The sequence below is a fragment of the Malus sylvestris genome, chromosome 12 (assembly GCF_916048215.2).
Source record: "Malus sylvestris chromosome 12, drMalSylv7.2, whole genome shotgun sequence".
Classification (NCBI taxonomy): domain Eukaryota; kingdom Viridiplantae; phylum Streptophyta; class Magnoliopsida; order Rosales; family Rosaceae; genus Malus; species Malus sylvestris.
This window is the reverse complement of record NC_062271.1, coordinates 7,466,525-7,608,168: the sequence shown is the minus strand read 5'-3', so window position 1 is coordinate 7,608,168 and position 141,644 is coordinate 7,466,525. Positions and strand designations below refer to the sequence as shown.

Genomic DNA, 141,644 nt, shown 5'->3' with positions numbered 1-141,644 from the left:
GCTAGAGGTACTGTGATGGCGGTGTCGATGACTTTTCTTGCCAACTTTCCAGAGACTCAATTCGCCGCGTGGCCTTCCGGGCCGCCGCTCCGTGGTGGCAACGCGCGGGGGTACCCGAGGTCACCCCTTAGTTTTTTTTACGTCCTGAATCCGTTTATAACTTCTATTTTCCCAAATTTAACCGTTATAATATAGTTTTTTTAATTGGTCCCTTTATGTGCTTAGGTGTGTTTGTTAGTGGTGTTTCCATCTTCTTTTGTTTGCACGGCTCTTTGACAACGGAGTAAGGTGAATGGACCATTTCCAAATTGCATGATTTTACTATTAGAAATGTGTTTGTACCATACTTGACCAATTCCAAAACTAATGAGCACCGGTCAACGTTATACCGTCAAAGACCCAGAAGAGTTTCCCTCCAACCAGGAGGCCAATCACAGCGTGACACGTGTCGACATCAGAAGCCAATCATAGTGCGACACGTGTCAACATCAGAAGCCAATCACAACACGACACGTGTCAATGTCAGAATGAAACTAGAAACTCTCTTCTATAAATAGAGATCATTCTCTCATAATATTTCCTAATGTCATTTGTACTAAATCATTCACTAGTACTCACTAAAGGAGAGCTTGAACCTATGTACTTGTGTAAACCCTTCATAATTAATGAGAACTCCTCTACTCCGTGGACGTAGCCAATCTGGGTGAACCACGTACATCTTGTGTTTGCTTCCCTGTCCCTATCTATTTACATACTTATCCACACTAGGGACCGAAGCAATCTAGCGAAGGTCACAAACTTAACATTTTCTGTTGTACCAAAGTCCTCACTGATTTTGTGCATCAACATTTGGCGCCGTCTGTGGGAACGACACTTATTCCCACTCTCTTTAGCTTTGCCAAGCTGGTTTCCACCATTTGTACACTCTATTTTGACCTGGCATCCTTCTCCAACATAGGGAGCGAAGAAAGCCACAACACACAGAATGACACCCTTCTTGCACCTAGTGCGAAGCAACGAAAGAAGGAAGGAAAGAGGGTTGCTCTTCAAGCTAAAGTCGATGAGCTAAAATCTCAAAACAACAAGATAGCAATGAAGAATGAGGTCCTCCAGGAGCAGTATGAGAAGCTCTTTGAGATGCTCCACGAAACTAGGCGTACTCAAACACGCGAACTCGTTACCCATGTGGACATCAACCATCATTTGGATGCCTCCCAACAATGAGGGTCACCTTCCTTCGACATAAGTATCCTTGATGAGGAGCGAGCTAATTATCAAAACATTGATCAACATAAGACTTTTCTCAACCCAGCTGCTTCGACCCGAAACAAGAGAAGTGGAGGAAGATACCTCCTTACAGAAAGGTTGGAAGGATAAAAAACCATTTATCATGACTGCCGAGACTTCTTAAAGCAACGTCGAGAGAATCCCCTCCACATAAGCTCGAAGATCAATGACCCAAAGGTTTCTGAAAGACTAAGCCCCCTCCCACATCCCAAGCCGACTACCAATTTGGGGAAGGGGCAACAAGTCCTAGAGAAACACGAAGGTATAGGGGACTCAGAGATGTTTTGACAGACATACCTTGAAAGTCAGTACGACGAGTCCAGGGAAAAATCACATGCTCGTGATCAAACCTTCATACTTCCAAGAGGAGATGGAGATTTACAAAAGAAAGCTCCAGTGGTATATGACTCCACTCAGGACCTTCTTGTTCTACAACTTCTTAAGGAAGCAAACAAGTTGAAGGCCGAACGACAAGTTGAAATACATGATTGGAACCAACCTAGGCCTGGCCCTCTTACAAGGAGGATTCTCGACACCCCATCCAAGCAAAGACAAAGCAGAAGCATGGCTTGCAACTCTATACTGGAAATTATGACCTGATTGAACACTTTAACCTCTTTGAGTCCACCATGGCATACCGGATGCACACTGATGAATATCGATGTCTTCTCTTCCCCTCCACGCTCTTTGTCGGAGCTTTAAACTGGTATTGCCGTCTTCCACCTGAGACGGTAGACTCATTTGAGGAATTGAGGAAACTGTTTGTTTCTCAACACATTTTCCAGACCGATCGCTTGCATTCTGTAGATGACTTGTACACTATTTGCCAGAAGCCGGACGAGTCACTACGAAAGTATGCCGGTCACTTCAGCCATGAGTATTCTCATTGTGCTGAGGCAGATGACAAGACCACCCTCAAGGCCTTCACGGCAGGTCTACGTGATTGTTTCTTCAAGTACATGATCAATGCCAACACTTGGAAGACTTACTCTGAGGTGATGGCACATGCTTACAACCATGCCTCTACCAAGGCTGGGACATATCAAGGGAAACCCCTCACAGCCACCCTTTATCAGCAAGTAGGGAGTGGAAGCCAGATCCAACCAAATAAGAAGACCTCGACTTTCCAAATGGCAGCAGTGCCTCCCCCTGCCTTACTTAATACTTTGCCAAGTTAACAGACATATCAATCTCAAGGCAAAAGGAAAGATTTCCATCCTCACCAGTCTCATTTTAGTAAAATGAGTAAGGGACACTACCGCGATAACCAAGGGTATCGCGACGATAATCTCCGACCCCAGGCAGTCAACACAGTGGGTCAAACACATGTCAGGACAGCCTCTACCCCGAGGTATGAGGCATACACACATTTGAACGCCACATGTGTGGCCATTTACCCCAGCATAGCACACCTGATACCGAAGCCAAAGCCGAGGCACCCGGATTACAAGTCCACGAAGAACACGGGCATGTTTTGCTGCTACCACGAGTATAATGGCCATGACGGCGAGAAGTGTATCACCCTTCGTGATCATATTGAAGCTTTGGCACGTGAAGGAAAAATTGATCAATTCCTCTTTCACCCTCCAAGGGGTAACCGTAACCAACGTCAGGTGAATGTGATATATTCCATAAGTGGTGGCACACCCATATCTAAATTTTTCAACAGGGCCATGAAAAATAGTGAACGAGCTTTAAGGTCTGGCCACCAAGTGTTTCACATGGAAGACATCAGGGGAGGCAAGTATCAAAAGCCTAACTGGGTTCCAATATGTTTCTACCTGAGGAAGAAAGACGTACCATCTACCCTTACAACGACCGACTGATCTTGGAAGCTCACATAGCCAACTTTGAAGTACGACGAATCCTGGTAGACACAGGGGCTTCGGTCAATATCATGTTTGCTGAAGCTTTCAGGGCACTTAATGTAGTTGAACACTTGCTCGATCGCTCGATTTCCCCTTTGATAAGCTTCTCCGGTGATATCGTGCAACCTTTGAGAAGCATACACTTACCTTTCACCATTGGTACATGCCCTTACACAGCTACCATTACCACTAACTTCCTGGTGGTTGATTGCCCAACGGCATACAATGTCATCTTTAAACGCACAAGCATCAATGATCTCAAGGCCATGGTATCCACACATATGTTATTGATGAAATTTCCAACCCCCTATGGCAATGGTTACATCAGAGGAGATCAACTTAGTGCATGATCATGTTACAACACTTCGGTCAAGCAACAACACCTGTCTGTGCCCAATGAAACCCTTTCTATACATGACCAAGTCATAAAGACCAGCCCAGACGAAGCCAACTTGGATCTTCACAGTAGCAACAGTCAACCCAACGATCCTTGAGATGACTCTTTCACCCAGCAAGCATAACCCATTGAAGAGTTGAAGAAGGTCTCTATCTCAAAAGATTATCCGGATCACATGGTGAAGATTGGTACCACATTGTCACCAACCATTCGGTTAGCATTGATCTCTTTTTTGCAAGAGAACACTGAGGTATTTGCCTGGTCATACGAGGATATGCCAGGCATTTCTCCCGATATAATCTGTCATCGCTTAAGTATTGACCCCAAGACCAAGCCAGTAAGACAGAAGTGAAGATCTTATGACGCTGAACGGTACGAGGCAATGAAGGCAGAAGTTGAAAAACTCAAAAGTATAGGTTTCGTCCGCGAAGTCAATTATCCAACGTGGGTAGCAAATGTTGTCCTTGTTAAGAAGAATCCGATCAAGGAAAGTCTCCTGCTCCAAAATGTGTTGTGGAGAATGTGTGTCGATTACACCAACCTAAACAAATGATGCCCGAATGATAGCTTTCCTCATCCTCTCATAGACAGACTTATAGACTCTACAGCAGGGTGTGAACTCCTGAGCTTCATGGATGCTTACTCAGGATACAACCAAATCCTCGTGAACCCTCCGGACCAAGAACACACAGCCTTCACTACTGACAGGGGACTATGTTGCTATAAAGTTATGCCCTTCGACCTAAAGAATGCAGGAGCGACTTATCAGAGACTGGTCAATTCAATGTTCGCCGAACAGATTGGGAAGAGCATGGAAGTTTACGTTGATGATATGCTAGTCAAGAGCAAACATGCTAACCAACACATCACCAACCTATCTGAAACTTTCACCATTCTGAAGAGGTATCAAATGAGGTTGAACCCCAATAAATGTGCCTTCGGCGTAGGCTCTGGTAAATTCTTAGGCTTCATGATAAGCCAACGAGGCATTGAGGCTAATCTCGAGAAGATCAAAGCAATCCTCGACATGAAGGAACCGGTAACTTCAAAAGACATCCAAAACCTTACTGGCAAGGTGGCAACCTTAACTAGGTTCATCTCTAAGGCCACAGACAGATGTGTTCCTTTCTTCAAAGAACTTAAGGGAAGTAAGAAGTACATTACATAGACTGATGAATGTGTTGAAGCATTCAAGAACCTCAAAGACTACATGAGTAAAGCCCATTTGCTCTCCAAACCTGAGGTTGGTGACACTCTCATTATCTATCTATCGGTATCGGCTTCAGCAGCAAGTTCCGTTTTCATTCGAAATGATGGTAATGTCGAACGGCATGTCTACTACGCTAGCAAGGCCTTACAAGATGTGGAGACACGATACTCCAACATTGAGAAATTGGCTCTAGCATTGGTCATGTCTGCTCGAAAACTTCGCCCTTACTTCCAAGCACACTCCATCATCGTGCTTACCAATCATCCTCTTCGACAGATACTCCAAAGTCCAGACACTTTTAGGCGAATGATCAAATAGACGATAGCATTAGGTGAGTTTGACATCTCCTACCAACCAAAGCTAGTTGAGAAGGGCCAAGCAGTGGCAGACTTCATCGCTGACTTCACATATCATGTTGACATTGTTTCTACGCCTAAAGAAATGGTTTCATTACCCTTAGAAGCTCAAAAAATAGAACCAACAGCCCCAGCATAGAGTCTATATGTTAATGGCTCATCCAACCAACAGGGTTGTGGAGCAGGACTAGTCCTTACGACCCCTGACAAAGTGGTAATGGAGTATGCTATTCGTTTCAAATTCAAGGCGTCGAACAATGAGGTCGAATATAAAGCCCTCATAGCAAGCTTACGTTTGGCAAAACACATTGGGGTTAAACGAATTGATATCTTCAGTGACTCCCAATTGGTGGTTAACCAAGTCACCAACAACTTTGACGCTAAGGATAGCTCCATGGTAGCATATCTGGCACAAACACAATTGTTGCTCAAGCACTTCCACTACTAGATCACCCAAATTCCTCGAGTGGAAAACAGTCATGCAGATGCTTTGGCTCACCTCGCCTCAGCGGTGGAAGACAAGATTGGGAGAAAAATTCAAGTCGAATTGTTAGTAGCACCAAGCACCATGGCTACGAAAGTGTGCAACTTACAATAGGGGTTTGTTGGATTACCCCAATTTATAGATTCCTTGCTCATGGTACCCTTCCAAATGACAAAGTCCAAGCTAAGCAGATTTGATACAAGGCTACCTGTTACTTGATCATTAATGATCAACTCTACAAGCGGGGTTTTAACCTACCATACCTAAGATGCCTTACGCCCGCAGAGGCGGAAACTGTCCTTCGGGAAATACATGAAGGAGTCTACGGAGAACATGCTGGATCTCGATCCCTAGCACATAAGGCTTTTTGCCAAGGATATTACTGGCCAACAGTCCACCAAGATGCCATCAGAATATCCCGCTCATGTGATAAGTGTCAACACTACGCAACTATTCCTCATTCCCCTCCCGAGTTGCTCACTCCTATGATCAGCCCTTGGCCCTTCGCCCAATGGGGACTTGATTTGATCGGCCCAATGCCTGCAGGGAAGGGCAAGGTTCGCTATGCAATCGTTGCAGTTGACTACTTCACAAAATGGGCCGAAGTAGAACCCTTAGCAACCATTACTGAGGCAAAAATAAAAGACTTCGTATGGAAGAACATCCTTTGCAGATTCGGCATTCCCAGTGCGATAGTCACTGACAACGGGCGACAGTTAGACAACAATAAGTTCAGGATGTTCTGCTCTAAGTTCAATATCAACTTATGTTTTGCCTCCCCAGCTCATCCCCAGTCTAATGGACAAGTTGAAGCCATCAACAAAATAATCAAGCAAACTTTGAAAACCAGCTTGGACAAGGCTAAAGGTTGTTGGCCAGAATTTGTACCCCAAGTTCTTTGGTCATACCGCACTTCGTATCGGACATCAACAAGAGAAACCCTATTCTCACTTGCCTTTGGTACAGAGGCAGTTGTCCCAGTTGAGCTTGAGCAAGCAACGTTCCGAGTACAGAACTACGTGCAAAGTAAAAATGACAAACAACTTACCCTCAACTTAGATCTAGTCGAGGAACACAGAAACCAGGCTCACTTGAGGAATGTCGCTTACAAGTAGCGCATTTCCAACTACTATGACTCAAGGGTCAAACCTCGTTCTTTCAAAGTGGATGACTGAGTATTGAAGAAAAGATTACTCTGCGACAGAGTCCCGAGTGAAGGAACACTTAGTCCAAACTAGGATTGACCGTTTGAAGTTGTTGGCATCAGTCGCCCTGGCTCCTACAAGCTTAGAAGCTTCGATGGCAAGACCCTTAGCCATCCATGGAACGCTGATCACTTGAAGTACTATTACAAGTAAACTCACATTGTACAAGTGTTAAGCTTCAACCGTTCGGTATCCTATGTAACGAAGACTATTTGGCATGAATTCAATAAAGAGGTGATTTAGACAACTCGGTCCTAATCCTCTTACATTCCTAGTAATGAAACACTCGAGTTCAAAGCTTTAACCTGAATGCTTCCAACATGAAACAAAGTCTAAGTATATGTCTACAAGACTATACAAATAAATGAACAGCTTCACAGTATATTCGTTCAATCATACATTCCAACACATTCATACATAAGACAACTGTGCTTTGAGAGGGTTCAACATACTTTGTGTCATTCGACACTTGCTACAATGTGCTTAGACACCTTGCCCTTATTCTCACCAACCAGGTGATGAAATGTGAAGAAGGAACTCATCTTCATGCCACCAACCAGGAGATGAAATGTACAACCCGTACTCTAATATCATTTGGCAACTTGCCACTCATGCCACCAACCAGGTGAAGAAGGAACTCATCTTCATGCCACCAACCAGGTGATGAAATGTACAACCTGTACTCTAATATCATTTGGCGACTTGCCATTCATGCCACATACCAAGGGAAGAATGAACTCATCCTTGTGCCACCAACCAGGTGATAAAATGTGATGAAAGGTTATGAAGGAACTCACCTTCGTACCACCAACCAAGTGATGAAAGCAACCCACCATCCATTCCACTTACCAGAAGACGAGTGGTACAACTTGTACATGTGAACTCCTAGCATTCACAAATAATAAAAAACCCTTAAGCTTGACAACTCAACTAGGGTAGCACTTATGCCCAACAAGAGTTATAGTCACCAACAAAGTCTTATTGCAAGCCAACAACAACTTTAGTGTATGGCATACTAAGATCAAGCTATTCAGCCCTCTTGCATTTGCTTCAAACATTTCCCCTCTGTAACAATGCAAACACTATAACTCGTAGAAAGCTTCACACACTCTTGATCAAGACAGTGTGAAGCAAAACCAATTTATGGTGCTAACAAGAGCTTCATCAAAGGAGTTCAACCACAATTCTCAAAAGCTTCACACACTCTTAATCAAGACAGTGTGAAGCAAAACCAATTTATGGTGCCAACAAGAGGCTTCATCAATGGAGGGCAACCATAATTCTCAAAAGCTTCACACACTCTTGATCAAGACAGTGTGAAGCAAAACCAATTTATGGTGCCAACAAGAGCTTCATCAAAGGAGTTCGACCACAATTCTCAAAAGCTTCACACACTCTTGATCAAGACAGTGTGAAGCAAAACCAATTATTGGTGCCAACAAGAGCTTCATCAATGGAGGGCAACCATAATTCTCAAAAGCTTCACATACTCTTGATCAAGATAGTGTGAAACAAAACCAATTTATGGTGCCAACAAAAGCTTCATCAATGGAGGGCAACTACAAATTCTCAAAAGCTTCACACTATCTTGATCAAGATAGTGTGAAGCAAATCAATTCATGGTACCCAACAAAAGCTTTAACTTCAAAGCTTCACCTACAAAAGCTTCAACACAAAAGCTTCACCAACAAAAGCTTCATCCATGGAGGATAACTACAAATTCTCAAAAGCTTCACACTATCTTGATCAAGATAATGTGAAGCAAAATCAATTCATGGTACCCAACAAAAGTTTCAACTCCAAAGCTTCACCTACAAAGCTTCAACTCCAAAGCTTCACCTATAAAAGCTTCAACACAAAAGTTTCACCCATAAAAGCTTCACTAACCCAAAGTTTCACCCATAAAAGCTTCACCAACAAAAGCTTCATCAATGGAGGACAACTACAAATTCTCAAAAGCTTCACACTATCTTGATCAAGATAGTTTGAAGTAAATCAATTCATGGTACCCAACAAAAGCTTCAACTCCAAAGTTTCACCTACAAAGCTTCAACTCCAAAGCTTCACCTACAAAAGCTTCAACATAAAAGCTTGACCCACAAAAGCTTCAACTCCAAAGCTTCACCTACAAAAGCTTGACCTACAAAAGCTTCACCTACAAAAGCTTGACCCACAAAAGCTTGACCCACAAAAGCTTCACCTACAAAAGCTTCACCCACAAAAGCTTCACCTACAAAAGCTTCACCTACAAAAGCTTCACCCACAAAAGCTTGACCCACACCCACAAAAGCTTGACCCACAAAAGCTTCACCTACAAAAGCTTGACCCACAAAAGCTTCACCTACAAAATCTTGACCCACAAAAGCTTCACCTACAAAAGCTTCACCCACAAAAGCTTCACCCACAAAAGCTTCACCTACAAAACTTGAACACAAAAGCTTCACACTATCTTGATCAAGATAGTGTGAAGCAAAATCAATTCATGGTGCCCAACAAAGCTTCACCTACAAAGCTTCAACACCAAAGCTTCACCTACAAAGCTTTAAAAAAAAAAAAATATATATATATATATATATATATATTTTTTTTTTTCTTTCTGAAATTCGAAAATTCTAAAATTCTAAAATTCTAAAATTCGAAAGGAAAAAAAAAATTACCTAGGCCTCTTCTTCTTTGGGCCTAACAACTTTCATAACAAATATATATGAAGAAGGAGTTTTGGGCTACCACTTAAAAAGGAAATACCTTATTTGTCAACTCCCTCGACCGGAGACTTGGAGGACTCCTACCATATGCTACTGCACCTTGATACTCGGAAGTCTCACGACCACTCAATGACTTGGATTTTTCAAGTCTCCAAACGAGAAGTTTTCCTCACTTGAGAAATTAAGGGAGCACTACCTCAACTTACATGCTTCACTCACAAAGCTTCAACATACAAGCTTCAACAAAAGGAAAAAGTTAAAGAACTTAGTGAAGAAGGTCTTGGTGTATTTAACACAATACGTTGAAATGAAGCAAAACTTGTTTATTGATATCTCCGATAAGTTACAAATATGTACATATACATGAATCAAAATAAACAAATAAGAGGGAACCTTCATAAAGGTTGCTCAGAAGAAGTTTCAGCAATCGGCAGAGCCCCAGAAAGAGGAGACACCAAAGGGTGATTATTCGGAGCCTCAGTACTAGGCAGAATCCTAGAAGGAAGAGGCACCGAAGGTTGATCATTTGGAGCTTCATTACGCGGTACAGCCCCAGAAGACAAAGGCAATAAATGCCTTTGGAACAAACCCACAAACCTCTGATGATCAAGTAAAATTTGACCATCAAATTCCTGCAGCTGGTCGAGCTTCCTCATCATGTTTGTAGCATAGTCATGTGTGAGCCTGTTCAACTGTTTATTCTCATGCTTGACCCTTCTGATCTCCTGTTTGAGACTTATCACTTCAGCCACCAATGATTTAACTTGGTGGGTTCGAGCAAATAGACGTTGGGCCATATTAGACACATAACCTGCACACTGAACACTGAGAGCCAGAGAATCCTTAACAGCCAACTCATCAGACCGTTTGGAAAGTAGTCTGTTATCTTTAAGAGTGAGAAGGTTCCTGGCCACCACCGCAGCGGTCATATTATTCTTCATCACAGAGTCCCTAACGGTAAGAAGACCAGTAAGGGATAAGAAGGATGGGCGCTATATGTTGTCTTGAGAAGGCATGGCTGCATCTTCACCAAAGTTTAAGTCAAAATGACGGTCAGATAGGCCAGACATTCTCAGAAATGATGAAGGAGAAATGAGGTGCAATAAATCTCTGAAGTAAGGGGAAAATTCCTACAAGCAATAACTCTCTAAATGTACTTCTTGCACACAATTGGTGCCCTTATAAAAGAAAGGGCAACAAGGCCGTGAGTTCAAAAATCGAAGAGGCACCACTCTCCGGATTTCGAAGAGGCACCACTTTTCACATGCAACATCAGTTCCTCGGGTACCACAGATAACTTTGCCAAAGATCTCTGACAAAGTTTAGACACATAAATTTTAAAGGTCCAGCTACCCTACTATTACCCACAAGGGTAAATGAACAGCACCACTGCTTGATAACTAGAAAGTCCCAATGTGTGTCAACTTTCGTGGTCCGTGGCAAGGCAGACTGGCAAAAATGCCCAACCTTTACTCACATTCGAGAAAACACTCCCAACAAGATTGCTTGCTCAAAAATCGAAGAGGCACCACTCTCCGAATCTCAAGAGCCAGACTCCCAACAGGATTACTTTTTCAAAAATCAAAGAAACACTGCTTTCTGAATCTCAAGAGTCAGACTCCCAACAGGATTGCTTTCTCAAAAATGGAAGAGGCACCGTTCTCTGAATCTCGAGAGCCAGATCCCCGATAGGATTGCTTGTTCGAAAACGGAAGAGGCACCGCTCTCCGAACTTCGAGAGCCAGATTTCCTTGGATAAAGCTTGTTTGCAATCTTCACACGCAACATCCGCTTTCCAGATACCACAGACCACTTTTTCAAAGCGCTTTGACAAAGTTAAAACATGTGAAACTTGCAACTCCCACTACATTGCTATGACCAAGAAAGGTAAAGGAATAGCATTATTACTTGCTCAAAAATCGAAGAGGCACCGCCCTCCGAATCTCGAGAGCTAGACTCCCAACAGGATTACTTTCTCAAAAATCAAAGAAGCACCACTATCTGAATCTCAAGAGCCAGACTCCCAACAGGATTGCTTTCTAAAAAATCGAAGAGGCACTGTTCTCCGAATCTCGAGAGCCAGATCCTCAAGAGGATTGCTTGTTCGATAACTGAAGACGCATCGCTCTCCGAACTTCGAGAGCCAGATTTCCTTGGATAAAGCTTGTCTGCAATTTTCACACGCAACATCAGCTTTCCAGATACCACATACCATATTTTCAAAGTGCTTTGACAAAGTTAAAACACGTGAAGCTTGCAGCTCCCACTACATTGCTACGACCAAGAAGGGTAAAGAAATAACATTACTACTTGTTGTTATGGAGACTTCTATATATGTCGACCTTCATCCTCTACGGACAGGCAGACCTGCAAAAATGCTCAACCCTTCCTCATATCTAAAAGGGCACTCCCAACGAAGCCTCTCGAAATACTCAGATTTCTTCCCCCCCCAATAATACCTATGTAAACCAACCACACCAGAGCAAGAGTATCTCATATCATCAGGGTCAAAAGCAAGAGTATCCCATATCATGCTTTTTCCCTGTCTTTTCCTTTGCCCTTGTTCTTACCTGCAAGATAAGGAGAAAGAGAGCAATCAGTCAGCACTTGGAATCAAGCTTCTAGTCAGGAACTGACTGCCTGGAACCCTTTGCCTAATTACTTACCTAGCATTGCTCTCGAGTACTCATCTTCAACATCTTATGCTTCTAGAAAAGATACCATATCTGCCTGAGGAACAGATAGGGTAAGTGAGAATGATACAAGGAAACATGTGGAGACAAGCGCAATAGAACACGTGCCGATTCATCTATTACTTCGTCAACAGCAAAAGTATCCCATATCATCAAGGTCAAACACACTTAAATTCTTGAGTCGGCCTTATACTCTGGAGGAAACCAGAAAACCCTTCAACCAAGTTCAAGAATAAGCCTGTGGAAAGTTACTTCTTCAAAAGCAAAAGTATCTCATATCATCTCTTCTCCATTTGCTTTTCCTTATCCTTGTTAGTGTTTACGACACAAGGAGAATGAGAACAATCAACCGGAAGCCGAAGTCGAACTTCCGATCGAGGTTACTTGCTTGGAAGTCTGATTGCTTACTTTGTCTTTTACCTCTTTCGGCGACTTGGGGGACTCCTACTATAGGGTTTTGTATCGCACTTGACCAAGTCCGAAACTATAAGTAAACTTCAAGTGAAATTGATACATTACCTTATGTATCTTCATCGGTTAAAGATACCACCCCTAGATGATGGAAAAGTACTTCCAGAGAAGATGTCACATCTACGTATGAGACAGATAAGGCAAGTGAAAATGATACCACACTTCGGTACTTAGAAGTTTTGTGATTACTCAATGGCTTGGATCTTGCAAGTCCCCAACCGAGGAGATTCCCTCACTCGGGAACTTAGGGGAGCACTGTTTGTACCATACTTGACTAATCCTAAAACTACTGAGCACTGGTTAACGTTATACCGTCAAGGACCCAGAAGAGTTTCCCTCCAACCAGGAGGCCAATCACAGCGCGACACGTGTCGACATCAGAAGCCAATCATAGCGCAACACGTGTCAACATCAGAAGCCAATCACAACACGACACGTGTCAATGTTAGAATGAAACTAGAAACTCTATTCTATAAATAAAGATCATTCTCTCACAATATTTAAAAAATGTCATTTGTACTAAATCATTTACTAGTACTCACTAAAGGAGAGCTTGAACCTATGTACTTGTGTAAACACTTCACAATTAATGAGAACTCATCCACTCCGTGGACGTAGCCAATCTGGGTGAACCACGTACATCTTGTGTTTGCTTCCCTGTCCCTATCCATTTACATACTTATCCACACTAGTGACCGGAGCAATCTAGCGAAGGTCACAAACTTAACACTTTTTGTTGTACCAAAGTCCTCACTGATTTTGTGCATCAACAAAATGCATACATGAAAATCATTTTACGATTACGTTTTAAGAAACATTTATGAGTAAATTGGATTTATGATTATTGAAATATCATGCTTTATCAAATTTAAGTACTTTGGAAGATTTATGATTATATAATATGAATATGATTTATGATATGATGCTTGAGCTATTGAGCTCCGATGAGATATATGTTGGAAATATTACGTTTATAATTTTCTATGCTGATATATATGCCTACGGGTGAATGATATCATTAAATGGCTTTGATCGGGTGATGTAGGGGCCTACGGGTGAATGATATCCATTAAATGGCTTCGGTCTGGTGATGTGGGGCCTACGGGCGAATGATACTTATAAATGGCTTCGGTTGGGTGATGTAGGGCCTTTGGGCGAATGAAGAATGAAGAGTTATATATGTCTACAGGCAGAAGATGAAGAGCCTTCTGGCGAATGAAGATATATATATATATATATGTGTGTGTGTGTGTGTGTGTGTGTGCGCCTTTGTGATACCACTACGAACCATTTTATATATGATATATGTTCTATAAAGGTTTTATGGCATGCTAGGGTTTTCAAAAAACCTATTACTTATTATGCTATATGAGTTTTCTAAGATGAGGGTTAGTACGTTGAAGAATAACTATTTTAGTATTACTTATATATAAACTTGGTCCAATTATGTTTTGTTTTGCGCCCTCTCAGGACTTAGAATTGAGACGTACAATCTCAGCGTCAAGGCATTTCCGCATCGATATCTTCGAGTCCTTTCGGTGTCGGACCCATTCCTTTGTTCGTACATTCTTATAATATTCCTTTTACGGTGTTCTGGATTAATTGTATGCTCTGAGCACGTTCCACAATTGCATATTCATTATAGTTAAATTTACAAGTTTTATTTATGTTCGTTCTTTCTTCATAGTTCTCATGCATGTTAGTATGACTTCGTCACCTTCGGATGTCGGCCAGCACGTGCCTACCCCGATGTTTGGAGGATATCGGGGCCAAGCTTGTCAGAAACAAAGACAAACATGTACAGACCAAAGAAGAAAATCCAATATCAAAAATTGGATTCATTTTTCTCCTAAGATGTGCAAGAAAATCTAAACCAATATTACAATGCAATGTGGGAACATTAAAACACATCTATTTGTACTGTATTATTAGTCTGAAATGTCATGATAACTTTTTGAAGAATGTCTGCCTATAAATTTTATAATTCCCATGCTAGTTCTTAACTTAATGGACCATTGTACATAGATATAGTGGAGACTCATGGATTGGAAAAGCTAAGTATACATGGAGCATTGGTGCAACAAGGATTTGTACGTAAGCTTCTGGTTCATATAGTAAATAATATATTATTTTATTGGTTCAAGTAATTTTTCATGAAGGATCCTTTTTCCTGGGGATCCCATGATCGTGACCGTTCATTGTATATCGTGCAGTCAGTTTTCGTTATATATTATTTAAAATGATTTCTGACCGTATGATATACAATGAACGATCACGATCACGGAATCCCCAAGATCCTCAGGAAAAGAATCTGACAAGGATCCTTTTCCATTTTTCACTACTTGTTTATATTATTTGGCTATTATTTCGGCCATATTTTGAGTTTTCAACAATAAAAGTGGCATAACGTGTGGTATAATATGTATTACAAGTGTTGGGTTTGGATTGAAGTCGTTTTGGTAGATGTTTCGGTCGCATTTCGGTTTTCGGATCACAATTTAATTAAATATAATGTCCTACAATTCCAGTTCTTAATAATTTGTAGTACATTGAATATAATATATTTCAGGAAAATGATCCTCTCTGGATTCCTTTCGTCAAGTTTTCTCTATCAAATAATTTGGACCCTTGAAATTTGATCAAACGGTTAAAGTTATTATAACTTTTAATTGTAGCCGTTTGACCAAATTTCAAGGGTCCGGATTAGTTAATGGGGAGAACTTGGTGGAAGGGATCCAGAGAGATCCCTTTCCTATATTCATGTTTGGGCCCAAAATACTGGTTTGGGCCGAGTTTAGAATTGTTCTCGGCCCGGAAGCCTTGCTTAGGGGTTGCTGAGGTCATCCGGTTCATGGGCCGCATAGCTAAGGCCGGCCGTGTCCTATTAGGATAAGGTAGTTAAAATCCTGATACAATAAGGAGTCTCGGCAGGATGAGGATGTTGAAACTTGGGAATGAATACGGCCTGATAAGGGGTTGAGTTCAAAGTCCTAATAGGAGTAGGACTGGCCGAGATAAGATTGGATTGGGGTAAAGAGTCCTAATCTGAGTAAAGTTTTGATTCGATCAGAAGTAGGTTTGCTACTATAAATAGAAGGAGGGGTGTATCATTCAAGCCCCCTCCAATTCAACACACAAACTGCCCTGCGCAAACCCTTACTCTACGCAAAACCTCTCAACAACCTTGAGATTTTTATTTTCTTTTTTCGCCGACAGCACTGTGAATGCAACTGGCGAACACCTTCAGTTTGGATAAACAGTACTATTGCCGTAGAATCAGCCGACCCCGGAGCACCTTCAGTTTGGATAAACAGCACTGCGTCGAGGCCAACTGGTTATCTATCCAAGTCTCGGTCCATAAGGGTTTTCGAATCTTTATTGGCAGAGGTCATCTCACTAGCCTTCTCGGCGAGGTGAGGTGTTACAAGTTACTAGGCTCGGCACATTGAATGCTGAGTTGTTTTATGATAATATATTCGCAAGTGAGTTTTAACGTTCGGCATTCTGACGGCCAAACCACCTTCACTATCAAGACATACATCTCTTTTGAGTACTTGTGTCCATATAGTCTGGTGTCGATTCGGCGTGCTTATACTCTTACGAATATAATCACTTTGACCGAATCCGGCGTCGACAATTTGTGAACTTCGCAGAACTAGCAGCCTTGTCTTCAAGCTCTAAAACTCGAAGGCCGAGACGTGTTCCTTCCTTGGCCGCAGTCGCGAGATTCAGAAGTCAGCAGCGCACCCAATGCAACATCAACAAATTTTACTCACCGGCCGAGCTCGGCCTTATAGTTGGCACGCCCCGCACATAACCGAAGGATATAGTTAGCTTATTAATTATTCGGCCTGCGAGCCATTTAGACTTGGTAGTTTGTAGGGTCAACAATTTCATACCACAATTAGTTGTTTTTAGATACAATAGATATTCCAAGTGGCCATTTATCGCAGTGGTGGAACAGGTGTTGTGCCTTTGCTTGACGGTGTGGGTTCAAATCTCGTCGATGATTAATCTAACATCTAATCTAATAAAATATATTATTTGACCAAAAAAAAAGATACAATAGATATTCAAAACATACCATAAAAGTAGAGCACGAAAATAAGCTTTATATTTGGATGAATAAATTTAAAATTACTAAGGAATTTTAAAATGAAGGAAATTGAAATGATGGGATTTTATTTCCTAAAATTTGTGAATTTTCTTGTTTGGTTAACCTAAAAGAACCATGGAATTGAATACGAGATTTGTTATTTTTAAACTCTCAATCATAGAAACTAGAAAATGACATCTATTCATATGGAATTTAAACTTGAGAATTGGAGGTCCCAAATTCTAAGTTTTTTTTCTACACAGAAATTTTAAATTTTTATATTTATGAATTCAAACAAGAAAATTAATGCATGCCAATTTATAAATCGATTTTAATTCAAATTATAAGTTTATTTCCTTTATTCAAACGCAATGATATTAAGAATTATGGGACCATAAAGATGGTTCAAAGCTAGAAGCCGCACGTTCAACCTTTTCAAACGAATTACCCGATATGCAATTGATTCCATAGAGATTCCTTCGTAGATTTTCATCAAGATTTCGAGGTCCAATTTCCAGATATTATTTCTCGTTAGAAGCGCTTATAAGGTCTGTCTAGTACCAATTTATAATTAAGATTAGTTTAGCATGAAGTTAGTCCTATAATGTCAATGTGCTGAGTTTTATGTCAAGTCTTATGCTAGTTTTGAGTACTCCATGTTTTTTATTAGAGTCTTTTTTCAAGTCTTTCTTGGTGTTCCTCTACTCATTTTGCCTTAAGCCTCTATTTCTTAATCACATTTTCTAAACGGAGCATCTATAGGTCTTCGGTTCATGTGTCCAAACCACATTAACTGATTTTTTCTCATCTTATCTTCAATTGTGACTATTCTTACTTTATATCGAATATCCTCTATCTTGTCATTTATCGTGTGCTCACACATCTAACGAAGCGGTTTCACCTCCTCTATACTCATTTTTTTCACGTATTGGTGCTTAATTGCCCAACATTTCGTACCATAAAGCATTGATGACCTTATTGAAGTCTTGTAAAATTGAAGGAGGATTCTCTTCCCTCCTAATCTTTCTCCCCTTCCCTCCCCTCATATTTAAACAGTTACGATTAAGTCACGTCAACATCTTGTATTGATTTTTTATAGAGAGAGAAAGATAAAAAGAAAAATGTGAGAGGAGGAGAGTGATAGACGCATATTTATGTGACTTAGTTAACTAGTTTTCTTGCATTTACGTTATTAGTTCTTAGTTATTTTAGTACTTTAAGCCATTTTCGTGTGTTTGTAGGTCCAAAGGGTTAAGGTAGCAAGAAAGTGCATTTTGGTGCATTTTGGAGCAGTTTTGAGCTTGGAATGGATTACTTATGATATGAGCAAGATGGATGGACGAATTTGAAGAAAAAAAGAGGCTAGGAACATGCTAAAAATCTGGTGAAACAAATACAAGTTGCAAGAAGGGATAAATTTCTAGAAGGATTGGCCAAAACTTCACTCAAAACCATGCATACCCCATAAAATTCATCAATGCCGTGGCCTTCCATTTGTTTTACTTCCACCAGATTTTTAGTGGATGATGCAATGCTTAACTCACCATGACATGTGAGTGGATGACTCAAAACCTACCCTCACCAACAATTCTCCACCTTGCCATGCCTTACCTACTTCATTCCACCAGATTTTTGCATTAAACATGTCCATCCTCTTCCTATAAATACCATGGCAGCAACCTCATTCAAATGATCCAGAAATTAACCATTCTCCAAGCCTTTCCTTGCCTCTCCTACATATCTAAACCCCTTCCCATCCATTCCTCCAAATAACCAACCCTTCAACATCATTCCAACCTTGTTGTTGCGGCAAGGAGAAGGAGAAAAGTCCTTGGACGCGCTTGCTATCCAACATGGATCATTGGAACGTTTAGGTGCTTTCTTCCCTTTGTTTTTCAATGGTTAAATTTGTTTATCTTTGTTTTGTAATAATGAGGAACTAAACCCCCCTTGGCTAGGGGGGGATTCGAAACCATGTTTATGCTTGCTATATGATTTGATTACTTCCAATTGCGTTTCTTGAATTGTGAATTCAATTTACTTATCCGTTCGTATAAAAACTAATTTGTGTATGTTGGTTGAGAGTGCACGCTTAATTTTCATGCATGAATTTGACGCTAGAATATAAGGGAGTTTCACCTAATCGTTATGAACTTATATTCACAAGTAGTGAAGGTTGCTAGTCACAATCACGTTAAGTAAATTCTTGGCATAAGTTTCATGCAAATCATAGTAACGAGTGCCTCGTCAATGCTTATGTTTTTCATAGAACTTAATGATTCTTGCTTGTATCTCTATTATGCAATTCATGTAGGGAACTTGTAGGGAGTGTTTTGGGTTGTCGTATGCAATCATCCAATCTAATAACTTGTTGAAAAACTGAGAGTTAATTAGTGCAATTCACGGTTAATTTGGGGCGTTGAGTATTCATAACTTATCGAAGAGCAATTGGAAATCGTTTTGTATGCAAGTATAACATGTGTGGAGATGAAACCCTTAGCTAGCCTTCCATTATCCATTCAACCCAAAATTGTTTAAAATCTATTTAAGTTTTTAGTTTATTCGTTTTTACTTTCAACTTCACCAAACTCAAATCCCCCTTTTACTTTCTTGTTTTAAAATCTTTTGTTTACATTTTTAACTTTGTTTCTTTTTGTTTTTTTAGTCAGTTTAGAGGTTTTAGCAAGCCCTCCTAATCCCCGGTTTAGAACGATCCCTACTTACATACTTTGCTACAATTGTCAAAAGAGGGTTTAATTTGTGTGTCAAGTAATTCTCGCATCAAATTTTGGCGCCGTTGCCGGGGATTAGCAACTTTGCTAAATCCCCATTGTTTCTTTTTATTTCTTTATTGTGTGTTTTAATTTTAGTTTTAATTTTATTTGATTTTGTTTATTTCAGGTACTAGTTTATGACTCGTAGTTCTCAACCAGTTCGTGCACATATATCGGAGTTTGACGGCAATTTTGAACGAACTTTGAGAAGGAAAAGGAAAGTACCAGAACCTAATCCACCTAGTTCTAGTTCTGAATCCGAATTTGAAGAAAAGGAGGAGGCAGAAAAAGACATGGAGGTGGACAATCGAACAATCAAAGAACTTTCAGCCTCGGGATTGGACAATGCCGCGCCTCTATGTATCCAATACCCCGCAGCAGCCCGAGGAAAGACAGAAGAATTTGAATTGAAGTCAAGCTTGTTACACCACATTCCGAAGTACCATGGGTTGTCCATGGAAGATCCTAACAAACACTTGAAAGAATTCGAGGTAGTGTGTTCGAGCATGACCCCCGTCAATGTCGATGGGAGTATTTTGAAGATGAAAGCCTTCCCTTTTTCTCTCTTGGAAAAGGCGAAGGATTGGTTGTACGAATTGGCGCCCGGAACCGTCACATCATGGGAAAGCATGAAACGGGCCTTCTTGGAGAAGTTTTTCCCAACTTCTCGAGTCATCCTCCTACGGAAAAGGATAAGTGGAATTCAACAAGAGGAAGGTGAATCTTTTCCTACTTATTATGAACGTTTTAAATCTCTTGTTGCTTCTTGTCCACAGCATCAGATGAAGGAGGAACTTCTTTTACAATACTTCTACGATGGGCTACTACCTATCGAACGTCAAATGCTAGATGCCTCAGCGGGAGGAGCCTTGGTGGACAAGACCCCCACGACAGGAAAGACTTTAATTTCCAACCGTGCGTTGAATGCTCAACAATACGAAGGCGTTGGACAAAGGAGTAACCCACGACCACATCAAGTCAATGAGGTAAGTGCCATAACTGAACTTCAAAATCAAATGGCTAACCTTACTACTTTGCTTTCTCAGGTAGTGGAAGGTCCAAAAGTGCAAAACGTGGCAGCTTGTGGCGTGTGTTCCATGCAAGGCCACCTTACGGACAAGTGCCCACAGTTGATAGAAAATGGAGGGTGGGAGACCCTCAATGCCGTGGGATTTGGCAACCAATACCAACCAAGGAATGACCCCTTTTCCAATACTTACAATCCCGGTTGGCGTGATCATCCAAATTTCAAATGGCGAGAACCCCAACAAGGCCAACAACAAAGCGGATTTAGGCAACAACCCCCGGGTTTCTATCAAAAGCCGTTTACACCAACTCAACCCCAAGCACAACCTGCCCAAAAATCAGGTTCGTCTATTGATAATGATCAAATTTTTAATTTACTAACTTCTATGGCACAGGGAATGCAAAATAGGGACAAAAAGGTGGACGAGTTGGAGAAACAAGTAGGGCAAATTGCCGAGTTCATGGGGCAGTTTCGAGAGCAAGGCAGGTTGCCTAGCTCAACCATTGCAAATCCAAAAGGAGGCTTTGAATCTGCCAAGGCAATCATGTTAAGAAGCGGAAAACAAGTTGGAACAGCCCCACCACCATCCAAATCAGCCCCAAACAAGGTGGAGGAAGTGATAATTGAAGAGGAGGAACAAGGGTTGGCCACGGCAAGGAAAGAGGTTCCTTTGCCGCAAGTCTCCATGGCTCCTAAGCCATCCAATCTGCCAAATAAAGGTACAACCGTGTCCAATTCCATTCCAACTAATGATTTTCCTTTGAATGTCCCCTTTCCTAGTAGGTTCAAGCAAACAAAGAAAGAAGAAGCTGAAAAGGACATTCTAGAGACGTTCCGGAAAGTGCAAGTCAATATACCTCTCCTTGACGCAATTAAGCAAATACCTAGGTACGCCAAGTTTTTGAAGGAACTATGTACAACAAGAAAGAGAATTTCAAACAAAGAGGTTGTTCAGGTAAGTGAGAATGTTTCCGCTGTTTTGCAAAGAAAATTACCTCCTAAATGCAAAGATCCGGGAAGTTTTACAATTCCATGTGTTATAGGCAATACTAAATTTGAACATGCTATGTTAGATCTAGGAGCTTCAATTAATGTCATGCCATACTCAATATATGTATCCATGAACTTAGGAGAGCTTAAAAACGATGGTGTTATAATTCAATTAGCCGATCGTTCTAATGCATATCCGAAAGGAGTTTTGGAGGATGTATTAGTGCAGGTGGATAACTTGATATTTCCAGCGGATTTCTACGTTTTAGAGATGGAGGACTCACCAAATGTCACCCCATTGCCGATTCTACTTGGGAGGCCATTCATGAAAACAGCACGCACCAAGATCGATGTGTTCAAAGGGACGTTGACAATGGAATTTGATGGGGAGATTATTAACTTTAACATTTCTGAAGCTATGAAATTTCCTAAAGATGATCATTCTTGTTTTTCTATTGATATATTGGATGAATTGGCGCAGGATTATCTTGATATGTTGGAAGACGATCCACTCGAAACAACAATTGCACAAGGATTTGGCACAAAACCCAACATGGCCGTACCAAATGATGAACATGCCGAGCTTGTGGCTGCCTTAGAATCATTGCCAAAGCATCATGGTAAGCCGTCTAACCCAATTCCAATTCCCGTTTCCACTAATACGTTGTTACCTTCTGTGATTCAGGCCCCCGTTCTTGAGCTTAAACCGTTGCCGGATCATTTAAAGTATGCATTCTTGGGAGAGGAAGAGACGTTGCCCATCATTGTCTCTTCATCACTCACGGCATTAGAGGAAGAAAAGTTGATTCGGGTGTTGAAAGAGCACAAAACAGCCATCGGATGGACATTGGCCGATATTAAGGGAATTAGCCCTACAACGTGCATGCATCGCATCTTTCTAGAGGAGGGGGCTAAACCAACTCGAGAGGCTCAACGCCGACTCAACCCTCCAATGATGGAAGTCGTGAAAAAGGAGATTATAAAGCTTCTCGATTGTGGGGTGATTTATCCAATTTCGGATAGCCGTTGGGTCTCACCGGTTCAAGTTGTCCCAAAGAAGTCCGGAGTCACTGTGGTGAAGAATGTCGAGGACGAGCTTGTACCAACCCGTATTCAAACAGGTTGGAGAGTATGCATTGATTATAGGAAGCTCAACAACACCACAAGGAAGGACCACTTTCCACTACCATTCATCGATCAAATGCTAGAAAGGTTAGCCGGTCATTCTTTTTATTGTTTTCTTGACGGTTATTCGGGATATAATCAAATTGTCATAGCTCCGGAAGACCAAGAAAAGACCACCTTCACATGCCCATTTGGTACTTTTGCTTACCGCCGCATGCCATTCGGTTTATGCAATGCACCGGCCACGTTCCAACGATGCATGGTAAGTATTTTTTCAGATTTTATTGAGAAGATTATTGAGGTATTCATGGATGATTTTAGTGTCTTTGGCGATTCGTTTGATGGTTGCTTGGACAATCTCACATTAATCTTAAAACGATGCATGGAAACTAACCTCGTTTTAAATTGGGAAAAGTGTCACTTTATGGTAAAACAAGGCATAGTTTTAGGGCATATTATCTCTGAAAATGGCATTGAGGTGGATAAATCCAAAATAGATCTAGTACGTCACTTACCCTCTCCGACTTCGGTTAGAGAGGTTCGTTCGTTTCTTGGTCATGCAGGATTTTATCGTAGGTTTATCAAAGATTTTTCGAAGATAGCACAACCTCTTTGCCGTCTCCTACAAAAAGAAGTGGCGTTTGAATTCACCAAGGAGTGCACGGCATCATTCAATCAACTCAAGGAGTTGTTAACCACGGCACCCATCATTGTTCCACCAGATTGGAGCCTACCTTTCGAGCTTATGTGCGATGCGTCCGACTACGCTTTAGGGGCTGTTTTGGGACAAAGGAAGGACAAAAAGCCACACGTCATCTAATATGCCTCACGGACGTTGAATGATGCACAATTGAACTATTCCACTACAGAAAAAGAACTTCTTGCCGTTGTTTTTGCTTTAGATAAGTTTAGATCATATCTAATTGGTACTAAAATAATTGTTTTCACTGACCATGCAGCATTGAAGTACTTGCTCACCAAAATGGAGGCCAAGCCACGGCTAATTCGGTGGATGTTGCTACTTCAAGAGTTCGACATAGAGATTCGTGACAAGAAGGGAAGTGAGAACGTAGTGGCTGACCACTTGAGCCGAATGGTGCATAATGAGGAGGCTTTGCCGATTTTGGAGACATTCCCCGATGAACAATTGATGTCCATAAAGGTTAGTGAGCCTTGGTATGCTGATTTGGTGAACTTTTTGGTGACAAAACGAATTCCAAGCACTTACACTAGGCACCAACGTGATAAACTTAGGCATGATGCACGGTTTTATGTTTGGGATGATCCATATTTGTGGAAATTTTGCCCGGATCAAATTGTTCGTCGTTGTGTGCTTGATTCTGAATTTCGTTCAATTTTAAGTTTTTGTCACACATATGCATGTGGTGGGCACTTTGGCACACAAAGAACTGCCCTTAAGGTATTACAATGTGGATTTTATTGGCCTAGTATTTTTAAGGATGCTAGAACTTTTTGCTTAACATGTGATAAATGCCAACGAATGGGTAACATTGGTGCTAGGGACCAAATGCCGCAGGTTTCTATCCTAAATGTTGAAATTTTCGATGTTTGGGGTATTGATTTCATGGGTCCCTTTCCTTCTTCGTATGGTTTTATATATATTTTGCTTGCGGTTGATTATGTGTCAAAGTGGGTGGAAGCAAAGGCCACCCGGACTAATGATTCTAAAGTGGTTGCAGATTTTATTAGAACTAACATTTTTGCAAGGTTTGGCATGCCACGAGTGATCATTAGTGATGGAGGGTCACACTTTTGCAACCGGACCATTGAGGCGTTATTGAGGAAATACAATGTCAATCATAAGGTTTCTACGCCTTATCATCCTCAAACTAATGGCCAAGCCGAGGTTTCCAACCGTGAGATCAAGCAAATCCTAGAGAAGACCGTTGGGCCAACAAGGAAGGATTGGAGTTTACGGTTAGATGATGCACTTTGGGCGTATCGTACGGCGTACAAGACACCCATTGGAATGTCCCCCTTTCGGCTTGTCTACGGTAAACCGTGCCATCTCCCCGTTGAGTTGGAGCACAAAGCTCATTGGGCCGTCAAGAAGTTTAACATGAACCTCGATGAAGCGGGAAGTCACCGCAAGTTCCAATTGAATGAGCTTGATGAGATACGGCACGAGGCATACGAGAACGCAAGCATTTACAAGGAAAAGACCAAGGCGTTCCATGATAAGATGATTAGAGGCAAAACGTTCGCAATTGGGCAGAAAGTGCTATTGTTCAATTCCCGTTTACGTTTGTTTCCCGGTAAGTTACGTTCCAAGTGGATTGGACCTTTTGTTATTACTAATGTTTTTGTTCATGGTGCAGTCCAAATCCAAAGCTTGAAAACGGGACACGAATTCAAGGTGAACGGGCATCGTTTGAAGCCGTACTACGAGAACTTTGAGGAGCATACTGTGGATGACATTCCCTTGCATGCCGTGGACTCCATTGAGGAGTGAATGGGTTCTTCGTCCGGCTGTACGACGTTAAAGCAAGCGCTACTTGGGAGGCAACCCATGCATGCAACAAAGGAAGACCTAGAGAACACTCCAAATTCCAGATTTGCGTTCCTAAACCCTTCTCTTTGTTGTTGTTTTCATTTATGCCATGTTAAATTGCTTAGTTGCTATTTTGTTTGTTTGTTTGTTATTTGTGTTAGTCTATGCTTGAAACATTGAGGACAATGTTTGATTTAAGTGTGGGGGGGGGGGGGGGTAACCAAAGTGTTTTGATGCAAATTCGTGGGATTTTATCACCCTTAACTTAAAGACTTGTTCCTTGCTTTTTTTTTTTTAAGTGTTTTTAAGTTGTTTTGATGTGTTTTAGTGTGTTTTGAAGTAAAAATCCGAAAATCACATAAAAATTTGAAAAATTTGTTTTAAAAACCCAAAAAGGGTTGTTTTTGTATGTTTGTTGCGTCTTAGGGTACCTTCCAACACAATAATGAGGATTCGGTTTGTAATTGCATAACTGTTGAAGTAAGTTACAAACATGGATGAAAGTTTGACATGCTCTTTGGTTTATGCTTAGTTGTAATTATAGTTCATGAATTCACATGTAGTCAAAAGAAAAATTAGTTTTTGTAACATGCTTGAAGGAAGAAACTCAAACTAACGCTACAACCCTGAGAGACTTGAGCTTTTAACGTTCTTTGGAGAGTTAATAATCTGTGCATTTGTTGTCTTCTAAAGTCGTTGCATGATCTCATTATTCTTTGATTGGTTACTACTTAGAAGGCGTTTTATCATGTAGTTCCAAATGCTAGAACTCATGCCCATTTCATTCAAAGCATGCTATTGATCTGCATAACACATATTCAAGATGAAGTTGTGTAGTGACCACCACCAAAGCCAAATTGTCGTGTATCCTATTTCATTATGTGTTTAAGTTTAACTCCATTGAACCTTGTTTAGCCTTTTCTTTGTTAACCCACATCATCCTCACCTAGCCTAGATTAAGACTATCCATACCCTCGTTCTTAAAGTATAGTAAGCATGATTCAAATTGAATTCCTTTTGATTAATGTGGGCAGAAAATAAGTGTGGGGGAAGTGTTTATCATGTGAGTTTGTGTGCCATAGGCACGAGTAAAAAAAAATAAATAAATAAAATAAAATAATGAAGAAAGGGTCCAAAACAATGATTTCGGCCCTAAGAAGTTGTTTAAATCTTCCCCTTGTGTTTTAAAGTTAATTTCTGCAATCTAAGTGAATTCTAAGTCTCAAATTTACTACTTTGCTTACTAATGCTTGAAAAACGTTTGTTTTCCCTATCCTTTCTTTGTTAACCATTCCCCAAGCCCCGTTACAACCCTTAACTTCTATCTTGAGTGTTATGTATTTCAATATGTGGAGTTTGGGATTGGTTTGAGCATATGGTGTCCCTGGTTCTCGCATCTAAGTAGTAGCGTTCCATTCATGAGATCATATCTATAAATGCTTAATCATTCCAGAAAAGTGCTTCTTTTATAACATGTGTGAGTGTTCGTTTCCATGTTTACATCAATCTTCTCACATATACTTAGTATAGGGAGTGTAGTTAGAAAATCTGTGTGAAAATAAGAGTGTATCCAGTAAGGAATTGAGTGGATTCTCTAAGGCATGTTACTACGTCCATAATGTTGTTTTAAACGATTAAATGTGAGCTAGTGAATGGTAACTATGATTAAGTATATGCTCAAGAGTAGGGATGACTAAAATCTGTGGGAATAATGATCTTTGGCATGTTATGTATCGTTGGAAATCCCTGTAGCAAATGTTGGAAGGTTAGGTTATGTTTTGTTTGTTTTATTTTGCTCGAGGACTAGCAAAAGCTAAGTGTGGGGGAATTTGATAGACGCATATTTATGTGACTTAGTTAACTAGTTTTCTTGCATTTACGTTATTAGTTCTTAGTTATTTTAGTACTTTAAGCCATTTTCGTGTGTTTGTAGGTCCAAAGGGTTAAGGTAGCAAGAAAGTGCATTTTGGTGCATTTTGGAGCAGTTTTGAGCTTGGAATGGATTACTTATGATATGAGCAAGATGGATGGACGAATTTGAAGAAAAAAAGAGGCTAGGAACATGCTAAAAATCTGGTGAAACAAATACAAGTTGCAAGAAGGGATAAATTTCTAGAAGGATTGGCCAAAACTTCACTCAAAACCATGCATACCCCATAAAATTCATCAATGCCGTGGCCTTCCCTTTGTTTTACTTCCACCAGATTTTTTAGTGGATGATGCAATGCTTAACTCACCATGACATGTGAGTGGATGACTCAAAACCTACCCTCACCAACAATTCTCCACCTTGCCATGCCTTACCTACTTCATTCCACCAGATTTTTGCATTAAACATGTCCATCCTCTTCCTATAAATACCATGGCAGCAACCTCATTCAAATGATCCAGAAATTAACCATTCTCCAAGCCTTTCCTTGCCTCTCCTACATATCTAAACCCCTTCCCATCCATTCCTCCAAATAACCAACCCTTCAACATCATTCCAACCTTGTTGTTGCGGCAAGGAGAAGGAGAAAAGTCCTTGGACGCGCTTGCTATCCAACATGGATCGTTGGAACGTTTAGGTGCTTTCTTCCCTTTGTTTTTCAATGGTTAAATTTGTTTATCTTTGTTTTGTAATAATGAGGAACTAAACCCCCCTTGGCTAGGGGGGGATTCGAAACCATGTTTATGCTTGCTATATGATTTGATTACTTCCAATTGCGTTTCTTGAATTGTGAATTCAATTTACTTATCCGTTCGTATAAAAACTAATTTGTGTATGTTGGTTGAGAGTGCACGCTTAATTTTCATGCATGAATTTGACGCTAGAATATAAGGGAGTTTCACCTAATCGTTATGAACTTATATTCACAAGTAGTGAAGGTTGCTAGTCACAATCACGTTAAGTAAATTCTTGGCATAAGTTTCATGCAAATCATAGTAACGAGTGCCTCGTCAATGCTTATGTTTTTCATAGAACTTAATGATTCTTGCTTGTATCTCTATTATGCAATTCATGTAGGGAACTTGTAGGGAGTGTTTTGGGTTGTCGTATGCAATCATCCAATCTAATAACTTGTTGAAAAACTGAGAGTTAATTAGTGCAATTCACGGTTAATTTGGGGCGTTGAGTATTCATAACTTATCGAAGAGCAATTGGAAATCGTTTTGTATGCAAGTATAACATGTGTGGAGATGAAACCCTTAGCTAGCCTTCCATTATCCATTCAACCCAAAATTGTTTAAAATCTATTTAAGTTTTTAGTTTATTCGTTTTTACTTTCAACTTCACCAAACTCAAATCCCCTTTTACTTTCTTGTTTTAAAATCTTTTGTTTACATTTTTAACTTTGTTTCTTTTTGTTTTTTTAGTCAGTTTAGAGGTTTTAGCAAGCCCTCCTAATCCCCGGTTTAGAACGATCCCTACTTACATACTTTGCTACAATTGTCAAAAGAGGGTTTAATTTGTGTGTCAAGTAATTCTCGCATCAGAGAGAGAAGGGGATAAGCATAGGTGAGACGTCAATAAGGCCATCAATGCTTTATAGTATAAATGTTATTGACCCTTTGTAACAAAAAAATATATAAAATTTGTTTCAAGGAACTTAGCTTAGTTGGGTAAGAGTAATCTCTCTTACACTTGAGCTCAATTTCAAATTCTCCGTGAGGATGGAGTTGAGAATTACAACTAAGTGTTACGAGTGTTTTAGTCATTAAATTTCCTACACCTGTGTTCTCATTTTTTTTGAAAAATTTCCCACACCTGTTAGATTTATATGTTTTATTTTTAATCTCAGTCATACATTTTCGTATAAGTGAGGGCAAGATAGCTTACAGTAGCAACTCTAAAAATATAGAAGGTATTCCCACCGAGCATTACATAGGATTGGGCGCCACTTCAACAATATATTCAAATATCTGAATATCCAGAAAATACAAAAAATAAAGAAAAAAGATCTCCCTTTTCAAGCAAAAAACTCCACTCTTTTGGTTTCTGGACCTTCTTCTACAGCAGCCTAGGGTTTCCCATGGACGGCATGAACGACCATGAGAGAGCCATTGCTTGCCCTTGGGCCATTGAAGCCCTCGCTAGCTTCAAACAAGTCGATGCATCGCTTTTACATGGTATATTCACAAACCCTCATTCCCACTTCAATGTTTGATTCTTTCTTGTAATTTTTTCAATCAATGTGTGTGAGTGATTCGATTGCACAAGATTAGGTTTTCTTATGGTGTTTGGTACTTTTTGGTGGCCTTTTCAGATTTGATTGCGATGGCTCCAACATTACCTGAAGATACTGGGAACAATGCAAAGGAAATGGTTGCTTTGAAATGTTTGGAGAGTTTGTTTAGTCCTTGTAATGTGATGAGCAGTGATGTTCCTTCTTCTCAGCATTCGAAAATCGGCTTTAATTTATCGGAAACTTGTGAAAATGTTCTCAAACGCATTGTGTCCATATTCCTTTGGTATTCGTACCCTTTAGGCTTGAGTCTCGTTTTTGCTCACTCCCTAGCCTTGGTGTAGCCTTAGCCCCCTTTAAAATTGTGGCACAATCCGCACGACTCTAGAGTGGGGTAATGCCACACCATAGTTAAGGGGATGAGCTAAACGGGACTCTTCAGGAATTTTGGAAGTGCGTATGTTTAAATGTTAAGCATCAAATATTTCTTTTGTCAGACACCACAATCTGATTTGAGAACGGGTGGACCGGGGGTGTTGAAATGAGATATTCACCCCTTCATTATGCACAAAACAGCTTCTTTGCCTAAATGTGCATTGAAACAGGTAACCCCTAAGAATTTCTTTGCTTATTTTGCTCTTCAATCGGTTTTTCTATATAGTCTACAAATGGATTTCTGGATTTTCTGGATTTTCTTTATGAACAGCTGAAGGATTCAATCCTTGATGGTACACATCCACATGCGGATTTCTTGAGAAAAAAGTGCGGTTTAACACTTAGAAATTATGGTGATAGAGTTCCTTTGGGAGAGAGTAGTCCTAGGTTCAATGAGAGTTGCTCTAATGCTCAAAACATGGGAATTAAAGGAAGCGCAGATCCTCTGAATATTGAGCATGAGAGTAAACAATCGGAAGAAGACCCAGATAATGCAAATCTTTTGCCTTCCAAAAGGAATAGGATTGCCTCAGATGCTCGAATTATGGCAGATGAAAATTGTAGTAGTGTAAATGTTTCTGATGATTGGAACATCATATCAAAGAAGATGAAGTGTGATGCCTCTTATGTTTTACAGTCTACAGAGCAGAACCAAATTCGTTTGCATGGAAAAGAACTATTGGGACATTTATCTGAGAGGGAAAGGTGCGACTTTGCAGAAAATCAGATGGGAACGATGGATGGAAGCACGGCCTTAGAGAATGGTCGTGATGATTGTACTTCCTCAAATAGATGTGGACAGAGCAATGGCGATGCAGTCCATAAGAGTCAGTCAGAAAATCATCTTAATGCCACTTCAATGCCTCAAGATAAATCTTTGGATGAAGCCCATCAATATTCATGTGTTGATCAAACCAAACACGATAGCTGTCTTCATCTGGAGCCAAGAGTATCAAGTGTTGCTCCTCCAGAGGAACCCAACACAAGGTTTCTGCTAAAGTTTTCAATTTTAACAGTGAGCACAATTTTCATTCTGCAGATGGACCCCAAGAGAAGAGCATTTCTGAAAATGGCAATGGCTTGGTTGCGAAGAATCTGGCAGAAGAAAACCATAAAAGTGTAATTGGTTCTGATGATTGCTGTGTAATTTCCAAGAAGGTGAAGTGGGATCCCTCATATGTTTTACCGTGTATAGAGAAGAAGCAAATTCCCTACATGGAAGAGAACTGTTGGAAGATTCATCTGAAAGAGATGCTCCGCTTCCGGAGAGAGAAAGGTGTGACTTGGCAGAAAGTCAGATGGGAACGATGGCCAAGGGCAAGGTCATAGAGGATGGTCATAATGATCTTACTACCTCAAAGAGGTGTGGACAAAGCACTGACCATGCAGTCAATAAAAGTCAGTCAGAAAGTCCATGTAATACTGGTTCATTGCCTCGAGACACATTTCAGGATGAAGCCCCTATGTATGCACATACTGATGAAGTGAAAGATGATGGTGGGCTTCATCCTGAACAAAGAGAATCTTGTGTTGCTGTGCCAGATGAAACCCTGCATAAGGTTTCTGCTGAAGTATTCAACCGTAATAGTGAGCTGGGTATTCTTGTTAAAGTATCACTTCCTGCATCCACAGATGAACCCCAACAGAAAAGCATTGCTGATGAAGGTAAAGACAATGAACATTGTCCTGAACCATGAGCATCAAGTATTGTTTCTCTAGATGAAACCCAGCATGATTCTAGCAGTGAGAATGATTCTCATATTAAAGTAGCACATCCTGCATCCACAGATGAGTCCCCGCCGAAGAGTATTGCTGATGAAGCGAGAGAGCTCTTGGATTGGCTATGTCATTATGAGTCAGAGATCTCGACTGCTAGTGTTGAATTTCATGACAAAGAAGATTGATGTTGTCATGAAGAAGCATGCTTTGTTGAGCTCTCAATCCACATCCAGTCAATATTCTTCAGAGACAACCAAAAATCTTTGTAAGAAGCCTAATGAAGGCGGTCCGTTGATTTGTAATGCCGGTAATTGCTCTGTTGTGGTTCATGAAAACTGGCTGAGTTCCTCAGCCATTTTATATAAGAATGATAACTTTAAATGCCCCTTCTGTTCATATACTCTTGATCTTACTGAATACCTTGATTCTAAGAAGAGAGCCTCAATGTTAAAGAAAGACCTAGACGCATTTATTCATAGTCTGGAACATCAGCCAGAGGAATGCCTTGGTAGCCAGCACAACAAAGAGAATATTTGCATGAGAAAATTTCATGAGGATCTTAACGCAAAAACGAAAGGTCATCAGAATGGGCATTTGGGAAAGAGTGTAGAACATCTTGAAAGGCAATGTGAAGAACGTGCAAATGAAATCAATGACCTTCAATTGCAGAATATTACAGGTACTGAGCAACAAGTAGCACCTTCTGGATCTTGTATTCGTTTCAATTCAGAGTGTAGAGATGAAAGTGTAACTCTAATTGGTATAAAGCTTGATGTATCAACTGGTGAAAAAGAATGGAGATAAAAGGTGATACAGACGTGCATATCTGTGGTAGGGCTTGATGGATGTCAGAACCAAGTACCAGCTAAAGGTGATACTTTGTCCAGCAAAAGTGCAGTAAGCCTCCTTGCTGACAAAAGACAAGCTGTAGTAATTGAGCAGGAAGATCTGCAGCGGCACATTACCAATGCACAAGAGGTACAAGGCCATGCACTTAATATTGATTCCGAGCAAGCTGGTGCTCGAATGTCTAGCACTTCCAATTACAGCGCAAGACTACAACAACAACAACAACAAAGCCTTTTCCCACTAAGTGGGGTCGGCTATATGAATCCAAGAACGCCATTGCGCTCGGTTTTGTGTCATGTCCTCCGTTAGATCCAAGTACTCAAGTCTTTTCTTAGGGTCTCTTCCAAAGTTTTCCTAGGTCTTCCTCTACCCCTTCGGCCCTGAACCTCTGTCCCGTAGTCACATTTTCGAACCGGAGCGTCAGTAGGCCTTCTTTGCACATGTCCAAACCACCGGAACCGATTTTCTCTCATATTTCCTTCAATTTTGGCTACTCCTACTTTACCTCGGATATCCTCATTCCCAATCTTATCCTTTATCGTGTGCCCATACATCCCACGAAGCATCCTCATCTCCGCTACACCCAATTTGTGTACGTGTTGATGCTTCACCGCCCAACATTCTGTGCCATACAACATCGCTGGCCTTATTGCCGTCCTATAAAATTTTCCCTTGAGCTTCAATGGCCTACGACGATCACACAACACGCCGGATGCACTCTTACACTTCATCCATCCAGCTTGTATTCTATGGTTGAGATCTCCATCTAATTCTCCGTTCTCTTGCAAGATAGATCCTAGGTAGCGAAAACAGTCACTTTTTGTGATCTTCACTAGATTGCTCCGGTCATTAGTGTGGATAAGTATATAAATGGATAGAGATAGGAAAGCAAACACAAGATGTACGTGGTTCACCCAGATTGGCTACGTCCACGGAATAGATGAGTTCTCATTAATTATGAAGGGTTTACACAAGTACATAGGTTCAAGCTCTCCTTTAGTGAGTACAAGTGAATGATTTAGTACAAATGACATTAGGAAATATTGTGGGAGAATGATCTCGTAACCACGAAACTTCTAAGTACCGGAGTGTGGTATCGTCTTGACTTGCCTTATCTGTCTCTTAGGTAGATGTGGCATCTTCTCTGGAAGTACTCTTCCTCCATCCATGGGTGGTATCTGTAACTGGTGGAGATGCACAAGATAATGTATCAATTTCACTTGAAGCTTACTTGTAGTTTCAGGCTTGGTCAAGCGCGATACAAACCATGTAGTAGGAGCCCCCCAAGTCGCCGGGCTAGGGGATCTGCTGAAAGAGGTGACAGACAAGGTAAGCAATCAGAGCTCCGGCTGATTGTTCACATTCTCCCTATCTTGCAGGCAGCATGAAGGATAAAGAGAAGAAAAATGAGAAGAGATGATATGGGATACTTTTGCTTTTGAAGAAGTAACTTTCCACAGGCTTATTCTTGAACCGGGCTGGAGGGTTTTCTGGTTTCCTCCAGAGTATAAGGCCGACTGAAGAATTTGAGGGTCAAAACAAGTCCATCAAATCTAGAGTACGTTCGACCCTGCTGATATGGGATACTTTTGCTTTTGACAGAGTAGTGGATGTATCGGCACGTGTGCTGTTACGCTTGTCTCCATATGCTTCCTTGTATCCTTCTCACTTGCCCTATCTGTTCCTCAGGCAGATGCGGTATCTTCCCTGGAAGCATAAGATGTTGAAGATGAGTACTCGAGAGCCATGCCAGGTAAGTAATCAGGTAAGGGGTTCCAGGCAGTCAGTTCCTGGCTGGAAGCTTGCTGACTGATTGCTCTCTTTCTCCTTGTCTTGCAGGTAAGAACAAGGCCAAAGGAAAAGACAGGAAAAAAACATGATATGGGATACTCTTGCTTTTAACCCTGATGATATGAGATATTCTTGCTATAGTATAGCTTGTTTGCAGAGGTATTATCGGGGGGAAAGAAAGCTGAATATTTCGAAAGGCTTCGTTGGGAGTGCCTTCTCAGATAAGAGGAAGTGTTGAGCATTTTTGCAGGTCTGCCTGTCCGTTGGGGATGGAGGTCGACATATATAGGAGTCTCCCTAACATCAAGTAATAATGCTATTCCTTTACCCTGCTTGGTCATAGCACGGTAGTGGGAGCTGCCAGCTTCACATGTTTTAACTCTGTCAGAGCACTTTGAAAAAGTGGTCTGTGGTATCTGGAAAGCTGATGTTGCGTTTGAAGATTACAGATAAGCTTTATCCAAGGAGATCCAGCTCTTGAAGTTGGGAAAGTGGTGCCTCTTCGGTTTTCGAACAAGCAATCCTGTCGGGGATCTGGCTCTCGAGATTCGGAGAACGATGCCTCTTCGATTTTTGAGAAAGCAATCCTGCTGGGGGTCTGGCTCTCAAGATTCGGAGAACGATGCCTCTTCGATTTTTGAGAAAGCAATCCTGCTGGGGGTCTGGCTCTCAAGATTCGGAGAGCGGTGTCTCTTCGATTTTTGAGAAAGTAATCATGTTGGGAGTCTGGCTCTCGAGATTCGGAAGGCGGTGCCTCTTCGATTTTGGAGCAAGCAATCTTGTTGGGAGTGTTTTCTCGAATGTGAGTAAAGGTTGGGCATGTTTGCTAGTCTACATTGCCACGAAGCACAGAGGTTGACACACAGGGACTTTCCAATTATCCAGCAGTGGTACTGTTCCTTTACCCTCTCTTCGATTTTTGAGAATTGGGAGTGTTTTCTCGAATGTGAGTAAAGGTTGGGCATGTTTGCTAGTCTACCTAGCCACGAAGCACAGAGATTGACACACAGGGACTTTCCAATTATCCAGCAGTGGTACTGTTCCTTTACCCTCTCTTCGATTTTTGAGAAAGTAATCATGTTGGGAGTCTGGCTCTCGAAATTCGGAAGGCGGTGCCTCTTCGATTTTGGAGCAAGCAATCTTGTTAGGAGTGTTTTCTCGAATGTGAGTAAAGGTTGGGCATGTTTGCTAGTCTACCTTGCCACGAAGTACAGAGGTTGACACACCGGGACCTTCCAATTATCCAGCAGTGGTACTATTCCTTTACCCTTGTGGGTAATAATATGGTAGCTAGACCTTCAAAATTTATAGTATAGCTTGTTTACAGAGGTATTATCGGGAGGAAAGAAAGCTGAATATTTCGAAAGGCTTCGTTGGGAGTGCCCTCTCAGATAAGAGAAATGGTTAAGCATTTTTGCAGGTCTGCCTGTCCGTTAGGGATGGAGGTCGACATATATAGGAGTCTCCCTAACATCAAGTAATAATGTTATTCCATTACCCTGCTTGGTCATAGTACGGTAGTGGGAGCTGCCAGCTTCACATGTTTTAACTTTGTCAGAGCACTTTGAAAAAGTGGTCTGTGGTATCTGGAAAGCTGATGTTGCGTGTGAAGATTACAGACAAGCTTTATCTAAGGAGATCCAGCTCTTGAAGTTGGGAAAGTGGTGCCTCTTCGGTTTTCGAACAAGCAATCCTGTCGGGGATCTGGCTCTCGAGATTCGGAGAACGATGCCTCTTCGATTTTTGAGAAAGCAATCCTGCTGGGGGTCTGGCTCTCGAGATTCGGAGAGCGGTGTCTCTTCGATTTTTGAGAAAGTAATCATGTTGGGTGTCTGGCTCTCGAGATTCGGAGGGCGGTGCCTCTTCGATTTTGGAGCAAACAATCTTGTTGGGAGTGTTTTCTCGAATGTGAGTAAAGGTTGGGCATGTTTGCTAGTCTACCTTGCCACGAAGCACAGAGGTTGACACACCGGGACTTTCCAATTATCCAGCAGTGGTACTGTTCCTTTACCCTCTCTTCGATTTTTGAGAAAGTAATCATGTTGGGAGACTGGCTCTCGAGATTCGGAGGGCGGTGCCTCTTCGATTTTGGAGCAAGCAATCCTGTTGGGAGTGTTTTCTCAAATGTGAGTAAAGGTTGGGCATGTTTGCTAGTCTACCTTGCCACGAAGCACAGAGGTTGACACACCGGGACTTTCCAATTATCCAGCAGTGGTACTGTTCCTTTACCCTTGTGGGTAATAATATGGTAGCTAGACCTTCAAAATTTATGTGTCTAAACTTTGTTAGTGTTGTTTCTTTGCAATTCTTTTACCCTTCTTGGTCAGAGTGATGTAGCGGGAGCTGCAAGCTTCACGTGTCTCAACTTTGTCAGAGAACTTTGGCAAAGTTATATGTGGTACCCATGAGTTACTGTTGCGTGTGGGAAGTGGGTGATTGAACAGTACGATTCATGTGCTTTCTACTTCGCCAGAAATCTTCGACAGAATGCCCATAATTTCCGCAAAGCTGAGTATGCGTGTGACAGGTGCTGACAAGGCTGGAAAAGTAGGTGCCTCTTCGATTTCTGAGATTGGCCCTCGTGGTCTCTTAGCAGCCCAGCTTTTGAGAAAGCAAGCCTCTTCGATTTCTGAGATCGACCTTCGTGGTCTTTGAGCAGCCCAGCTTTTGAGAAAGCAAACGCCTCTTCAATTTCTGAGATCGACCCTCGTGGTCTTTGAGCAGCCCAGCTTTTGAGAAAGCAAACGCCTCTTCGATTTCTGAGCAGGCGCCTCTTCGATTTCTGAAGATTCGTCGAGTGCAGATTTTTATAGGGGCTGACATTAAGTTCCAAAGCACACTTGAATATCCACCAGTAGAAGCTCCATTCTTGCACTTCTAAGATCTTGATTTGTCCGACCTCTTCTCTCTTCAACACCTTTGAAAATGTCTGGCCCCTCCGACCGTCGTTTTGACTTGAACCTTGTTGAAGAGGCAGCCCCACCTTCTCCAGACAACATATGGCGCCCATCATTCGTCTCCCCTACTGGTCCTCTTACCGTTGGGGATTCCGTGATGAAGAATGATATGACTGCTGCGGTAGTGGCCAAGAACCTTCTCACTCCCAAAGATAACAGACTACTTTCCAAACGGTCTGATGAGTTGGCTGTTAAGGATTCTCTGGCTCTCAGTGTTCAGTGTGCAGGTTCTGTGTCTAATATGGCCCAACGCCTATTTGCTCGAACCCGCCAATTTGAATCATTGGCGGCTGAAGTGATGAGTCTCAAACAGGAGATTAGAGGGCTCAAGCATGAGAATAAACAGTTGCACCTGCTCGCACATGACTATGCGACAAACATGAAGAGGAAGCTTGACCAGATTAAGGAATCTGATGGTCAGGTTTTACTTGATCATCAGAGATTTGTGGGTTTGTTCCAAAGGCATTTATTGCCTTCGTCTTCTGGGGCTGTACCGCGTAATGAAGCTCTAAATGATCAACCTCTGATGCCTCCTCCTTCTAGGGTTTTGTCCAGTACTGAGGCTCCGAATGATCCCCCTCCGGTGCCTTCTCTTTCTGGGGCTCTACCGACTGCTGAGACTTCTCCTAAGCAACCTTTGTGAAGGCTCCCTCTTGTTTGTTTATTTTGACTCAAGTATATGTACATATTTGTAACTTATCGAGGATATCAATAAATAAGCTTTCCTTCATTTCAACGTATTGTGTTAAATACACCAAAGTCTTCTTCGCTAAGTTCTTTGAATTTTCTTTTGTTGAAGCTTGTATGTTGAAGCTTTGTGAGTGGAGCATGTAGGTTGAGGTAGTGTTCCCTTAATTTCCCGAGTGAGGAAAACTTCTCGGTTGGAGACTTGGAAAATCCAAGTCACTGAGTGGGATCGGCTATATGAATCTTAGAACGCCATTGTGTTCTGTCCTGTGTCATGTCCTCCGTTAGATCCAAGTACTCTAAGTCTTTTCTTAGGGTCTCTTCCAAAGTTTTCCTAGGTCTTCCTCTACCCCTTCGGCCCTGAACCTCTGTCCTATAGTCGCATCTTCTAATCGGAGCGTCAGTAGGCCTTCTTTGCACATGTCCAAACCACCGTAACCGATTTTCTCTCGTCTTTCCTTCAATTTCGACTACTCCTACTTTACCCCGGATATCCTCATTCCTAATCTTATCCTTTCTCGTGTGCTCACACATCCAACGAAGCATCCTCATCTCCGCTACACCTATTTTGTGTACGTGTTGATGCTTCACCGCCCAACATTCTGTGCCATACAGCATCGCCGGCCTTATTGCCGTCCTATAAAATTTTCCCTTGAGCTTCAGTGGCATACGGCGGTCACACAACACGCCGGATGCACTCTTCCACTTCATCCATCCAGCTTGTATTCTATGGTTGAGATCTCCATCTAATTCTCCGTTCTTTTGCAAGATAGATCCTAGGTAACGAAAACGGTCGCTCTTTGATATTTCTTGATCTCCGATCCTCACCCCTAACTCGTTTTGGCCTCCATTTGCACTAAACTTGCACTCCATATATTCTGTCTTTGATCGGCTTAGGCGAAGACCTTTAGATTCCAACACTTCTCTCCAAAGGTTAAGCTTTGCATTTACCCCTTCCTGAGTTTCATCTATCAACACTATATCGTCTGCGAAAAGCATACACCAAGGAATATCATCTTGAATATGTCCTGTTAACTCATCCATTACCAACGCAAAAAGGTAAGGACTTAAGGATGAGCCTTGATGTAATCCTACAGTTATGGGAAAGCTTTCGGTTTGTCTTTCATGAGTTCTTACGGCAGTCTTTGCTCCTTCATACATATCCTATATAGCTTGGATATATGCTACTCGTACTCCTTTCTTCTCTAAAATCCTCCAAAGAATGTCTCTTGGGACCCTATCATACGCTTTTTCCAAATCTATAAAGACCATGTGTAAATCCTTTTTCCCATCTCTATATCTTTCCATCAATCTTCGTAAGAGATAGATTGCCTCCATGGTTGAGCGCCCTGGCATGAACCCGAATTGGTTGTCCGAAACCCGTGTCTCTTGCCTCAATCTATGCTCAATGACTCTCTCCCAAAGCTTCATTGTATGACTCATTAGCTTAATACCCCTATAGTTCATGCAATTTTGTACATCGCCCTTATTCTTGTAGATAGGCACCAAAGTGCTTATTCGCCACTCATTTGGCATCTTCTTCGTTTTCAAAATCCTATTGAAAAGATCAGTGAGCCATGTTATACCTGTCTCTCCCAAAACTTTCCACACTTCGATTGGTATATCGTCTGGGCCTACTGCTTTTCTATGCTTCATCTTCTTCAAAGCTACAACCACTTCTTCCTTTCGGATTCTACGATAAAAAGAGTAGTTTCTACACTCTTCTGAGTTACTCAACTCCCCTAAAGAAGCACTCCTTTCATGTCCTTCATTGAAAAGATTATGAAAATAACCTTTCCATCTGTCTTTAACCGCGTTCTCTGTAGCAAGAACCTTTCCATCCTCATCCTTGATGCACCTCACTTGGTTTAGGTCCCTTGTCTTCTTTTCCCTTGCTCTAGCTAGTTTATAGATATCCAACTCTCCTTCTTTGGTATCTAGTCGCTTATACATATCGTCATAAGCCGCTAACTTAGCTTCTCTCACAGCTTTCTTCGCCTCTTGCTTCGCTTTTCTATACCTTTCACCATTTTCATCGGTCCTATCCTTGTATAAGGCTTTACAACATTCCTTCTTAGCCTTCACCTTTGTTTGTACCTCCTCATTCCACCACCAAGATTCCTTTTGGTGTGGGGCAAAGCCCTTGGACTCTCCTAATACCTCTTTTGCTACTTTTCAGATACAACTAGCCATGGAATCCCACATTTGGTTAGCTTCCCCCTCTCTATCCCACACACACTGGGTGATTACTTTCTCTTTGAAAATGGCTTGTTTTTCTTCTTTTAGATTCCACCATCTAGTCCTTGGGCACTTCCAAGCCTTGTTCTTTTTTCTCACTCTTTTGATATGTACATCCATCACCAACAAGCGATGTTGATTAGCCACGCTCTCTCCTGGTATAACTTTGCAATCCTTAAAAGTTATACGATCCCCTTTCCTCATTAGAAGAAAATCTATTTGTGTTTTTGACGACCCACTCTTGTAGGTGATCACATGTTCTTCTCTCTTCTTAAAGAAGGTGCTGGCTAAGAAGAGATCATATGCCATTGCAAAATCCAAGATAGCTTCCCCATCCTCGTTTCTCTCCCCAAAACCATGGCCACCATGAAAACCTCCATAGTTGCCTGTCTCCCTGCCCACGTGTCCATTTAAATCTCCTCCTATAAATAACTTCTCCGTCTGAGCAATTCCTTCCGGACAAAAAATCCCTATTAAGTTGTTGATAAAGTGTTTTCATTTTTATTTTCTTTGTAGTGTCTACCTTCATGCCTTATAAAATGTAAAGTACAGGTTACATGCTCAAATAATGTTTGAATAAAGTCAGTATTTATGTTACGCGGATCTTAAATTGCAGTCCTGTATTTTCCCCAGTAAACCATATAATTACCTGTTGGTTAGAAAGCAGCGATTTGAGAATTCAATTGCAGTAGTTGTTAATTTAGAAAAATCACTTTTTTGTGTCTTGTAGCACATCCCCGACCATCTCTCAGTTAAGGCAGATAAAAGTTCTGTGGAGCGTTGAGGAGGAAGAATTGCTCAAGGTTCCTGGGTTTCTTTCTAATTTACCTTTGTAAGTTATATTCAAGTTCTGTTTCACATTTATTACCTGATTGTAGTTAATTAATTGCATATGTGTTGCTTCAAAATATTTGATTACAACTCTTTTATACTACTGCAGAAGGGAGTTCAAACATTTTCAAAAATTGATGAAAGGACTCTTACATGGAAGCAAATATTGGAATTTGGTGGTTCTGCGTTTCTGCATAGTTGTACCCAAGGAAGAAAAAATCGATAATATCGGCGATATTTCGCCGATATTATCGTTTTTTTTAGGGTCCGATATTTTTTTAACTATCCAAATGGTTTTCATCAAAATATCGCGATATTATCGATAATATCAATAATATCGCGATATTTTCGAAACTATCGGGATATTTTGGCACTGTGCTAATCGGAGAAGAACGCCGGAGCAAATTAACTGAATCCCTAAATCCCCAAATTCGAATTCAAAGCAAATTAACTGAATCCCTAATTCCTAAATCCCTAAATTCGAATTCAGTACAAAAATGAAATTACATGCAGAAAATTCGAATTCTGTACAAAAATGAAATTACATGCCGAGAAGAAGAGAAGTAGGAGCCTGAGAACGTCGTCTTCCTCACGAATCCAAGATCGCTGGGACAACGTCGTCCTCCTCATCGACGACTACGATGAGTTCTAGTCCATCGTTCGGTGTCCGCTGCCTCCGCTTCTCTCCGGATCCCAAAACCCGCTCGGGTTTGATGGATCCTCCGCCTCGTGTGGGTGTAGTGTGGCTGTGCTCCGGGAAAGAGAGTTGCAGAAATGGGGGGAGAAGAAACAAGGAGGAATGAGGGAGAAGGTTCGAGGGATTGGGGAAGGGGGAAACACGGGGAAGTGGGGTGTGTGTGTGTCTGTCTCCTCTGGGAAGGAGATATGCAGAAAAGAGATGGGGGGGAGAACTGGAGAAGAAACAATGAGAGGGAGGGTGTGCGTGTGTGTGTGTGTGTGGAATGAGGGAGAAGGATCGAGAGATTGTGTGTGCGTGTGCGTGTGCGTGTGTGTGTATGTGTATGGTTATGTGTGTGTGTGTGTGTTATCCGAGAGAAAAAGAAAAAAACTTTGAGGGTGTGTGTGTGTGGCACACGGTTTTGTGTGAAAGAATTGGAAGTGACTTTGCTCAGAAGAACCAAATATTCTGTCAGAGAAGAACAAAAAAATCTGCTTACTTTATCTTTTTCTCCACGTGAAGACCAAATTCTGTCAGAGAAGAACCAAAAATGCAATGTATAAAGTGTAAAATATTGTACTAATTCATTATATATAAATTATTATGGTGTGTTTAGACTTCTTTCATTAATTACTACAGATTTTCTACACTCACAATGTTTGTCAGCTCGCTATATAATCAACTTGATAATGTTAAATCCATCATGCAATGCATTTCCTTCCAATTTTTTGTGATAAACTAATAGATAATTGACTAAATAAACATCCTGCAAAGTTTCAATAAAAATTTCCAAGTTTTTCTTACAATTTTCGTGGTTTCCATGTAATTTTTATCGATATCGATATTATCCCGATATTTCCGTGTTTTCGGACTACCGATATTTCCGATATTACCAATATTTTCTTACTTGATCGTACCCCAGTGGAACTTAAGAATAAATGGAGGAACATATGTAGGCGATGTCCGAAGTTGAATTGAAGTGGTCAGTTGCATATAAGAATATGCTCTCTTATTTTGGTCCACTTCTGAAATTTCATTTGTCACAGTACCAATTTCATATGAAACTATAAATACTGGGAATTTTTGAAACAGGCAATGACTTAGCTTCTACCAGTTTAGTTTATAATTCAAACTTGAATTTCTAGTTTTTGGTTTTTATCTTTGTATCCTACAAATTCATTTCCAAATAGTTTGATGCTAAATTTCCTATTGATATTGATATCAGGCATCTCATGCCCAAGTTTATAACTGAATAATTAACTGACTTCAATACCTGTTAATCCATGCTGCCACCTCCAGAAGATTTCCATTCCAACACATGATCTAGGATTCCCAATTGATAGAGTTGTATTGAAATCAACTCGAAAACTAGCCCTCCTTTTCAGTGCGTACGCACCTCAAGTAGGGTTGGATACGAGTTCGAAGGAGAAATTTTGGGAAGACCTTGGAGACTTGGTGCAAGGAATTGCTCAGACGGAGAAGTTATTTATAGGAGGAGATTTAAATGGACACGTGGGCAGGGAGACAGGCAACTATGGAGGTTTTCATGGTGGCCATGGTTTTGGGGAGAGAAAAGAGGATGGGGAAGCTATCTTGGATTTTGCAATGGCATATGATCTCTTCTTAGCCAACACCTTCTTTAAGAAGAGAGAAGAACATGTGATCACCTACAAGAGTGGGTCGTCAAAAACACAAATAGATTTTCTTCTAATGAGGAAAGGGGATCGTATAACTTGTAAGGATTGCAAAGTTATACCGGGGGAGAGCTTGGCTAATCAACATCGCTTGTTGGTGATGCATGTACATATCAAAAGAGTGAGAAAAAAGAACAAGACTTGGAAGTGCCCAAAGACTAGATGGTGGAATCTAAAAGGAGAAAAACAAGTCATTTTCAAAGAGCAAGTAATCACCCAGTGTGTGTGAGATAGAGAGGGGGAAGCTAGCCAAATGTGGGATTCCATGGCTAACTGTATCCGAAAAGTAGCAAAAGAGGTATTAGGAGAGTCCAAGGGCTTTGCTCCACACCAAAAGAAATCTTGGTGGTGGAATGAGGAGGTACAAACAAAGGTGAAGGCTAAGAAGGAATGTTATAAAGCCTTATACAAGGATAGGACCGATGAAAATGGTGAAAGGTATAGAAGAGCGAAGCAAGAGGCGAAGAAAGCTGTGAGAGAAGCTAAGTTAGCGGCTTATGACGATATGTATAAGCGACTAGATACCAAAGAAGGAGAGTTGGATATCTATAAACTAGCTAGAGCAAGGGAAAAGAAGATAAGGGACCTAAACCAAGTGAGGTGCATCAAGGATGAGGATGGAAAGGTTCTTGCTACAGAGAACGCGGTCAAAGACAGATGGAGAGGTTATTTTCATAATCTTTTCGATGAAAGACATGAAAGGAGTACTCCTTTAGGGGAGTTGAGTAACTCAGAAGAGTGTAGAAACTACTCCTTTTATCGTCGAATCAGGAAGGAAGAAGTGGTTGTAGCTTTGAAGAAGATGAAGCATAGAAAAGCAGTGGGCCCAGACAATATACCGATTGAAGTGTGGAAAGCCTTGGGAGAGACAGGTATAGCATGGCTCACTGACCTTTTCAATAGGATTTTGAAAACGAAGAAGATGCCAAACGAGTGGCGAAAGAGCACCTTGGTGCCTATTTACAAGAATAAGGGCGACGTACAAAATTGCATGAACTATAGGGGTATTAAGCTAATGAGTCATACAATGAAGCTCTGGGAGAGAGTCATTGAGCATAGATTGAGGCAAGAGACACGGGTTTCGGACAACCAATTCGGGTTCATGCCAAGGCGCTTAACCATGGAGGCAATCTATCTCTTACGAAGATTGATGGAAAGATATAGAGATGGGAAAAAGGATTTACACATGGTCTTTATAGATTTGGAAAAAACGTATGATAGGGTCCCAAGAGACATTCTTTGGAGGATTTTAGAGAAGAAAGGAGTACGAGTAGCATATATCTAAGCTATAAAGGATATGTATGAAGGAGCAAAGACTGCCGTAAGAACTCATGAAGGACAAACCAAAAGCTTCCCTATAACTATAGGATTACATCAAGGCTCATCCTTAAGTCCTTACCTTTTTGCGTTGGTAATGGATGAGTTAACAGGATATATTCAAGATGATATTCCTTGGTGTATGCTTTTCGCAGACGATATAGTGTTGATAGATGAAACTCAGGAAGGGGTAAATGCGAAGCTTAACCTTTGGAGAGAAGTGTTGGAATCTAAAGGTCTTCGCCTAAGCCGATCAAAGACAGAATATATGGAGTGCAAGTTCGGTGCAAATGGAGGTCAAAATGAGTTAGGGGTGAGGATCGGAGATCAGGAAATACCAAAGAGCGACCGTTTTCGCTACCTAGGATCTATCTTGCAAAAGAACGGAGAATTAGATGGAGATCTCAACCATAGAATACAAGCTGGATGGATGAAGTGGAAGAGTGCATCTGGCGTGTTGTGTGATCGTCGTATGCCACTGAAGCTTAAGGGAAAATTTTATAGGATGGCAATAAGGCCGGCGATGCTGTATGGCACAGAATGTTGGGCGGTGAAGCACCAACACGTACACAAAATGGGTGTAGCGGAGGTGAGGATGCTTCGTTGGATGTGTGAGCACACGAGAAAGGATAAGATTAGGAATGAGGATATCCGAGGTAAAGTAGGAGTAGCCGAAATTGAAGGAAAACTGAGAGAAAATCGGTTACAGTGGTTTGGACATGTGCAAAGAAGGCCTACTGACGCTCCGGTTAGAAGATGCGACTACGGGACAGAGGTTCAAGGCCGAAGGGGTAGAGGAAGACCTAGGAAAACTTTGGAAGAGACTATAAGAAAAGACTTAGAGTACTTGGATCTAACGGAGGACATGACACAGGATCGAGCACAATGGCGTTCTAAGATTCATATAGCCGACCCGACTCAGTGACTTGGATTTTTCAAGTCTCCAATCGAGAAGTTTTCCCCACTCGGGAAATTAAGGGAACACTACCTCAACCTACATGCTCCACTCACAAAGCTTCAACATACAAGCTTCAACAAAAGAAAAATTCAAAGAACCTAGTGAAGAAGGCTTTGGTGATTTAACACAATACGTTGAAATGAAACAAAGCTTATTTATTGATATCTCTAAGAAGTTACAAATATGTACATATACACGAGTCAAAATAAACAAACAAGAGGGAGCCTTCACAAAGGTTGCTTAGGAGAAGTCTCAGCAGTCGGTAGAGCCCCAGAAAGAGAAGGCACCGGAGGGGGATCATTCGGAGCCTCAGTAATGGATAGCACCCTAGAAGGAGGAGGCATCGGAGGTTGATCATTTGGAGCTTCATTACGCGGTACAGCCCCAGAAGACGAAGGCAATAAATGCCTTTGGAACAAACCCACAAACCTTTGATGATCATGTAAAATCTGACCATCAGATTCCTTCATCTGGTCAAGCTTCCTTTTCATGTTTGTAGCATAGTCATGAGCGAGCCGGTGCAACTGTTTATTCTCATGCTTGAGCCCTCTAATCTCCTGTTTGAGACTCATCACTTCAGCCGCCAATGATTCAACTTGGCGGGTTCGAGCAAATAGGCGTTGGGCCATATGAGACACAGAACCTGCACACTGAACACTGAGAGCCAGAGAATCCTTAACAGCCAACTCATCAGACCATTTGGAAAGTAGTCTGTTATCTTTGGGAGTGAGAAGGTTCCTGGCCACCACCGCAGCGGTCATATCATTCTTCATCACGGAATCCCCAACGGTAAGAGGACCAGTAGGGGATAAGAAGGATGGGCGTCATATGTTGTCTGGAGAAGGCGTGGCTGCCTCTTCAACAAGGTTCAAGTCAAAACGACGGTCGGAGGGGCCAGACATTTTCAAAGGTGTTGAAGAGAAAAAAGGTCGGACAAATCAAGATCTTAGAAATGCAAGAAGGGAGCTTCTACTGGTGGAGATTCAAGTGTTCTTTGGAACTTAATACCAGCCTCTATAAAAATCCGCACTCGATGGAGCTTCAGAAATCGAAGAGGCGCCTGATCAGAAATCGAAGAGGCGGCTGCTCAGAAACCGAAAAGGCATTTGCTTTCTCAAAAGCTGGGCTGCTCAGAGACCACGAGGGCCGATCTCAGGAATCGAAGAGGCATTTGCTTTCTCAAAAGCTGGGCTGCTCAAAGACCACGAAGGTCGATCGCAGAAATCGAAGAGGCGCTTGCTTTCTCAAAAGCTGGGCTGCTCAGAGACCACGAGGGCCGATCTCAAAAATCGATTAGGCACCTGCTTTTTCAGCCTTGTCAGCACCTGTCACATGCACACTCAACTTTACGGAAATTACGGGCATTCTGTCGAAGATTTCTAGTGAAGTGGAAAGCACGTGAATGTTACTGTTCAATCATTCACTTTCCACACGCAACATCAACTCACGGGTACCACAGATAACTTTGCCAAAAATCTCTGACAAAGTTTAGACACGTGAAGCTTGCAGCTCCCATTACATCACTATGACCAAGAAGGGTAAAAGAATAGCAAAGAAACAGCACTAACAAAGTTTAGACACATAAATTTTGAAGGTCTAGCTACCATATTATTACCCACAAGGGTAAAGGAACAGGACCATTGCTGGATAATTGGAAAGTCCCTGTGGGTCAACCTCTGTGCTCCGTGGCAAGGTAGACTAGCAAACAGGCCTAACCTTTACTCACATTCGAGAAAACACTCCCAACAAGATTGCTTGCTTCAAGATCGAAGAGGCACCATCCTCCGAATCTCAAGAGCCAGACTCCCAACATGATTACTTTCTCAAAAAGTGACGAGACACCGCTCTCCGAATCTCGAGAGCCAGACTTCTAGCAGGATTGCTTTTTCAAAAATCGAAGAGGCACCGTTCTCCGAATCTCGAGAGACAGATCCCCGACAGGATTGCTTGTTCGAAAACCGAAGAGGCACCGCTTTCTCAACTTCGAGAGCCCCTTAGATAAAGCTTGTCTGTAATCCTCACACCGTTTCCTCAACTTCGAGAGTCATATCTCATTGGATAAAGCTTGTCTGTAATCTTCACACGTAACATCAGCTTTCCAGATACCACAGACCATTTTTTCAAAGTGCTCTGACAGAGTTAAAACACGTGAAGCTGGCAGCTCCTACTACCGTGCTATGACCAAGCAGGGTAAAAGAATAGTATTACTCTTTAATAGGGAGACTCCTATATATGTCGACCTCCATCCTCAACGGACAGGCAGACTTGCAAAAATGCTCAACCCTTCCTCATATCTGAGAGGGCACTCCCAACGAAGCCTCTCGAAATACTCAGCTTTCTTTCCCCCCGAGAATACCTCTGCAAACAAGCTACACTAGAGCAAGAATATCTCATATCATCATGGTTAAAAGCAAGAGTATCCCATATCATGCTTTTTCCCTGTCTTTTCCTTTGGCCTTGTTCTTACCTGCAAGACAAGAAGAAAGAGAGCAATCAGTCAGCACTTGGAATCAAGCTTCCAGTCCGGAACTAACTGCCTGGAACCCCATTGCTTTCGAGTACTCATCTTCAACATCTTATGCTTCCCGAGAAGATACCACATCTACCTGAGGAACAAATAGGGCAAGTGAGAAGGATACAAGGAAGCATATGGAGACAAGCACAACAGAACACGTGCCGATACATCCACTACTTTGTCAACAGAAAAAGTATCCCATATTAGCAGGGTCGAATGTACTCTAGATTTGATGGACTTGTTTTGACCCTCAAATTCTTCAGTCGGCCTTATACTCTGGCGGAAACAAGAAAACCCTCCAGCCCAGTTCAAGAATAAGCCTGTGGAAAGTTACTTCTTCAAAAGCAAAAGTATCTCATATCACCTTTTCTCCTTTTATTCTCTTTATCCTTCATGCTACCTGCAAGATAAGGAGAAGGATAACAATCAGCCGGAACTCGAAATCAAACTTCTGATCTGGGACTGATTGCTTGGAGCTCTGATTGCTTACCTTGTCTGTCACCTCTTTCAGCAGATCCCATAGCTCGGCGACTTGGGGGACTCCTACTACATGGTTTGTATCGCGCTTGACCAAGCCTGAAACTACAAGTAAGCGTCAAGTGAAATTGACACATTACTTTGTGCATCTCCACCAGTTAAAAATACCACCCCTAGAGGGAGGAAGAGTACTTCCAAAGAAGATGCCACATCTACCTATGAGACAGATAAGGCAAGTGAAGACGATACCACACTTCGGTACTTAAAAGTTTCGTGATTACGAGATCATTCTTCCACAATATTTCCTAATGTCATTTGTACTAAATCATTCACTTGTACTCACTAAAGGAGAGCTTGAATCTATATACTGTGTAAACCCTTCACAATTAATGAGAACTCCTTTACTCCGTGGACGTAGCCAATCTGGGTGAACCACTTACATCTTGTGTTTGCTTCCTGTCTCTATCCATTTACATACTTATCCACACTAATGACCGGAGCAATCTAGCGAAGATCACAAACTTAATATTTAAGATGATATTCTTTGGTGTATGCTTTTCGCAAACGATATAGTGTTGATAGATGAAACGCAAGAAGGGGTAAACGCGAAGCTTAACCTTTGGAGAGAAGTGTTGGAATCTAAAGGTCCTCGCCTAAGCTAATCAAAGACAGAATATATGGAGTGCAAGTTCAATGCAAACGGAGGCCAAAATGAGTTAGGGGTGAGGATCGGAGATCAGGAAATACCAAAGAGCGACCGTTGTCGCTACCTAGGATCTATCTTGCAAAAGAACGGAGAATTTGATGGAGATCTCACCCATAGAATACAAGCTGGATGGATGAAGTGGAAGAGTGCATCCGGCGTGTTGTGTGACCGTCGTAGGCCACTGAAGCTCAAGGAAAAATTTTATAGGACGACAATAAGGCCGACAATGCTGTATGGCATAGAATGTTGGGCGGTGAAGCATCAACACGTAGGTGTAGTGGAGATGAGGATGCTTCGTTGGATGTGTGGGCACACGAGAAAGGATAAGATTAGGAATGAGGATATCCGAGGTAAAGTAGGAGTAGCCGAAATTGAAGGAAAGATGAGAGAAAATCGGTTACGGTGGTTTGGACATATGCAAAGAAGGCCTACTGACGCTCCGGTTCGAAGACCACGGGACAGAGGTTCAGGGCTGAAGGGGTAGAGGAAGACATAGGAAAACTTTGGAATAGACCCTAAGAAAAGACTTAGAGTACTTGGATCTAACGGAGGACATGACACAAAACCGAGCGCAATGGCGTTCTAGGATTCATATAACCGACCCCACTTAGTGGGAAAAGGCTTTATTGTTGTTGTTGTTGTTGTTGTATTCTCCTTCGTCGCTTCATTTGTTGTGTCATCCTATTTTACTGATGTTACCCTTTTATGATAACTTCAACCTTCTATTGCTTTCAATCTGACCTCAGTCTTGCTCTGAATCCTTGACATAGCCATGGTTCTCTGTCCTTAAAATATGATTGCTTGATAGCATGTCTGCCATCTTTTTCCCAGCCAGTCAAATCCCCCACCACCTTGGCGTTTAAAATAATATTTCTCAGGACAACTCTCGTGTCCAGTTTCTGAAAAAGTGATGATGAATGTGGCCCTATTGTTTGTGTGTTTCTCAAACCAAACTCTTTTGCATTTTCTTAAAAATTTTAATTGATTTGTCACAGATTCTCAATTTTACTTATTTACTGTCTTTTTTGGTTCCAAGCAGAATTATTTTGCCCCTACTTAATTCTATGTTAAATGCCATCTATATTGCAGGTGACGAATTTGATAGGTGAAGAGAACATAAAAAGTAGCAGTTGTAGAGGATGACATGATTGACACAGCTGGTTAGTTTTAAATTTTAATGCTTTAATGCTTTCTATGAAATAGAACATACAACAACAACAACAACAACAAAGCCTTTTCCCACTAAGTGGGGTCGGCTATATGAATCCTAGAACGCCATTGCGCTCGGTTTTGTGTCATGTCCTCCGTTAGATCTAAGTACTCTAAGTCTTTTATTAGGGTCTCTTCCAAAGTTTTCCTAGGTCTTCCTCTACCCCTTCGGCCCTGAACCTCTATCTCGTAGTCACATATTCAAACCGGAGAGTCAGTAGGCCTTCTTTGTACATGTCCAAACCACCGTAACCGATTTTCTCTCATCTTTCCTTCAATTTCGGCTACTCCTACTTTACCTCGGATATCCTCATTCCCAATCTTATCCTTTCTCGTGTGCCCACACATCCCACGAAGCATCCTCATCTCCGCTACACCCATTTTGTGTACGTGTTGATGCTTCACCGCCTAACATTCTGTGCCATACAGCATCGCCGGCCTTATTGCCGTCCTATAAAATTTTCCCTTGAGCTTCAGTGGCCTACGACGGTCCCACAACACGCCGGATGCACTCTTCCACTTCATCCATCCAGCTTGTATTCTATGGTTGAGATCTCCATCTAATTCTCCGTTCTTTTGCAAGATAGATCCTAGGTAGCGAAAACGGTCGCTTTTTGTGATCTTGGCTAGATTGCTCCGGTCATTAGTGTGGATAAGTATATAAATGGATAGAGACAAGAAAGCAAACACAAGATGTACGTGGTTTACCCAGATTGGCTACGTCCACGGAATATAGGAGTTCTCATTAATTGCGAAGGGTTTACACAAGTACATAGGTTCAAGCTCTCCTTTAGTGAGTACAAGTGAATGATTTAGTACAAATGACATTAGGAAATATTATGGGAGAATGATATCGTAATCACGAAACTTTTAAGTACCGAAGTGTGGTATCGTCTTCACTTGCCTTATCTGTCTCATAGGTAGATGTGGCATCTTCTCTGGAAGTACTCTTCCTCCATCCAGGGGTGGTATCTTTAACTGGTGGAGATGCACAAGGTAATGTATCAATTTCACTTGAAGCTTACTTGTAGTTTCAGGCTTGGTCAAGCGCGATACAAACCATGTAGTAGGAGTCCCCCAAGTCGCCGAGCTAGGGGATCTGCTAAAAGAGATGACAGACAAGGTAAGCAATCAGAGCTCTAAGCAATCAGTCCCAGATCAGAAGTTTGATTTCAAGTTCCGGCTGATTGTTCTCATTCTCTCTATCTTACAAGCAGCATGAAGGATAAAGAGAAGAAAAATGAGAAGAGATGATATGAGATACTTTTGCTTTTGAAGAAGTAACTTTCCACAGGCTTATTCTTGAACTGAGCTGGAGGGTTTTCTGGTTTCCTCCAGAGTATAAGGCCGACTGAAGAATTTGAGGGTCAAAACAAGTCCATCAAATCTAGAGTACGTTCGACCCTGCTGATATGGGATACTTTTGCTTTTGACAAAGTAGTGGATGTATCGGCACGTGTGCTGTCACGCTTGTCTCCACATGCTTCCTTGTATCTTTCTCACTTGCCCTATCTGTTCCTCAGGCAGATGCGGTATCTTCCCTGGAAGCATAAGATGTTGAAGATGAGTACTCGAGAGCAATGCCAGGTAAGTAATCAGGTAAGGGGTTCCAGGCTTGATTCCAAGTGCTGACTGGTTGCTCTCTTTCTCCTTGTCTTGTAGGTAAGAATAAGGCCAAAGGAAAAGACAGGGAAAAAGCATGATATGGGATACTCTTGCTTTTAACCCTGATGATATGAGATATTCTTGCTCTAGTATAGCTTGTTTGCAGAGGTATTATCGGGGGGAAAGAAAACTGAATATTTTGAAAGGCTTCGTTGGGAGTGCCCTCTCAGATATGAGGAAGGGTTGAGCATTTTTGCAGGTCTGCCTGTCCGTTGGGGATGGAGGTCGACATATATAGGAGTCTCCCTAACAACAAGTAGTAATGCTATTCCTTTACCCTGCTTGGTCATAGCACGATAGTGGGAGCTGCCAGCTTCACATGTTTTAACTCTGTCAGAACACTTTCAAAAAGTGGTATGTGGTATCTGGAAAGCTGATTTTGCGTGTGAAGATTACAGACAAGCTTTATCCAAGGAGGTCTGGCTCTCGAAGTTTAGAAAGTGGTGCCTCTTCGGTTTTCGAACAAGCAATCCTGTCGGGGATCTGGCTCTCGAGATTCGGAGAACGATGCCTCTTTAATTTTTGAGAAAGCAATCCTGATGGGGGTCTGGCTCTCGAGATTCGGAGAGCGGTGTCTCTTCGATTTTTGAGAAAGTAATCATGTTGGGAGTCTGGCTCTCAAGATTCGGAGGGCTGTGCCTCTTCGATTTTGGAGCAAGCAATCTTGTTGGGAGTGTTTTCTCTAATGTGGGTAAAGGTTGGGCATGTTTGCTAGTCTACCTTGCCACGGAGCACAGAGGTTGACACACAGGGACTTTCCAATTATCCAGCAGTGGTACTGTTCCTTTACCCTTGTGGGTAATAATATGGTAGCTAGACCTTCAAAATTTATGTGTCTAAACTTTGTTAGTGCTGTTTCTTTGCTATTCTTTTACCCTTCTTGGTCAGAGCGATGTAGTGGGAGCTGCAAGTTTCACGTGTCTCAACTTTGTCAGAGAACTTTGGCAAAATTATCTGTGGTACCCATGAGCTAATGTTGCGTGTGGAAAGTGGGTGATTGAACAGTAAGATTCATATGCTTTCTACTTCACCAGAAATCTTCAACAGAATGCCCGTAATTTCCGCAAAGCTGAGTGTGCGTGTGACAGGTGCTGACAATGCTGAAAAAGTAGGTGCCTCTTCGATTTCTGATATCGGCCCTCGTGGTCTCTGAGTAGCCCAGCTTTTGAAAAAGCAAGCTCCTCTTCGATTTCTGAGATCGGCCTTCGTGGTCTTTGAGCAGCCCAGCTTTTGAGAAAGCAAACGCCTCTTCGATTTCTGAGATCAACCCTCGTGGTCTTTGAGTAACCCAGCTTTTGAGAAAGCAAACGCCTCTTCGATTTCTGAGCAGGCGCTTCTTCGATTTCTGAAGCTCCGTCGAGTGCAGATTTTTATAGAGGCTGGCATTAAGTTCCAAAGCACACTTGAATCTCCACCAGTAGAAGCTCTATTCTTGCACTTCTAAGATCTTGATTTGTCCGACCTATTCTCTCTTCAACACCTTTGAAAATGTCTGGCCCCTCCGACCGTCGTTTTGACTTAAACCTTGTTGAAGAGGCAGCCACGCCTTCTCCAGACAACATATGGCGCCCATCTTTCGTCTCCCCTACTGGTCCTCTTACCGTTAGGGATTCTGTGATGAATAATGATATGACTGCTGCGGTGGTGGCCAGGAACCTTCTCACTCCCAAAGATAACAAACTACTTTCCAAACGGTCTGATGAGTTGGCTGTTAAGGATTCTCTGGCTCTCAGTGTTCAGTGTGCAGGTTCTGTGTCTAATATGGCCCAACGTCTATTTGCTCGAACCCGCCAAGTTGAATCATTGGCGGCTGAAGTGATGAGTCTCAAACAGAAGATTAGAGGGCTCAAGCATGAGAATAAACAGTTGCACTGGCTCGCACATGACTATGCTACAAACATGAAGAGGAAGCTTGACCAGATGAAGGAATCTGATGGTCAGGTTTTACTTGATCATCAGAGGTTTGTGGGTTTGTTCCAAAGACATTTATTGCCTTCGTCTTCTGGGGCTATACCGCGTAATGAAGTTCCAAATGATCAACCTCTGATGCATCCTCCTTCTAGGGTTCTGTCCAGTACTGAGGCTCCGAATGATCCCCCTCCGGTGCCTTCTATTTCTGGGGCTCTACCGACTGCTGAGACTTCTCCTAAGCAACCTTTGTGAAGCCTCCCTCTTGTTTGTTTATTTTGACTCATGTATATGTACATATTTGTAACTTATCGGGGATATCAATAAATAAGCTTTGCTTCATTTCAACGTATTGTGTTAAATACACCAAAGCCTTCTTCGCTAAGTTCTTTGAATTTTTCTTTTGTTGAAGCTTGTTTGAAGCTTTGTGAGTGGAGCATGTAGGTTGAGGTAGTGTTCCCTTAATTTCCCGAGTGAGGAAAACTTCTCGGTTGGAAACTTGGAAAATCCAAGTCACTGAGTGGGGTCGGCTATATGAATCTTAGAACGCCATTGTGCTCGGTCCTATGTCATGTCCTCTGTTAGATCCAAGTACTCTAAGTCTTTTCTTAGAGTCTCGTCCAAAGTTTTCCTAGGTCTTCCTCTACCCCTTCGGCCCTGAACCTCTGTCCCATAGTAGCATCTTCTAATCAGAGCGTCAGTAGGCTTTCTTTGCACATGTCCAAACCACCGTAACCGATTTCTCTCATCTTTCCTTCAATTTCGGCTACTTCTACTTTACCCCGGATATCCTCATTCCTAATCTTATCCTTTCTCGTGTGCCCACACATCCAACGAAGCATCCTCATCTCCGATACACCCATTTTGTGTACGTGTTGATGCTTCACCGCCCAACATTCTGTGCCATACAGCATCGCCGACCTTATTGCCGTCCTATAAAATTTTCCCTTGAGCTTCAGTGGCATACGGCGGTCACACAACACGCCGGATGCACTCTTCCACTTCATCCATCCAGCTTGTATTCTATGGTTGAGATCTCCATTTAATTCTCCGTTCTTTTGCAAGATAGATCCTAGGTAACGAAAACGGTCGCTCTTTGGTATTTCTTGATCTCCGATCCTCACCCCTAACTCGTTTTGGCCTCTATTTGCACTGAACTTGCACTCCATATATTCTGTCTTTGATCGGCTTAGGCGAAGACCTTTAGATTCCAACACTTCTCTCCAAATGTTAAGCTTTGCATTTACCCCTTCCTGAGTTTCATCTATCAACACTATATCGTCTGCGAAAAGCATACACTAAGGAATATCATCTTGAATATGTCCTGTTAACTCATCCATTACCAACGCAAAAAGGTAAGGACTTAAGGATGAGCCTTGATGTAATCCTACAGTTATGGGAAAGCTTTTGGTTTGTCCTTCATGAGTTCTTACGGCAGTCTTTGCTCCTTCATACATATCCTTTATAGCTTGGATATATGCTACTCGTACTCCTTTCTTCTCTAAAATTCTCCAAAGAATGTCTCTTGGGACCCTATCATACGCTTTTTCCAAATCTATAAAGACCATGTGTAAATCTTTTTTCCCATCTCTATATCTTTCCATCAATCTTCGTAAGAGATAGACTGCCTCTATGGTTAAGCGCCCTGGCATGAACCCGAATTGGTTGTCCGAAACCCGTGTCTCTTGCCTCAATCTATGCTCAATGACTCTCTCCCAGAGCTTCATTGTATGACTCATTAGCTTAATACCCCTATAGTTCATGCAATTTTGTACGTCGCCCTTATTCTTGTAGATAAGCACCAAAGTGCTCGTTCGCCACTCATTTGGCATCTTCTTCGTTTTCAAAATCCTATTGAAAAGGTCAGTGAGCCATGTTATACCTGTCTCTCTCAAAACTTTCCACACTTCGATCGGTATATCGTCTGGGCCTACTGTTTTTCTATGCTTCATCTTCTTCAAAGCTACAACCACTTCTTCCTTCCGGATTCGACGATAAAATGAGTAGTTTCTACACTCTTCTGAGTTACTCAACTCCCCTAAAGAAGCACTCCTTTCATGTCCTTCATTGAAAAGATTATGAAAATAACCTCTCCATCTGTCTTTGACCGCGTTCTCTGTAGTAAGAACCTTTCCATCCTCATCCTTGATGCACCTCACTTGGTTTAGGTCCCTTGTCTTCTTTTCTCTTGCTCTAGCTAGTTTATAGATATCCAACTCTCCTTCTTTGGTATCTAGTCGCTTATACATATCGTCATAAGCCGCTAACTTAGCTTCTCTCACAGCTTTCTTCGCCTCTTGCTTCACTTTTTTATACCTTTCACCATTTTCATCGGCCCTATCCTTGTATAAGGCTTTACAACATTCCTTCTTAGCCTTCACCTTTATTTGTACCTCCTCATTCCACCACCAAGATTCCTTTTGGTGTGGAGCAAAACCCTTGGACTCTCCTAATACCTCTTTTGCTACTTTTCGGATACAACTAGCCATGGAATCCCACCTTTGGCTAGCTTCCCCCTCTTTATCCCACACACACTGGGTGATTACTTTCTCTTTGAAAATGGCTTGTTTTTCTTCTTTTAGATTCCACCATCTAGTCCTTTGGCACTTCCAAGTCTTGTTCTTTTTTCTCACTCTTTTGATATGTACGTCCATCACCAACAAGCGATGTTGATTAGCCAAGCTCTCTCCCGGTATAACTTTGCAATCCTTACAAGTTATACGATCCCCTTTCCTCATTAGAAGAAAATCTATTTGTGTTTTTGACGACCCACTCTTGTAGGTGATCACATGTTCTTCTCTCTTCTTAAAGAAGGTGTTGGCTAAGAAAAGATCATATGCCATTGCAAAATCCAAGATAGCTTCCCCATCCTCGTTTCTCTCCCCAAAACCATGGCCACCATGAAAACCTCCATAGTTGCCTGTCTCCCTGCCCACGTGTCCATTTAAATCTCCTCCTATAAATAACTTCTCCGTCTGAGCAATTCCTTGCACCAACTCTCCAAGGTCTTCCCAAAATTTCTCCTTCGAACTCGTAACCAACCCTACTTGAGGTGCGTACGCACTAATCACATTGATAAGTTCTTGTCCTATTACAATCTTGATTGCCATGATTCTATCTCCTACCCTCTTGACATCTACAACATCTTGTGTCAAGGTCTTGTCCACGATGATGCCAACACCGTTTCTCGTTCTATTTGTGCCCGAATACCAAAGTTTAAACCCTGAGTTTTCTAGATCCTTTGCCTTACGACCAACCCACTTAGTTTCTTGTAGGCACATAATATTTATCCTTCTCCTCACCATAACTTCCACTACTTCCATAGATTTTCCCGTTAAGGTTCCTATATTCCACGTTCCTAAACGCATTCTGCTCTCTTGAACTCTACCCTTCTGTCCTAGCTTCTTCACCCTCCCCCGTCTAATAGGATCAAAGTACTTCTTTTGTGTGTCCCGTGTAAAGTTGATAGGAGCATATGCTCCCAAACAACTTTGAGTGGAGTCGTTCGAAAAGAAGTTTCTATGGTCCCCCTTGCTCATTTAACACTGCATCCGGGTGCCGATGGAGATACAGCGACCCTTGCTCATTTATCACTGTGCTCGGGCCACATAGCGCGCCACTTACGGGTGACGCCCTAGCTTTAGCATGATTTCGTTCTGGATTCATTTTCATAAGGATTCGACTTAACCATGGAGTGCCGGCTGTCGACTACCTGACGCCCTCCCCCTCCTCCTTGTTCGTGATGTTAACATGTATGATTAGTGGAACAAATAATATTTGAGTTGTTGACTTCGATCATGTCTTAAAGAAAATCAAGGGAAGTGAAAATTATGTTCTTTCAGGATCCAAGATCTTAGTAGAGTTTCCAATTTGAAAAAATCAGTGTGCTTAAGGAGAACCTGCTCTTAAGGAGAACCCAGTGTTTGGACCATTTTGGCCAGGGAACTTATATTCAGTTCGTAGCAAGATTCGGGAATGATTGGAAAAACTGTGCTAACGACATCCATCTCAGGTTTGAATTGCTAAAGGTTTGTCAATTTGTTCTGATCATGGATGAAGATACACAACTGCATAACTTGACTGCAAATGTGGATACCAAAATCATACGCTAATTGATCTGTTCGAATTGCCAATCAAGAAGGGACCATGTGTTTGAACTCAACTATGGAATTAAATTTGTTGAAGAACTGAGAATCCTCCGTTCATTGACAGGAACATCTGATAGCTTATTTTAGTTCTGTTTCCAGGTCTTTTAGTTACATTTTCTATTGTTCCTTGTGAGTTCAACTTGATACTTGTCTTGGGCAGTTTTGTGGCAGGTAGCTTTGTGTTTTGGTATTTTGTGGTTCCTCCAAGTTGGACGGGCGACGGAGATTATCTTTGTTATGCCAAAGGGGAATATGGGCAGCGTTGAGGAAGTAGGAGTTAGTCATTGCCATGCTGTGCTGATATGCTATTTTGGGGATGTTGTCAATCTGTTAATAGAACTGCATGTAAATATTATCAACAGGTCACAACACTGTCTTGTTGCCATAATTATTTTGAAAAAAAAGAAGCTTAAGAATCCATTTGGCAACATTTTATTTTCTCTTTTTTTTCTTTTGAATATTGAAGAGAAGGAAAACGTCCAAGGTGAATGCTACTGAACTTTCCAGTCAAATCTTCTCGTTCTATCTTCTCGGGGGTTGTTCTTCTCAACATGCAATGTTGCACGATCATCAAAACCGTTTAATGGTAGGATTAGTGTTGTCAAAATTTCAATGTTTAACTTAATAACGTGGCTTGTCTATTTATTAGATAACTGTTTGATGACTAAATGATTTTAGATTTAGTCAATTCGACAGTGTCCTTAATGTGTGGCCTACAAATTACACGCTTTAGATCACCGTGCAACATTTTAGGATGTGAACGAGAGTTGAGAAAGTTCAAATGAGAAGGTCGTACATTCCTCAATGTACAATATGGTTCTCAAGATCATCATGTACCACCATAACATCAAACTTCATGCTTCTCCCTCTTCTTCTAGAGAGAGAGAGAGAGAGAGAGAGAGAGAGAGAGAGAGAGAGAGAGAGAGGGAGAAGCAGCATGGGATAAAGGTGAGTAGAGTCCCGGATATCAGGTTGTGAATGGCAGGAAAACATGTGAAATAGAGCTCGTGAAAATGGAAAATGTTGTGAGGTGGATATTGTCTCTCTGAATTTAAACCAGTAGGACAAAAGGAGCAAACTCCTCCTCCTCTTCCTCCTCTTCCTAATTTCCCACAGAAACAGAATCCAAGGGAGGAGACTGTCAATACTATTAATTACTACATTCAAAGAATTCACTTCCTTCCATCACATTATATGTTATAAAAGTCAAAGCATTTTAGCTTTACCTATAATTCCGATCACCACCACAACATTAAAATCATTCTACTTTCAATCTTAGGCAACATTAAAAGCATATTGCCAACTTTATTAGGTATCAAATCAAGTTGAATTTGGGACTTCTCACATATAACTAAAAAAAAATAATACTAGACCTCAGTATTGCTGACATTTTATATTGTTTTAAAACTTGATCTTGATTGTATTCGGTATCAAACTCTTATTGTGTGATCATTTGACAATATGGTAGTTGCCTTGTTTTGTGGTTGGGCCTAAGTCCAGTCCAATCTTGTGTCGGTTAGAGACTCTCATAAGAAAATCGGTCTCCTGTGTCTAAATAACTTTTCTTATTGAGAGATTTATCCTCTACCTCAAAATTAGTCACAATTTTTTTATTTGTTCTATGATACGCAAGGCTATAAGTTAGAATAGTATAACTTGGACTAGGGGCTAGAAGGTAGACATACAATTTGGGGATATTCAACTGTTGAATAAAAATATTTGAGAAATATTTGATAATTATATTGTTTTAAGGGTCCCATGGTTCTTGGGTCATAAAATTAGAAAATTCTATTAAGGCACAAAAATGTTTTTTTAAGCGATAATGGGTAAGTATTAAGATTCACTTAATTTGATTTGCCACCTAAATAGTTACCGATTTAGTTTCATTTGTCATTTCAATGATATATTAACAACTCAATGAGTGATTTGTCACCCCTAATCATGATCCATCCTTCCACTATACCTCAAGTATCTCCTACAAAATTTATGGTATCCAACTATGAATTTGGATCTCAACTTGATGAATAATTCCTAGATGTAGGCTCGTAGATCATAGTATCAGTTTAAAATATTGTTTTGCAAAATAAAATTAAAAAATTATAATTCACATTTACAGTCTGATAATATAAACATCTTATTTTGTCATGTTCAACAAGAGAATTGTTGTGTGAAACTAGTTAGAACTTTTTCCACTAAAATGTAAGATGAGTAAACTTTAAGTCATGTTCTGATGCAATTATAAAAACAAATGTAAGAATAGTCAATCTCCCCCTAAACTCTTTGTTACCAAAAACAAAACAAAAAAAAAGTTTTATGTATTGATGCATTTATTTGATATAATAATAATAATAATAATACATTATTGCCATTCACTATTAAAAATATGTATATACATATACATATATACATATATATATATATATGCTCTGTAACATCCCACATCGCCCAGGGGAGTGATCCTTAAATGTATATTCACATCCCTACCTAGCACGAGGCTTTTTGGGAGCTCACTGGCTTCGGGTTTCGTAGGAACTCCAAAGTTAAGCGAAAAGGAGGCCAGGTCACTCTCATGATGGGTGACTCACTGGGAAGTTGCTTGTGAGTTCCCAAAAACAAAACCGTGAGGGAATGGTAAGCCCAAAGCGAACAATATCGTGCTACGGTGGTGGAACAGTCCCAGGATGTGGTGGAACCAGGCCGGGATGTGACATGCTCAATGTATTTGAAAGTTTGATAACTCAATGGTCTCCTTTCACTGACTGGTCTAGAGACCTCAAAATCTCAAGGTCGGTCTCGAGAGAACATCTACCCAACCCATCCATCACATGATGCCATTTTATATTAATTGAATTGTTAGCCAAAGGTCAAACAAAAAGGACTAGAGAAAAAGAAAATTAAAAAATAGAAATTTAAAATCACACTCACTAGTGTAAGAGAAGAACAACGGTCACATGCATGAGCTTGAAAACTTTGGGCAAACGTGACAACATTTAAACCAAACTGCACTCTCATTCACTACATATCCCGCGCCTTTCCCACCATTCTATACAACACACTCACACTCCCTCTCACTCTCTCACTCTCACTGAGCTTCTTCCAACCTTCCCCCAAAACCACCATGGATAACAGCAGAAAATCTCCGTTGAAGCCTTGGAAGAAAGGCCCGACGAGAGGCAAAGGTGGCCCTCAGAACGCCTCCTGCGAATACCGCGGCGTTCGGCAAAGAACTTGGGGCAAATGGGTGGCTGAAATCAGAGAGCCTAAGAAGAGAACCAGGCTGTGGCTGGGCTCTTTTGCTACGGCTGAGGAAGCTGCCATGGCCTATGACGATGCTGCCAGGAGACTCTACGGCCCCGAAGCTTTTCTCAACCTTCCTCACCTTCAACCCAGCTCCAATCCTTCACTCAAATCTCAAAAATTCAAGTGGTTCCCTTCCCACAACTTCATTTCCATGTTTCCTTCGTGCGGTTTGCTCAACATCAATGCGCAGCCGAGCGTTCATGTCATTCATCAGAGGCTCCAAGAACTTAAGCAAAATGGGGTTCTTGGTCACACCACCCCTTCCTCTAGTTCTTCCTCCTGTGATTCAAAATCTGAGGCTCACATCCTGAGTGACAAAACCGAGATGCGAAATGTTGCAGAGAAGGAGAAGGATGTCGAAATTTCATCTGAAAAAGAGGCGGAAGACTACCAGGAGAAGCCACAGATGGATCTCAATGAGTTTCTTCAGCAACTGGGAGTACTGAACAAGGAGACACAATCAGAGGCAACTGAGACAACAGAAAGTTTTACAGCTCCGGAATTTTCAATCGGAGAAGTTCATGATGAATTCGGACCCTTTGCTGACAAGAATATCAATTGGGATGCATTGATTGAGATGCACGGGATTTCAAACCAAGGAGCAGATGCTGGTACCTTTCAAGTTTACGATATGAATGAAGAGCCTTCCTTCCCCACTTCCATTTGGAACTTCTAAGAGAAAATTAAGAATAAGCTTGTTTAACAAGATGGAAGAGTACGACGTGCTTTCACCGGAGGAGTTTGTTAGAGATCAGTGATTAGTAGTCGCTTAAACATAGGCTATATTTCAGTGAGTAATGTTTTCTTGCCATATAATCAGTATGTTATGTCGTTAGACTGTCAATTTGTTAATCCTCTCCATCCATAACTCTTGAGTGACATTTCTGTTCATGAATGAGCTGGTTGAAATCAGTTTCACTCTACTTTTAGCAGTTATGGATGTCGAGGATCGAAAAAATTAGTTCAATCTTGCCCTAGTAGTTACAAAGACTGAATCAAAGTATCGTTATGCTTACAGAGTTCATCACACAAATTTCCGACATATCGCATAACATAATATTAGATAATTAGAGAAGAAAAAATGCATTAAACAAATTTTCAATCGGTATTAATACCATTAAGAATTATAAATTGTGTTTAGTAGGTGTAAGGTTTCCACTGCCTCAAAAGCAGTGGAAGATCTTAGAGGAACTATATCCGTGAGGTATGGTATCGATCACCAAACACAGCCAGTTTGCAAATGCCTGTGGAGGCAGACAATTTTGGTCATTCATTGCTATACTCTGAGGCACTTAGATACTCGCCATGCTCCTCAAAATACTCTATCAAACGCTTCAAGAATGCATCACTACTCACCGTCTCTGTGTCACATACAAGACAGCATTGCCTTCTTGCCCGTGTTACAGCCACGTTCATTCGTCTGTGGTCCTTCAGAAACCCCACCTGAATTATTTTAAAAAAGTTGAACATTTAATATCTAACAGAATATTTTGGTATTTGAGAATCTGAGATGTCTACTGTCAAATTATGAAAAATTGCATCAGCAATAGAACGAGGGATACAAGGATACCTCTTTTTTTGAATTTGACCGAACCATTGAAATAATGATGGCTTCCTTTTCCCGACCCTGGAAGCCGTCAACTGTTGAGATTTCCAAATCCTTTAGCTTGTCGTCATTGCTTCTCAACATCCTGAGTAAGACAACCTGCAATACTAGGTCTGATATAAGTAGGAGAACAAACAAAAATCGACACCATTGCTACTCGTATTTTCTTGGAATGCTTCATTTCACTTTTCATGAAGCTATTGTAATCCTTCACCTTATTTAGAGAAATAAAGCTCACAGAAAGAAGCTATTGCTTACAAGAACATAGGAAAAAGAAGACACTTTAGTACCTGTGCAGCATAAGGAGTGATAATTCCAATATCAGAAGCCTGAACACCGCTTTGAACAAGTCTCTTGGCATGGGCAATAGCAACATCGGCTTCACCCTCATTCAAAGTGCTTTCTTCTTCATCCTTCTTTTCTTCCATGTCACACCTGACACCGATAAGCATGAACAGGTTACAACAGTTATACAAAAAGGCGTTTTACGAACTAGGAAGGCTGTAAAGAAAACGTGGTATAATATCTACTCACTTCTCACGACCTTCAAAATGTCTATTAGCAGCGAATCCTAACTAAGTTAAGATAGCTAACAGCACTTTGTGTGGCGTTACCATGCTACTATGAATGATAGTTTTCGAAACGACATGATAAAATGTCACAACTCACAACACTATGTAGAATTGGCATTAGTTTCGAATAAGCGACTGTCTTTGTTCCATTAAGTGTTTGTATCAAGCATTTTCACAAGAAATTGGCATGAAATAACCAAATAAATGGTAAAATAACCATCTCAACATAATCATGTCATGCATTTCACAAATAGGCTATGTCTACCTCAGGCCTAAATAACATGATGTCTTGTCTGTCGTGTTTGTGTCTTTGTTGTGTGTGCGTAGTGTCATTTCAGTATTTGGAACAAAACACCAAAAACATGAAGTGGCACCCCTAGGTGTTACTTGACAGTTTTTTAATACCAGCCTGCTGGTATTCCTATTGTTTAATATTTCACTCAAGTCTACAGTGGCATTCTAAACCAAATTCCAAGAGGATATTGTGGTGATTTACTTCATATGATTCTAAACCTCCTCCAAGAGAGACACAAAGTAATCACAACACAAACACGCTGAATGTTGGGTATATGGCAAGAATACACAGCATACCCAGCTGTATCTATTAGAAGAAGGGTCGGTTCTGTAGAAGAGGTCGTCTTTACATCCTCCAGATCCAAAAGCGTATGCCCAGCAACACTTGAATGGGCCTTAATCTGTAAGAGATTAAACCACAAAATAATATAACACAATCAAATATAATGACTTTCATTTAATTTTCCTTTTAACATAATAGAACTTCTAACAGAGTCAATTGATGATATAGCTCTACTCGGTAAGCCAACATCCAGGCATGCTCTGAGCACCTTACTGTTGTAAAGCTCCTTTGATGACCAATCCATGATCCGCTCGTGCATGCGGTACTGGACAGTGAGCATAGACATGACTTCATTTCCATATATGTCTGCAAGGCGTTCAAAGAGGGTCCTTCCTAGACCTTTCTTCTCAGCTTCAGCACTCTGAATGGTAGGAGGAAGCTGAAGATGGTCGCCTGCAAGTATACATCTTGAACCCTAAAACAATGAACTCAGATACTTTAAAGTGAATTTTGGGACCAGCTATACATGTATAGCAAAAATTCCTAACAATAAAACTTTCTGGTTTTGGGTTTTCATTAATTTAAAATTATTAAAGACCTTCTCTTTTCTTTCAATCATACAATAAACAGCGTCCTTTTCCATAAAGCGCTGCTGTAGTTTCAATATTTCACTTATTCTTGTCTTGAATTTTAGAGTCCTCAAGTGACCAACTTTCTAAAAGAAAACCCAAAACATTTCTTTGAAGATCACTAACCAGCAGGCATATGTCATGAACGGGCATTTTATGGAAATACATATGCAAATTTTAGTGCACATGTTCATGTACATACCTTTGTATTAGAGCATTACCTTTAGTAGAGCCATCCAGCATGCTATCTCAAGTGCCTGAGCAGCTTCATCAATGATTACCAAATCAAATGAAGTATTGTCGAGCTTGCGAGAAGATGCCCCAGTCAAAGTTGTCAAAATTACATCTGCATTTTTTATTACATCTGTTACAGCCAGCTGCTGCCTTTTACGCTCTTCCCTAGAAAGAGTCCTAAGCTCCTTCTGGATTTCCCTCCTAGTGTTCTTATCTTTGGTCCTTAACAGCTTCCCATTTAATGCCTGGAAAAGTTCAAAGTGCAAGTTCCTATGGTTAAGCCATGCAATGGTCAGTGAGAGTTCAGTCTTCAGCAAATTAACCTCCATAATTAAGTCCTACTAAATAAATCCAAGTGTTAAGGGAGGGGTCGCGAATGGCTTTGAATGGGATAGATCAGAGTTTTGATCCCTTCCAATGTAACCAAACGAAATGGTACTACTAAATATATGAATACTAACAAGTTAGTTTGGTAAAGTATCTTTGTCAACAAAAAATGAATTGCAACTTTTATTTGAATTTGCATATAGACATAGATTTCAATCAAGTTCAGGCTTCAATTTTACTCTACATAACTACCTTCATTTCCTTCCGAATGTCATTTGCCAGAGAACTGTTATCCCCTCGCAAGACCTGAAAAGAACAATATATGGTGAGGACAACAGTTCAAACAAATATAGGCAAGTAATTATATGATAAAGAGAGTGTTCTTTTTTATATATTATCATGACAAGTTCTAATGTTTGTCATAACACTGTGTTTATCTTTTTATATGGTGAAGTTTAGAGGAAATTTAGAGGATTAATGATTTCTGATTTGGTTTATTTTTCAAGGATGATCGTGTAAGGAGTGATTTGGATCATAAAACCACATTGTTATCCCCACATGATCTTTTCTTTTCTTATAAAAAAGCATCCTATTTGGAAGTTTTGCCCTATATGCACCATAATATAAAAAATTAAGGGGTGTGCTATCCACACACCCTTTTTTACTTCTCATTCTCACACACCCCTTGTTAATTTCTATCCTTTGATCTTCTTAAATTCGTCTGATCCGGCAGCCAAAAATTAAAAAGGTGTGTCAAAGTAAAAAGGGGTGTGTGGATATCGCAACCCCAAAATTAATGCATCTACTTAGAAATACACATCCATGCTAACACTATCAGTAATAATAGAAGCAGAAAAGAAAGTATCTGCAACCGAGGATGGCAGTAGAGGTATATTTTATATCTTTTTGTGTGTGTACACATTTATGCGTATTAAGAGGAGATGCAAAGAAAGACAAGTATCCATGGCTTGCTCAAACGAAGAATCGGAGAAGAAAATTATATAAGAAGTCAAATCTTCCATTAAAAAGAGAAGAATTAATTCTCTTTTTGTTTTACGAATTTGAAGAATTCGTATACCTGTGCATCCAGTGCACTGTCCAGAACTTGAGGTAGTAAACGTGCAGGATGCCCCAATCTCACTAACTTTACTCTGAATAAAGAAGCAGAAATAAGTAACGAGGTAGTAAAAGTGCAGGAAGCCCCAAACCAACTAAACTACCGTCTACTTGATGAAACGAAATTAGTAGATGAGAAGGTATCACTATGACCAACTTAAATTAACAGCAGATATCATAAGTTAAACAGATGAACTTGGCACAATGGGTTGCAAGTGCAACAGATTGGATGATAATTAGTTGAAAATATCAAAATTATTGTTTTTAGGTAATTACGTCTATTTAATAACAATACAAGCTATAAATTTCAGTCATAAATCAACTAAGTCAATGGTCAACAAGCTAGTCCTGAATAACTATCCGAAAATGTCTACTGAAGAAAGATATTCATAATTGGCATATGGCATTCAAGTAATGCCTCTGTTTGGCACCAACTTTTAATTTTTCAAATAAGTTCACCCACTTTAATATCTTGACCCATCTCTTTTAAAATAAAATAAAAAGTATAAGAACTAATGAGTACACCCAAAGCATTCCCAAATTACCCCCATTACCAAACCAATCTGAATTACCTAGAAACTTTGTAAGTGTACCCAACTCACTCAACACCATCAAACTCAACCACTAAACCCAAACACAACCACTGAACCCAAACAAGGAAGAATCTCTACCGAGGTCCATGTGTAGATCTCTAAGTATTCAAATTTTTGTACTTTCGGTTAAAATTTGTGTAAAATGGGGTTAAAATTTGGCAATCACAATAGGACATACTCGAACTGGTGATATGAAATGCATATATCAACATCAAAATGGGTTCTTTATGTACACATAAGCTTCCTTAGTTTGAAATTTTTTGGGACGCCAGCAAAGAAATTGTATTCAGGACCTTGATATTTCTTTGTTATAGTTAAAATTCAAATATCAAATAAAAGTTGAAATCCTCAAACATAAAGGCAGTGAAATACTTGTGGCATGCAAGTCGCTCAACTATGTTGTCAACAGCAATATTTGAAGCAGCACATGCAAGAATCTTTGATCCACGTTTAACTTCTTGCAAGATAATTTCCACCACGGTTGTGGTCTTTCCCGTGCCAGGAGGTCCATGCAGCAAAAATACATTCTTTGATGACAGGGCCTTTGAAATGGCATCTCTCTGTAGAGCAAAGAAAAGAGAAAAAAAATTAAAATGAAAAAAGAAATGTAGAAGGTGCTTTAGTTACTGAGAAATGAAACATGGATTACAACGTGAAATAGATATGCATGAAAAGCAAACTTTGGACTTAGATGCTCATAAAAAATAAAGGGGCATAGATACACAAAACAAAACAATAGGCATGGTACTATAGATTATGATATCCTTGGGACCGCACATGGAGCAATTTATATATGACCTGATGAACTATTTATTCTTTTTATTTAGATCACTAGGAAAATGCTTAATTTCAGAAAACCTGTAGGTGGTTACATTATGTGCACATACATTACAGAGTGATAAAAACATGCATGCATTTACATATTCTGTGTTTGTATTTGTTGAATGCATGTTTCTGTGCTTTCATTCTTTGAAACCGCTGATTCAGAGGAAGACCGTTTATAGAATGTGTGATATTAACTTGAAATGGCACATCGTGAGTGACACCGTTATGATTCAGAAGAAAAGGGAAAAACAAAGAAAAAGTTCAAAATATTAGGGTTAAGGACCTGAGAGTGATCAAGGTTTTTGTTAAATGGAGTGAATGTCACATCCTTCTTGGACACTGTTGGTGTCCTCTCTCCAAATAAGACAGAAATTAAATCAGATGCGGGGCCCTTCTGCACACCTTTGCTCAATTGTATCAAGGCATCCTTCATCCTACGATATGTCACCTGAAAAGATGCAGTTAATATTTTCAGCATTTTTTTCCAATGAATATATCTGGCAGGGCATGAGAAATAGAAGACTGAGTAATGCCTGCATAGACGATCTACTATTAAAAACTTCTATTGTTTCCGCATTGAGAACAATATTAATGATAGAAGCAAAATTTTAAATAATATTCCACTTCAATGACTAATATGATTTCAGGTGAGAAAGCTTTAAGAATCCTATCACCAGATTAACTGAATTGCAGCCTCTTAAGCAATGTCATAATTGAGGAAATTTGGAGAACAACATCTGAGATTTAAGAATTTCAATTTCATACCTCATTTCCTAGTTTCTCTAACCGTAAAGGACTATTTAAACCATCTTCAGGAACATCATCAAAAGCAATAGTGATTGACGAGTCCTGTTCACAAAACGTTAACAAACTACCAGCACAAGTAAGCTCAAGAGCATGATCCTCGATAAATAAAATATGATGACCAAAAATGCAAACATCCCAGCATAGAATTACCTTTAACCGATAAACCACACCTTGTCCAAGAGCAGGGGCCCCCAAATCAGCCTTATTTGGTTTTAGAACAACCACATCATGGGTGCTAAACTGCAAATTGAAAGAAGAGGAAATAAATTATTAGGACAAACTTGAGATACTGCGGTATAGTTTGGAGCTGGGAACTTCTTCAATATGTTTGTTAAAATAACCACATTTAGCCTTGAAGGTATTATACAACATAGTACAATGAGCAAACATTGCAATAAAACTCACTGAGCGCGTAGAAGCGGGAATTATGGATTTCTCACCTTGTGGGGAGGAAGAACATCTGCGTTGGTGGATTGAAATTCAAGAAGACTCTTCCCCATGAGTCCTGTCTATTCTCAAAACCAAAGGCATAACAAGTTAGGAGGACATTATTATTGTTCTATGTTACACATGCCAATAAAAAATGTTTGTTTTGACAGAATGCATTCAATTGTGGAAAGAAATTTCACCTGGAAAGTTTTATGCTTTCTAATAGCACTCTTTTAAATTTGTTTTATGAATGCCTCAACTGACATAAACACTAGACAAATTTTCATATCTTCTCTTTAAGTAAACGATTGTAGTATGAAAAACTAAAGCCCTGTTTGTTTAGCCAGAAGACAGCTCTAATTTTTTTTCTGGCGTTTAGAGAAGAAAACCTTTTACAACCCTTATGTCCATTGAAGCCAAAAGTGAAAGCAAAGCAAGCAAAACATACTGTGGAAAGCATTTTCCTAAAAGCTACTTCTATCAAAACAAACCGAGGCCTAAGCATTGCTTTCTCTTTCTCTTTCTCTTTCTCTTTTCGGGTTGCCTCTGATTTTCCAAGCAGTCGAAAAAACCTCGAAAGCAGTAACTGGGAAGCCATAGAAAAGTGGAAAGCAAATGCAACACTTGGTACCTGAGCATCAACACATTTCAAATTGAGAATGGTGGAGCCCTTCTTCTGCGCAGTGTCCAAGTTTCTGAAGGACCCAGTTGTAATGGAAGCAGATATCTCAGCTTCCTGATTGCCAAAGCATGTTAGTTCCATAAAAGTCCATTTCTTTACGGCATCTTAACATTCAATTGGAGTGCATATTAAACAAAATCAGGGGAAAAAAACGCCATGACTGATTGGTTATAGAGAGAGAGAACCTTTTCGAGGTCGATGAGAGGGGCGGTGGTGGAGATGAACTGCTGGAGGGTGAGAGCTGGTGACTTCTGCTTCGTCTTCCCTCCCTCCATTGTCGCAGCTATTGCTGCTCTGGTTCTGCCGATTTGATCATTAGAGAGAGGGGCTTACGTTGTTTAGTGAGACTGTTATACGCACCGTTTTGAAAGGTTTTTTTTTTAGGAAAACTAATGAAAAGGGCTTGAAAACTTTGAGTTTTAATGATAAGGACAAAATAAAGGGTAAAGTGAATAGTACCAGGATTGACTTTTTAGTGTAAAAATGTGGTTTTTCGTTAAAGTGAACAGTACCAGGTGCTTTTCGTTAAAGTTCCCTTTTTTTTTTCCTTTCCTTTTTCTATTTTGTTACATTCAAGTGAAAACTGTCATTGGTACTTCAAAAATCGCATTTTACAAATTTAAAGGACAAAATGAGATTTTTGAAGTGATCACATGATTTTGTACAAAATGGGGGGTTTTTTCTAAACGGGAAATTTTATTTGAACGTATGTAACCTCTTCTACACCCAACTTAAATTTAAATTGTTAATTGTCTATTTTACCCTATTGCATAATTACTATTAAATACAAAATGAAATTAATAATAAAACTCAAATTTATCAATAAACCCATTAAACCTAATAGGTCTTGTAGAGAAAAACAAGTTTTTTTTATTGATAGATGGTGATTTTGAAGTTTTGAATCCCCCAAACTAAGGTATGACTCAATTTATGAATATTTTGTTTGTTTAATTTCAATTTTTTTAAAGTTTAGAAGATGAGTATTTGGGTTTCAATTTTTTTCATCAATTCCGAATGGTTTGTTAAACTTTTTGCAATTGGAAAATTCTAAGGTAAAACTTATTACCAATGTTCTTAGATTATATACTTTCTTGCTTGTTGATAAATATAAGGGGATGAATTGTTTGATTTGTTGCTTATGCACCTAAGTAGAAAGAAAAAAGGCAAATGTCTGAGTTTGGTAGCAGAAAGAAAAAAAAAAAAAAAGTAGCCATGGAAATGCTAGTGGGGAGAGAGGATGGGGGCAATGACGCCTCTTTAAAAAAAAAAATCAATTACAAATGTTATTTTATAAAATGAATGGGTGTAAAGATAACCAAATACTTTGAATTAAGCTTGAGAGTGTAGTTTAGGTAATAAATTTGGATTTAAAGAGAGATTAGGGATTAATTCTTTAATAAAAAACAATATGGATGAAGAGAGTAAGTTGGGTGTAGGAAGAGGTTACATGGGTTCAAATAAAATTTCCCTTTTGAAACCGCAAAACCAAATCCATCATATATCTTTTATATTTTAATTATTAAATTTATTTATTTTACACCTGTCAACATATTATGTGTTCATTTGAGGTTTTACTATACACATATTATTAAAAATTGGAGATTTTATTTGCCTTTTATTCCTATGTGATACTAACTAACAAATCATTTGCAAGCATGAAATTTTATTTAATTGAAACTTGGTCCTAGTTGATTAGATAAAATTTTATATTCCAAAAAACGTTATCTTTTAATGGAACTGGAATGTGTGAGTATCTAAAAAATTAAAACTCGAAATGTTGGACATTTTTTATTGACGCATTGGAGGCTTAAACTGACCAAACCAAATCGCACCAAACCGATTAACAAAGGTTTAGTTTGATTTCAATTGTGGCATTGGTCAAAATCAAACCAAACCAAACCACACCGTTTAATTTTAGTTAACTCGGTTATATTTTGTGTCGAACATAATCAAACCGAACTGCGCCCGCCACCACATTTTCCTATCCAATCTGGTTACTGGATATAACCCTTGGTTTATATGGCAGTAGTTTAAATGGACTGTAATTTTGAACACAAGAAATATGACCAACAGAAGGATAGAGAAAGACTCCATCATCACATAATATGGTCCCATGAACGAATGAATGTACATCACAGTCTTGATATTTGCTTGTTATCTGGGCAAATCAACATGAATCTTCACATCGACAAAAACATAGGGCTGAGCCTAAAATTCAAACCTTCGAAACTAAATCCGTCACTCCCGAAAAATACACGAATAAATAACTAGACAAACTATACCAGCCAACTGGTGACAACGGCATCTTATCTTCCACAACAATCTATCTTCCTCCCTACGTATATAAATCTGTCTTCCCCATAAGAATAAGCGAGGCCTACGCAGCTGGAGGTGAGTTGTCCTTTCAAGCACAATCCTTACCCGCTTCCAGCCAGCCAGCCAGCCAGCCTTTCCCACAAAACCAGTCACAATATTGATACAAAAGATATGTCACAATTTTTTACTACAAGACGGAAAGCAAGGAGTAAACCCAATCTCCACCCTTAATCCCTGCCAATGGAAGAATGTCTCTGTGCACCAGGTGGTGCGGTTGGCCTTGGGAAGTGATAGTCCAACTGCGCTCCTGCAATTTGGGGGGCTTCCACATAGGGGCTCTGTGAAATCGAAAAGAAAAAAAATAAGGATAACGCATTAAGAAAAGAACAAATGTACAAGGGTTTCTACTTTCCACTTTCTTTCCACAGTCCTCAACTCTCTCACCATCCCCCAACAATTAAGACGAACACAAGAAATGTAGTTTCAGCCCTCTATTATAGTTGGGAGTCTTGTGACTCGTGTGTTTCACCTGTTTACAGTAATCTTCTTTTCTATTCTGGTCATTTGCAATGTGTTTTGTAATAAAAAAATTGTGTTTGTTGTAAAAAAAAAAGAAAACCCATTAGAAGTGTATAAATCCATTACCTTAACCACCATTTAAAGGTCGTTTCACTTTTTGTTGTTATCCAAGAGCTGAACTTACTAAAATTTACAGTGGTTTTTACTTTTCAGGAGCATAAGTACTGGTTCTAATCTTGAGTTTAATCAAACTGTTCTGTCTTTTTGTGATTTTGTACCTCTCTCAAAGGTGTCAAATGAGTCGATACTCTTCTAACTGTTTGTTTCAGGCAAGTAATACCTAGTTAGGAATGCCTATCTTTAAAATTACGTACAAACGGTCATGTCCCAAAACTAGAGAATACCAAATGTCAAAAACTTATGCATTCTAGGCCATGTTGGAATGCTATTTGATATAAACTCAAAAAGGATAGAGTCAGACACATAAAATGGATTTATTAAAAGAAAAGATACCTGCGGCTCGAATGCAGCATATGATGGCTCTTCAGGCTTTGAGGACTTTGGTGTTGTTATAGGAGAAGAGGGATCATAGCGTAATTCACTTCCATTCAGTTTATGAACTCTACTATTTTGTGGAGTTTCACCCTCATTCCCACCGGTTGACTTAGTTCTCTATACGAAAATGTCATAGCTTCCATATGTATTAGACAATGGGGATTATAGCAACAGAAAATCATAAATATACGTTAAGGAAACAATACCTGGAAGATTTTGCCAAGAGTTTTCAACCCCTTTGCTCGTGCACGGAGTTCCTCTTTCTTGGCATTGTTGTCTTGAAGAACCTAAAGATGAAATGAAAAATTACAATCTAGACCAGATTTCTATTCATGTTTTGAAAATTACCAAATACAACATTGGGGCAGTGAACAACCATCTGACAAACACGAGAAAGAGTGGCCTCAATATCAGCCACATTAAGCTTCCACAGGGAATCAATCATCACTTTCTTGTGAGATTGCATGTATTCTTCGAGCTCTTCCTCTGTGTAATTTCCTTCAGCACTTAGCTGCTTTTTCATGTCTTCCTGCAGCTGGATCAAAGCAATTGCACCTGAAATAAATAACAGTCCATTAAGCAAAGCACATATTGGCTTAGCCAGAAAACTTGTGTGCATTTGTGAAAACGTATACCTTACATATGCAAAAATAGAAAGACAGAAAACAAATGAATATTCTTTTTCTGTCAAATATTTAAATATATATGGATGAAGTGGATTGGACCCTATTCGTTTGGGTAGAATCAGTCCCCACACCGTGGTTAGGTCCATAGCTCAATTAATTATTGGATCAAAAATTTACAGTCACCATGATAACAAAGATTTAGACGCAACTGTCAATGACCGAATTCAGAAAGATCCACTAACCTGTTGCTGCTGTTACTTGAGATTTAATGAAATGCCCTTTATTTCTAAACCACTCTGCAACAAATGGCACGCCCAAATACATTGCTTTCTTGCCTAGCTCCTTTGCTGATTGTCTGGCATATATGTAGCCAATTGTATTCAACATATCAACACCATAAGCTGTAGAAAATAGACAATATCATTGAAAATGAAAGAGAAAAGCTTAGACATTAATCATAGAAACAGATTTATAAGGCATTAACCACATTATGTGTCGTAAAATCCTACCATAGTTTGAAAAACGCGAGATATTGGGGAATATAGTGCGCTATATCATGTCGCATCACGGAAGACATTTTGCGAAATAATACAAAAATATCACAATGGGTCCAAAAAAGCGTTCGGTTTCTAGGCGATATTGCGTTATGTGCCACATCTAATTTGTTTGATGTTCCTTTAGCTGATGACGATCACCACATCCATCCAGTCAATGAAAATGACTATACTACTAATGATATTTTGCAACAAATTGAAGAAGAGGAAAATGAAAGACATGATAGTGACGGTGATTCATAGAGAGTGTTTTCAGGATCTCATCTTGTATGGTCCCAACCTACATCTACAAAGAGCTAGCTTATTCTTCAGTTATTCTTCAATTCAAGAGGATACATACCAGCCAAAGCTCATCAACTTTTACACAAGAGCCAACCTAAAAGCAGTTGAAAATATTCTGTTCTCGTCACCCAAAAGCACCACACGTAATGAATTACCTGCATTGGAAAGCCTTGCAACTTCAGCTTCAGCATGACTAACAAATTCCTCTTTGTTGCCTTGCACATATTGGTTGAGTCGATTTTTTAGTGTTTCTGCAAGCTTTTCTTCTCTTTCCTTCTGAACAACCTGTAGTAAAAGGATATTGGCAGTTTTGCCACACAGTAAGCATTCTTCAATGATATGGACTAGTTCTTTCCATTCCATCAAAGAAAATTGGAGGTAAACTGGGTTAGCGAAAAAAGTTAAACAAAATTGTACCCGCATTTTGTCTTGCAACTTTTTCGCATCAAACTGTTCCCCTTCTGTGAAAATATCTAAGGAAGCCATTGATGCCATGGCTAGCTGTCCAATATATTCCTCAAAGAGCTCACTACCAAAAAGCATGGCAAATATCGCTGCAGGATCAATAATTGCGTCGCTGAAATAAAAGTAACATTTTGAAAAATGTCAGAAGCATGCAGCTAAACACACACATTGCGATACGCAAAGGAAACCCATAAGGTGTCTTGTATCAGCCACCTTTTAGATATTAGAACTCATATATTAGTGAAATAAGAGAACAAAACTAACGTTGAAATTCCTGATTTTCCATAAGCATCATACGCTTGGCGTTGGCTTGGGTCGCTTAACACTTGGTAAGCTTCTCCCAAAACCTGAATCAAATAAAAAAGATGCATATATACTTTGTAAGCCTATACTAGACCAACAGAAGAAATTACTAACAATTCAAGTCCACCCCCTCTTCACAAAACAACCTTCCCACAATAGAACTATACTAAACGAAAATGACAGAATAAAAGACACTCCGTTTGAGGAAAGGGATCATTGGGTAATTTGATGTGAATCCAGTATTGAGAACTTTTAGAGCCTGTTTGGTATCCTATTTGAAATTTTTTATCATTTCTTAAAACATTTCTTAAGAACATTTCTTGGAAACAATTTTCTTTAAGACTCAAAAACTTGATTTATTTGTGATTTAAAATTTTTAAATCTTAAGACTTAAACTAGACAAAGAAATCTAAAAAGAGGGGGCCACATGAGAGGGAGAAAGAAAGAAAGTAAGAGATGATTGAAGGAAAGAGAAAGAAGAGAGAGGATTGGACGAGATAGAGAGGAAGAGGAGTTGAGAGAAAGAACCGAGAAAATGAAAAAAGCGAATTAGAGTAGAGATGAAAAAGGTAAAAAATTAAAAAAAATTAAAAAATTAAAAAAAAAAAAGAGAAAGAAGAAAACAGAGAGATAGATTTGGAGTGAGAGGGGAGGAAAGAGAAAAAAGAAATGAGAGAGTTTAAGTTTAAAAACTCTAAAAACTCACTTTTTATGTTTTTAGAGAATATACTATATTTTTTAGTTAGTCTTGAGTTCAGTATTTGAAAATAGTCTTCTCAAACAAGTTTTTAAGGCCTAAAACTTGAAAATTGAAAATTGTTTTTGAGTTTAAAAAGTTGGATTCAAGTAGAGCACTAAACAGGCTCTTAGTTTCTAATATACAAGTTCGTGTAAGCAAATAGCAAGTCTTTCATGTTACAAATACACTGTATTGACCATAATGTATAATTTGATGGGAATTAATTTAAATGAAAAACAAGAGCAAATCTCACCTGAAAATTTTGTGCTGCAAGTGGATCATTTGGGTTTTTATCTGGATGAACCTGCCTTGCCTGCGATCCACACAAAACCCACAAAAACCAAAGTCATTCAATTTATAGCTGTTAGAAATGCTTGTTAGAATAGCACTTCTGCTCAGACTGAAAGCGCTTCTCAAAAAAATTAACAAAAATGCAAGTGCTTCCTAGAAAAGCACTTGAAGTGCTTGCTTCCTGAAAGAAGCCCACAGCGGGTGCTCTTCCAAACATTGTCAGAAGCGCTCTTGATCATCTAAAATCACTTCCACACAGACAATAATCATATACAACTGATACAATTCACATTTCTAAGTGATGTTATAGAACACGGCTTGGATCTATTAAGCTTATCACATAATCGATTGAGGAAGAAGCAACTGATTACGAATCAAAACTTCCGATTAATTATCGCTAAATCAAAATTAAAGCCAAAATAACGATAATCTCTCAGTTTCTGCTGAAAATCTAACTGACCTTCATGTAATAAGCTTTCTTGATCTCCGCCTCGGTCGCCGCCGGGCTGACGCCGAGAACGTCGTAGTACTCCGTTTCCTTCACCATTTTGTCCGATCGGTCAAAATCTTCGCTTCGCAGTTTGCAGGGAGGAGCGAAAAAATAAAAATAAAAAAATAAAATAAAAAAAGAGAAGAAAAATAGAGGAGGAAGAAGAAGAAAGGAGGATAAGAGAAAATAAGAAGATTCCCCTTCCTACGTCCCCACGCAGGTACGCGTTATTTGCCTAATACTCTTTAGTTGTGCTACTACCCACCTCCTAAGTCCCAAGTCATTAATTAAGTTAAATAATCTTCATTTGACCAAAAATATTTAAAAATTAATTTGATTCGCTTGAGACGTGATTAACTTAATACTGAAGTTATAAGGTATAGTCGTAACTGTTTTGTAGATCGAGTGGGCGTTTGAATTTGAATTGATGTGTTGTACATGTAATGTCAATTAATAAGTTTATCTTATTATATGTTGGTTTATTTGCTACATCAAAAATAATCTTGTGAATGCTTAAAGGTGGTGGTGACTACTTGGTATTTTGCGCACTTTTGCTAGAATTGCGATGAGAGTTCGAAGTATGGGATTTTAGTTAGAACAACCTCTTTCATGGCAAGTTCATTATCGATTATGGGCAAGATGAGACCTCTAACTATCATCAATGTGTTTATCTTGTTGAGTAGTTAAATTTGATGTATTGAAATGGTTGAGAAATGGCGAAGATGAGTTAGCTAAATCTCTGGGTTTTCCGGCGAGAAAATCCAAAACCCAGTGAGGATTTTCGATGGCTGCATGAACAAGGCCAATCTAACCTGACCTCGAACATACAAATCCTATGTGAACACCCCAAACCCATATCTAAATTCAGATCCGACCCGACTCTGGGTTAGAATATTCTGTTAGGAAATATTCCATTCTAGTGACGGAATATTTTGGTGTTGGACATCCAACCGTTGGATCGTTATAAAATTGTAATATGTTATTGTAGGAGTAATGTGTTGGCCATAGAAACTTATAGGTCATAAATCCAATGTGCGGGTCTTCTGGAATGAGAATAATTATGGTGGTTGACTTTAACAAAAACCATTTTGATCGAGGATTGACTTGGGGCCAACATATCCTGAATAATTCTTGAAAAATGACGTTAGCATCACTAGAGGCTTGCTATAGAGCCTAGCAGGCAGAACATGCCGATCGTCACTCTATTTCATAGTTAAGTGAAATATCCATTTCCGCTAAGTACGACATCTAAATGTAAAATAGCAGATGCTGATTTTCTTGCATGAATAAATTGGCTTGATCCCTTCACAAGATACTTAAGCAATCTAACTCGAAGGTTAGATGCAACCATAAGTTTTATTAAAATTAAATATGGTATCCTGTCTCAAAGTTCAGGACATGACATTATTGTGTTTTGATCTCGGTACATATTTTACTAGATGGACAAGGACAAGGCTCCTAAGTTTTTCATCTTCAACCATGCAAGGCTATAATTTATTCTCTTAAATATTATATTACTTTAGGCTACATGTTGCCCGTCTAAGAACATTTTTACTTACCATCATTTAGTGTGGTATATGCTCACCACCCTTAGATAAGTTTGAATTTCGAGATTCGTGTAATGAATATACACAAATCTCAAATTTCAAACTCATTTAATGATGATAACTATGGTGGTAAGTATACACAACACTAAATGGTGGGGAGCAAAAATGTACTTCTTAAAAGTATCTAACTTTTATTTTCCTAGCAAAACCCTAGAAATGTAATAACCGTAATTAATTTTACACTTTTCCAACCTCTTGATGTTCTGACTTTTCCAATGCGTAAAATTGAATTAAAATTTCATAGTCTCCCGCCAAAATTAACAGCCTGCAACTAAATTATCCTCTTCCCGCCGAAACCACCAAGCTCCTCCGCATCCGCATCCAAAATTCAGACCCTCTCTCTTCTTTGATTAGCATTCACAAGATTATTATTCTTCGTACTCTTCTATCAACCAATCAATTAACCTCCTACGACTCACAAAAAAAAAAAAAAAAAAAACCCACATTTTTTGAGGAAAAAGGGGAGCTACAGTGGAGGTGGTTACAGTAGAGAAATTTTTTATTGTAACTGGAATACGAGTGGTATATCAAGTATTTTTATGTAAGTAGTGGAAAATTTTATTTTTTTAAATTATTAACTTTTTAACACACTTATTCTACTATTTATATAATAACATATGATGTACCATTCCTTCCCATGTGCCGATTATACTAAAAAATCTCTTGTCACGGTGGATGCGGAAGTGCTGTTGGTTTGACATTAAATCCTTTGATCACGAAACGTTATGTTTCATTTTCCGTTCCTATTTTAGCTACTAGGCAAATATTGACTGATTTTCATGTATTTAATTGTCTGGGTTAATTGTTTTTCGACGTTTTTAACTGTAGAAGAAGAACAATTACACTATCCATTATAGATTTTGGATATAATAAGGACGATTCTAATGTTCTACGAATCAGCGACGAATAATTTTGAACAGGAACTCCTACTCATTCTTCGAGTAGCAGTATTGTTGGAAAAAGTTAGGTTGAATTTGCTGCTTGTAAGCAATGCATGTGGTAACCACATTATTGCATTAATACGAGTGTTTTATCATTGGTTGGTAGAGAAGCTCACACTCACATGTAAACAAAAAATGATATCTGTACGAGGGGAGGATTATCAACAACCAAAAGCCAGATTATATAAGTGGGAATATTGTAGAGATTGAATTTGACGAAGGTTCTAAGCGTAAAGGTCTCTACCTTTACTTATAGAGGTTTGTGGAGAGCATCCTGCTCGTTCTTATCCTTGAACTGGGCTGGCTGAAGGGCAAACGCTATCAAGTTGTCCATCTCGCACGACGCAGTCCTTGTGACATTAAGAGAGCACAAGATTCCCCCAGACTGGGATTAAAAGAGATGGGAAGAAAGGAGCATGGAAGAAAAGTTCCGATGTTTTTATTTTTTTATTTTTTTTTATTTTTTGAGATTAAACCATCTACTGCAACTACAAGCTAGAACATGTTTATTTGAACCAGCTTATAATTCAGTATCCAAAATTAATGAACATTAGAGAATGTCCAAAACAACGAAATCATAGACGGGAGAGCCGTTCCTCCTCATCCATGTAATAGGATTTGTTCAGAAAAGGGTAGTCTGTGTACCCAACAACAGGGTCTTGTGTGTAGAAAGTCTTCCTGTTATACTTCGTCAAGGGGGCATTAAGCTTAAATCTCAAAACCAAGTCAGGGTTCGAGATAAAAAGGCGTCCGTATGACACCAAATCAGCGTCGCCGGAAGCAATTGCTTGCATTCCAAGCTCTCTAGTGAATCCTCCGCTAGCTATGAATGTACCGTGATAATAGTTTCTTAAAGTCCTCATAAACACAGCTTCCTCTTCGTCATTGCTGAGTTTACTAGCTTCTGCTTGGGCATGAGCTGAATAGCGAGGCTGTGTCACATGGAGATAAGCCAGTTTCGAGCCCCAATTCTGTTGAAGCCTGTTGAGCCTCTCGATCACTGCCAAGCCTAAGATAAGTGGTTTGGAGTCAATGGCATCCAAGTGATCAATAGCCGGCGAGATTCTGACCCCAACTCTATCCGCACCTATTGCTGCAACCACAGCTTGAACAATCTGAATAAGAAATTTGCATCGATTTTCTAGCGATCCACCATACTCATCAGTTCGATCATTGATCCCGTCTTTCAGGAATTGGTCAATGATATAGCCATGTGCCCCATGAATCTCAACTCCATCAAAACCTACACGACATGAAAATTGATCATAAGACTCAAAAGTTGTATAGAAAGTGCGACACAACACGAGCAATCAAATCACAGGAAAAGAAACTGACCTGCTTGAATGGCATTCAACGCACCCTGGCGAAAATGCTCAACCACTTGGGGAATTTCCTGGGTTTCGAGGGCTCGAGGCTTAGGATAAGTGCCATGAGAGCCATCCGGCAACAGAACATTCCATCTCTTTGAAATGGGATTGTTGGTTGAAGATATCGGTAATCCCCCACCAGGTTGATAAACTAAATCATTAACCATGTTACGAACAAAAACAATCAGCCTACTGCTCCAAACCGTAATAGGTAAAAAATCTACCTTCATGAGATGCACGACCAACGTGCCAAAGTTGACAGAAAATGAATGCGCCTTTGGCATGAATTGCATCCACCACCTTCTTCCATGCCTCCACCTGTTCGTCGTTGTAAATCCCAGGAACACGGGGCATCCTGCCATGACATTAATATTTATTTATCAATAAGACACCATTTAAAGAAGAAATTAGTTTTCACAACAACACTAGATTTCTTGATAAGGAAGAGTTCAAAATACAAAGCTAATTTATTGAGGCATTGATAAAAACAGTGTGGCATTTACGTTATTAGATTGTAAACCAAAGGCGTATTTTATAATCAATTGCAGAGTCAAAAATTCATGTTGTGAGGGGGCACCTTTAAATTAGTCACCTTGGCGACCAAGAATGCATGGTCAACTACTCTTGAATTTCATACCAGGGGTTAAGAATAAAACATTAAAACCATATTTATTTATTGTACATTATTTATTTTAAATTCATTTGTACGTAAAAACATAAGGCATAATAGAAGTTTGAAAGGTTTTTTTTACCAAAAAACTCTCTCTGCTTAATTTCATAGATGATATAATAGAGGAAAAGGAAAAATTAACACAAAAAAAAAAAGTTTGAAAGCAAAGGAAAATATTGCAATAAACAGAAAATATGATCAACTAATATTATTATAGAACTAACTGTTAAGTAAAAATTAAAGGCTTTATTTTTGTAGAATTGGAAGTTAATTTGACTAACCAATAGAAAACAAAATCAAGTTAATGGTGGTGTAATAAAATTGATCAATGTTAGACGGGTAGTAAAGGTTATAAGAAAACAAAATACGGGAAGGCCTGTAGCCTTAAGGTGGCTCCGCTATATACAATAGCCTATTGTATATAATCTGATAACGTAACATATTAGATGGTCATGCAAAAGAAATGAAAAATAATACTAGACATTGATTTACAATAATACCCGGCGCCAGTGTCGGAGACTATAGCGGCTTCGCTAATGAGAAGGCCGCCGTCAGTTGACCTCTGAACGTAGTACTCAGCCAGCGCTGGTTGCGGCAGTCCATTCAACGCCCGGCACCTCGTCAGCGGCGCCAGAACCACCCTGAAAAAGGACAAATCCGTCAAAACATATCCAAACTAAACAATTAAATTGATATATATGCCCTCCCATATTTCCCGCCAACTCTGGATTATCATGGAGGACTTGACTTCAACCTGTGAGAGAGACTGAACTTGCCCATCTTGTACGGAGAAAACAGAGTGCCGGGGGAGCTTCCCTGAGACATTTTTGTCGGGTTCAAGGAAAAAAAAAAAAAAACCGGTCTCACATCGAACGATGGATATCCGAGAACGAGAAAATGAAGTGAATAAATTTGAATGTAGAAGATGAAGAAGAAGGAGAGGGCTTTCTTTATATAACAAGAGAATTGTTCATTAAACCATCATGGGGAACTCAAACGGCAAGCGACTTTTTCCTCTATCATCTCATCAGACTTTTCTTTCCCATTTTACCCCCTCATCTACTTTTGTAGTATATTTATAGGAATGTGACACATCCCTTTTTATTTCTTTCACACCTTTTTAATTTTCGACCTTCGGATCAGATGAATTAAAGAAGATCAAATGACAGAAATTAACAAGGAGTGTGAGAGAAGTAAAAAATTGTGTGTGGATAGCACACCCCTATTTATAATGTAATCCGCATTTAAAGAGGGGAAGAGATCCCCTCTGGATTTCTCCCACCAAAACCCACCAATTAATTAATCTGGACACTTCAAATTTGATTCAACGGCTACAAACAGGAAGCTCATTTAAAAGTTATAATAATTTTAGTCATTTGGTCAAATTTCAAAGGCCTAGATTAATTGATTGGTGGGCTTTGGTGTGAGAGATCTAGAGAAGATCTCTTCTCTTTAACGAGTTGCTTTCAAATGTTTTTAAGAACGAAATAAGAATGGGGATGGTAGTCTCGAAAATGCCATACAACTTACTGTAGTGGATGTTGATGCCAAAGTTTAAGCATTGGGGTAAAATGCCATTTACAAAATAGGAGAGCAACTTACATGAAATTGGTTTACCGTCACATAGAATTTTGATGCACTAAACCAAGGACATGTGTTAAAAAATAATTTCACATGTCATTCTTCTATCGGAACAGGACGGCATGGTGGCAATGAACATATGTTTCATGTAACTTATTTGAGCTTAAAATTTTGTGTGCGCTCTATGTTTTATTCTCTTACAACTTGTTTTCTATATTTCATACCATACAACTTACTTGAACTTTTAAATTTATTTTATGAGATGAAAACAAAGATAAAAATAACTGAGCAACCTACCATGATATGCATTCTGTATGAATATATATCCAACAATTTTAAAAGTCAAACATTAAATGGGCAAAAGCATCAAATTAATAATCCTCCACCATTTCAAAATTATAAAGTATTTGAGCAAAAGCATCTAACAATTCGTAACTTTTCCAATATTTCAAAGTTTTAAAAGTACATGACCAAAAGCATCCATCAGTTAACCATCACTCTATTTCTATCCTCCTCTTGGATTCTATGCCTGAAAATTACAGCAAGAACAATCACTAGACATGCTAAATTTTCCACAATAATGTATACTAATATATCTCTTATTACCGTATCTCATAGAGATCTTTGAGCATTTTGAATGATATCAAAAGCTTAATAAGTTGATCTTGCATGTCCTTATACCTTTAAGTTATTTGTGCTTCGAAATTAAAGGTGATGGAGACTTCAAAACAGGTTTTTCATCCCATGTTTTAAAACCAGTTTGAGGTTCTGTTTTCTTGCATATCAGTTTAATCACCTACAAGTATCTTGGTGATTTATAACCGTATATAGGTGATTTCAATCATCTACTCATCCATTTTTTGTAGATATGATATTTAGATGATGATAAAGATTATGATCGGTTCTGATTATGAAGTTCGTATGGTGAATACACATTAATCATAAGTAGAGGCACAAGTAGGAAGAAAGTTGAGGTTCCACAAAAAAATCAATTGGCAATATAGGGAGTAGTTATACTTATAAGCTTATGTTAAGTCTCTTTTCCCATCAATGTCAGATTGTTTCTAAACATGCCCCTCACTGTGGTAAAATTTTAAGCCTAACATGTGCACAACACAAACGGGCCGGGTGAGGTGAAGTGCGTGTGACTGTTTGACTTCTTGGGTAACTAATATCCCGTTTCAAACCCAGTATTTGACCTTGTGTTTTTTCAAAATTTATCCAAACAAGGTAGACATTGTCGATGCAAATTTCCACCGCCTTCAGCCTTGACGAAAATTCACCTGCAAAACAATCAACACCTTTGATCAAAGACCTAAACCTCACGCGCCCACGAGGTGAGGGGGAGGGTTAGGCCAATGGATCTCTGATGCCTAAGTCAGTTTCTCTGAGATAGTAAAATGTTTAAGGCTTTTTTAGGGGTAGCAAAAGCTTTGAAAATTTGGTAAAATATGGGGTATTTATAGGGATAGGACCAGCCATAGTGTTAGGATTTTACCATATACATGGCCGCATCCTATTGGCCAAGGTGTTTATGGAGAAATATTCTCAAAATATTCTCAAGATATTAAATAGGAAATAATATCTTCGGATAATGGTGTAATTACCCCTAATTTATTTAAATTGGGATTACTTACTTTATTGGAGTCAATCTTCAAGTGGGAATGTATTAAAGATAGGATTTGGGTAATTAATCCTTATCTTTAATTTCTTGCCAAGGGTAGGTAAGTTATGGGCAGTCGTATTTAGTTGCTGAGATCTTCAGGGGTGTGAGCTGCGCATGAGAGCATCTAAGAGGCTTGCCCATATATTGAGGGCAATATTGTCTTTCTTGGATAAAAGTCTACGTGTCGCCTCTAGAATTTTCGAGATTATTTTAGGCTCCACGTACATATTTTGGGATTTCCAAAACTCATTTTCTAATCTAAACCTCTCTTTAGACCTTCACCCAAACGGACCCTAAGACCGTCTCTAGTCATGGTGTGCTAAACGTAGCCAAGAGTTATGTTTTAGTTCTCAAAAATTAATATTTTAAAGGGTACTTTAGAGCTAAATTTTTCCATAGTATATCTGTTCATTCTATCTCAAAGGGTTGCTGGCTATGTAGTAGCGGAACCAATAAAAGAAGCACTCAAAGCCCTCTGGTATGCAGTAGATGGATGGAAGTGGTAGAGCTACTAAAGTTGAAGCAAAATTAATTACATATTCCTCAATTTGGGAATATTAGGTTTCAATTTGGTGACATTTAATATACTATTCCGTGTGACGGTCACATTAAAAAATCTTCCCTGTTTCGAGGGCGTGTAATGAGAATCTGAACGCGGCTATCTTCTGTGAAAAGGACGCAGTGCCTGTTGTCTGCGGCGTCAGAGCCATTTGGGTCCAATTGGAGGGAGAGGGGAGAGCAATTAAACGCTAGCCTAGTGGAGGGTTTATCAAGTATTGTAGGGTTCCAAGGCGTATGATTCGGAAAATTGAGGGAATGCATAAGAGTATGTAGTGGTTTGGTATTAAGGTATTTAAGTGTTTTTATAAAAAGTTGGTATAAAAAAAATTGAGCTTAAAAAAATGTTTGGTAAATACTTAAAAACAACTTATTTTCATAGTTTTGGGTGAAAAAAAGCTGAAAACATGAAGCAACAAAATGAGCTTCTTCTCACAGCACAGCAGAAACAGTTTTTTTTTTCAAAACACAACAATACCAATACCAAACCAGCCTCTTAATTATGAGTTGACTAAAGTATGGCAGATCCAAAACTTTTCACTAAGAATATTGCTTGTGTTTTCATATGGTAACCTACATATCCTCCCACTTATGATTAACGTATTTTTATCATACAAACTTCGAAAAGCGGGAGCGGGAGCCTTGTGCACTGGGTACGACCTTTTAATTAGAACAGTTCATACTTTTATTTTCCAGGCAAAACCCTACAAATGTAATGACCGTAATTAATTTTACACTTCTCCAACCTCTAGAAATTCTCACTTTTCCAATGCCTGCAGATGTAAAATTAAAAATAAAATTTCAGAGACTCATATTCTCCCACCAAAAGCAACAGTCCGGCTGCAACTATCCACTTCCCACCGAAACCACCAAGCCCAACCGCATAGGCATCCGCATCCACCACCACCTCTCTCTCTTTTCCCTTTCCCTCTCCCTCTCTTCTTTGATTAACCTTCACAAGCTTATTATTCTTCGTACTCTTCTATCAACCAATCAACCTCCTACGACTCAAAAAAAAAAAACACATTTTTTTTAGAAAAAAGGGGGAGCTACAGTGGAGGTGGTCACGGTGGACGCAGAGGCGCTGTTGGTATGGGTATGTGCTTTTGGTTTGACATTAAATCCTTTGACCACGAAACTATATGTTTATTTTTCCGTGCCTATAAATATTGACTAATTTTCATGTAATTACAGTGGTTTGTGGAGAGAATCCTCGTTCTTATCCTTGAGCGGGGCTGAAGACAAACATGATCGCGTACAGAGGATTGTACGCGATCACGTTATCCATGGTCTTCTCGAATGATGTGGTCTTTGAAACATTAAGAGAGGACAACTTTCCCATAGTTTGGTTGTCTGCATGAAAAACTCGCCCTTGGAGATAATGTTTCGGGCTCGGTCTTACCATTAACTGGAATAGTTCATACCCTAAAAAATAAGCGTTTCATGCATCATGACATTATTTGACCAAAAAAAAGGTATCATGACACTGAAGAAGTGTCGTTAATGTTTAAACAAGCGCCTCTGTTTATTTTTTTTTAAATGTTCTTCTTTAAGGACATAGAAAACGTTATGTATGTCACAACAAGCGTCATTGTTCAAGTACAATGATGCAAAAACTATCAATTGTCTGTGACTTTGTATGGGTTTACAAGGCGTGTTGCTCAAATACACTTTTATGTCGATATAGTTTGGTTAATCACAGGTTCTTTCTCCCTAAAATAGTGTTTTCATGTACCAATAAGTTTCATCTCACTTCTTTAGGTCTCGTTCGTTTTTCTAGCAGTCATTAACCAAACTGTAAAACCAAAAAAAAAAAAAGAAGAAAATGCAGGAACCGAAAACAAATACCTTGAAACGGACGGTCTCTTGATTGTATTGTTTCTCCTTGCCAAGCATCAAGGCCAAGTTGTTCTTCCAATGCTCAACATGCTCCTCACACTGGCTTGCATCATCTTCTAGTTGGGCAAGTGTTCTACCAAAGTTGGAAAACTTAACACGCTCAGAAAAACCAATACCCCACATTAAAATCCATACTTTTGACTTTACAGTTGTTGGAACATATCCAACAAGACCATACCTTTTCAAATAAGTTAACCTGGATATCGCCCTTCGAGTATAATCAAGAAGAACATTAGACTCTTTTTGCGCTTTAGTCCTCTTCTCCTTCACACCCGTCTTCCTCAACGATATATCCCCCATCGCCACAAGAAAACTAAAACCCTAAAAATTACACCAAAAGCCTTCATGCACGCCAAGTCTGGCAGGCAGCAGTAGCTGAAAGAAGCCCATCTGGGTTAACGGGCATTTGCTGCAAAAATTATTATTTTTAAAGCCACAAATGCCATCGACTAAGTCCCAATTTTGGAGGAATTCACTACATAATCAACTGCTTAGTTCAGTGATGGCCGTCCAAGCGTCTGTTCTCTGTGTGCGAAACAATTTATAACTTAAAAGAAAGCTTGAACAAGCCGACACAGAACGACACTCGCTAGAGAACAGAGAATTAGAGCAGTAAAAGGCTAAAAGCTACCAGAATCACGAATCAACTGTTCATTAGCTAAGGCCGAAATGAGAAATGAACCTTTTTCATAACACACAGGACACAAAACAAAAGGATCTTACTCGTCAAGGTTTGCAGATAAACGAGATCACATAAACCACTAGACACTAGAAACTAGAAAGGCGCCATTCCTCGAAACTGCACCCAGAAGACTGCATCACCAGATGCAGCGGTATGTAACATGAGACTCGGTAATATCACCAGTGTAAGTAACTTTCACTACCTGCCCCTTCTCAAGTCCATAGTACCGTGAAATTGCGTCTTTTCGTGACAGTCATAAGCGGAACTTAATTTTCTTAAATGCATATACAACACTTCAAATTTTCCGAACTTGCAGTTGACCTCCCTAAATCACATTTCCAATTATTCTTTATGCCTAGATTATAAAGAAGCTTTATCAATGCATTTTGATCCTTAAAGGCTTAAACAGAACTTAGTTCATCAATTGTATCTTCTAGGAGAATGCTTAAATAATGCCTCTCCAATCATAAGCCATCCATAAAGCTAATCTAAAGAATCACAAACGTAGTCAAATGTAATCATCTTGGAGGACTTGTATGCATACAAGAATGAATTGCAAAACATAACTGACATTCAGAAACAAACCTGGAATATTTCATTTTAAACGGATTAGAGTTTTTAGAGCTTCATTTGTCCCTTGGTCTTGTGTAGTTAATATGAGCCCCGCCAAAGCGACCTTATTAGCAATCTGAGAATGTAGCCCACGAATCACATTAACCTTCATGATACCAGGGCCACAGTAAATGACAAGCATCTGCAATTCAAAAATTAATCACAAATACCAATTGCTCATATGTTATTGCTAGAAGATCACGCACACCAATTTCAAGTGAAGAGCATAGCAAATCCATCAGTGCCACTGTTTATGCCTTTGTCTAGTATCCATGCATAAAGCATTAAAATTTCAATTCGATGGTAAGTGGGAGAAATCACATTGACCTAAGTGTAAGTGGAAGGGTGGAAGCAACCGAGGTTAAGCAGTCACATTCAGTCCAGATGAAGTCTGCATGCATATCACTAACAACGTATCTAACATGGACTCTCCCTCCACATCCCCTGTAAGCTGTAAGGAGGACCTTCCAGCAGTTCCGAGGTTATGTCTAGTATGCAATTGGCCACATCATTTACTTTTAATTAGAATATGACACTAGAGAATGATACCAAAGCATGACGGTATACTAATACATCCACGTGAAGCATTATACAATACGAAAAATTGTTAAACTCCGCATGACTTTGTTCATATGAAGTCAATCAGGGAAGTTGTAACTTGTAACCACCGCTTAGGATGCAATTCTAAAGACAAATCAGAAATCTATTACCAACAGTTACATAGGTCTGTCCAAATGAAGAAACGGATTGGGGATAAAGCTTAGATAGGGATAGAAAAACAATAAGAAGTATACCGAAAAATAGATTCTGAAGTTTACAGGGTCAGACATCCAAAAGAAAAAAGGAATCACTTTTCTACACGATATACAGACATTGAACTCTTCGACAAAAAAATAGAGATATCGAACTCAAACAAGCTTCTAAATATGAAACAAACACTGGAAACTACGCACGTGAACTGCTTGCCAAACAACAAAAGGATGCTAAAATACATTATACAGATCTAATCGTAAACCTCTGACTAACTGTAAAACCTCAATTCTAACATCAAGTAATTTCATATCCTTCAAAGGGAAATCCAGCATCTTTTATTTTCACATGACTTTTGTGAATTCCTTAAATCTTATATCATTTATTGTAATCTTCAAACGAAATTACGCCATCAATGGCCTGGTAAGAATCTGGTTACAACTAAGCATGCATTCATAGATTGTACTGAGATTTATCTAATGTGGCCGGTCAAGCAAGGCCCCAGAATCTCCCCGTTGCTGAACAATACGTTGGCATTAATTTGGAAGAAATCCTGTAACCCTATGATTTGTTTTGGTCTTGAGATTTGGATTTATGCAGTTAACTTAGTGACATACAAAAAACAAACCTCCTCTTAAGAATAAGGTTAAGGCTGTGTTTTAGACCTTGGTTATATACGAAAAAGCATCCGGACATCTTGAACTCAACTCTTGCAAGTTCCCAAGGTGGATAGATTCATCTAAGATACTCAATCAATCATCTAGTGGATAGATTCATCTAAGATACTCACATCAATCATCTAGGCATGGCATATTAGATGCTCTGGATGTCCAGGCCATGCATCCACCGTCCCTTCACCGTCATCTGCACTTGTACAGGAAAAAAGGAGTTGCTGTTATGAAGAGTTGAAAGATGAAATGACCCGGTTATTTCATCTGTTATATGATACAGGTTGAATCGGGTCAATAGCAAAAATCTCAATCGAGAGTCGAGAGTCCTCTCAGGTGCATCGTGTTTGTTTGTTGAGTTGGAGTAACGGTAGGTGTGGGAACGTAACGTTCCAAAATAAAAGGGCAAATCGTCGAAGTAAAGGTAGATGGGATTCAAATGAGGTTGCTAATGTACACAAAATTGATAGCTACCTAATTGTGTAACCCATCATTGCAGTGTCTTACAAGTGCCAATCAGCCCTCGCCTGCCCTGGATCCTTGGAATTATCAAGAGTTCATGAAAAAATATTAACAGCTTCCTGATTGACAACTGTGACTTACGAGTACTCTCAATGAAAAACAGACAATTTTCGACAACAAGTTCTGAAATTATATTCATTACTGATTACTGATAGATATTCGATGCTGTCTAACCATTTAAAAACTACATTACAAGGAAATTAACTTAAAACTAGAGGTCATGTCAAATACTTATTGCGGACCAGTGGCTGGCATATAAGCTTCTCCTGCTCCTGAACTTCATGGGGAAAAAACAACCAGACCTTCCTTCACTAATGAGCTAGGGTAACACTGCAACACACAGAAAAAAGAAAAAAAAAAGATTAAATTGGACCGATCAGATCAGGTAAAATGTGATTTCCACGTACAACATCACTAGAAAAAAATAATATAATGACCGTCTGAGCATGTTACTGCTAGCCACGGACTATAAACTCTGTGTCATCCGTTTGCTTCACTTGAAAATGGATTATAATCTAGCTCCCGGCATACTATGATTAAAAAGAAGAAGCTAGACCATCAACTATAATCTCCAACCAGACTCTGTACCTTGATTTTCTTGTCACAGAGAATGGTATGATGCCCCTTCTCCATAGCCGATAATGCTGTTTCCCTTGTCCTGAATTCCAGATACCCATAACATTTATCTTCATGGTTGTGCACCATTACTTCTGTAACATCTCCGATTCCAACATCAGGTAATAAATCAAGGAAATGACGATAGAGATCAATTTCAGTAACCTACAAAAGATTAATTGCATATTAGATGTACAATATATTTTTCTTTCTTTCTTTCCACAACCAAAATGATCAACCACCACCAAAATCAATCACCCACACATATGTATATATATGACCTTGTGACACTGGTTAACCAACAGTCCACCAAAAATAACAAACCAAACTAATAGTACAGTAAAACTATTAAAACAACTAACGTAGGGCTAGCTCATGTTTTGATACTCTATCTAAATCATTATTATATGTTCTTGAGACAAATGAGACCTAAGCATATTGCTATTTTCATCATTTTCACATTAAGGAAAAAGTACGAACGTACGATAGTATTACCAAAATTCACTGGGCACACAAGCCAACAATTATCTGATCCTATCCTACAATCCCTTGCTTTTTTCTGCCATTAAATTCTAGCCAATTAACCAGCCAACTACCAAAAAAAAACAAAATAAATGGCAACATACACAACTTGAAAATGTATGCGTCACCCAACTCAACCCTCTTTCCCAAAACATAATGTGCCAGCGTCCTTTACCTATAGCTTCAAAGTTCAAACTAAATTTTTGGGATAATGCACTAGTTTGCAGGGAGAAAAAAAAAGTTTTCAAGTTATCCTAACCCTATGTGCCCGTGCGTAGACAGTAAAATATAAAGCAGCAAATCTGTATACAAGAGATAATTAATTTACCAACCAGAGGGAGAGAGAGGGAGAGAGAGGGAGGGAGGGAACCCAAAAGCATGATGATACCATGAGTTAAATAAGAAATTCACTTGCCTGTGGAGCTAGATTGGCCACAAAAAATGAATAACGAAACCGTTGGAATTCTGTATTTGGCTTCTCATTATCATCATCCTGACCATTATTGTCATCGCCAGCATTTTCTAGTTCTATGACAGCTAGAAGATCCTTCACCCGAGAAGGGCACACGTGAGGATAGTGTCCGTTTTCGTTACAATAAAGACAGTCCTTTAACTGAGCAAATGTATGATGATCATATTTTATGTTCCAATACTGCGACTCAATGGAGCACATGTATGTATGACAGACGCTACACATTATTTCAGCACCAGGTTCTACTTTTGTGCCAGGAGGGCACGATATAGCCAATGGGCACCATGCAATGTGGTGGTCATTTTTACCACAAATGCTGCAAAAGTAACTTTCTTTCACAAGAGGGCGAGCAACCCAAGTCTCTCTGGGCTTCAGATAATTGGGGCACTCCCAAGAGGTGTGCTCACCAACGTAGTCACAATAACGACAAATCTCGCTGCTGCTGACACTATCATCAGAACTATAGTGATCAGAATCGAGAACCATTGTATCCTCTGATTGCTCCTCCCCTATAAGAGAAAAGGTGATGATGAAATGACACTGAATAATAAGAGACATGCATATTCATATTCTATCTTCTCCATAAGCAGCATGTATGCACAAGTGGAAATGGGGATGCCAGGTTAACTTTAGGGGCGTGTGCGCGAGCATGTAAGTTGACTGTAAAGACAAGTATGTTTATATAGATGATAGCCTAGCAAGGTTCCTAACCCCTAACCTTAACCCCTAAACCCTAATCCCTAATCCAAAACCCCAACCAAAACCAAAACCCCAACCCCAACCCCAACCCCAAAACCCAACCCCAAAACCCAACCTCAAAACCCCAACCCCAGAGGAAGGAAACAATCTAGACTTGGGTATTCATCACAGATAAATGATAAACCATATCTTTAATGGAACTAATTCGGAATTTATTAGGACCCGTAAATAGCCAAACAAGCAGAATTGATTAAAAACAAAAATTAAAAAAAAAAAAATGAAAAAGCGTGCTTGTGTATGATAATTACCAGGACAGGCTTGATTGATTTCTTGTTTTTTCTCTTTAACACGGAAATCTTGATTAATTTCTTTCTCCCCTGAAATCAAGATAAAGAAATTAAAAAAAATTAAAAAGATAAAAATAAAAATAAAAATTCGTTGGATAAATTGATTGAATCCACAAGTTTTGGCTAGATAGATCGACCAGAGGCGGAGGAGAGAAACTTGCTTCTGCGAATCTCCTTATCTGAAAATCACAAAAATAATAAAATAATAAAAATTAAAAAAAAAATAACGATTATTACTATTAGTTAAGGGAAAGAAAAAGAATTACCCTTGCACGGGCTTGACGAGAGAGAGTTGCTTTCCGTCGTACCGGCTTGACGAGAGCAGAGACGAAACGATACGAGACCAGACGTGTGCAGTTGCAGAGGAGATGACACGGTGCCCAACATTCAAACACCAGCACAGAACAGATCCAGAAAAAAAATATTTAGGGTTATCGGTGATTTGAGTCATTGACTCATGAATAACACTTTTGCCATTTTATATTGGGTAAACTGTGATTTGAGTCATTGACTCATGAACTAACACTTTATTTAAAATTGACCCCTTCAACTATATTTTTGGTAAATTAAGGACTTGAACTTTTTAAAATTAGCAAATTGACCCATTCTATTAAATTAAGAACTTAAATTTTTTTTCATTTTCATCATACCAACCAAAAAAGGTTAAATTAATGTGTCTTACCAATCGATGTGTGACACCTCACTGGAGCAACATGTTAAACTTAATAGTGGGCTTCATTTGGGGCTCTAGAAGGGCATCTCTAATTGTTGTGCTATATTTAGGGGTGATTTCTAACGTGGAGACATCACTTTGCAGACCTAGCGTACGGACAAAATGTAATTCGTTGGATGAAAATTGAACGGCTGAAAACAATTCCATCGGAATGAGCTTAGGATGAAACCGGGTCATAAATGATCCGTCACTTAATTATAATGGTACCAGACATGAATTCAAAATTTCTTGGGATTTAAACTGTACCCCCTGACATCAACACTACCGTCTTAAGTAAGTCTTGTCTTCCTACAAAAAACACTCCATCTCTTGCATTTTCTTAAGCATTGTTGCTGCATAAAACATCATTCCCATTCGAAAACTTGCTCCCCGTTTCAAATCCAGTTATAATTGGTATGTGCTTGTGTTGTCTGGCTTCACAGAAAATCCGGACAACAATGTAGAAAATCAGAGGATTCTGGTTGGAGGCTGTGCAGTAGGTTCTAAAGGAAAGAAATGTTTTTTGCTTCATTCGAGCTGGGTTCAGACTGCTTTTGTGATAATAGTCGTCATATTTGATTCCCTTAGTGAATTTCAAATTTGGTGAGTTTTGAAATTGAAACCCTAGAATTTCATCTGTTATTTTTGTTAAGTATTATAAGTTAAGTTAGGTGTAAGGTTAATCATGCATGTTCGTGGATGTAATTAGGTGGATTTTGTCGTTTATATGAATTTTTTTTTACAAATTAGGGTATGTTGCGAACTTATGAAGCTATGTTGACGGGTTGTGTAGATGATGGGGTGTTATTTGTAGTTTTGTTAAAGTTGTAGTTTTGAGTATGGATTGGATTTTGTATCTGAATTTTTGTTAATTTAGTGGTGATAGGGATTGATTTTGTATTTGAATTATTGTTAGTTTTAAGGTGGGGATTACAATTGCTTAAGTAATGATGCACTGTTCATAACAGATGTAAAGCTATGAAGCTTTGGTGACAGGTTGTCATTAGGTTATGTATCGTTGATTGTTGATGTGTGTGTATTGTTATGTGTACAGGATATGGTAACCTAAGGTGTTTTACTAACAACCAAAGAGGAAGAAGTGTACAAGTGAAGGCTTAACAACCTATCCCAAGCCCCTTTGTGTTAGAATAAATAAGGGAGAAGTTTAATTAGGCACATCTTGGTGCCTTTGGGGCAACCTACTTTGGCCACCTTCAAGGCATGGGTGAATTGGCCTTTGGTGGGCAATTGGTCAATGAATTGTCGCTCCAGATGTGGAAAATAAAGGGGTTAAAAACCTAGATGGGCTAACTTATTCAATAGGTCGTGAATTAACTTGGTTCACAATGCAGGACTTTTGCCTCATTATCTGGCTACGATGTGACGAACCCCAGGACATAGAGGTTAAGCCACAACGTATTAGGCTGCTAAGAGAGTATTTTCCCTGGAAATTAGCATTGGTAGTTGAAAGTATCAAGGGGAGGAAAGAAAATGGGAAAGGTAAAGCGAAGGCCTTCCCCAAGAAAGTTAGCAAAAAAAATATCCGTGACTTGCAGTAAGCTTGAACGGGCATTTAAGGAGGGCAAAAACAGGGACGATGCCTTCAAGCTAGGTCTGGTATAATTTGCCAATGTTGTATTGATAGGGCTAACGAATAACGTTGATGTGAATCTAGACTACCTCGACCTCATGAAGGATAATGGATAGGTTCAACAGGTTTGCATGGGGTTCCATCTCCTTTGAACAACTCCATGACAACCTCTTGTTTGCTACTTTAAAGAGAGGTAGAGGTAGAGTTTAGGGGAATGATAAGGAAGATGCGGATGAGGAGGAAGAAGAAGTTAGGGGAATGAAGAAGGTGTAGCAGTCCGAATAGGGATGCAAAGGACTTTCATACGCTTTTCAGGTAATATATGTTGCTTTCAGGTAATATTGGCTTTATTAATGTGATTGAGTATTCATTTATTAACAAATACATGCAGGTGTGGGCATACGAAAAAATTTCCCAACTTGAGATGCGCCTAGGTTACGGCAAGATGGCAGATTCGGCAATTACACTGAGAATTTTGCAATGGAAGACAACAAAGAAGCAGTCGATCCATGAGCAGCTGCAGTTGTATATAACTGAGAGCCGAGAGGTATAATTGTATTACAAAACTTTTGAATTTTATGAATGAAAGTGAACGTGTGTGAATATTGTATGTGTGAGAAATGTATTTATGATGCGTGGCTTTAAATGGCAAGCTGTGGAGATTAGAGAAATTGTTCCGACTGAAGTGAATATGAACAAAGCATACTGGAAGTGGGGGGAAGATGCAGATGTTATGATTCCTAAGAACCTGACTCTCGAAACAAACTGTTTGTACCATATTTAGGGCCTCCGTATTTAGACCTCGTATAAATACTCAAGGGACTCAAATGTAATTATGTAATAAATGAAATGGCAAATATATAATAAGTGAGGAGTCATTATTCTATAAAAAGACTCCTCACTCTTCTCATTAAAAAGGTCAAGATTTAGGCCATGAGAAGAGAGAAAATAGGCTAGAGAGCACACTGCCTCTAGCCTTTGTGTATATTCACCATTCATAGTGAAACAATATCAACATCAGTGTGGACGTAGCCCAAACATTGAGGTGAACCATGATACATCTTGTGTTTTTTACTTTCTTGCAGATTCACGGTCTGATTTACATTGTTCCAAGACCCTCTGGTGTCGTGCATCAACATTTGGCGCCGTCTGTGGGAAACGACACAAAAAGCTATGTCGGTTCTCTCTCAATTTTTCATCTCACCACTGTGAAACCTCATCACAATATCCACCGTGAATCAGCAGAAACCCAGGAACCAAAGTCACTGCAAAACCCATTTCTCAAAGAGGCAGAAATGAAAACTCACAAACACTCGCTCTCCATCATCTCTTCCTCTATTCCCCTGTATCTGCTTCAATGGCTCACCTCTTCAGAGACCTCTCTTCGCTGGGCTAATCCAAGAGAGGTATCACCGCCTCACCTGCCAAATCACTCAGCACACCCACCATATCCATTTCCGATAGACATCAAGTTCATTACAACAGGGAGGCGGATGTGAGCTCAAAGCTTTAACAATGGCGGAGAAGGGTCGTGGCAAGAGGAGAAAGGATAAGGTCGTTACCAGATAGTACACCATTAACCTCACTAAACGCGTTGCAGAGGAGAGAGAGAGAGTTTGGGCAGAAAAGATGGGTTGCAACTCCACATTACACAAATGGGTCTTGCCGACGCTGATTCTCTCCCTCTCTGCATCTCTCTCTAAGGGTTTGCAGTGTTCTTGGTTCACTTGGCCACCATCCCCATCACTGGAACCGGCATTAACCCTATCAAGAGTCTTGGGGCCACCATTGTCTACAACAAGGAGCACGTTTGTGATGACCACTAGATCTTCTGGGTTGGACCATTCCGTCGCCTTGCTCCCTCACCATCTAACTCATTCTCCGACTTCTGCCGCATATTCATTCGCCGAATTAATCCCGATACCTCGTCTTCCCTCCATCTCTATATTTTCTCCTCTATCGCCCGCCGATCTTCCTCTACCATCTCTGCTGACTGTAGCGGAATCTTTCATCTCAAAATTGGAAAGGTGAGCCTCCGCAACAACAATCAGACGACAACGACGAATTCCTCGAATCGGCACTCCTACTCCGTCGGCTCCTTCGATTATATTACAGACGAGGAGAAGTCGGAAGTGCTGCTGAGCAATGCTGAGCGAGAGAAAGATGAGGTCGTCTTGGTAGTGGCAAAGCCGGAACCGTCAATTCTACCGTCGATCCTCGTCGCGAAGGTTGACTCGGGAAGGTCGAGTTGGCTCAAATACTACATTGATCAACTATCGAGCACCCTCTCGTCCCGAGATATGTCATTTCAAAGCTCTGGAAGATTCTACAGTGGAAGTAGCTACTGGAGCGAGGTGTCTATCGCCGGCGATTCGAGCTTGGAAATAGGGCGCGTCGGAGAAGAGATATCTGAGATATTTCGGTGGCTTGCAGGGGTATGATTGGTAAATTCAATAAAAGGACTCCTCACTTGTGGAAACATGTCGCCATGAATACCGTCAACATCTGGTTCAATATCTACGACAAGCAGATTTATGGTGCAGAAACTGTTTTCACTTGTGGATCAGACTTATATGCCAGACAACCCAGATTCCTTGCAAAATCATAAAGTCCTACTCCCTGGTCACTTGATTACCATATATCTCAAGCTGTCAAGTACTTGATTGGAAAAACATTAAAGGGAAGAAGATAAAAAGAAGGAAAAAGTAGAGACAATTGCGGTGGTGAAATGGTGTGATTGCAGATAAGGGAATTATGGGCGTGACCCATTAAGCATGCCCTACCCCCAGCAACTGCCAGCTGCACATGCTATCTCACTATCCAACCATTTGCCATACCCATTTTCTGCAATACCACCGAAAAAAAGTCTTATGAAGATAAGTATTTTTTTATCTTTATTATATTATTCATATATATAATGGCACCCTCAAAGTTGTCTGCCATGTGTGTGTCTATCTATATATATATATATATATATATTATATGCTTAATATATTATTGATTTATGCAGCATGTCATTTATCAAACAATTGAATAAATCATTTATTCATGATTATATATATACACACACACACATTTAGGCAATACCTAATATATTGTTGATTCATGCAACATGTCATTTATCAAACAACTGAATAAATCATTTATTCATGATTATATATATAGACACACACTTTTAGGCAATACCTAATATATTGTTGATTTATGCAACATGTCATTTATTAAACAACCGAATAAATCATTTATTCATGATTATATATATATACACACACACACACACACTTTTAGGCAATACCTAATATATTGTTGATTTATGCAACATGTCATTTATCAAACAACCGAATAAATCATTTATTCATGATTATATATATACACACACATATTTAGGCAATACCTAATATATTGTTGATTTATGCAACATGTCATTTATCACACAACAGAATAAATTATTTATTTATAGAAGGCACATAGTACAATATTTTGCCTTGACAAACTTTGTCAATTTGATTTATTCATTATACGGTCCTACTTATACTGTCATTTATTGTCAGGAATTACTGAGCAACTAGATCCACTGATCAACATTGTTGCTGATTAAAAAAGTCTACCAACTTATAGACTGATGAGCCACGTGCTCATGGTGATAAAGATTCAGTCCGGACGGTGATCTCTTGTTCGACCGGACATCCACTTGCTTATCACCAACTAGGTGATCAAATGTACGCTCAGTACTCCAAAATTATTCGGCAACCTGCCGCTATTATCACCAACTAGGTGATCAAAAGTACGTTCAGTACTCCAAAATTATTCGGTAGCCTGCCGCTATTATCACCAACCAAGTAATCAAAAGTACGTCCAGTACTCCAAAATTATTCGGCAGCTTGCCGCTATTATCACCAACTAGGTAATCAAAAGTACGTCCAGTACTCCAAAATCATACATGAGCATCACTAATGTCAATCATACATAAACATTCATGAGCATCACTCATGTCAATCATACATAAACATTCATGAACATCACTTATGTCAACATTCATGAGCATCACTCATGTCAACATCCATGAGCATCACTTATGTCAATCAACATAAACATTTATGAGCATCACTCATGTCAATCAGCTTTGAAAGCTTCATTTACAGAACTCCAGCTTTGAAAGCTTCATTTACAGAGCTTTAGCTTCGAAAACTTCATTTACATAGCTTTAGCTTTGAAAGCTTCATTTATAGAGCTCTTCGAAAGTTTCATTTACATAGCTCTAGCTTCGAAAGCTTCATTTATAGAGCTCCAGCTTATGCTATGCATCCGGGAAGTACTAAATTGTATCGCATCATTTATCCTTTCTATTACTGGGAATGGATGAAACGGGATGTAGCAGAGTATGTGAGTAGATGTTTAATCTGCTAACATGTTAAAGCAGACAGACAAAGACTCGGGGGACTGATGAAGAATCTTCCGATACCAGTTTGGAAGTGGGAGGATATCACTATGGACTTTGTGTACGGACTGCCTAGAACACCGTCAAGGTACGATGGTATTTGGGTAATTGTCGATCGGCTTACCAAGACCGCTCATTTCTTACCAGTTCGACATACCTATTCGTTGGAGAAATTGGCGAAATTATTCGTCTTCATTGTGTACCCGTCTCCATTGTGTCAGACAGAGATCCCAGATTTACTTCCAAGTTTTGTAAAGCCTTTAATGCCGCTATGGGTACTCAGTTATTGTTCAGCACTGCTTATCATCCACAAACTGATGGTCAGTCTGAGCGGACAATTCAGACTTTAGAGGACATGTTGAGAGTGTCAGTGTTATAGTGGAAAGGTAGCTGGATAACTATTTACTGTTGGTGGAGTTTGCTTACAATAATAGTTATCACTCGAGTATTGGTATGGCGCCTTTTGAAACACTTTATGGGAAGGCGTGTAGGATGCCATTATGTTAGACAGAGGCAGGAGAAAAGTCGTTGGTGGGACCAGAGTTTGTGGATACCACCGACGCTAATATCCAACTAATTAAGGCGAATTTGAAAACAGCACAAGACCGACAGAAAAAAATTGCAGACAAACACTCCAAGGATCGTGAGTTTACAGTGGGCGACTTTGTATTCTTGAAGTTGTTTCCCTAGAAGAGTGTTATTCGTTTTGGTAAGCGAGGAAAGCTGAGTCCTCGATATGTCGGTCCATATCAGATTATTGAGAGAATTTGTGCATTGCTTATAGGTTGGAGCTACCACCAGAGTTGTCACTGATCCATAACGTTTTCCATGTTTCCATTCTTCGGAAATATGTACCAGATCCCTCTCATATCATCCAGATAGAGCCATTGGAAGTAAATCCGAATGCTAGCTATGTAGAAGAACCAATGGCTATCCTTGACAGACAGGATAAGGTGTTGCGGAACAAAGTTATTCCTTTGGTGAAGGTACTGTGGAGGAACCATGCAGTCGAAGAAGTTACTTGGGAAATAGAGGAATCAATGCGGAACCAATATCCCTTTCTTTTTGTGTAAATTCGCAATTTCGAGGACGAAATTTTTGTAAGGGGGTAGATTGTTACAACCCCACCTACTTTATATTTAAACAAATGGTTTTTAGTTTTTTTTAATTAGTGAGCCCAAGGGGCCCACCCCTGAAATTTTTGTCCCCGAGTCTCTTATCTCTTCCCTCTCAGTCCTCTCTTCCTTTCATTTCCCCTTACCCTCTCTTTCTTTTATCTCTCCGGCGCCGAGAAGGAAACCAACCACCACCAACGATCGTTCCTTCACAAATTTAACCCCAAATATTGATACTTCGAACCTTTGGGACATAGGGAACACGACTGCAGCTTTGCATGCAACATCAGAGCAATTTCGAGTGTTTTGCCATTGAAGACCCGAGAGCTTTGAACTCTCACCTTCAATCTCAGCCCTGTTATCCGCTGCATGTGCATGCATACTTTCCCTGTGAGTTTGTTGCTGTGGGTGCACGGATCCCTTCGAATTCGAACCCAGGTAGTTAATTACCTTGTTGTTTAGTTGATCAATGCTGGGTGTGTGCGTGTACAGTATGTGTGTGTGTGTGTGTGTGTGTGTGTGTGTGTGTGTGTGTGTGTGTGTGTGTGTGTATGTGTTGTGCTGTATGTGCATGTGTGTGTCTAGGTATGTGCATGTGTGATGTACATGCATGTGTGTGTGTGCTGGCGTATGTAGGTGTGTGTTTTGTGGGTTTGGGCTCAAGCCTAAACCACCACCCTTTTTATTCCTAAACCTATCCAAAACCAAAACCCAAGAAGTCCTAACCCTATTTAACTTAAACCTAAACCCTAATCCAGATCCAAACCCAAGACCCAATTCCATTTCTTGAAATTCTATAATTGGGTAGTTTGATAAATTGTACATTTTAGTGCTTAGGTGAAGTTGCAAGTGGGGATTTCCTTAATCCTTTTCCGCACAATTCTGCTGCTACGGAGTATCTGTGAGTGGACCCTTTTCTAAAATTTGCATAATTTCATAGTTTAACTGCATAAATTAAATGCATGCCTTACGAGTTTATGAACTGATTTTATGTTAAGCATGTTTATGGAATATATTGTTTATCGTCTCGTTTTGATGAGGAATTAATTGTTGGCCTATATTGAGCTATATTTTAATATATCGTATTTCCTATAAAAACCATGAATTGGTAGACTATCAGATGGATGACGACAGGATGCTAGAACATGTTTTAGAAACCCCTCTTTATAGTATAGACAATAGATGACTTTATAATATGAAGTGGCTATTTATGAGAGGCGTGACTGTTTATGCGTACCTAGTGGACATTATGCCGTCTGGGGCGAGGATCTGGTGTTGGCAGATAGGCCGGGAGAGATAATCCCTAGCTACGGGCTGAGGGACACAGAGTAGGCATTGGGCCGGGAGTTGGTAATTTCTGGCTATGAGCGCAGAGACCACGGTGCTGGCATAAGGCCGAGAGTTATATTTATTTAGTGATTTTATTAGCAATACATCGCATTACGAGACGATCTATGAGGCGTTTAATATTTTGTGTTCCACAATGTCTTTTGAGATATTTTTGGCATCCTAGGGTTTTCAGTAAAACCATCACTTATTATGCTAGTAGTTTTCTTTATATAAACTATGGAGGTTAATATCTTGATAACTGTATTATTATTATTGTATATATGAACTTGGTCCACTCATCTTTGTTTTGTGCCCCCATTCAGGTCTTAGAAACGAGGACTACAACACGACGTACGAGGCATTCCCCTACTAGTAACCATCTATCACTCATTTGTGTGATATTTTGTAATGATCTTTCCTTTTGTGATCTTAAATTTGAACGTATTCTATGCACTTTAGACATTTCCTTAAACTTTGTTTATTACCTTTAGATTCTAATGATCATTCATGTGTATTTTCCTCCTAATCATTATTCTTGTATTCAATAAATGGCTTTCGTCACCCTTAGGTGTCGGCCTGCACGTGCCTATCTGGGTATTCGGGAAATATCGGGGTCGGAACGTGTCACTCTAGAACCCAAAGATCGAGACGTGTTCCTTCCTCGGTTGTAATGGCAAGATTCAGAAGTCAGTAATGCACCCAACGCAACATTAACAAATTTTACTCACCGGCCGAGCTCGGCCAAAGAGTTGGCACACCCCGCATACAACCGAATGACGTAGTTAGCTCATTAGTTACTCAGCCTGCGCGCCACGTAAGCTTTTGTAGTTTTTAGGGTCAACAACACTCAAAGCCCTCTCGTGTGCAGTTGATGGAAGTGGTACTAAAATTGAAGCAAAATTGACTATTCTTCAATATGGGGATATCAGGTTTCAAGGGGAAGTCATGAGGAAAACCCCTTATGTTCCGAAAGCGTGTAATAAGAATCTGAACCAGGCTATCTTCTGTGAAAAGAAAGCAATGCCTGCTGTCTGTGGCGTCAGAGCCATTTGGGTCCAGTTGGAGAACAATTAAACGCTAGCCTAGTGGAGGGTTTATCAAGTATTGTAGGGTTCCAAGACGTATGATTCGGAAAATTGAGGGAATGCATAAGAGTTATGAGTTGACTAAAGTATGGCAGATCCAAAACTTGTCACTAAGAATATTGCTTGTGTTTTCATATGGGAACTCACTTGTCCCCCACTTATGATTAATGTATTTTCATCATACGAACTTCGTAATCATAACAGTTCATACATCATCATCATAATTAGCCTTAATTAACCGTAATTAATCATACTTTTATTTTCCAGGTAAATCCCTACAAATGTAATGACCTTAATTAATTTTACTTTACACTTCTCCAACCTCTAGATATTCTGACTTTTCCAATTCCTGCAGATGTAAAATTAAAAATAAACTTTCAGAGACTCCTAGTCTCCCACCAAAAGCAACAGCCTGATTGGTGGCTGCAACTATCCACTTCCCACCGAAACCACCAAGCCCCACCTCACCGGCATCCGCATCCACCACCGCCTCTCTATCTCTTTTCCCTTTCCCTCTCTCTTCTTTGATTAACCTTCACAAGCTTATTATTCTTCGTACTCTTCTATCAGCCAATCAACCTCCTACGACTCACAAAAAATACTCATTTTTTAAGAAAAAAGGGGGAGCTACAGTGGTTTGTGGAGAGAATCATCGTTCTCATCCATGAGCGGGACTGAGGAAAAACGTAATCACGTACAGAGAGGTTTGTAAGCGATCATGTTGTCCATCGTCTTTTCGGATGACGTGGTCTTTGTGACATTAAGAGAGAACAAGTTTCCCATAGTTTGGTTGTCTGCATGAAATACTCGGCCTAGGAGATAATGTTTCGGTCTCGGTCTTACCATTAACTGGAATAACATACCCTAAAAAACAAGTGTTTCATGATTCATGACATTATTTGACCCAAAAAAAAAAAGGTATCATGACATTAAAGAAGTGTCGTTAACGATTAAACAAGCGCCCCTGTTTTTTTTTTTTTTTTTTTTTTCCAAATGTTTTTCTTTAAGGACATAGAAAACGTCATGTATGTCACAACAAGCGTCATTGTTCAAGTTCAATGATGGAAAAACTATCAATTGTTTGTGATTTTGTATGGGCCTATAAGTCGTGTTGCTCAAATATACTTTTATGTCTACGTACAACAACAACAAAGCCTTTTCCCACTAAGTGGGGTCGGCTATATGAATCTTAGAACGCCATTGCGCTCGGTTTTGTGTCATGTCCTCCGTTAGATCCAAGTACTCTAAGTCTTTTCTTAGAGTCTCTTCCAAAGTTTTCCTAGGTCTTCCTCTACCCCTTCGGCCCTGAACTTCTGTCCCGTAGTCACATCTTCGAACCGGAGCGTCAGTCGGCCTTCTTTGCACATGTCCAAATCACCGGAGCCGATTTTCTCTCATCTTTCCTACAATTTCGGCTACTCCTACTTTACCTCGGATATCCTCATTCCCAATCTTATCCTTTCTCGTGTGCCCACACATCCCACGAAGCATCCTCATCTCCGCTACACCCATTTTGTGTACGTGTTGAGGCTTCACCGCCCAACATTCTGTGCCATACAACATCGCTGGCCTTATTGCCGTCCTATAAATTTTCCCTTGAGCTTCAGTGGCCTACGACGGTCACACAACACGCCGGATGCACTCTTACACTTCATCCATCCAGCTCGTATTCTATGGTTGAGATCTTCATCTAATTCTCCGTTCTCTTGCAAGATAGATCCTAGGTAGCGAAAACGGTCGCTTTTTGTGATCTTCGCTAGATTGCTCCGGTCATTAGTGTGGATAAGTATATAAATGGATAGAGATAGGAAAGCAAACACAAGATGTACGTGGTTCACCCAGATTGGCTACGTCCACGGAATAGAAGAGTTCTCATTAATTGTGAAGGGTTTACACAAGTACATAGGTTCAAGCTCTCCTTTAGTGAGTACAAGTGAATGATTTAGTACAAATGACATTAGGAAATAATGTGGGAGAATGATCTCGTAATCACGAAACTTCTAAGTATCGGAGTGTGGTGTCGTCTTGACTTGCCTTATCTGTCTCATAGGTAGATGTGGCATCTTATCTGGAAGTACTCTTCCTCCATCCAGGGGTGGTATCTTTAACTGGTGGAGATGCACAAGGTAATGTATCAATTTCACTTGAAGCTTACTTGTAGTTTCAGGCTTGGTCAAGCGCGATACAAACCATGTAGTAGGAGTCCCCCAAGTCGCCGAGCTAGGGGGTCTGCTGAAAGAGGTGACAGACAAGGTAAGCAATCAGGGCTCCGACTGATTGTTCACTTTCTCCCCATCTTGCAGCAGCATGAAGGATAAAGAGAAGAAAAATGAGAAGAGATGATATGAGATACTTTTGCTTTTGAAGAAGTAACTTTCCACAGGCTTATTCTTGAACTGAGCTGGAGGGTTTTCTGGTTTCCTCCAGAGTATAAGGCCGACTGAAGAATTTGAGGGTCAAAACAAGTCCATCAAATCTAGAGTACGTTCCACCCTGCTGATATGGGATACTTTTGCTTTTGACAAAGTAATGGATGTATCGGCACGTGTGCTGTTACGCTTGTCTCCACATGCTTCCTTGTATCCTTCGCACTTGCCCTATCTGTTCCTCAAGCAGATGCGGAATCTTCCCTGGAAACATAAGATGTTGAAGATGAGTACTCGAGAGCAATGCCAGGTAAGTAATCAGGTAAGGGGTTCCAGGCAGTCAGTTCCTGGCTGGAAGCTTGATTCCAAGTGCTGACTGATTGCTCTCTTTCTCCTTGTCTTGCAGGTAAAAACAAGGCCAAAGGAAAAGACAGGGAAAAAGCATGATATGGGATACTCTTGCTTTTAACCCTGATGATATGAGATATTCTTGCTCTAGTATAGCTTGTTTGCAGAGGTATTATCGGGGGGAAAGAAAGCTGAATATTTCGAAAGGCTTCGTTGGGAGTGCCCTCTCAGATATGATGAAGGGATGAGCATTTTTGCAGGTCTGCCTGTCCGTTGGGGATGGAGGTCGACATATATAGGAGTCTCCCTAACAACAAGTAGTAATGTTATTCCTTTACCCTGCTTGGTTATAGCACGGTAGTGGGAGCTGCCAGTTTCACATGTTTTAACTCTGTCAGAGCACTTTGAAAAAGTGGTCTGTGGTATCTGGCTCTCGAGATTCGGAGAACGATGCCTCTTCGATTTTTGAGAAAGCAATCATGCTGGGGGTCTGGCTCTCGAGATTCGGAGAGCAGTGTCTCTTCGATTTTTGAGGAAGTAATCATGTTGGGAGTCTGGCTCTCGAGATTCGGAGGGCGGTGCCTCTTCGATTTTGGAGCAAGCAATCCTGTTGGGAGTGTTGTCTCGAATGTGAGTAAAGGTTGGGCATGTTTGCTAGTCTACCTTGCCACGAAGCACAAAGGTTGACACACAGGGACTTTCCAATTATCCAGCAATGGTACTGTTCCTTTACCCTCTCTTCGCTTTTGAGAAAGTAGTCATGTTGGGAGTCTGGCTCTCGAGATTCGGAGGACGGTGCCTCTTCGATTTTGGAGCAAGCAATCTTGTTGGGAGTGTTTTCTCGAATGTGAGTAAAGGTTGGGCATGTTTGCTAGTCTACCTTGCCACGAAGCACAGAGGTTGACACACAGGGACTTTCCAATTATCCAGCAGTGGTACTGTTCCTTTACCCTTGTGGGTAATAATATGGTAGCTAGACCTTCAAAATTTATGTGTCTAAACTTTGTTAATGCTGTTTCTTTGCTATTCTTTTACCTTTCTTGGTCAGAGCGATGTAGTGGGAGCTACAAGCTTCACGTGCTCAACTTTGGCAGAGAACTTTGGCAAAGTTATCTGTGGTACCCATGAGCTATTGTTGCGTGTGGGAAGTGGGTGATTGAACAGTAAGATTCATGTGCTTTCTACTTCACCAGAAGTCTTCGACAGAATGCCCATAATTTCTGCAAAGCTGAGTGTGCGTGTGACAGGTGCTGACAAGGCTAGAAAAGTAGGTGCCTCTTCGATTTCTGAGATCGACCCTCGTGGTCTCTGAGCAGCCCAGCTTTTGAGAAAGCGAGCGCCTCTTCGATTGATTCGGAGAACGATGCCTCATCGATTTTTGAGAAAGCAATCATGTTGGGGGTCTGGCTCTCGAAGATTCGGGGAGCAGTGTCTCTTCGATTTTTGAGAAAGTAATCATGTTGGGAGTCTGGCTCTCGAGATTCGGAGGGCGATGCCTCTTCGATTTTGGAGCAAGCAATCTTGTTGGGAGTGTTTTCTCGAATGTGAGTAAAGGTTGGGCATGTTTGCTAATCTACCTTGCCACGAAGCACAGAGGTTGACACACAGGGACTTTCCAATTATCTAGCAATGGTACTGTTCCTTTACCCTCTCTTCGATTTTTAAGAAAGTAGTCATGTTGGGAGTCTGACTCTCGAGATTCGGAGGACGGTGCCTCTTCGATTTTGGAGCAAGCAATCTTATTGGGAGTGTTTTCTCGAATGTGAGTAAAGGTTGGGCATGTTTGCTAGTCTACCTTGCCACGAAGCACAGAGGTTGACACACAGGGACTTTCCAATTATCCAGCAGTGGTACTGTTCCTTTACCCTTGTGGGTAATAATATGGTAGCTAGACCTTCAAAATTTATGGGTCTAAACTTTGTTAGTGCTGTTTCTTTGCTATTCTTTTACCCTTCTTGGTCAGAGCGATGTAGTGGGAGCTGCAAGCTTCACGTGCTCAACTTTGGCAGAGAACTTTGGCAAAGTTATCTGTGGTACCCATGAGCTATTGTTGCGTGTGGGAAGTGGGTGATTGAACAGTAAGATTCATGTGTTTTCTACTTCCCCAGAAGTGTTCGACAGAATGCCCATAATTTCCGCAAAGCTGAGTGTGCGTGTGACAGGTGCTGACAAGGCTGGAAAAGTAGGTGCCTCTTCGATTTCTGAGATCGGCCCTCGTGGTCTCTGGGGAGCCCAGCTTTTGAGAAAGCGAGCGCCTCTTCGATTTCTGAGATCGGCCTTCGTGGTCTTTGAGCAGCCCAACTTTTGAGAAAGCAAACGCCTCTTCGATTTCTGAGATCAACCCTCGTGATCTCTAAGCAGCCCAGCTTTTGAGAAAGCAAACGCCTCTTCGATTTCTGAGCAGGCGCCTCTTCGATTTCTGAAGCTCCGTCGAGTGCAGATTTTTATAGGGGCTGGCATTAAGTTCCAAAGCACACTTGAATCTCCACCAGTAGAAGCTTCATTCTTGCACTTCTAAGATCTTGATTTGTCCGACCTCTTCTCTCTTCAACACCTTTGAAAATGTCTGGCCCCTCCGACCGTCGTTTTGACTTGAACCTTGTTGAAGAGGCAGCCCCGTCTTCTCCAGACAACATATGGCGCCCATCCTTCGTCTCCCCTACTGGTCCTCTTACCATTGGGGATTCCGTGATGAAGAATGATATGACCGCTGCGGTGGTGGCCAGGAACCTTCTCACTCCCAAAGATAACAGACTACTTTCCAAACGGTCTGATGAGTTAGCTGTTAAGGATTCGTTGGCTCTCAGTGTTCAGTGTGCAGGTTCTGTGTCTAATATGGCCCAACGCCTATTTGCTCGAACCCGCCAAGTTGAATCATTGGCGGCTGAAGTGATGAGTCTCAAACAGGAGATTAGAGGGCTCAAGCATGAGAATAAACAGTTGCACCGGCTCGCACATGACTATGCTACAAACATGAAGAGGAAGCTTGACCAGATGAAGGAAACTGATGGTCAGGTTTTACTTGATCATCAGAGATTTGTGGGTTTGTTCCAAAGGCATTTATTGCCTTCGTCTTCTGAGACTGTACCGCGTAATGAAGCTCCGAATGATCAACCTCTGATGCCTCCTCCTTCTAGGGTTCTGTCCAGTACTGAGGCTCCAAATGATCCCCCTCCGGTGCCTTCTCTTTCTGGGGCTCTACCGACTGCTGAGACTTCTCCTAAGCAACCTTTGTGAAGGCTCCCTCTTGTGTGTTTATTTTGACTCATATATATGTACATATTTGTAGCTTATCGGGGATATCAATAAATAAGCTTTCCTTCATTTCAACGTATTGTGTTAAATACACCAAAGCCTTCTTCGCTAAGTTCTTTGAATTTTCTTTTGTTGAAGCTTGTATGTTGAAGCTTTCTGAGTGAAGCATGTAGGTTGGGGTAGTGTTCCCTTAATTTCCCGAGTGAGGAAAACTTCTCGGTTGGAGACTTGGAAAATCCAAGTCACTGAGTGGGATCGGCTATATGAATCTTAGAACGCCATTGTGCTCGATCCTGTGTCATGTCCTTCGTTAGATCCAAGTACTCTAAGTCTTTTCTTAGAGTCTCTTCCAAAGTTTTCCTAGGTCTTCCTCTACCCCTTCGGCCCTGAACCTCTGTCCCATAGTCGCATCTTCTAATCGGAGCGTCAGTAGGCCTTCTTTGCACATGTCCAAACCACCATAACCGATTTTCTCTCATCTTTCCTTCAATTTCGGCTACTCCTACTTTACCCCGGATATCCTCATTCCTAATCTTATCCTTTCTCGTGTGCCCACACATCCAACGAAGCATCCTCATCTCCGCTACACCCATTTTGTGTACGTGTTGATGTTTCACTGCCCAACATTCTGTGCCATATAGCATCGCAGGCCTTATTGCCGTCCTATAAAATTTTCCCTTGAGCTTCAGTGGCATACGGCGGTCACACAATACGCCGGATGCACTCTTCCACTTCATCCATCCAGCTTGTATTCTATGGTTGAGATCTCCATCTAATTCTCCGTTCTTTTGCAAGATAGATCCTAGGTAACGAAAACGGTCGCTCTTTGGTATTTCTTAATCTCCGATCCTCACCCCTAACTCGTTTTGGCCTCCATTTGCACTGAACTTGCACTCCATATATTCTGTCTTTGATCGGCTTAGGCGAAGACCTTTAGATTCCAACACTTCTCTCCAAAGGTTAAGCTTTGCATTTACCCCTTCCTGAGTTTCATCTATCAACACTATATCGTCTGCGAAAAGCATACACCAAGGAATATCATCTTGAATATGTCCTGTTAACTCATCCATTACCAACGCAAAAAGGTAAGGACTTAAGGATGAGCCTTGATGTAATCCTACAGTTATGGGAAAGCTTTCGGTTTGTCTTTCATGAGTTCTTACGGCAGTCTTTGCTCCTTCATACATATCCTTTATAGCTTGGATATATGCTACTCGTACTCCTTTCTTCTCTAAAATCCTCCAAAGAATGTCTCTTGGGACCCTATCATACGCTTTTTCCAAATCTATAAAGACCATGTGTAAATCCTTTTTCCCATCTCTATATCTTTCCATCAATCTTCGTAAGAGATAGATTGCCTCCATGGTTGAGCGCCCTGGCATGAACCCGAATTGGTTGTCCGAAACCCGTGTCTCTTGCCTCAATCTATGATCAATGACTCTCTCCCAGAGCTTCATTGTATGACTCATTAGCTTAATACCCCTATAGTTCATGCAATTTTGTACGTCGCCCTTATTCTTGTAGATAGGCACCAAAGTGCTCGTTCGCCACTCATTTGGCATCTTCTTCGTTTTCAAAATCCTATTGAAAAGGTCAGTGAGCCATGTTATACCTGTCTCTCCCAAAAGTTTCCACACTTCGATTGGTATATTGTCTGGGCCTATTGCTTTTTTATGCTTCATCTTCTTCAAAGCTACAACCACTTCTTCCTTCCGGATTCGACGATAAAAAGAGTAGTTTCTACACTCTTCTGAGTTACTCAACTCCCCTAAAGAAGCACTCATTTCATGTCCTTCATTGAAAAGATTATGAAAATAACCTCTCCATCTGTCTTTAACCGCGTTCTCTGTAGCAAGAACCTTTCCATCCTCATCCTTGATGCACCTCACTTGGTTTAGGTCCCTTGTCTTCTTTTCCCTTGCTCTAGATAGTTTATAGATATCCAACTCTCCTTCTTTGGTATCTAGTCGTTTATACATATCGTCGTAAGCCGCTAACTTAGCTTCTCTGACAGCTTTCTTCGCCTCTTGCTTCGCTTTTCTATACCTTTCACCATTTTCATCGGTCATCTCCTTGTATAAGGCTTTACAACATTCCTTCTTAGCCTTCACCTTTGTTTGTACCTCCTCATTCCACCACCAAGATTCCTTTTGGTGTGGGGCAAAGCCCTTGGACTCTCCTAATACCTCTTTTGCTACTTTTCGGATACAACTAGCCATGGAATCCCACATTTGGCTAGCTTCCCCCTCTCTATCCCACACACATTGGGTGATTACCTTCTCTTTGAAAATGACTTGTTTTTCTTCTTTTAGATTCCACCATCTAGTCCTTGGGCACTTCCAAGTCTTGTTCTTTTGTCTTACTCTTTTGATATGTACATCCATCACCAACAAGCGATGTTGATTAGCCACGCTCTCTCCTGGTATAACTTTGCAATCCTTACAAGTTATACGATCCCCTTTCCTCATTAGAAAAAAATCTATTTGTGTTTTTGACGACCCACTCTTGTAGGTGATCACATGTTCTTCTCTCTTCTTAAAGAAGGTGTTGGCTAAGAAGAGATCATATGCCATTGCAAAATCCAAGATAGCTTCCCCATCCTCGTTTCTCTCCCCAAAACCATGGCCACCATGAAAACCTCCATAGTTGCCTGTCTCCCTGCCCACGTGTCCATTTAAATATCCTCCTATAAATAACTTCTCCGTCTGAGCAATTCTTTGCACCAAGTCTCCAAGATCTTCCCAAAATTTCTCCTTCGAACTCGTATCCAACCCTACTTGAGGTGCGTACGCACTAATCACATTGATAAGTTCTTGTCCTATTACAATCTTGATTGCCATGATTCTATCTCCTACCCTCTTGACATCTACAACATCGTGTACCAAGGTCTTGTCCACGATGATGCCAACACCGTTTCTCGTTCTATTTGTGCCCGAATACCAAAGTTTAAACCCTGAGTTTTCTAGATCCTTTGCCTTACTACCAACCCACTTAGTTTCTTGTAGGCACATAATATTTATCCTTCTCCTCACCATAACTTCCACTACTTCCATAGATTTTCCAGTTAAGGTTCCTATATTCCACGTTCCTAAACGCATTTTGCTATCTTGAACTCTACCCTTCTGTCCTAGCTTCTTCACCCTCCCCCGTCTAATAGGATCAAAGTACTTCTTTTGTGTGTCCCGGGTAAAGTTGATAGGAGCATATGCTCCCAAACAACTTTGAGTGGAGTCGTTCGAAAAGAAGTTTCTATGGCCCCCTTGCTCATTTAACACTGCATCCGGGTGCCGATGGAGATACAGCGACCCTTGCTCACTTATCACTGTGCTCGGGCCACACAGCGCGCCACTTACGGGTGACGCCCTAGCTTTAGCGCGATTTTGTTCTGGATTCATTTTCATAAGGATTCGACGTGATCATGGAGTGCCGGCTGTCGACTACCTGACGCCCTCCCCCTCCTCCTTTATCCGGGCTTGGGACCGGCCATGTAAGACATAGGCGGAGTTCTTTTATGTCTACGTAGAGTGTGAAAATTATGTATATCATGTTAAGAACTTTGTATGGGCTTATAAGACGTCTCGTTTCATATTTTTAACAACATACCAAAGTTTTTTCTTTATATCATGAGAAAATTGAAAATAAGACAAATTTTGAACCAAAGTCTTATACGATCACCTGTATCTTACATGTATACCTCTCAGTATGTAAGATAATATGAAAACATAGAACAAGTTTGTACTTTCGTCTCCACTTCTTCGGATCAGAAACGGCAGTCCCCACTCGTGCGCGGACAACTTCCGGCCAAGATGTTAACAGTAAATAAGTACAGGATGAGAAGAAGATTAAGGTCCTTCCATTTGGACAAAATTGGCTAAACTGGAGTACAACGTTGAGAACACCTGGCTTTCTGTATCGAACTGGATGCTGTTATACGATGAGCTTCTCGTTTGAATGACAAGTTGTCGCCATGCTTGCTTCCTCTTACCCGATGAGCTCTTCAGATGCAGCAATGATCATCTCTAAAAATTGGTTTAACAGTAGTAAGCTTGTTTCTTCAGTTGCTTTCAAACAAACACTCTTGAGGTAACCCGAACTCCCTTTTGACATGAACATGTTGCCTCCACGGGTCATTATGCAACTTGTAATGCAAAACCTGATTAAGATCCATGAGAGCAAGCGGTCAGCGATTCCATCTTGAAAAGTTTCAGAAAAGTAATTCCGTAAACTTTTTATCAACAAACAACAAATGTTGAAGGAGGATGGTTTGAGCATTAAGCATCTTTCTACATGGAATAGTTGGATATTTACCTGTATCAATGTTGCAAACACATCGTCTTCAATTAGCTGCGAGAATTGAGCTGCCCACTCTCTCATACGACCAAAAACTGTTTTTTGCCTCTCAGCTTCGAGCATAATAGAATCACGATACAGAAACCTCTGCCAAATTTTCTGCACATTAGCCAGCCTGAACTTTATTTCTGTCTCATTAAATGCCTGCAGAATTCAGGATTCCGAAAATCAGTCAGCTTAACGCCTTCAAACTTCCAATCAGAAGCTTCTTTGTATCAATCATAAAAGTAATAACTCACCCGAAGAATATTTATCAAATTTGGAATTTCATCTTCGCGTATCCGGACAGCAAAACTTTCATAGTTGAGCACATTTTCATATGGCAGGAAAATCCCATCCTAAACATGAAGAAACAAAATAGAAGAACGACGAATGTAAGTTATCATCATTTGGATATCATGGTTCGTGATAAAGCATCTAAACACGACAAGGAAAGACAAAAATGCTTAATAACTTGAGAACGTAAATAACAAAAGAGGGTTACGCATCCCATAACACGAGAAGATGCGAACAATCACTGTCTAACAAGCATTTTAAGGTAAGTGATGAACTAACAGAATGTTCCGAGACTCCAATAAGACGGCTAAGAAACGAAATAGAGAATTAACAACCTGAATGACAACGGGAATGCACCCTTGCAAAACACAGTCTTCCATACGACCGCTCCAACCATCTCCAGGAAATACCCCGCAAAAAATAGAACTGGCGATATCCAAGTGATAATTTTCAGATCTTAGTGGTGTAACAATCACATCTTCTGCATGTTGTTTTCCGAGTTTCCCTTCCTTGTTAGGACTTGACCCAAATTCTTCTGCCAGTTTTTGTCTGATACCCATGCTATAGCTGCATAAATACCCCAAAATCTCGTATCAGATCTTCTGTAAGTTGTGCAATATAGTATCGGTAGTTTCTCAGGAAATTGAAAGTCCAAACTACCAAAGAAAATTACTTTCCAAACAATTTAAAGCTTATAAATCTTCTCCAAATGTATAAGAGAAAAATGGAAACAAGTGTCGGCAAGCACATTCTTGACAGTCGACAGGTTGTCCACAGAAAAATTAAATTCAACCCACCCCACAATTAGATAAATAAATAGCTCTTTCGTTAACTTACGAAGCTTCTGGCCTTCCATTTGGGTAAGCTGGTCCCAGATTTCCATTGAAGTAGAACAGTGTTTTCCGGTTCTCTCGGGATCTGAAAATAAAGTGTTGAACTGTCTTTGAATAATTATCATGGTCGACTAGATCAACAAAACATGGAAAACAAAGGGGAAGTTCGAAGAATAAAAAATCATGACAATATGAGTATGCTTTCCATCGGATATGCACCTGGACCAAAGTTTTGAGCTTAAGGAGTTGACATCCGGACTTTTCCAAGCAGGAAGTACGAGATCTTTATCAGGATCAAAGCAGGGATGGTTACCCCTTTTATCAGAAGAAATATCATTCCAGTTGTCCGCCCAATAAGCCGTCGTTGAATGCTTGTGCTTCGAGTTTGTGTTTCCCCAGTGAACCAACATCATACTGCTCCATATCTCCTTGGGAGCATAGCATGCACCTTCATCCCATGAAAAAAACTGCCTTCAGATATGGAGACAACATCATCAGCATGTACACTTTACAAAATGATCTAAACTATGAGAAGATGGAAAAATCTCATTCTGTTCAATTTTTCTCACACTGGCCTTAAGTAATTCTCTCAGTTACATCATACCCAAATATGGTCTCTTCCAGATGAGCGGTTCCAGAAGGGATACTGTTCAACGATGTGATCGTAAGCCTTCCTATAATATTCCAGAGTGAGAGAGCTCCTCAAGCCCTTGTGTTCCTAAAAGTTTCAGTAAGCACATTAGAACAAAAGCCAAATCCGGAAACATTGACTTGGCAAACCCAGAAGTGAAATTGCAATTACACCAATATATTAATAGTTAGATAAAGCATACCTGCATACTCAAATGAGGAGCATCGTCAGCACGAGTTATAATGCATGAATCAAGAACAGGAACAAAGAAGAAATCTGCTTCTTCACCATTTAAGGTACGATACGGACTAGCTAAGATACTTTCATAAAGTGCCATCTGCAAACAAGCAACAAGACTGATGAATAATCGTAAACATGCTTCGAATTTACAAGTCCACTACCAGTTTCAGTTCAAGTAATACCTGGGCACCATACAGCTGATCTGTCCACAATGTTGAATTTCGGTCATCATAGATTCTGTTTACACACTCTAACCTAAAGTGACGCCCCTACACCGGAAATCGAGAAAAATAAGAAACTTGCTTTGAGGATGAATCAAACAATCATAGTTTAAGCTAATTCTGACCTCAAGAAGTAGGCTGTTGAAATCTGGAGGCAAATCATAAACATATATAAGGGGCCTTTTCTTTTTCACCACAGCATTGAGGTTGTCAACTTTCCCTGGGAGATGCGAACTATCAGGAACATCAACCTGAGCAGGCCGAAGCCATTGAGGCCACTCTCTAACTGATGATGCAACGGATGGAATGCTGCAATCAATTCCGTACCATCCATTGTTACACTGGAAGGTACACTCGGTTAAGTCAGTACATATTGACAAAAGAGCAAATATTATGACACAGTACACATCTATTGATTAATTACAAGGAATTTGCAAGGAAAAAATGAAAAGTTTTGGTGTCACCAAAATACGTCAACTGGTTTCTTTTTTGAGTGCCTGCGCAACTTACAAACATGCACCCTCCCCCGCTTCTTGTACATCAAGCTTATAGCCTACAGTTTGGTTCCATATGCTGGTAGCATCTTAACCCTAAAGTTGTTGTTCCTCATTGTCCACAACTACGTGTATATGATTACAAGAAGGCTAGCAACAATTTTCCCCCTTTCAAGCAAACAACACTTAGCATTCATGCGTAAGCAACCAATTGTTACCTGACAAAATCCACCACGGCAATGCCCACGACCAGAGCATTGATTAATACAAGTACATACTGTAGGCACTTCACAGAACCGTCCCCCGAAACCATCATATTTACAATCACATTCCTCTTTGAATTTCACCTTAAGAGCATACGCTTCAGCAGGGTCCACATTACACCATCCTGGTTTGCTACTATTTGTTGTGAAAACGTTATCCAGGTCGGCTTCTGCCCAAGCAGTCAGTTTCGGTGCACCAGGTTCAGAAGGTAACCTGAAACAGATGTCAGGGATTAGCGGCATGTACAGTTTTTAGTAATTTATTTATACCGACGGAAGCCTAGTTTAGATCTGATAAACTTACTTCACTTGAAAGCCACATGACTCTGCCATAGGTCGATTTGGATATTTAGTGCCCTCCCCACAGAAGCACATTGCCTTTGTTGTGTCACAATGTGCGGAGCAAATTGAGACAACCCATCTCCCATATGGTAGATCTGGTGTCGCTGGGTAGTTACATTCCAGCTGCTGTCTCTCAGAGCATCCTTCCCCTGAAAAATTAGTTCATGTTATAATCACAGAAATGGCTCATTCTACAAGAGCAACAAGTTCTGTATTTCCCGCAACATAACAGACTGTTCAGAAAGAGAAAACCAGAATCTTTGATCACTAATCCTTATTTTTTTGTTTTTAATCTTGGCGGGCAGGGAGTCAAAATTCTCAACTAGAATAAGGGAGACGATTGGGAGAACTCTTTGAAAGTGATACAGTGACAAGGTTTTTTCGTTTGTAGTGATGCCACAAGTAAAGATATCAAATGTTCCGAAATACACCTAAAGTTGGTTCTACAGAACATTTGTGCAAGTATTGTCCATAGAATCTCTTTAAAAGATTCACGAATGCATGACATGCATGTCTCGGTTTAATTTCAAAAATTAGAATTCTTCCATCTCACACTACTCACTTACAAGTTTGTATTTGATCAAGTTAAAGGAAAGAAAGAAGAAGAAATTACACTGACCACTGTATCCATGAAAGCACCGACATTCTCCCAATTCGTGGTTACAGACGCCTTGACCGCTGCAGTCATTTTTGCACCGACTACCACCTATAATCTGCCAATGTAATTAGTTAAAGTTATAAACAGATGAATACTCTTCCAATAAAAATTGGTACCAACCTCAACCCTGTAATTTCTGAAGGGATTATAACTAACAAAGGAAAAAGCATTTGCGTGGTGATCAATTTTTACATCTGGTTACATATAATGACTTGTGCAACGCACACCCACCCCTCTCTTCCGTCCTCTATATACCAGAATACTCCCATGGCGTTTCTCACCAATATATTCACGCATTTAGAATAAAACAGAAAAGTAATGTACGAAGTTGTTCTTATTACCTCAACAATATCAACTTCATTAGAAATTGAATGACAACCAGCAAGCCACCGGCCAATCTCAGCCTTCCATGGTGCACCACGAAAAACAACTGCCTTGTGTAGGTCAGATGGAAACTGACGATCCAAGTCCATAGGTGATTTTAAATTTCCTTTTACATGATCCGTAATTGAATCAGCCGATCCATTAATTGGGACACAAGAGTTCTGAGCTTGACTGAAGTAAGCAAAAGAAGGGACCAGCGGAAACCAGAACAGATGAACAATTGGAACCAATACAATCGATACCAATGCCACAACAGAAGTAACTGTTGCTATCTGAGACCTTGGGCATTTCCACTTTTGAATGCAAAGCATTATCTTAGAAGACTCTTCTGCTATATCTCCATACTTTTGACCTTCAAGCACCTAAGAAACTAACACAAATACAAATAAGAATCTATAGATATAAGAATCCCTAGATATGAAAAACATCAAAAACCTTTTTCCTTTCTTTTCAAATTCTCTTCTTGACAATTGAACTTTTCAAATCGATCGTGTTAACCCAATTTTTGCAAGAAATTCATGGCGTATTGCATTAAACAAATCACAGCAAAGAAAGTAACAAGTCAACCATTCCAAATTCCATCACAGAAATGTAAAAGTCAACCATTACAAATCTTCCATAAGAAATAGAACTTCTCCATTAATCAAACTGTTAACTAATTACTTTTTGTATCCAAGAAACTATAAAAAGTGAGTAATTACGAATGAGTTTTAGTAGATTAGCAATCACGGTGAGCATTGACTGACCTCTTCTCAGATCTACGGTGGAAATTCTGCAAAAACAGAACCTGATGAGCCCAAAGAAATATTTCAATGGAGGGTTCAGATTCAATTCAACGGAGAGAGGGGGGATAGAGGAATCGTTCTTCGCTTCTGGGTTTCCGGCTAAACCTGCAGTATAAAAATCTGAATTCCCCACTATTTTATAAGATTTAGACAGAATTATATACATATATATATATATATATATTGGCAGACAGACAAGAGAGCGAGTGGTCCGGCAATACAAAAGCCACCACCAAGGTTTCCGGCAGACATGTTTGAACAAAAGAAAACAGAACACGATCTGGCACGGTTCAGTTAAATTGACTGCAATTGCCCTTTTCAGTTGATTTTTGTAGGGTGAGACCGTTGGATTTCCCATGGGTATTTCTGTCAATCTACTTGTTTGTGTCTTTCTCCGGTTAAGTACTCGTTTGTGTCTGTCTTTTTCCTTTTAAATTTTGTTTCTTTTTTCCTGAAAATAATTAATACCAAAATTAGCATTTCTATTTTCTTTTGTTTGATTTTGTAATAATTTTTGGTGCAGAAAAAAAATGACAAAGTACAGTGACAAGCTCTCGAATGTAGAAAGGGGGCCAAAAGAGGCGACGTAGATTCTCTCCAAATCTTACTATCTAGAGTCTAATGAGCAGGTAATTCGGACCATTCAAATTGAGGACGGCCCTTATTCACTTATTTTGTTGGCCCATCTCACAAAAACCAAGGGTTCGGATATTTTTTTTTTTCTCTCTTGAATTCTAGTCCTTAAGCTCTGAATTGAGAAGTCCAAAGATGATTAAATTTCAAAAGAGGGAATGGGTGTGGACTAAAAGCTGCAAAAATATGTTAACATAAAATAATTGTTTTGGTACCACTAGAAATAGTTGAACCCAAAATTTAATGTAATCTTATTACGTGCTTTAACTTCTGCCTAAATTTGGAAAAAAATTGGTGTGACGTTTGTATCGATACAAATATATTATTTGATATATGAGCAATAATGTTTTATAAAGAAACAGTTTCAAACGGGTCCTAAGTTCCTAACACATCATGAGATTTTAATTTACTTCTATAGATCATTTATTGTGAACAAATTTACCTTTGTGGTTAATTAATTAAAAAATTAAAGAGATAATTAGATGTAAGACCGTTTACGTACTCAATTATTAGGTTTAATCCTGTAGATTTTTTTTATTAATTGAGGTCCACTGACTTTTGTTCCAACTAAGCAACTTTCTTTTTGCGACGACGAGTCATCCTATTTTTAAACTTGTACGTTTCAATACTTATTAAACCTACAACAATTGCTCGTTCACTAAGAATTCAAATTGGTTTGCTGTGCTGCCTGACAACCGAACCGATTCCTAAACGAAATTTTATATGCATTCTGTTCTCCGCAGACATCAAAGGCCCCATTGCGTCCGTCTAATAACCCCTAGAAGCCTTCTGGATTCAATCTATGCTGAGCCAATTTCAACGGCTTCAATCTAAACCGAGAGTGTCACTGTCGAAGATGTTAGCGAACACTAGATATCTGTATCCTTTGACGCAAAAGGTGATGGCAAGGACTCAGAAGCTTTGTCTGCAGTGACAAATCTGAATTGATATTCCAAAACCATTTGCTTACTTATCCTGTTCCCTCTCGACTGGTTTGCTGAGTCGGGGCCAACTTCTACAACGTTTTTCTGCCACAACGGGTTTACATGCTTGCAAGTGTTAGATCATACTGTGCATTTTATCAGGTACAAATCAAGACATTCCCCTCTCCGAAGTCGGAATCTTGTCATTATGTTCATGGAGGGATGGTCCTAAAATCTCATCTGTTTTCAGTATTCGTATTGCAGGAGGAGAACATGTCACCCCATGAAATAGAGGCTGCAACCCACATCGGCTCAAGGCATCCTGACCGGCCTATCAAACCAATGCGGAAAACTAGTAACTAGGTTTCCAATATTCCAGATCTGTTAGCTGCTGCCTTTTTAAACCATATGATTGCGCTGTCTCATACCTTATGCTTCCTTGTTGTGCAAGAAAGTTAAACCGGCTAATACGAAATTATTGATTAGTTAACGATGATTTGCTATATATGTTGTATCTACTAATGCAATTTGCATTTCGAACTAAATAGTAAATTATATATTTTTATATGAATAATTGCTTAGAGTTTCGCTTCCTTAACAAGTAGAGGCATCCTTTCTCTAACGCTTTCCTTCTTCAAACTACCTCCCTCTCTTCGACCTTTTCTCGAACCCCTTCGTGCCAATTTCTTCAATTCAGTACAAAATTCTGTGATTTGATTCAAGATTTCGCGCCCGCCAAGCAAATTACTCGCGGAGAATGTAGTCTTTAGCCGCGGCTTCCTCCCATTTTTTGATGAATCTTGAAATGACGACTCATCAACTTGTTTCTTCTTCTCACTGCTTGGATTCACTGCAGCTTTCTTTGATTTGGTTTTGCAACGCGGAATCGAAGCTGGGATATTGGGATTCTTGTTCTCACTTTCTTCATGGACATTGCTAAAAGAATTCGAATTTTCGTTCTTCATATTTGGTAAATTTGTCCGTTTTGCTTTCATATCCCTGGTAAGAGAGATATAGAAATACAACACTTGACATTGGCAACAGTAAAAGAAAGCGTAACGCCGGTCGCCACATTTGTAAACGAATGTTAATTACTGAATTTATCTCATGTGATGTTGGTTCAATATCACTCTAATTTCTTCCCTAAAACTTTCTCAGAAACCAAACAGATCTGATGAGTAAGTGATTATACCTTCGATTCCTTTCCCTAAAAGGAAGGATTTCAGAAATGGTTAAAGATCTCATAAGCTTCACCTGGATGAAAAAAATATTGGACCAATTAGCAAACTTTTCACAAGTCGATTATTACATAAACATCCCAATTAAGACTTTATTTGTTGCTGTATCAGTGAAAAGGAAATTCTTATCAGTTACAACCTTCAGATTACGTGCCGGTTTAACAAAATCTTCAGCAGCCTTCGAATGCTTGCAATCTGCAACTCACAAGGTGAACATTGGTTCATGAAACAGACAACATCGAGTGTCAATTTTTTTTTGTCACACTTAGAAACTAAACAGATTTTTGAGAAATTGGGTCCTACCAGGAGTGCAGAACCAGTCTTGATCATCATCCATGAGCTCATCTGGGGAAGAGAGGTCGACCCACTTAGGCGCTTCGAAGTTCTCGTAAGTTTCATCTTCGACGAACACGGATTCTATGCTGCTCCAGTCAATGTTCTCCGGTTCCATTTTCTCTTGAGGATCCTACAAAAAATTTAAAGAATAAGAAAGAAAGAATGATTAGAAATGGATTATGCTAAGAACGAATCGAACAGGGTTTGCAAGGAGAAATGTAAAATTAAAGAAAATTGAGTAAAATTTTGATCGGATTCTGAGAAATTCTGTGGAGATTTGTGAACGGAAGGGTGAAAAAGTAAGAGACTGAGGCAGGGGAAAAGCAGTAGGGGTTTAAGGAGCTACAGGGATTTGTAACGCCAGAAAACAAAGGTAGCAATTAGATTTTTAAATCGTTTTTCGACCGTTGGAGGTGCGACTTTTTTTTTCTTCCGCTCCTTTTGGACTTTTCTTTTTGGATTATCATTCTTGTGATAACTTTTAACATGGGCCGGCCCATCAGTCAGATATCTCCACTTCTGGAATTAGTCGGTCTGGCCCATTAAAACCGGGTTAGGCTATTCTGATCCAAACTAGGATCAACTAAGAGTTAGATTGCAACTTGAACATTTAACAGTTAAAAGGGAGATATTTTCACACACATTTTTTAGCTTCTCACATTCTTATTCTATTTCTAACCGTTAGATTGAATAGATTACACAAAAATAGAGGACAAGATTAAATAGGGGTTCGTCAAAAATTAAAAAATATGTGTGTTAATCATTTCCCACTTTAAAATTGATGCTATAAGGGTTAGGATTCGAATGAATTGTTTTGGTCTTTTAACATTTGGACCTACTCGCTACTTAGTTCTAGAGTTTAGTGGTATTTCTCTTCACTTGTAAGTAAGAAACCTTACGTTCGATTATCGCCAAAAGCGAATTTGAACCACACTATTGCTAGCCCATTTTGAGGCTTAACCCACTCTCCCACCCCTTACTGTAGATAATATTGTTTGTTAAAAAAAAACATATAGACCTACTCTTAATTAAATGTTATTACAACGAAGCCTCTTTTACTGCATTTAGGCCACGTTTGTTGATGAAAAATTGTTTCACTTTAAAGTTAAGCAATAAAAAAATTAATCAATAAAAAGTGTGTTAATAATTAAGAATCTTGTATATTTTTAAAAGTTATGGTTGCGGACAACAACTTTTAAAAGCAGCAAGTATGTTGCTTATGAAAACTACTTTTAATAAAAAGGAAAACTAATGAAAATGGCTTGAAAACTTTGAGTTTTAACGATAAGGACAAAATAAAGGGTAAAGTGAATAGTACCATAATTGACTTTTTAGTGTAAAAATGTAGTTTTTCGTTAAAGTGAACAGTACATCGAGCTTTTCGTTAAAATTCCCTTTATAAAAAGAGAGCTGAACCCTAATGAATATTTTTATTTTTTTAAATACCTACATTAGTTCAAAAAAAAAGAGACATTGTTTATCCTTATACGCACACATTTTTTTCCTTATAAGTGAACGCCACCACCTACCCCTACAACCACCATCATTACACCACCATTGCCATGACACCACCAATGTTGCCATTGCCGCCACCATAACTGCCTCTGCCACCACTGCCCCTACTAACATCTATACTCCCACCATTAGTAAATTATATATTTTTATATGAATAATTGCTTAGAGTTTCGCTTCTTTAACAAACAGAGGCATCCTCTCTCTAATGCTTTTCTTCTTCAAACTACCTCCCTCTTTTCCACCTTTTCTCAAACCCCTTCGTGCCAATTTCTTCAATTCGGTACAAAATTATGTGATTTGATTTAAGATTTCGCGTCAGCCAAGCAAATTACTCGTGGAGAATGTAGTTTTTAGTTGCGGCTTCTTGCCATTTTTTTATGAATCTTGAAATGACGACTCATCAACTTGTTTCTTCTTCTCATTGCTTGGATTCACTACAGCTTTCTTTGATTTGGTTTTGCAACGCGGAATCGAAGCTGGGATATTGGGATTCTTGTTCTCACTTTCTTCATGGACATTGCTAAAAGAATTCGACCAAACCCAACCCGTTACTGTTTTTTTTTTTTTTTTTTTGGGTTTTTTTTTACACATTTCATCCAAATCAATGCAAAAAAGCAGCATCCTTATGCAAAAAAGCAGCATAGGATGCAATGCAAGTCATGAGCCAACATGGAATGGCATATTACATATACAGCCAACAGACTTCAAAGATTTCAAACAGGAAAAATGACAACCTTTTTTCCTCTCTTTTTCTGTGTGGGCCAAAACCTCAAGCAATTTCCATTTTTTTCTTCATTTTTCATTTTTTTTTTCCATTTTTTCCCTTCCCTTTTCTTCTTGCTTTTTTAGCTTTATGCAAACGAAACTTCATCAAACGTAAAACAAAACAAACCAATTCAACTCGGGGACTAGGGTTGGCAAGGAATTAACAGTGATTAAGGGCAGTAAAGGTTCTGGTGGGTGTGGTAGCGATTTAGGTTGTGGGTCAGGTACGGGTCACTGCGAGGGCGTGTGGAGGTTGATTAGGTGGCTTGGCGGCATGGATGGATTCAGACGGCAAATGTGTTGGGTTTTTGGTTGCAGCGACAACATGCAGATGGGAATCTAGTTTCTAGTTAATGGTCTAGTGCGAGATGGTGGTGGTGCACATCAGGTTTGGTATGGTCGAGAGCAGTGGGCAAACAGGATCTTGGGTCTGGATGTGGACAACGGCAGCTAGTTCATGTGGATTCCGGCAAGAGGCAAGGTGATTCAAGCAAAGTGTTGTAGGCTACTAGCAACTAGCGAGAGAGCTAGGAACCTGAGGGTTTTGAAAACTATTGAAATTACACAAAATTCCTTACTAACAGGTGGTTAACGGGTTTCGTGGGTTCACCATAACTGACCCGTTATTTAACGGGTGATTAACGGATTGACCCGTTAACCACCCAACCCGTTTATCACCCACCTGAATACTAATTTTAACGGGTTGGGTCAGGTCGGGTTAAAGGGTTGGGTTGAAAATGCCAGGCCTAGACGTGGCGCCTATGTGGACAATGATTGGGCACCACGTGTCATTAAGGGGTCCACGTGGAATTTTTTTTTAGAAGGGGTTCAAAAAAATTTTCAAAATTTCAAAAAAAAAAAAAAAAACCTTGTCTTCTACCTCCCCCAACCCCCCGCACCCTCTCCATCTCTTATCCCCCCGCACCCTCTGCAACCCTCACCTATCCTCCATCCATTCTCTCCTATGCAACCCTCATCTCCTCTGATCCATAGCCTGCCTTAGCTTCCCCTAAATTGTAAAACGTATGCAGCCCAGTCCCCACATCGGCCTAGTTCAAACCCTTCATCATTCTCTCCTCCGTACGCAACTTGTCTTCTGTCTCTTTGACCCACTCGAGTTCGGAATTGACCACATCAATGTCGGCGAGGTCATATTCGTTATAGAGAGCTATGATCTCGCAATGGAGCTGAACGGCCTTAGTGAGATCAAGGCGCTCTTGATTGTCGGAGGCGAGGGTTCTGAGCTTACTGGAAAGGCGGATGGCTCTGATAGAGCGGTGGAGAAGATCAGAGAAGGCATAGAGATTTTGGAGCTGATGGAGTGGTGGAGAAGATCCAGGCGCTAGCTAGATTTGACATCAAGGTCACCGTCGACATCCCCAACGAGATCCTCTCCTTCGCCGCCAAGTCTCAGTTTTTCGCTACCAACTAGGTCTAGTGAAACATCGTCGCTTACCACCCCAACACCTAGATTGAAGCTTTCGGCGTCATCAATGAGGTTTTCGTTGACACCCACAACACCACCAAGTTCCTCATCCGCCGAGTATTGACCGGCGGGTTCTCTCCTCCGTACGTAACTTGTCTTCTATCTTTTTGACCCACTTGAGTTCGGAATTGACCACATCAATACTGGCGAGGTCGTATTCGTTGTAGAGAGCTATGATCTCACAATGGAGCTGAGCGGCCTTGGTGAGATCAAGGCGCTTGGGATCATCGGAGACGAGAGATCTGAGCTTATTGGAAAGGCGGAAGGCTTTGATGGAGTGGTGGAAAAGATCAGATGAGGCATAGAGATTTTAGAGCTAATGGAATGGTGGAGAAGATCCGGGCCCTAGCTGGATTCGACATCAAGGTCACTGCCAACATCCCCAACAAGATCCTATCATCCGCCGCCAAGTGTCAGTCTTTTGCTACCAACTAGGTCCAGTGAAACGTCATCGCTTACCACTCTAACACCTAGATTGAAGCTATCGGCGTCATCAATGAGGTTTTCGTTGACACCCACAACACCACCAAGTTCCTCATCCACCGGGTATTAACCGGCGAGGGAACCCCCTTGAGGCCCAAAGCATATTTGGTGCGGTTTTGTCACATCCCGGCCCAGGGCGGATCATTTCCTGGGCCTGCTCCACCACCGTAGCACGATATTGTCCGTTTTGGGCCTCGATCACACCCTCACGGTTTTGTTTCTAGGAACCTAGAAGCAACTTTCCAGTGGGTCACCCATCATAGGAGTGTTCTGGCCTCCTTCTCGCTTAACTTCGGAGTTCCGACGGAACCCGAAGCCAGTGAGCTCCTAAAAGGCCTCATGCTAGGTAGGAATGAGAATATACATATAAGGATCACTCCCTAGGCGATGTGGGATGTTACAGGTTTGCAGAGGTGAAAATGGATGGTCTTACGTGTTGCAAAGATAATGGAGGGATAAGGGGGAATGAGGAGAGAATAGAGGGTGGTGCAGGTTGTAGAAGAGAGAATGGATGGAAGGGGTGCGAGTTGCAGAAGAGAGAAGGGAGGGAAAGAGTGTGGGGGGTTGGGTTTTTTTTTTTTGAACCCCTTCTCAAAAAAAAAAAAAAATTCCACGTGGACCCCTTAATGACATGTGACGCTCGATCATTGTCCACATAGGTGCCACGTCATTAGTTAATGACAGACTTAAGAGTTTGACTAACAGATGTATGAGACTGTCCCAAAATTAACACTTTAGATATGACTCTGGGATGAAAAAAAACTTGATGTACTAAATGTTGAAAACCACGAAACATGAATGTAGTAAATTGAGATTTACCCTGTATTTAACATGTTGTAAAGACATAATTTTGTTATGACACAACTTAATGCATTGTACAATTTTTATAAATTATCGTATTGTTTGTCAAAAAATTAATTGCACGAGCATCTCCCAACCAGTCAAAGAGCCAACAAGATTCTCTCCAGATCCTATTGATCTGTAAATCATGTTTGTTCATCGAACATCGTGCAGTCAGCTTTTATCAGATATTGTTTGTGTTTAATTTTAAATAAAAATATTTAAAATGATTTTTGATCTCACGATGTACGATGAACGAATATAATTCACAAATTCTCATAATCTTCGTAAAGATAATCAGTCAAGAATCGGAATTCGTCAAAGAAAGTGTGAAAGGATTAGAGCGTTGGGATTTGTGCTAGTAATTGTGACAGGTGACTGAAACTTTACTCTACGTGCAATTAGGCAAAAAATAGTTGGGCAGCACCAGCCAATAGGACAGACAGCGAAGAAATGCACCAATTTTGTGTTCCATCTCGTAAAAATTATTTAATAAAACAGTTGAAAGTTGAAAGTAAGGTCAGAGACGAATAAATATTTAATGTAATTATTACAACACTATCTAATCATTGAGGCAACACATGCTGTGCACGTGACTTTCCAAGTCCTGCACTGCAGTCTGCAGTTGAAGTCTAGAACATGAATTCTCTTGATATTTTCAGATTGACATAATTAATTTTGTCTTCAAGATGCTCTTCATCAGTCGGTTTAGCTGCATTTAGTCTTTATTTAATTGAAGGCCATTTCAAGTTGATTTACACTAATGCGTGAATTATATGTTAGTAGTGAATTTTATACTAATTTATGAAATTGCTGTTTGAATTATCTCAAATTTGTCATATTATGACTTGCTGCGAGTGAATTAACGCCTCATTTTAAATATCCTATTGTTCACTTCAAAAAATATATCCTGTCGTTTAGAGAAAAAAAAATTATCTGCAAAATCAAAGGGCAATGGGTTATGTTCTCATATTAAACAAATAGCAACCATGTTACCAAATAGTTTTTAAACAGAAAGTAAACATCATCAATCTTGAAATTAAAAAGCTGATGTTTAAGATAAGTAATGGTAATTATTTTTTTGTTCATCAGATTTCTACTTTATTATGTTTAAGATAAGATCGATCGGAAACCAAATTGTTAAATCACTTTCATTTTACTAGAGAAGTGTTTGAACTCTTTATTCTCTTGAAAACAAAAAAAACACTAGAATCTAAAACAAGAATTCGGCTATTAATAATGCGTGTGCGACTCTCTGTCATTGATTCGACGTAAACAAAGCTTACATGCACTAACTACTGAATCACTTACAAAAAAACACTTTATATGCATCAACATATGTCATAAAACAATCACTCTCGGACGTCGACAAGTAAACCAAGCACCTCTCTTACGAATTAATATCCCTAACACTATTTCGGAGTTCAACTTATTTGGTGACAAGGCAAATAGATGTGGGCCATTGGACCCACCATCCCCATCAACATTAAGATTGAAGCCGACGTGAACCAACCGTGTGATGCCGACAAGAGGATGCGGTTTGTGATCAGGCCAAGGAAAGGAAGTCAGCAAAATTAATTAATATTTACAGTTTTCTGTCGAATCCAGAAAAACCCATTTCTCACACAATGTCCCCATTCCCTTGAATTGTAAATCATCAACGGCTCTCTCTCTCTCTCTGTCTCTCTCTCGCTCTCGCTCGCGCATTTTCACAAACACGTTGCGCGGTCACAGCCAGTGCCTGAGTTCGTTCCAGAGATACTGCCGCGTAGGCTCGCTCGCGCGTCCAATTCGTTTGAAGTCCTGATTTAATTCAACTTTGATTTGAAAATTTTCGTTTCGTTTGCTCTGGGGCACTTGGAAGTTTTGAAATTTGTGGAGAAATCGATTCGTTTCTCTCTGTGGGGTTTTGGGCGCCATGGCGATTGCAGCTGCAGCAGTCATCGTTCCACTGGGCCTGCTCTTCTTTGTATCAGGCCTCGTAGTCAATCTCATTCAGGTGCACCTGGCCTCTTTCCATTCATGGGTTCTGGATTTTATTTGCTTATTGCCTAGATTTGGTTTTGTTTTAGCTCAGTTTTGTGTCTTCTGCCATCGATTTCTTCAATTTCTGCGTGAATTCCACGAGGGTTTTGCTTCTTTTCGTTTAAGTTTCATGGGTTTGTTGTTTCTCAAGTAGGTTGTTTGGGTAGGGTATGCCTATATGCTTGCCTGTGAACATAGGTTTTCTTTCGACTTTGTACTGTGACCTGCAAGCTTCGTTTGTTTGTGGAGAACGTTTCGGAAAAGAAACGAAGCTTTCAAACGTTTATGTTAATCTTACATGCTACCAAACCCATTGAGCTCATTTCGTTTACTCAGAAACTGAGTTCCAAATTGAGATTTTGGAGTTTACTTTTGTTATCTCTTTCTGTTCTATTAGCACATCAATTGTACGTGTACATTTGTGCACGTGTGTGTGTGTCCATTCTTTTAGTCGATTTAGCCTAATTGGTCTGTTGTTTCAGGCGATTTGCTTCATTCTTATTCGGCCGCTGTCTAAGAATACATACAGAAAGATCAACAGAGTGGTGGCAGAATTGTTGTGGCTCGAACTCGTGTGGCTCATTGATTGGTGGGCGGGTGTCAAGGTACTAGTTATATCCCCCATATCTTGTGATTGTGAATATTTTGATTTCTCTAACTTCCTTAAATGCAGTTGATTTATTGTACGCTGAGCACTTTTAGGTGTATTCCCACTTAATATGCCAGCTTCTAACTATGTATTTTTTCAACCAAATATTTTTCCCTACAACCCTTATGGACCAATGGTCAAAGTTATTGCTGGGTTTTGAAAGATTCACGGCAATTATTGTTACCACAAGAAAGACTAGAAGGTGTAATTCTGAAGGAGAAAAGTAAAACATGTTATCAAATTTTCTTCTGATAAGCTTGTATTATAAACCCCTGAAATGCGTAGCAATTGCTAAAGGAAGGCTTAGTACTTTAAATCATAGTAATAAAGTGAAGGACAATGCTTATGACCTGGTGTAATATTTACTTTTAAGTGTCTTGAGATGAAAATTTGAGTCATGATTAGTTAACCCTTTTTGTTGCAGATCCAAGTGTACACAGACCCTGAAACCTTTCGTTTAATGGGTAAGGATTAAACCTTCTCTTTTGTTTGAAGTTTCTTTGTCATTAGGACTATGTATGTATTGCTCTTTTCAAAATTATGTAGGATAACTTATTTAAATGCATGTTTTCTATTTTCTAGGTAAAGAACATGCACTTGTCATATGCAATCATAGAAGTGATATTGATTGGCTTGTTGGATGGGTCCTGGCTCAGGTACAAAGTTTATATATCATGCTTTAATCAGATGCATGCACAAATACATTTAACCAGACAAATAATGTTTATATTTATAAAAAATAATGCCCATACTTATTTAGTTTTTGGCTTTTTGAATTACATATACTCATAGAGGCACACAAAAGTTACATTGAAGACTTATTCACATGTACTTGTAAAAGAGGACCACTGTTTCAATTTAGACTTTTGGTTCCATATGGATTTATATTCTCTTTATACTGATGTTTTAAATGAAATTTACTTGTGCAGCGGTCAGGTTGCCTTGGCAGCACCTTAGCTGTAATGAAGAAATCATCAAAGTTCCTTCCGGTATGTTCCACCCTAAGATGCCTTGTCAGTATGTGTAGATGAAGCTATAAGGCACCAGCTGTTAAGTTCATAATATGTGTGTACGTGTACGTGCATCCACATATGCGGGAATATTCTCTTGTCAGAAACTATGGCAATACATTATTGATAGAATGTGAATCAGGACCATTGATTACGTTGATTCTTGCTTGAATGTTTGGCCTAGATCGTAGTTTGCCAACAGAAACATCTTATATTGACTTGCCACTTTGTCTTGACAATAGAATATTCCATATATACAAGGCCCTTGCGTGGAGGAATGCAAAAAGTTGGTTCCCTTGGGGGCCCACTCTGTATGTAGTTCAGTATCTGAACTTTCTATCTTCTATACAATCCATTTAAGAATCATCCTGTAGATCATTGAATGTACAGAAATGGCTGGGGAAACTTAACCTAAGCATTGATCATTAAGGCATCTAATCATGATCAAATAAATAAACCAACACAATGTTTCTGGTAAACCCCAATTGATTGTAAATGATAATCAAGTGGTTAGGTGGTTTTCGATTTGGCTGATTTGACAAAGATGATTTTTGAATGGAGACTAAAAACAACAAATGGTTCAGATTCTGGAGCAGCAGCCGCAAGAAAATTGGAGGGCCTTGTATATATACATATCTTTAATCAAATGAGAGTAATTTAGAACCTTAACAGCTTAGTTAAGATTTAAAAATTTAGAGTTTGCGAGTCTGTTAAGGCCATTAGTTATTACTAGTTGAGAGTATAAAAGGTCGTACCCAGTGCACAAGGCTCCCGCTTTACGTAGGGTCTGGGAGAGGTGAATGTCGGCTAGCCTTACCTCCATTTATGGAGAGGCTGCTCCCAAGTCTCCAACCCGAGACCTACCGCTCATGGGCGAAGGCACTTGCCATCGCACCAAGTGCGACCTCTTACTAGTTGGGAGTATCAATATTTAATTTCAGATCCTATTGTAATATTACAGATTTTTTATTTTTATTGTTCTTATTTGATTTAATCCATATTATTCATGAATTCATTGGTGATTTTGGTTTTTCCGCAAACATTATCTTGTGGCCCCATCATACTTAAGCATTACCATTTACCTTGTTCTTGAGGGTTTACTCCTTGTCACCAAATGGAATGCCTTTATACATGCAGGTCATAGGGTGGTCAATGTGGTTTTCTGAGTATCTCTTTTTGGAAAGAAGCTGGGCCAAAGATGAAAACACTTTAAAGGTATGGGTGCATATGTTGTATTTGTACAAACATTATACTCTATATGCACAATATATACAGGCACGCATTAATTTTAACTATAGACTTTTCCTTCTCATGAATCTGTAATGGAGCATCTCTTGTCATACTCTTCTTCAATTTGATAAGAAATCTGGACATAGATATCCAAAATATGTTCATGTATAGAAGTGAGGTTTTGTTGCCAAGCTAAAGAATCAGCAGGTTTTTAATGGTTGCGTAAGTAGTTTGATGGAATTTTTCCACCAAACGCTCATTGAATTCTTTATTCGAGCCTCTAATAAAAAGAGTTTTCACATTTCTTCCAAGAGAGGCTACCAAAAAAAATTCTCGTAGTCATGTAATCAAGGAATGCTTCTGGTTGTTGTCTCTGTAGGGATCAGTAACTTTCAATTCTCAAACATCTCCCCGAAAAGTATAGGTTTTTTCCTTGGGGCTGAAGATGACAATCGTGTTTCCATTTTTCCTCAATAGCTATTTTCCAATTTCTAGTGAACTAATTCTTTATTCTTTTTCAAACAACTCAGTGAGTGTCTACTCATTCTTCCTTAACTCTAGATGAAAGTTGTGCACCTGTAACCATTTTACTTGAAGAAACAAGAGAGATTGGAAGAAATAGGTAGAAGGTGAGCAGTTGCCTATAGTTATTGTGGATATAGATGGTAGAAACTCTGTTAATTAGAAGATGTTTAGATAAAAGAAGATTTGGAGTTGCTATTTCTCCAAGGTACGATGGGGAATAGTATATAATAGGATGGTGGGTGTGACTGAGCAGCATGGGGTTGTCAGAAGGATGCTTTGTGGATGTGCTGTTTAGTCCCTCTGGTGGTGGGTGTGGTTAGAGAGGAACAAGATAATTTTTGCGAGGAGGAAGGGTGCAATCTAGGATAGAATTAGACTACTTGCTTCTCTCTGGGCTTCTTCTGTCAAAGTGTTTAAGAATATTCCTTTTAGTACAATCTGGGATTAGCTACTTGCAACTAAAAGGAATAATCCCAAATAAAGCAGAATTTTCAATAACAGGTTCATTAGAACCTTGCTGTCGCTACTGCACAACATACCTTTAGTACAGCCCAGAATCCATACTACCCGTTGCCCAACTTTAAATAATCTTATCTGGACTCTAGAGTGACAACAAAGAAAACTAATGAAAGAAACAAAATTCTGGAAAAAATTGAGCTCCTTTTATTAGTCAAACTACCCTAATACCCTAATCATGATGGTAAATCAGAATAAAGCTCTTAAGAGTTTGTAAATAAGCTTGAACAAAGATATCCCACTTTATAAAAACAGCAAGATTTTATTGTGGTGAGTTGGTGAATGAGGTGGTGTTGAAAATCCCGCACACTAGACCTTGTTCTTAAATGTAACCAATGGCAATAGACTAAACTAGCAAATATTAGAAAACTTAGAAACACACAAGAATTATACTAGTTCGGCAGAACTTTTGCCTACGTCCACTTGTGATTTCACTAGGTAGAGAAATCACTGCTCCTTTGATTAATAATAGAGATTACAGAACTTTTGCAAACCCTAGAACTAATCTCAAAACTCTTGGCTGTCTGGCTGTTTTCTCTCTCTTAAAAATCAGCCTTGCCGCACCCTATTTATAGACATAGGGTTGGCTTACATGTCCCAAAGCTGATTGAATTCCTATTTCTAAGTGGATTAGGAAATTACACTTATCCAAATCCAAATAGACTTCTAGAAATCCAAACCTAAATTGAATAAGGAAACTGAAATTCTTTCCTAATCCCTCTAGGACAAGAATCGGTATACCTCTAGGTCTCCTAAAACAATCCTAAACCAACTAGACTAGGACATATTCGACGAGCCAAAATCCTAACAATCTCCACCTTGGTGAGTCAAACCAAGTCTTGATCGTTGCACCCTAGAGTATCTTTGAACCTTCTTGAAGCAGCTCTGGAAATCTTCAAGAGTCTTCACCTTGGCAATCTTCTTCTTACCTCATTGCACCTTAAGTGAGGAGGTGCTTCTCCTTAATCAATCAAAGAGATTGATCAAGTTCAAGCAATGCTTGAACTTCTTGGCTGACACTATCTTTGTAAGGAAATATGCGGCATTGTCATCCGTACGAATCTTTTCAATACAAATTTCCTTAGACTCCACCCAATCTCTGATCTGTGTTACCTCGCTTTAATGTGCTTTGATCTTCCAGAAAAAACCTGATTCTTTGCCAAGTGAATGGCACTTTGACTATCACACTTCAACTTCACACAATCTTGAGTGATTCCCATTTGACTTACCAAGCCACTAAGGCAAATTGCTTCCTTTCCAGCTTTGGCCAAAGCAATATATTCTGCCTCTGTGGTCGACAAAGCTGTAATTGGTTGCAGTAGTGCCCTCCAACTGATTGGTCTTCCTGTGCATGTAAACACATAACCAGAAGTTGACCTTCTCTTGTCCAAGTCCCCTGCATAATCTGCATCCACATATCCTAACACCCCTGCACTTTCCTTTTGCCTCTCAAACATAATCCTTTGTCGCCAAGAACCCTTCAAATAACGTAAAATCCACTTTACTGCATCCCAATGTTGCTTTCCTGGATTTGCCATGTATCTGGAAACGACACTGATTGCTTGAGCTATGTCGGGACGTGTGCATACCATTGCATATATGAGGCAGCCCACTGCATTAGCATAAGGCACATTCTTCATTACTTGTTGCTCTTCCTCGGACGTAGGACACTGTTGCCCACTTAACCTGAAGTGAGCTGCCAAAGGAGTCGAAACTACCTTTGCTTCTTGCATGTTGAACTTCTCAAGAAGCTTCTAAATATACTTGGCTTGTGATATCCAGATCCTTCCAGCGGTCCTATCTCTCTGAATTTCCATGCCAAGGATCTTTTGTGCAGCACCTAGTTCCTTCATATCAAACTCCTTGCTTAACATCTTTTTCAAGTCTTGAATTCTAGACTTGTCTTGACAAGCAATTAGCATGTCATCCACATATAGCAATATCAATATGATCATCCCATCTTGGAACACATGATAATACACGCAACAGTCATATAAACATCTTCTAAAATTGATTTTCAGCATGAATGAATCAAACTTCTTGTACCACTGTCTTAGAGACTGGTTGAGGCCATACAGGGACTTCCTTAGCTGACATACTAGGTTCTCTTTCTCATATTCAACAAACCCTTCTGGTTGAGCCATGAAAATCGTCTCCTCTAGATCTCCATGAAGAAATGTTGTCTTCACATCTATCTGCTCAATCTCCATGTCATGTTGAGCTGCCATAGCTAAAAGCAATCTGATAGAAGTATGCTTGACTACAAGTGAAAAGATCTCATCATAATCCACCCCTTCCTTTTGCGAGTACCCCTTAGCCATGAGCCTTGCTTTGAATCTCACGGCATCTTGTTCATGTAGTCCTTCCTTTTTCCTAAATACCCACTTGCATCCAACTAGCTTTCTGTCTTTGGGCTTAGGAACCAACTCCCAAACAAAGTTCTTGTAAAGAGACTCCATTTCTTCTGTCATAGCACTTATCCAACTATCTCGCTCATCACTAGCTATAGCTTCTCGATAAGTAGTCGGATCTCCTTGACTAATGTTAAGAGCATAATTAACTTCGTCTTGGTCAAACCCAAATTTGTCAGGCTTCTTCTTGTTCCGATTAGGTTTGTGTAGTGCTATGCATCTTTGGAATGCAGGTGGATTGTTGGTTGGAATTCGAACCCTTTGGGATGTCTGGCGGATTGGAGTGCCTTCGATCTGCCCTGTTTCTTGCTCCACCTGATTCCTAACTGGTGAACGATGCTGATGCTCTTCTTATTCCTCAAAACCATCAGATTCGGCCTCTTGCTCAATTTGCTCCACCTGAGCTTCTTCTTCATCTAAACTGATTAATGGAATCTTTGTTGCTTCAATTTCAGCATCGTCCGTCTTCTCCCTACTGCACTCGACTTTATTAAGAGGCATGGTTGTCTCATCAAAGACATCTCGATTGACAACCTTTTTCTTGTTGAAATCCCAAAGCTTGAAACCCTCAACTCCTTTATCAAAACCTAAGAATATGCAATGTGCAGACTTCAGTTTGAGCTTGGACCTTTCATCACTTGGAATATGTGCATAAGCACTACAGCCGAACACCCTGAGCTTGGAATAGTCCACCGACTTCTCAAACCATACCTCTTCTGCACTCTTAAAACCGAGAACTGTAGATGGTGACCTGTTAATCAAATAACTTGCATGATTAACAACCTCTGCCCAAAAACTATCAGGCAATCCTGCATGAAATCGCATGCTCCTCTCTCTCTCCATGAGAGTTCGGTTCATCCTCTCAGCAGCTCCATTTTGTTGGGGATTCTTCTTTACTGTGAAGTGCCTTATGATGCCTTCCTGCTTGCAGTAATCGGTGAACTCATTATTTGTATATTCACCTCCATTGTCACTTCTCAGGTACTTGATCTTTCTTCCAGTTTGATTCTCAGTTTCTGTTTTCCATTCCTTGAACTTTGCAAAAACCTCGGATTTCTGCTTCATGAAATAAACCCAAACCTTCCTAGAAAAATCATCCATGAAAGTAACAAAATACCTTGCTCCACCATTTGATTTAGTTGGTGCAGGGCCCCAAACATCTGAGTGAATATAGCTGAGTTGCTCCTTGCTTCGGTTATCTACACTGCTACTTGCGAATGATACCTTTCTTTGCTTTCCGAGAACACAGTATTCACAAAAGTCCAGTTTGCAAGATGACACGCCTTCCAATAGGCCTTGCTTGTGTAATTCTTGCAACGCTTTCTGGCTTATGTGCCCGAGCCTATGATGCCAGAGTTCAGTTTTGTCTTCTACACTCTGATTTATAGAAACAGTTGCTCCCCCGACTATAGTGGTCCCAATTAACTTATACAACTTATTGGGTTGTAGGTCACCCCGCATTACCACTAGCGATCCTTTGGTTACCCTGAGTCTTCCTTTTTTAGACTTGTACTCATAACCGGCCTCATCTAAAGTACCCAAGGAAATCAAATTCTTTCTTAGTCTAGGGACATACCTGACGTTCCCCAAAGCTCGTATCATCCCATCGAACATTCTGATTCGAACGATGCCGATTCCTCTTACAGGACATGAAGAATTGTCCCCCATTAAGACTTCCCCGCTGCTGACTTCTTTGTAAGTATCGAACCATTCCCTTACTGCACACATATGAAAAGTGCATCCGGTATCCAAAATCCAATTGGTGAAAGCCTTGGAGCCTGATGTTACTGAAAGAAGCTCCCTGTCACTCTCATGCTCGGTGACTGCACTAGCTGAACCTGAGCTTCCTTCCATCTTGGCTTTCTTCTCTTTCCAAATCTTGCAATTCCTCTTCCAATGATCGGCTGAACCACATTCGAAGCAACCTTCCTTCTTTTCCTTTTTCTTCTTGGATTTTGACCTACCTCTATTGCTGATTTTCTCTTCCTGTCTTTTCCCGCCCCCTCTCCTTGCCTTTGGCATAAAGGCTTTGAGAGCTTTCAGTTATATCATCCAGTTTAGCATATGACTGAAGAGCTTGAATTACGTCTTCAAGCTTCAGGGACTCTTTTCCAAACATTAGAGTTGTTCGAAAGTGCTTGAAAGACGAAGGTAGAGACCTCAGCAAGATGATAGCCATATCATCATCTTTGTAAGTTTCTTCGACCTTCTGAAGATTAGCTATGCAATTCTGGAACCTGCATACATGATCTTCAATATCACCTCCTTCTTCTAGTCGAAGCCCGAATAGTTCATCCTTTAGAAAAAGTTTATTGGACACGGTTTTGCCCATATAAACATTCTCCAACTTTTTCCATGCTTCCTGGGCAGTCATCTTTTCAGTGATGTGTGACTGAACTGATCTTGTGAGATGGATCTCGATGGAACTCTTGGCCTTCTTGAGAACCTTAGTCCATGCTGCCTCTGTCATGTTTTCCGGCTTCTTACCATCGAGTGCATCATCCAAATCCTGTTGTATCAGTACGTTCTTCATCATCATTTGCCAGTCCGTGAAGTCATCCTTGCCGTCAAAGGGCTTTAATGCAGGTCCTTGATCCGCATTCATCTTCCCTTTTGACATCGTAGAACACCTTGATCCTAGCTCTTGATACCAATTGTTGAAAAACCCGCACACTAGACCTTGTTCTTTAATGTAACCAAAGACAATAGACTAAACTAGCAAATATTAGAAAACTTAGAAACACACAAGAATTATACTGGTTCGGCAGAACTTTTGCCTACGTCCAGTTGTGATTTCTCCAGGTAGAGAAATCACTGCTCCTTTGATTAATAATAGAGATTACAGAACTTTTGCAAACCCTAGAACTAATCTCAAAACTCTTGGCTGTCTGGCTGTTTTCTTTCTCTCTTAAAAATCAGCCTTGCCGCACCCTATTTATAGACATAGGGTTGGCTTACATGTCCCTAGACATAGGGTTGGCTTACATGTCCCTAGACATAGGGTTGGCTTACATGTCCCTAGACATAGGGTTGGCTTACATGTCCCAAAGCTGATTGAATTCCTATTTCTAAGTGGATTAGGAAATTACACTTATCCAAATCCAAACAGACTTCTAGAAATCCAAACCTAAATTGAATAAGGAAACTGAAATTCTTTCCTAATCCCTCTAGGACAAGAATCGGTATACCTCTAGGTCTCCTAAAACAATCCTAAACCAACTAGACTAGGACATATTCGACGAGCCAAAATCCTAACAAGTGGTACTGACAGTGGGTGTGTGGTCATTTCATTGTGTGGGAGATCTTTAATGTTCTTAGGTTGAAAACAGATTTAGGTTGACTGACTAGCTTTCCTCATCTCTTGCTTTTGATGGCTTCTGCTTGGTTGTTTCTTTAATCGGGTGAAGCCCAGGGACACGTTGTCCCCTCTGTTGTATTTCTCTCTTTTCAATGAAGTTTTGTTTCTTGTAAGAAAAAAACTTTACTAATTTCATCTATGTGGTCATGTGATGAAAAAATTACAGTGGGTGAAACTTTCAACTGAATGAACAGACAATTATTGATTTATCGATTTAAGTGCCAGAGTTTTCAACTCTAGGGACTAGATATTGTCACAGATTTAAATTTTAGGGTGTTGCTGAATTTGTTTTGCAATGTATATACATGTTAATGCGTCTACTTTTGGAGTAACCTTGAATCTTGTGGTAACGTATCCTGCAGTTGGGTCTTCAACGGTTGAAGGACTACCCTCAGCCCTTTTGGTTGGCTTTGTTTGTAGAAGGAACTCGTTTTACACAGGCCAAGCTTTTAGCAGCACAAGAATATGCAGCCTCAACTGGGTTGCCTGTTCCTAGAAATGTTTTGATTCCTCGTACTAAGGTAAAATTCTTACTGCATCATCCCATGATAAGGACTCAGCAATAATTATTTTTGTGGAATGCCTTTTCCATTCCTTGCTGGTTAAGAACTCGCCATCAGCAAAAGTACAATGTTTTGGAATCTCCCTTTACGGGACCATTATTCTCTATCACACTGTGGTCTGGCATATCTAATCAATTCCTGTTTCTTTCAGGGTTTTGTCTCTGCAGTAAGTCACATGCGCTCATTTGTTCCAGCCATCTATGATGTAACAGTGGCTATTCCTAAAGCTTCACCTTCACCAACAATGTTAAGACTCTTTCAGGGGCGACCTTCTGTGGTAAGCCTACCATAGTTCAGGTTTTAAAATAGGCTGTTTAAATAATTTTGTATGTATGTTGTAGCAATAGCATGTAGGTTTGGACATTAAATTTATATGTTGTAGCAATCTGGCATTTTTGCGCAAGGCATTTTAAGAAAGATCCGTCCAGATCGTTGTGATGTGATGTGCAATGCAAGTAGTGAAACTGTCTATCATTCTCTTATTCTGTGGTCTTGGGTCACTAGTTGACATGTCATTTCTTCACTGTGTGTTCTAGCTGAGGAAAAAGGGCATAGGAAAGTGTTTTGTGTTATGCAATTTTGGACATTGTTGGTCAATTGGTTCTACCAGAATCTTTGAGGGGTCCTGCTTTTCTAATATATTTCCCGTGGGTAGTAGGAAGTGCTTTATGTCATCGCTGGATGTCAACTACGTAATTTGAAGTTATTCTCCTATCCTGTTATAATGCTAGATTTGCGTACTCCAGTCATTTGATTTTCACTTTGCTTTACTGCTAAAATGATACAAAATGGGAGCAGGGTTGTGCACTGTGCTGCCTTTTTTATATTTGGGTTTATATAAACTTGCTTGATTGCTACTCTCTTGCAGGTGCATGTGCAAATTAAGCGGCATTTAATGAAGGAATTGCCCGAAACCGATGAAGCTGTTGCCCAGTGGTGTAAAGATATCTTTGTGGCAAAGGTGGTTGCTATATTTTATATCTTATGTTGCATGGTCTTGTGTTCCTCGCATTTCTGTCATCATTCAAAAAATAAAAGGAAGAAATGAAGACGATTTTGCATAATATATTCTTGAAATAAATGAAGTTGCTAATCCTGTTTTCCTCTCCAATGATTCATGTACTAATCTTCGCATTCTGTATCTTCTTATTTGCCTGTCGTACACTAGGATGCATTTTTGGATAAACATACAGCAGAGCAAACTTTTGGCGATCAAATATTGCAACCTACTGGTCAGCCACGAAAGTCTCTTTTGGTGGGATACATGCTCTTACAAGCCTTTTTTTTTTATTAGCGTGTATGTTTTTTCCTCTATATTTGTGTTACACGAGGTGTTTAACTTTTATACCGTGCAGGTTGTTGCGTCTTGGTCATGTCTACTTATTTTGGGGGCTCTAAAGTTCCTCTACCGGTCTTCACTTCTATCCTCGTGGAAGGGTATTGGGTTCTCAACATTGGGTTTGAGCATTGTTACCGTCCTTATGCAGTTCTTGATTCGGTTTTCTCAGTCAGAGCGTTCAACCCCAGCCCGAGTGGCTCCAGCCAAGGACAATAGCAAAGGAGAGTCTTCAAGCAACCTAGACAAACAGCAATAGAGTACAGCTCGGCTCCAATGTCTTTTACAACCGGGCAACTTGTGATTCATGTGGCTTGTGTGCTTTCTCACCCCTGCCTTAAGTTAGTGAAGTTCCTTCGCTGTGCCGTGGTGCCCCTTTGATTTTGTAAAACGCGTATTATGTATGCCCATCTCGATTCATTAACGGTTGGTTGATTAGGTCAATTTCTGTATGGACTCCGAAAAATGGCTGTAGCAGCACTTCTAGGTCTAGAAATCCCCTATGAAATTAAACTTCCTTTGATCTTGTTTGTCAATTTTAATGTCAGAAACCCTTCAAAACATCAGCATTTGGGACCATGGTGAAGCTATGGACATTTTTACTTTATAGCTCTTCTGTATAATTTTTCTTTTTATTCATTTATGGTTTAGAGGAAAATTTGGCGTGTTGAAATCTCTTCCCTTTTTTGCATGAAAAATGTGCATAAGAAAACCAAGCAACATCAATACAGGCTAGTTGAACCTCTTCCCTTGATGGTCGGAAAGCTCTTCAATAACAAATTTTAACATGGTATAAAATACCGAACTTGGTCGGAAAATTTAAATAAAAAGTACTCAATTAAAAAAATTAATTAATTAATTCCCAATTTATATCTCCCCCATATAATACACATGCACTTCTTTAGAGAATGTAAATGAGATG

General features: G+C 40.0%; 10 protein-coding genes and 1 pseudogene across 16 annotated transcripts; 5 read left to right on the top strand and 6 right to left on the bottom strand.

Moving 5' to 3' along the window:
- The first annotated feature begins 29,059 nt into the window (after positions 1–29,059).
- On the top strand, positions 29,060–105,262 carry LOC126593967 (uncharacterized). 3 transcript variants are annotated; one of them, XR_007613072.1, is made up of 5 exons: positions 29,060–29,310; positions 29,448–29,971; positions 30,073–30,816; positions 32,570–33,169; positions 105,159–105,262. XR_007613072.1 is itself a non-coding variant. In XM_050260149.1 (3 exons), exons 2-3 carry the CDS (start codon positions 29,930–29,932, stop codon positions 30,922–30,924), a joined length of 894 nt encoding a protein of 297 aa, XP_050116106.1. In that variant the 5' UTR covers positions 29,060–29,310; positions 29,448–29,929; the 3' UTR covers positions 30,925–32,572. The 3 variants fall into 3 exon arrangements, 1 of the variants encoding a protein (XP_050116106.1); XR_007613073.1 differs by lacking the exon at positions 105,159–105,262 and having other exon boundaries at positions 30,073–32,199; positions 32,289–32,572; XM_050260149.1 differs by lacking the exon at positions 105,159–105,262 and having other exon boundaries at positions 30,073–32,572.
- On the top strand, positions 61,187–62,464 carry LOC126593968 (dehydration-responsive element-binding protein 2F). Its single transcript, XM_050260150.1, has one exon. The coding sequence runs from the start codon at positions 61,268–61,270 to the stop codon at positions 62,123–62,125; it is 858 nt and encodes a 285-aa protein (XP_050116107.1). The 5' UTR covers positions 61,187–61,267; the 3' UTR covers positions 62,126–62,464.
- LOC126593962 (uncharacterized) lies at positions 62,536–70,193 on the bottom strand. Of its 2 annotated transcripts, XM_050260143.1 has the most exons (16): positions 70,032–70,193; positions 69,796–69,900; positions 69,176–69,244; positions 68,886–68,975; positions 68,694–68,777; positions 68,212–68,376; positions 67,476–67,663; positions 66,473–66,545; positions 65,647–65,700; positions 65,055–65,312; positions 64,473–64,679; positions 64,219–64,322; positions 63,346–63,490; positions 63,020–63,154; positions 62,806–62,892; positions 62,536–62,693 (listed from the first exon to the last, which is right to left on the bottom strand). In XM_050260143.1, the coding sequence occupies exons 1-16, from the start codon at positions 70,119–70,121 to the stop codon at positions 62,613–62,615; spliced, it is 1,935 nt and encodes a 644-aa protein (XP_050116100.1). In that variant the 5' UTR covers positions 70,122–70,193; the 3' UTR covers positions 62,536–62,612. The 2 variants fall into 2 exon arrangements, with proteins under 2 accessions (XP_050116100.1, XP_050116099.1); XM_050260142.1 differs by having other exon boundaries at positions 62,536–62,892.
- LOC126593963 (chaperone protein dnaJ 10-like) lies at positions 71,908–77,221 on the bottom strand. The gene is made up of 10 exons (XM_050260144.1): positions 76,957–77,221; positions 76,459–76,518; positions 75,428–75,510; positions 75,116–75,275; positions 74,854–74,983; positions 74,105–74,263; positions 73,613–73,791; positions 73,443–73,523; positions 73,195–73,353; positions 71,908–72,500 (listed from the first exon to the last, which is right to left on the bottom strand). The coding sequence occupies exons 1-10, from the start codon at positions 77,041–77,043 to the stop codon at positions 72,390–72,392; spliced, it is 1,209 nt and encodes a 402-aa protein (XP_050116101.1). The 5' UTR covers positions 77,044–77,221; the 3' UTR covers positions 71,908–72,389.
- On the bottom strand, positions 80,018–90,608 carry LOC126593965 (12-oxophytodienoate reductase 3-like). 2 transcript variants are annotated; one of them, XM_050260148.1, is made up of 10 exons: positions 90,462–90,608; positions 90,110–90,183; positions 88,543–88,645; positions 87,454–87,800; positions 87,225–87,348; positions 82,326–83,681; positions 82,072–82,212; positions 81,126–81,256; positions 80,870–81,052; positions 80,018–80,777 (listed from the first exon to the last, which is right to left on the bottom strand). In XM_050260148.1, the coding sequence occupies exons 6-10, from the start codon at positions 82,394–82,396 to the stop codon at positions 80,110–80,112; spliced, it is 1,194 nt and encodes a 397-aa protein (XP_050116105.1). In that variant the 5' UTR covers positions 82,397–83,681; positions 87,225–87,348; positions 87,454–87,800; positions 88,543–88,645; positions 90,110–90,183; positions 90,462–90,608; the 3' UTR covers positions 80,018–80,109. The 2 variants fall into 2 exon arrangements, with proteins under 2 accessions (XP_050116105.1, XP_050116104.1); XM_050260147.1 differs by lacking the exon at positions 82,326–83,681.
- On the bottom strand, positions 90,617–93,624 carry LOC126593964 (uncharacterized). 2 transcript variants are annotated; one of them, XM_050260145.1, is made up of 6 exons: positions 93,431–93,624; positions 93,302–93,343; positions 93,126–93,194; positions 92,062–92,627; positions 91,098–91,289; positions 90,617–90,839 (listed from the first exon to the last, which is right to left on the bottom strand). In XM_050260145.1, exons 1-6 carry the CDS (start codon positions 93,549–93,551, stop codon positions 90,789–90,791), a joined length of 1,041 nt encoding a protein of 346 aa, XP_050116102.1. In that variant the 5' UTR covers positions 93,552–93,624; the 3' UTR covers positions 90,617–90,788. The 2 variants fall into 2 exon arrangements, with proteins under 2 accessions (XP_050116102.1, XP_050116103.1); XM_050260146.1 differs by lacking the exon at positions 93,302–93,343.
- LOC126592112 (E3 ubiquitin-protein ligase ATL4-like) lies at positions 96,983–97,908 on the top strand. Its single transcript, XM_050257869.1, has 2 exons — positions 96,983–97,035; positions 97,467–97,908. Exons 1-2 carry the CDS (start codon positions 96,983–96,985, stop codon positions 97,906–97,908), a joined length of 495 nt encoding a protein of 164 aa, XP_050113826.1.
- Positions 99,956–100,978, top strand: LOC126592111 (uncharacterized; annotated as a pseudogene).
- Positions 105,263–113,051: 7,789 nt separating the features above from the next.
- Positions 113,052–119,157, bottom strand: LOC126593960 (uncharacterized). Of its 2 annotated transcripts, none has more exons than XM_050260141.1 (15): positions 118,842–119,157; positions 118,053–118,465; positions 117,673–117,766; positions 117,016–117,202; positions 116,667–116,925; positions 116,080–116,295; positions 115,916–116,002; positions 115,696–115,830; positions 115,467–115,580; positions 115,082–115,329; positions 114,867–114,947; positions 114,365–114,596; positions 113,993–114,091; positions 113,712–113,897; positions 113,052–113,556 (listed from the first exon to the last, which is right to left on the bottom strand). In XM_050260141.1, the coding sequence occupies exons 2-15, from the start codon at positions 118,404–118,406 to the stop codon at positions 113,458–113,460; spliced, it is 2,391 nt and encodes a 796-aa protein (XP_050116098.1). In that variant the 5' UTR covers positions 118,407–118,465; positions 118,842–119,157; the 3' UTR covers positions 113,052–113,457. The 2 variants fall into 2 exon arrangements, with proteins under 2 accessions (XP_050116098.1, XP_050116097.1); XM_050260140.1 differs by having other exon boundaries at positions 118,053–118,457.
- Positions 119,158–120,969: 1,812 nt separating this feature from the next.
- Positions 120,970–122,377, bottom strand: LOC126593729 (uncharacterized). The gene is made up of 4 exons (XM_050259841.1): positions 121,978–122,377; positions 121,814–121,869; positions 121,629–121,690; positions 120,970–121,435 (listed from the first exon to the last, which is right to left on the bottom strand). The coding sequence occupies exons 1-4, from the start codon at positions 122,123–122,125 to the stop codon at positions 121,015–121,017; spliced, it is 687 nt and encodes a 228-aa protein (XP_050115798.1). The 5' UTR covers positions 122,126–122,377; the 3' UTR covers positions 120,970–121,014.
- A 6,315-nt stretch (positions 122,378–128,692) lies between these two features.
- LOC126593107 (1-acyl-sn-glycerol-3-phosphate acyltransferase 2-like) lies at positions 128,693–141,331 on the top strand. Its single transcript, XM_050258991.1, has 11 exons — positions 128,693–129,098; positions 129,607–129,729; positions 130,198–130,237; positions 130,356–130,429; positions 130,703–130,762; positions 131,921–131,998; positions 139,186–139,344; positions 139,538–139,663; positions 140,255–140,347; positions 140,555–140,641; positions 140,742–141,331. The coding sequence occupies exons 1-11, from the start codon at positions 129,018–129,020 to the stop codon at positions 140,979–140,981; spliced, it is 1,161 nt and encodes a 386-aa protein (XP_050114948.1). The 5' UTR covers positions 128,693–129,017; the 3' UTR covers positions 140,982–141,331.
- The last annotated feature ends 313 nt before the right edge of the window (positions 141,332–141,644 follow it).

Excerpts from the sequence above, each read along its gene's own strand:
- LOC126593963 (XM_050260144.1), bottom strand. The coding sequence starts at position 77,043 with ATGGTGAAGGAAACGGAGTACTACGACGTTCTCGGCGTCAGCCCGGCG. Across the intron at positions 75,511-76,458 it reads TTGCAGCACAAAATTTTCAG|GTTTTGGGAGAAGCTTACCA; the intron begins GTGAGATTTGCT and ends TATTTGATTCAG. Across the intron at positions 73,354-73,442 it reads CTCTTGGCAAAATCTTCCAG|AGAACTAAGTCAACCGGTGG; the intron begins GTATTGTTTCCT and ends ATTTTCGTATAG.
- LOC126593729 (XM_050259841.1), bottom strand. The coding sequence starts at position 122,125 with ATGGAACCGGAGAACATTGACTGGAGCAGCATAGAATCCGTGTTCGTC. Across the intron at positions 121,870-121,977 it reads AGACTGGTTCTGCACTCCTG|ATTGCAAGCATTCGAAGGCT; the intron begins GTAGGACCCAAT and ends TGTGAGTTGCAG. Across the intron at positions 121,691-121,813 it reads AACCGGCACGTAATCTGAAG|GTGAAGCTTATGAGATCTTT; the intron begins GTTGTAACTGAT and ends TTTTTCATCCAG.
- LOC126593964 (XM_050260145.1), bottom strand. The coding sequence starts at position 93,551 with ATGTTGGGCACCGTGTCATCTCCTCTGCAACTGCACACGTCTGGTCTC. Across the intron at positions 92,628-93,125 it reads AATCAATCAAGCCTGTCCTG|GGGAGGAGCAATCAGAGGAT; the intron begins GTAATTATCATA and ends TTTCTCTTATAG. Across the intron at positions 90,840-91,097 it reads TCTGTGACAAGAAAATCAAG|TGTTACCCTAGCTCATTAGT; the intron begins GTACAGAGTCTG and ends TGTGTGTTGCAG.
- LOC126593968 (XM_050260150.1), top strand. The coding sequence starts at position 61,268 with ATGGATAACAGCAGAAAATCTCCGTTGAAGCCTTGGAAGAAAGGCCCG.
- LOC126593107 (XM_050258991.1), top strand. The coding sequence starts at position 129,018 with ATGGCGATTGCAGCTGCAGCAGTCATCGTTCCACTGGGCCTGCTCTTC. Across the intron at positions 140,348-140,554 it reads AAGATATCTTTGTGGCAAAG|GATGCATTTTTGGATAAACA; the intron begins GTGGTTGCTATA and ends GTCGTACACTAG. Across the intron at positions 140,642-140,741 it reads AGCCACGAAAGTCTCTTTTG|GTTGTTGCGTCTTGGTCATG; the intron begins GTGGGATACATG and ends TATACCGTGCAG.
- LOC126593965 (XM_050260148.1), bottom strand. The coding sequence starts at position 82,396 with ATGTCTCAGGGAAGCTCCCCCGGCACTCTGTTTTCTCCGTACAAGATG. Across the intron at positions 82,213-82,325 it reads AAGTTCAGTCTCTCTCACAG|GGTGGTTCTGGCGCCGCTGA; the intron begins GTTGAAGTCAAG and ends GTCCTTTTTCAG. Across the intron at positions 81,053-81,125 it reads TGGTCGTGCATCTCATGAAG|TTTATCAACCTGGTGGGGGA; the intron begins GTAGATTTTTTA and ends TTAATGATTTAG.
- LOC126593960 (XM_050260141.1), bottom strand. The coding sequence starts at position 118,406 with ATGCTTTGCATTCAAAAGTGGAAATGCCCAAGGTCTCAGATAGCAACA. Across the intron at positions 117,203-117,672 it reads GTGCTTTCATGGATACAGTG|GGGAAGGATGCTCTGAGAGA; the intron begins GTCAGTGTAATT and ends CTAATTTTTCAG. Across the intron at positions 114,948-115,081 it reads AGCTCAAAACTTTGGTCCAG|ATCCCGAGAGAACCGGAAAA; the intron begins GTGCATATCCGA and ends CTTTATTTTCAG.
- LOC126592112 (XM_050257869.1), top strand. The coding sequence starts at position 96,983 with ATGGCGGAGAAGGGTCGTGGCAAGAGGAGAAAGGATAAGGTCGTTACC. Across the intron at positions 97,036-97,466 it reads GATAAGGTCGTTACCAGATA|CGGAATCTTTCATCTCAAAA; the intron begins GTACACCATTAA and ends TGCTGACTGTAG.
- LOC126593962 (XM_050260142.1), bottom strand. The coding sequence starts at position 70,121 with ATGGAGGGAGGGAAGACGAAGCAGAAGTCACCAGCTCTCACCCTCCAG. Across the intron at positions 67,664-68,211 it reads AAAACCTTGATCACTCTCAG|AGAGATGCCATTTCAAAGGC; the intron begins GTCCTTAACCCT and ends TTTGCTCTACAG. Across the intron at positions 64,680-65,054 it reads GCTGGATGGCTCTACTAAAG|GGTTCAAGATGTATACTTGC; the intron begins GTAATGCTCTAA and ends TCATTGTTTTAG.
- LOC126593967 (XM_050260149.1), top strand. The coding sequence starts at position 29,930 with ATGCACAAAACAGCTTCTTTGCCTAAATGTGCATTGAAACAG. Across the intron at positions 29,972-30,072 it reads CTAAATGTGCATTGAAACAG|CTGAAGGATTCAATCCTTGA; the intron begins GTAACCCCTAAG and ends CTTTATGAACAG.